The sequence below is a fragment of the Arvicola amphibius genome, chromosome 14 (assembly GCF_903992535.2).
Source record: "Arvicola amphibius chromosome 14, mArvAmp1.2, whole genome shotgun sequence".
In the NCBI taxonomy this organism is placed as follows: Eukaryota; Metazoa; Chordata; class Mammalia; order Rodentia; family Cricetidae; genus Arvicola; species Arvicola amphibius.
The window spans coordinates 40,971,911-41,116,089 of NC_052060.1; the positions used below are offsets into that span (position 1 = coordinate 40,971,911).

The 144,179-nt window shown below is 40.3% G+C and overlaps 1 long non-coding RNA gene across 1 annotated transcript; it reads right to left on the bottom strand.

The window, feature by feature from the left end:
- Positions 1–56,162: 56,162 nt before the first annotated feature.
- Positions 56,163–116,474, bottom strand: LOC119801105. The gene is made up of 3 exons (XR_005283140.1): positions 116,420–116,474; positions 58,238–58,384; positions 56,163–57,127 (listed from the first exon to the last, which is right to left on the bottom strand). It is a non-coding gene; the product is annotated as an uncharacterized LOC119801105 (long non-coding RNA).
- Between the last annotated feature and the right edge of the window lie 27,705 nt (positions 116,475–144,179).

A 144,179-nucleotide genomic window follows, 5' to 3' on the forward strand; every position in this document is an offset into this window, starting at 1 on the left:
AGCCTTCAAATTAGTCACCTCAAAGGCTTCCCTATCTCCAGCTAGTTTGGATGACTTCCTCTTCAGTAAATTTAGAGAAGTCTCAGCTGCTTTCAGGATGTAGCTTTACTTACTTACTTGTTTGTTTATCTCACTGTTCCCTTTCATAAAAGGAGACCAGGTTGAACTTGAGTTTTACACTTAGGGACTGAATGTGCGTGAGGGTTGGGGATACCTACAGCCTGGAAACAGAAGGAAAAAGTGATTAAAATCAACACAAAGCTTGCTTACGCACTTGCAGGAAACTTCTAGGGACACATTAAAATGGAAACAAAGAGATCGCGTTTAAGAATGGGCTAACAGTCCTGATTTCTCTTAATCTGCAAAGGCCAATTTTTCTTTACAGTAAAAAGCCATAGAGAAGAAAATGAGCCAAGTGCACCGGGGTTTTTGCTGGCTGCCAGCTTCCAAGCATCCAGACACACTGCCGCACTGATCTTCTTTAATATAGGCAGGCAGGAGCCTGCAGTGCCCTGCTGAAGCAGAAAGGATCTGGGCAGATGCATATCAGAGGCAATTGCTGTGTGACTCATGGCTGAAGCTGGGAATCTTGGGAGTTGAAGTGAGGACAAGGTAGGAGGGGTTTCCCTGCTCAAGGCTGGTGTTGGGAGGTGTTCTAAAGCGAACTTCACACACCCTGATTTTAATGAAAGTTTCTTAGTACTTAGCTACTCTCGCGTTCTTGAGAGGTCTGTGCTTGTAGCTCCCTGCTTCTCATCACCTTGTTGTGCTTTTCTGGGCCATTTTTTTTTTTTAATTTTTCTGAAGCTTCCCAAGCCTCACATTTTAGCTTGTGAAAAATATTTAGAGCCCATCTCATCACTCGTAAAACTATCTTTATTGAGGTGTTTTAGCAACTTTGTGGATTTAACTCTTAGATCACTGCTTACAACACTGGAGTAATTAGGATTTCTGCTGGTACTCCACTGCAGACTAGACTGGGCATGTTCAGGGTGGTATGGTCTTAGACCTGGTACCCCATTGCAGGTGCCCCAAGACAATATTACTTCTCTTTCCTTTCTTCCTTCCCTCTTTTCTTTCTTTTTCATCCTTTCTTTTCATTTGTGTGTGTGTGTGTGTGTGTGTGTGTGTGTTTCAAGACAGGATTTCTCTGTGTATGTATCCCTGAGTGCCCTGGAACTCCCTCTGAAGACCAGGCTAGTTTTAAACATAGAGATCCACCTGCCTCTGTCTTCCAAGTGCTGTGATTAAAGGTGTGCACCACTACCTGACTCTCTTCCTTCTTAAAGTTATGATTTCTGTTCTGCTTGTTTGCTTTTCTCACAGGGCTATTGTAAGATTTAATAACACACAAGGAAGTATTTTCATTTCATACAGTCCTATGGTATTGTTTTGTGATTATAACAGTAAACTCTGTGATAATTTTAAATGAGGATCAAGAATGATATCATTGTAGGAAATCTAGCAATGACTTGCACGTTTCTTTGCATCTCCTCTGTACAGGAATCAGTAGAAACAGTGAATCTGTGCAGTTTGGTTTGACTGTAAGCAGTAGCTCTGATTTCATATTATTTCCACCAGTGTCAAGGCTTCTGAGTATGTACACAGCTTTGTGGAAATAGCATATACTTTGGGGATTATTAGTCATAAATTTTATTGGGTCCTTCAAACTCTGCTTTTTTTTCTTCTTTTTTTACATCTGATTTGAAATGCAGGTGTAGCTCTTCTTGGTCTCTTTAGTTTCCCTGACAATCTTCAGCATCCATTTTTTTTTCACAGTGGTTGGATCTGTTTTCTGAAGTCAAGGGCAGTCTGAAACTTCTAGAGCTACGAAGACCATAGTAGCTCAAGACTGTAGGGACAGGTGTACAGCTTTTCATGTTACTGAGCATTTCATTCGTGATTTTCCCTATGATGTTTTTAATGTGTCTGTGCATATTCATGTGTGTGCACATGTACACATATGTGTGCCTTTTGTGTGTATCTGTGTGGAGGGAACAGAACAACCTCAGCTGTCATTCCTTGGGCACCATCTGTCTTTTTGTTTGTTTGTTTTGAGATGATATCTTTCAAGCCTGGAACTTGATAAGTTGGCTAGGCCAGCTAAACCAGTGAGTCCCACAGATCCCCATATCTCTGGTTTCCCAGTATTGGGGTTACAGGTGCACAGCACCACTCCTGGCTTTTTTAAACATGTGGTTTCTGAGGTCCAAATGGAGATTCCCCATGACTACACAGTAAGTACTTTATTCCCCAACCTTTCCCATGTTCTGCACCATTCTGCACTGAGCATTAGTTAACCGTGTTTGCTGTAATACAGATCCAAAGCCAATCTAGCTCACACCCAATTAGATGCATGTCGGGATTCCAAGACTGGACATTTGAGGGTTATGTTTGCACCTCAGGATGACATAGAAGGTTGACACATGCTTTCCAGGTATCTTAATTTGGGTTACTATTGCTATGATGGAACACCACCATCCAAAGCATGTTGGGGAGGAATGATTTATTTGGCTTATACTTCCACTTGTAGTCCATCACTGAAGGAAGTCAGGACAGGAACTCAAACAGAGCAGGAACCTGGAGGCAGGAGCTGATATAGAGGCCATGGAGGTGTGCTGCTTACTTGCTTGCTCCCCATGGCTTGCTCAGTTTGCTTTCTTATTGAACCCACAACCATCAGCCCAGGGATGATCTGACCTACAATGAGATGGGCCCTCCCCATTAGTCCCTAAATATGTCCTGCAAGCTTGCTTATAGTACAGTCTTATGGAGACATTTTCTCAGTTGGGGTTTTTTTTCTTTCATATGACTCTAGCTTGTATCAACTTGATGCAAAATTAGCCAGTACAGTAGGTGAACACTGTTGGCCCCAATGCTCTTAACACGAAATCTATTCAGAACTGATGCCTGTTTCTTGCTGCAGGGTCATTGTCTTTACTTGGGTACTAATAGGATTTGAATTAGTTATATTAAAAAACAAAATGAAGTAGACTTTTCTCTCCTGAGCTCATAAGTTTGACAGAATAGGCCATTTTTCCCCTCACATTCCTTTCTTTCCATCGTATCCTGTCTTGCATAACACACTACAAGTATCACATCCCATGTGTTCTTCCTTCCCTGGGATCAATAGGATGCATAATAGGACCCATGACCAGCATTGGCTCCCACCCAGTGGGAACAACTGAAACCGTGAAGAAGATCTATGCCATGTGTGGGAAATGCTGCAGATTTGTGACGAGCAAGATTGCCAGCCTCCTCCACAATTATCCTTTCTTCCCACAGTCAGCTGTCCCTGCACAGGTTAGTAACATGGTTTCATGGTAGAGCACTGCTGTGCCACCATAGACTTAGAATTGAAACATCTCCTCCTGCGGGGAGGAGGTACACTCAGGACACTCCGGGAAACATACGTCACAAGTCTGGGAAAGCTGAAGCTGACAAGGTGCACAAGCCCCCTCTTCCCAAAGTTATAAAAGCAGGGAAAAAATGCTGGGGAGGGTTGGGGAAAAATGGAGGGTGCAGATTCCCTACCTAGATGAGCTGCCAGGAAGAGACATTCTGAACCTGTGGAGCTGCCTATACATCCTTCAGGGAGCTGAAGGGATATGGCATTTCAGAGTCATCACCTGTGCTGGGGTGAGATTTCCAGTTATGAATTTGAGTCATCCCTACTCCTGTACTTAATCCCAAGAAAATCATTCATTCATCAAGTCAGACTTTGAAGAGATAGTTTCTTTGATCTGTTATTGGTTCCCTAGCTGGGGTAAAATAGATGCTTGCTTATGTCTGCCAGGAATATTCTCATCCAAGATGTATTTGCTTGAGGCCCTGAGTTCAATCCCTGGTAACACAAAAAGAACATAAGACAAAAGCCAATTATTTTCACCATTACTGCACTGTGCATGCTTCTGACTCCAGGATCATAACTGTCTACTGCCTTTTCTTTGTGGATGTTAGAGTGTCCTTGAGAAGAACTACTTTTGGCTCTAAAGCAAAGATGCGAAGAGACGATCCTGTCCCTCTCCTTCTCCAACTAGGACAGGACCACCATACTTCCCAAGGGACACTCTTAACCAGCATCAACTACAGATTAGCACAGCATTTTGCTGTTTAATCACTTCACGCTCAATATTGTACTAATAGCACAGTGGGGAACAAAGCATCCAAAGGCATTGAACATCACAAAAGCCAGACAATTTCACTAAACTGGAACCTAGGCATGTTTCTCTTGATTATGAAGCAAGATATTGTGCAAGGGGTTTTAGTTTCATTGCTGAAGTGATGTTGCAAGATCATCAACCTTTAAATAACACTCCAATCACCATTTCAACCTAGTTCGGGACCAGTGGATGCTCAAAATGAAGCACAAAGTGCAAGTGTGTTTCTGCAGAGTGACTGCAGATGCTAATTTAGATTTATGGAGAGAGACAATGGGCCATGGCAATTTAGGGAAGTGCAGTAGAGCAGCTGGGAGGCCACTGGGCTCTGAGAGGACACTTGCTAAGGAAGTTGCACACCTCCTTCTTCTTTGCCCTGGACCCGGCTGCTGTTACTCATAGCAGAGAACTCATGATTTCTTATTCTTTCCATTTTGCTCTTTTATGTTTTTGATGTTTGTTCCAGGCAAGACTTGAAAATGATTGAATTCAAAGGGCCGTACTATCTCCAATCAGAGCGAACACCTAAATTAAGAACTCACCCTCTGCTCTGGAGAAGCAGATGTTGAGAAGGTTTCTTCTCTAGAACTATGACAGAAACAGCGTGTAGTTTTCCTTGCATGCGTTGGTTGAGTCTATTTTCACATTGAGTCCCCACTGACAATTGTGGATGCGAGGAGAGGCAGATGCAGTGTGCTTGGTTTCAAAATATCAAGTGAATCTTGGTCATGGTGTAAAGTTAACTTTTTCATAACTCCCCATGCCTGGTGTCATTCTTACCTTCTTTTGTTTGTCTCTGTTTCCCAATCTTCCTCCCATTTCTTCTCTTTCATTGGCACTAGAGTATTTCTTTGAAATCACTCAAAGTTATATTTTCTAGCTCTTTGGGTTTAAGATATGCCAACTCATTGATGGCAAAGACTACTAACCAAATAAAACCCATCAATGATCTGCAGGAAACTGAAGCAATTGATTATCTATAAGCCTGGTTTTTATGAAGGATTTTGAGCTGTGCTTTAAGTTTTGGGTCACTTCAAAATGCATTGAAGCTTGTTATTGTAACACTGTGAAGCAAACTTTTAAGTAGTGATTAGTGCATGAGAACTCCCCCTCATGAATAGATTAATGCCATTATTGCATTAATTGAAGAGTTGACTTCTGTACAAAAGGGAACTAGACTCTCTCTCTCTCTCTCTCTCTCTCTCTCTCTCTTTCTCTCTCTCTCTCTCTCTCTCCCTCCTCTCATTGGGTTTTCTACCTTCTACCATGTCAATGCAGTCTCCTCAATCTTAAACTTCCCAGGTTATAGATCTGTGAGCCAATGAGTTCTGTTTGTTATAAATCACCTAGTCTTAGGTATTCTTTTAGAGAAGTCAAAAATGAACCATAACAGTCAATGCCATAGAGATAGAATGGCAAGAAAAGGGATATGCTGCCGGCTTTTCAGAAATCCCAGAGAAGAAGAAAGCATGCTAGGCTAGTCTACATTGTCTATTATCAGGAGCTAATTGCAGCCCAGTCGGATCTCTCTTTACAACAAAATTCTTTATTTTATTTTTAATTGTTTTTATTACATTGCATTTATTTTAGTATGTGTGCATGTGTGTGAGAGAGAGAACGAGAGTGTGTGTGTTTGTGTGTGTGTATGTGTGTGTATGTGTGTGTGTGTGTGTGTGTGTGTGTGTGTGAGAGAGAGAGAGAGAGAGAGAGAGAGAGAGAGAGAGAGAGAGATGCTCATGACACAGCAGCATATGAGCGGACAATTTGAGGAAGTTGTTTCTTGCTCTTCACCATTTAGGCCTTGCAGATGAACTCAGGTCATCAGGTTTGGTGGTAAGTGCCTTTACTTCCTGAGCTATCATGCCCTGCCTCCCTTAAGAAAAAAACTGTTTTGGTCCCTTACATTTTGTAACAGTGTGTTTTATGCTTTTCTCTGTCCTCTGCTTAAGCACAGCTTTCTTGTTGATCAAGCTACACAGAATAACCTACTACAGGACCAACAGTGTGTGACCTGGCTTCTAGATGTCTGACTGAAGGACTCGTGAGGCTCCAGGGCTTATCAGCTGATTCTCTGCACAAGTTGTCCTGACTCAGGGGATTTGTTGATTTCCATGCAAATGCCTCCACCGTGGGTGATTCAGGCTTAGTAAACTGGGGCTTGTTGGGTTGTGATGTTAGGAGGGGATGCATACAGGATGAGTCTGTGTTTACACTCCACTCAGTGTTCACTATGTAATTCAAGCCCAGCCCGGGCCATGTGCAGCAGAGAAACCTCTGTCTCGTGTCACTACTGCTGTGATCATTATTGTGTCTTCTGCTCTTTTTCTCCTCTGTGTGTTTGCATGTGCACGTGTGCATCCAGTTATCCACTGAAAACTCTGAAGAGCCCAGCAGTTGCCAATTCCATGAAAATATGTGTCTGTTGCATGGTTGCAAGTCAACGGCTTTACATTTGGTTTAAATGGTTCCTGAGTCTGAACAATATGCTTCCTTAAGATGCCAGAAGTTTCTTTAGCATTGTTTCTCTGCAAGACCTAAGAACTGGTTTCCAGAACGCTGGAATTTCCTATTGTATTTTTTTTACAAACATTGAAAGGACAGAGTGTGACTTTAGAGTCTGTAAGTGGACCTTTTTCTCTTCCGAGTAATAATCTATGAATGTTTCTTCTACCTTTCTCTCAACTCTTCCACTTTATCCTTTTTGAGTAACTTAATCTTTCAGTTTACAAAAGTGCCTTTTAAATAACAATCTTACAAATAATGCTGCTATAAACATAGTTGAACAAATGCTTTTGTAATATGATTGGGCATCTCTTGGGTAAATTCCCAACAGTGGGATTGCTGGGTCCTGGGGTAGGTTGATCCCAAATTTCCTGAGAAACCTCCACACTGCTTTCCAAAGCGGTTGCACAAGCCCCACATAGGAGCACCGGACTGAGCTCCCAAGGTCCTGATGAGGAGCAAAAGGAGGGAGATCATGAGCAAGGAAGTCAGGACCGTGAGGGGTGCGTTTACCCATTGAGACGGTGGGACAGATCTAATGGGAGACCACCAAGTCCAGTTGGAATGGGACTGATGGAACAGGGAACCAAACCGGACTCTCTGAATGTGGCTGACGGTGGAGGAGGACTGAGAAACCAAGGACAATGGCGATGAGCTTGAACTCTACAGCATGGACGGGCTCACTGTGAGCCTTGTCAGTTTGGTTGCTCACCTTCCTGGACTTAGGGGGAGTTGGGAGGACCTTGGACTTAACATAGTGTACAGAACCCTGATGGCTCTTTGGCTTGGAGAGGGAGGGAGTGGGGGTATGGGTGGAAGGGAGGGGAGGGAAGGGAGAGAAGGAGGGGAGGAGATGGAAATTTTTAATAAAAAAATGAGAAAAAAAATAACAATCTTACTATACTCACTTTTAGTTCTTTAGAAAGTTTTGCAATAGTGTTTTGTCTTTAGAATTTTTATGTTTAGAATTGGATTGTTCTTCTGGCTTGTTGCTGGGAGGCTGCTTGTTCGTCCCTGGATGCTTAACCCTGAAATAATCACACAGAAACTGTATTAATTAAAGCCCTGCTTGACCCATTACCTCTAGCTTCTTATTGGCTAACTCTTACATACTAATTTAACTCATTTCTATTAATCTGTGTATCGCCACATGGCTGTGGCTTACCGGCTAATGTTTAGCCTGGCTCTGGTGGAGCTACATGGCTTCTCTCTGACTTCGCCCTTCTTTCTCCTAGCATTCAATTTAGTTTTCCCTGCCTAGCTCTGTTCCCCTATAGCTCTGCTATAGATCTAAAGCAGTTCCTTTATTAACCAATGATATTCACAGCATGCAGAGGGGAATCCCATATCAATTCTGTCTAGTTTGGGGAGTTGCTCAGAATTGGACCCAGGGTTTTGGGGCAAACTATTTAAGTAATGTTTCATGAACCATAATTTTAAGCCTGTTATTCTGACTCTTAATAATTACTCTAATTAGTAACTATGTATGAATTTCAAATCAAGGCTAATAAACACGTCTGAGGATAACTTTGAGATGTTAAAACATGCTACAAACTGCACAAGCAGTAAGCATGTCCATGAAACTGGAAGAAGAAAGAGACAGACTGAGTACTATATTTAAAGAGGTCAGTGCTCTGCTCTTAAATAATTTGCACTCTGGATTGAACTTGACCTAAACCCGATTATAGAGTAGGTAAGCAAGTTGGAGCTTGCAGGAAGTCTGTCATGTCCCGCAGGTACCATGGAGTTAGAAACAGAATGGTAAAAGCAGACTGTAGGAAGTTTCAGCTCACTGTTGCTAAATAGATGGGTTTGGTGGTGGAATGGCATTGTTACACATCATCATGGCAGACAGGCAGCTAGGAATAAAGGTCAGAAGGAGCAAGACAAGCTCTACCTTGCTGATATCTCTGTCCCTCCTAGTCCTTCCTTGCCTTAGCAGCTATGATCTTCTGAGCACATGGGCTACAAATTTGTCTCCTGTCTAAGTGCTTCTACAGACTTCTCTTGAGGCCAGCATTACCCAAGACAAGGCAAAGAGGGGATTCTGGGAAATGTAGTTCCAGCTTGGCTAAGTAGATAAGGTTGACAGCCCTCAATGAGAAGAAGACTGACAACCCCCTTATGTTGCATCTTTCTACCAAGAAGAATCTTCAGGTCAGTGACTCTTCACAAGTGGTCACCAGTGGCCTTGTCGTTTTACAACGCTGTTTTCTGTAAGTGTGATAGCTTATGCATGGATAGCATGTACTGTTAAAAGTATATTCATTTTCCTGAGATTTTCTTTCCAAATCAAAAATGTATAATAGTTCTGTAGTCATAATTGCTACAAGATCTTAAGAATCTTATATTTAAAAATGTTTGGTTTCTGTGACAATAAGAAGCTGTGGGATTTTGGAACAAAAATGATAACGGACACTGGCCATTGACTGCTGAATTCATGTGAGGCCACATAAACGTATGAGCTGCTGGGACAGAAACAAGTCCCTTGTCAAGTTAGCATGACTGCCCTATTCCATGGGTAAAGGTCACTGAAGCCATGCAAGGTCTCTGAAGTTTATCTTCTATCAGCCTACCTTTGGCTTGGGCTATATGTCTCCTTCTTCTTCTCTAGACTGGAAGGGGGACATAGGTGACACAGGACCACCTGCTGCTTGTTAGCACTTCTGGGCAACACAAACCATTTTCTTTTCTTTTTAAACTTTTATTTATTCTTTCACAATGACACACACACACACACACACACACACACACACATACACACACATACAATCATATTGACCCCAATGTTACTGTCTCTTACCATTTTTCCCACTATACCTCTTCTTCCTAAGTTAAAAAGTTCCTCCTTACTTTCAGTGTATGTGTGGATGTGTGTTTGTGTGTGTGTGTGTGCGTGTGTGTGTGTTCCACTGCATTTAATCAGAGTTGCTTCCACGAGGAATATTAAGAGCTTCTTTAGTAGAGTAAGGGCAATATACCAGTTGCTATACCCTTGAGGAATGGGACCCTCCATCCCTCAGCAACCACTAGCTAACTACAGCTCCTCAGGAAGGCAAGAGGTCCCATGCACCTCTTCCCTACCTATAATTGAATGCTGATGAGCCTAGCTGTGTGTAGCTTTTGTAGGTAGCTATTGCTGCTAAGAGTTCTTCAGCCATGCCATGTGCGGAAGGCAGTGTTTCATGGTACTCCTTTCCCTTTCCTTGTTCTTTTTTTTTTTTTGTAGATCAGGCTGGCCTCGAACTCAGAGATCCGCCTGCCTCTGCCTCCCGAGTGCTGGGATTAAAGGCATGTGCCACCACTGCCTGGCTCCCTTTCCTTGTTCTTACACCCTTTTCATACCTTCTGTGATACCCCTGAACTTTCGATGGGTTAAATTGATGTCCCATTTATGGCCAAGAGCTCAAAGGTCACTTATTCTTGATACTTTGACCAATTGTGAGTTTTTTCATTAGCCAGTACCCACACCAGAAAGAAGCTTCTCTGTCCAGGGTTGAACATGGGCATTAAACATAAATATCTGTGAGGTAGTTTGACAAACATCCATTTAGCAAAGACGTCATAGCAGTTCCTCCCACAGGGCCCTGTTTTAGATTTGTGTGTATGTTCATGCATATGTGTAGATGTGTGCAGGCTACCCTGTTCCACCCTGTGTGGTATGCTGGTCAGGAAACAACATTCAGTCAGTTGTTTTCTTCTACCATGTGGGTCATGGGGATTTAACTCAGGTGTTGGTAGCAGGTGCCTTTGATCACTGAGTCATATTAGTGACCCAAATTTATTATTCATATTCTTTGTATGTTTTGATATTAATTCGCTATAGATGTGTAGCTGGTAAAGATATATTCCAGTTTCTGTGGCTGTATAGAACCTTTTATTTGAGCTATATTCTTTTTCTTTGTAGTCTATTCAAGGCTTTTGTGTGTGTGTGTGTTTTTTAAAAATCATGAAAAAAATCACTGGATTTTTGTCAAAAGCTTTTTCTGCATCTATTAAAATTATCGTGTGATTTCTCTCTGTGATATAGTACATTTGTTGATTTGTGTAGATTGGCCTATCACTGAAACGAAGTCAACTTGATCATGGTGAAGTGGATGATCTTTTACAAAGATGTGTGTGTGTGTGTGTGTGTGTGTGTGTGTGTGTATGTGTGTGTGGGAGGGGCACTTGCACTTGGGCATGAGTGTACCATGGCAGTATGTGGAGGCTGGACTCCAACTTCTAAGAGTCGGCTCTCTTATTCCACTATTTGGGTTCTAGGGTTTCAGCCTAGGTTGTCAGGGTTGGTGGCAAGAACCCTTAATTGTTGAGCCATCTCACCAGCCATGTATAATTTCATTTCTTTACATTTCTTTCTTTCATTTTTTATAGTTGGTTGTATGTGTATGAGTGTTTTGACTGCATGTGCATCTGTGAACCATATGTATGTAGCATTTGAGAAGATCAGAAAAGGGGATTGGGTTCCATGGGACTGGAGCTACAAACAACTGTGAGCCACTGTGGGTGCTGGGCAGCAAAGGAGCCCTCTAGAAGAATAGCTGGTGTTCTGGTCTGAGTCCATTTCTCAAGCACCCATGGGTGATTTTCTCCATGTGTTCTTTAGTTTAGCTTGCAATCATTTTATTAAGAACTTTTGTGTCTATGTTCAAGGAGATTGGTCTTCAGTTTTCTGTTTTTGTTGCGTCTTCACCTGCTTTTGCCATCAGAGTAACAGCGGCTTCCCACTATAAGTTGGGATGTTGGCCTCCCTTTCTGTTTTGTGGGATAACTGGGAAGGATTGGTGCTGGTTCTTTTTGAAGGCCTGGTAGAACCTAGCAGCGAAGAATCACTATTTTCAGCAACACTAAGAGTACACATATATAATACTATAATGTTTATAGACTGTAGTTTCTGTCACTCTTGTTTCTCCCCCACTCCTTTTCCCCTTTCTTTCATTCCTATTTTTGTTTTTTGAAACAGGTTTCTATGTAGCCCAGGATGTAGTAAAATTTGCTATGTACCAGAGGTTAGCCTTGAACCCTTGATCCTCTGCCCCCTCTCAAGTACTGGGTTACAAATACGTGTGCGATTCCTGGATGTTTTATCTTTCTTTCTGGTGGGTTTTAAATGATATTTACTGTTTCAAAGCACTTCACAAACACTTACCATTTCTTGCCCATTATAACTCAGGAGGGATTTTTTGAAAAATTGTTTCTTGCACAGGAGTTGAATAATCTGCCTGTACTCTTCACACTAACATCAGAGCTGGGCTCAATTCAGGCTGCTGTTTCCATAGCTATATCTATCAATTTCTCTCTATATAAATATATGAAAACATTTTATTCCCATGTCTGATGTATTCTTATTTATACAGTATAAACTTTTTTTGCAGAAGGAATTATGGGAAAAAGTCACCAACTTGCTCAATGTCACCTCTTTAAATAGCAAGCATGTGACTTTTGTTTTTTTTTTAATTTTATGAATTTGTACTTTTATTTCCATGCCCCCTTCAAGGTGATGTCTCAGGATTACTCTTCAACATAAGTTGTACTTCCTCACAACTGGTGAAATGGGACCACTCTGGCGTCTCTGGACTGTGGCATGGAGATGGGCGCACAGACCTCCTTTGCCTAAACAGAATGAAAATAAAAGATTCGTCATGCACTGATAATTGCAGCACAAAAGAAATGTGACTGTATTTAAAGCTCCATTTTTTTCTCTTTAAGATCTGAAGCTCCCTAACCTCTTATAAAAGTCTATTCACCTGGTATTAAAAGCTTCGTCCCCTGCACCAAACCCCACTCTCTGACCTGAAGCATATAATAGCAAGTTCTAAGAAAATGATGCAGCCGCCGCCACCGCGGAAGCCTTTGTTGTTCTCACTTATCCTTGCACGCAGACATCTCTGAAAAGAGAGGCAGGTGCTATTTGACAAAAAGAAAAGAAAATCTGGCCCCCACAGTAAATGTGGATAGCAGTCTGAACATATTTAACCCCCCTCACGTTTTTAGCAAAGGTGATGTTAGATAAGTTTGGACTCTTGGAATATCCTACTACAATTCAGCATCCTTCTTCCTTAAGGACTGGCCGATTCTGATATTCTAAAGCTGTGTTCAGTTATTAATTCACATACGTTGTTAAGATGCAGACATCCCAGAACATGACCAGACAATGGTTTTAGGGAGGACTCTGGAGTTGGAATGGAGGCTGTGCTCGAATCTTCCCATTTCTTATTATCTAGAGAGATTCTCTGGAGTCCCTTCTTTGCAGACACAGCAAATTCATTGGCAGGATTAAACAGTTTGGGACCGGATTGCAGATGAAAGCGTTGCTGCCTGAATATCAATGCCAGCCACAAATCAGCAGCAGCAATTGTTCCGTCATTAGTGAAGCCTGGGAACGGGAGCAGTCCTAATAGTAAGCCTGCTGGCACTCTCCTTGGATTTGTTTGCCTAGATTGCATCCCGTTACATTTGCAATCTGCTCTGTGTTATCGGCACACAGACTGACAGACTTTTAAATTCACATTTACAAAATCTAAAAGCAGTTTGGAAAAAAAAAAAACCCAACCCGTCCCCACTACTAGAAAGAGTAATGTATCAGCAACATCAATTTACACTACCAATAAACAATATTTAGCCACTGGGAGCAAATAATATGATCCATTTAATTTTAGGCGTCTAGAAAAATGAAACCTGTATTCTGTTTGGTTTATACATGTGGAGTTGGCTCTTTCTGTCATGTTTCTTTTAAATAGCTAGGCTATTATATGAGCGCCCACCTATACCCAGAGGAATAGAAAGGGGTTAATATTCCCCAGAGCTTTGGTCCTCTGAGAGGAAAGGTACTGTGGGATTCAAAGGCCATTAAAATTATATGCATGGCAAATGCTGTTATCATTCAGTTCAGACGCATGAAGCAGCTAGCTGCGTGCACAGTAAAAATAATAATGAGAACGAATTCCTGTTTAGTGACTATTTATCATGTGCTGGCCATGTGTGAGCTACTTTACATTGGCTTTTGCTTTTAATCCCTGTAATGTTGTGATTATCTCTGTTTTACATGCACGGAAGTACTTGGAGAGGTAGGTGACTTGTGTAAGACCACACAGCTCGGGGTCACAGATCTAAACTAATGCCCACTCGTCTCCAAAGCCTGTGCTCTTCACTGTAGTGCGATTTGAAGGCTACTGTCAGGGTCACATTTTTCTGAAGCCTCCTCGAATAATCTGTGTTTCGAATCACATGCACTTGCTTCTGGTTGGTCATTTCTTGCCTAGCAAGACTCTAGGTATGGACTCTTTGTTGGTCTCTGTAACTGAGTCTGTGCCTTGTTATAAAGCCAAGCAAAACAAAGCCAAATGTACCTTAACATTTTGGGGTTCTCATTAAACAGACATTCTTTCGTATTGTCTTTTCGTTTTTAAGATGGGATCTCACTTCATAATCCTTATTGTCCTGGAACTCACTCTGTATCTCAGGCTGGGTTTGAGCGTCTGGCAATCTTCTCGAGTCTCACAGTTTGCCACCCTGCTCAGATTTTAAAAAGAGAGAGCGAGCGAGAGTTTTAAGGATTTCGAAAGACCTTACCGCTGTGATCTAAGTCCTGTGGACTGCAGAAAGAAATGTAAAATTAACATTCTGCTTTCTTCCTTCATAGCAAACTGGAGGGTCAGCAAAAGATTAATTGAGTTATTGTTTTCATTTGGCTCAACATCTATCAGTACAAAAAAACATCCAGGCCTTTTTCTTGTTGATTAGGGATGAGGTGAGTTTGACATAGTAGTTACCATCAGAAATTTCACAATGAAGAGGAAAACATCTACTATCGCTCTTCAAACCAAGCTGGCCTTAAATACTAGGGACAAAATTCATCGTATTTTAAAATTGGCATCTCAGGAAACACTTTAATGTTGGAAATAAAATAATTTGACTCAAAAAATTCCTGCATTCTTGAGTTAAAGTCCACTTTGCAGATGAAGTTCTTAAAAATTTAATACATAGGTTTCCGTGCCAGCAATGGATTCTTCCTGATAATGAGTGGTGTGAGCATGAACAAGTTATTTAACCCCTATGGGCCTCCACTTCCTCATAAGGATGGCTTGACAGTAATTCCTGTTCCAAAGAGCTGGAAGGAAGAAGAAAGGCAAGCTTAATGCCATGCTTGCAGATGTTCCTGGCATAGAGCTGCAGGTGTTGGCTTCATCCTACCTCTTTTTACAAACCCTGTTTTTCTTCTTTCTAAAGAAAGGAGAGATATATCTCAGTAATCATCATTATGAGACAGAACACATTTTGAGGCTATCTCTATAGGATATAATTATACCTTATTTTCTGTGCTATTTAGGATAAGTAGTGCTTAGCCCTAATTTCAATTTCAATGAGAAACAGGGGTTGTTGCGAGGCAAAGGGTTTTACCTTCCATGTCTGCCCATCTTCATGGGCAGTGTGGTACACTCAGGGGCTCTGCTTATTATTTTTTTTATTTTTTGCATTGAACATAGAACTTAACAGTTGCTAGGGACCCATTTTGCATTGAACTTCAAGTAGGCCTTTTTTGTACATCAACTTGCAATTCCTCTAACAGTCTGTGAGTGAAAATTGAAGAAATTTAGGGTGTCAAGTAGGAGCCAGCATTTGCTCTTTTCACAGGTCTTGGCTTCTCATCGTGTTGATAAGGACCCCTTTACCCATGTTCCCTTCATCTTTCCCAGAGTTTTACCAATAATGTTTTAAATGCCTATTGCCTTTGTGGGACCTGTTCCTCAGCTGACCAGAATTAATACAATTGATACCAAGTGTGTTTTGCTGGGTCAGATACTGAGCTGGGGCTTGAAGCCTGGCTTATTCATACCCAACAAGGTACAGGTAATCCCTGACTCAAGACCTTGGTCTGGTTGCTGTTTACCCTTCCAGAGGGGACATGTAGAAACACTGGTGGGAAATACACTTGCAGGTGGATGTGCAGAACCAGATATTTTAATGTTATTAGATGGGGAACAGAAACCCTGCTGAGCTGGCTGATGATAATGGGAAACCGAGTGCAGGTCATTAACAAATAAATGTCAAGCTTGAGAGGCAGAGTACTTGTTTGGTAGCTGTTTATAAAGAGGCTCTTATCTCTTGTGGTGGAATAGACTATCCAACCTGATAAACAGAGTTCCAAACACCATTGTCAGGAAACTGAGACCTTGAAACACAAGATGCAGATGTTTGACTACTTTCTCTTGAATCTTTCGTTCTAAAATCAGCATGATTTTAAAGTTTAAAATCAGCATGATATTAAAGGTTTGCAGATGTGGTCCAGTCCTCCACTGTAAGAGTTGCCAGTCTGTAAGTACGGGATATCATCTTTACAAGTTTCAGTAACCTGGCACTTTTGTGAAGGTTTTATATAGTCACACAGTATCTAATGTGAATAGGGACACAGTAGAGTACATCGCATAGTGTAACGGTCAAAATGTGCTTTGCATCCCTGCCAAAGGACAGCAAGTGTGGCCACTGTTGGCCTGTTTTTTTTTTTGTTGTTTGTTTGTTTGTTTTGTTGCTATTGTTTGTTTCTCTCTCTCTCTCTCTCTCTCTCTCTCTCTCTCTCTCTCTCTCTCTTCCTTTCTTCCTTCTTCCTTTCTTTTTTGAGACAGGGTTTTGTGTATCCCTGGCTGTCCTAGAACTCACTCTATATACCAGGCTAGCCTTGAACTCAGAGATCCTTCTGCTTCTGCCTCTTGAGGGCTGGGATTAAAAGCATGCACTACCACTGTCTGGCTCTCTCCTTGGGTTTTACAGGCAATGTCCTCTGCATCTTAGACTTCAGCTTCAGTACACTGTAGCACAATGAATAAAAACCCAGAGACAGAAATTGGAGTTCAACCTGAGGGTCAGAAAAGCAAAACAGCAAGCCACTGGCTCTTACCTGTACATCAGTCTGAAATGGAGATCCTCCCTCCAGGAATCTCAGAATGACATTGTGACTGAGAACTGTCTCCTCCCGTTTTATAATCCTCTCTAGTGCTGAGATTAAAGGCATACACCATCTCCCAGTTTCTAAAATAAACTAGTGGCTACTGGAATTAAAGGTGTGTGTCACCACTGCCTGGTCTGTAAGGCTGATCGGTGCAGCTGTTTTACTCTCTGAACTTCAGGCAAGCTTTATTTATTAAAGTACAAATGAAATATCCCTACAGTACACTGACCTTGTCCCACGTAAACGTGGAACATTTGCAGCCTAGAAAAAACTCTGAAACACTATGCGACACTGTGTGGCTAAAGTTCTTGTGTTACTGATCCAGGGGTGTTGGTGATGTTCCTGCAGCTTGTAGTTTAAGGAAACTTCCAGTAGGTAACACTCAAGGAAGACCTTTGGGATTTTGGAGCAAGATCATGCCATGGAGAGTTAACTTCTTCTCTGCCAAGCAGATCCTGAAGCAGGGATGAATCCTATTAGAGATAGAACTCTTGGCTGTGAAGTATCAACCGAGGCATCATTATGAGTTAATTTCTGCTTTACTGGTCAAGTGAAATTACCCTTAAACATAGATAGGACTAGTTGCAATCTATCATTAAATAGAAATGAAACCCAGATATGACAACAGCAGAGTACACCTGAAAGTTGGACAATCTGCTGTCCCAGATCCCATATTCAGTCCCATTTATCCCAATTACCAGTTGCACTAGTGATGTTCCCAAAGTTTTCACTGGCATTTGCCTGAGGGTGTCCTGTTCAATCACAGAAAGAGAAAGAAACCTAAGTGTTGGAGAAAATTATTTTAAGGTGTGTTCCTTTTATTTTTGTTGCATTTGTTTAACTCTGTGAATCTGTGTTACTGTGCCTGTCTAAAACATCTGGTGGTCTAATAAAGAGCTGAATGGCCAGTAGCGAGGTAGAAGAGAGGAATGGGGTGGGGTCTGATATACAGGGAGGACACATATGAGGAGAAATCTGAAGAACTGGGGAACGAGAAAGGAAGAAAGCACTTCAGGGACCAGCCAACCGGTCACCCAGCCACACAGCAAGACACCGAGTAAGAAGGAAACAACAGGTATATAGGAACAGAGAAAGATAAAAACCCTTAGGCCAAAGGTAGATGGGATAATTTAAGTTAAGAAAAACTGGCAAGAAAAAAAGCCAACCTATGGCTAAACACTCATAACTAAGAATAAACCTCCATGTGTAATTTATATATGTATTTTGAAGCTGGGAGGTGACATCCACCCTCAAAAGTACAAAAAAAAAAAAAAACCCAAAGAGTAAAAGAGCAAAAAAATATCACATAATACCTATGCATGGCTGATGGATGAGTTGCCTCTGTGTGCTAAATCGAAAGTCATAGTAAGACTATTCATGTCAGTTACAGCTCATTGATAATATTTTGACTGTAAAACTCAACCTTTTAAAAAATTAAATGTTTTTTTTCTCAAAGATTTTTAGTAATGAAAAAAATTAAAAATTTAGTAAACTTAGAAATTATGTAGGTTATAGTTATACTCGCATGCTTTCCCTCTCTGACCACTTAATTTAGTATAATAAAGTTCTTAGAGCTTTATTTAAACATTTCCATCTGCCCGGCAACTGGAGTCCATCTGGAATAATGTATTTTTATCAAGTTGTATGCGTAACTCAGACCAGGTTCCTTCTTCTAAAGGGAAAATTATTGTATTTCGTAGGCTTCGCACATGAGCAAACTGATCCATAGCTGTGCAGTGAACAATAGTTCACTCTTAAGTGAAAGTTTTGGAAATTATATAGATGAATTTTTTGCATGATTATTGCTGGTTTTTTTTGCATTTCTGTTTAGGAAGGCCTTCTTTCTTTACTTTTTACCTATCCTAAACAGTAAAAAGACAGTTGTGTTGGACAGGGTGGGTGAACAGCTCTCTAATGGCCCATGGGTATGCTGTCAAGAACACCTCCCAGGGTAGATTCATAAGCTGAAATCATCACAGCCTCCTTCAAAGGACCGTGTCTCTGGCTAGAGAGGAGCATCTCACACCAGGGGGTCCAGAATGACTGGGTTGTGCTGAATGCAGTTTCACCAATTTCTGTCCAGATTAACATGTGTGTCTAAACCAGGAATCTCAGTGGCTGTGCTGTGTTTGGCTACTTCCTCCTGTCTGAACGCTGAGGCCTTTGGAAGGCATGTAACTGGCTTGTGTCTTAGTTTCTCTATTGAGAATCCAAGCAGATTCAGTAGGTTATGTGTATTTTCTCCTAATTCTGATTTTATTTCTAGAGAGTTTTTTTTTAAAACTCAGTTAAGGCTCACTAAAATGAGTATCAGTGGGCCAAAAGGACCTCCTTTCAAGCATTTTCTTAATTACATGTAGCAATATATACATTGTGAGTCGTCTCTTAGTTACGTTTTTATTTCTCATTTGTTATTCTCCCTCCAACAAAGTGACCCTAAAATGTCCCATTGTAAAGTATAAGTTTTTTTTTTCTGGCAGGTGTTGAGAGATAGTGATCAAGTGATAGTCAATTATCTAGATAGAGGACCTGTGCCATCATGTATGTGGCATATCATGTGGAAACTCTTGAGATAGGATTGAATAGGATACCGATATGTGGCACTGTCTGTTTTCTATACTCCGCCCAGCTTCTGATAACTGTTGTCTTGTCCAAAATTTTCCCCGAGTGTTTCTTCAACCCATTTACATCTCCAAACGTCTTCAGGTAAAAAAAAAAAAATCATTAATTCATCATATGTTTATGAGGTACTATTTCCTGGTATTAGCCTAAAACCTGTGTCTTACTCGGGGTTTCTGTTGCTGAGAACCCAGGAACATCATCCCAGAAATGGCACCACCCACAGTGGGCTGTGATTTTCTTAACTGCTAGTTAAAATGCTTATAGACTTGCCCACAGTCTGATCTTATGGAGGTAATTTCTCAGGTAAGGTTTCTTCCCCTCAGATGACTCTTGCTTGTGTCAAGCTGACATAAAGCGAGGCAGTACAACCTGCCTATTCAATCCATCTTCATATTTTTCTGTCTTCAGAATAGCCACTGATTTGAGGGTATTTTAAAAATTCTCCCCCATTGCTGGTAAATCAACTTCTTTTGAAAATATACCATGGAAGAAATAAAAACCCTTCTGAGGACTGATGCTCAGAAGTCTTGAGAAACCAGAGCAGCGCTGGTCCGACCCTCAGAGGCACACGAATGAGAAGGAATACTGTGGTTCGTATGCCTTTAAGAGTGCCTTTCCTGGATGAAGCTCTTAGTAGATGCTTGCTGAATACACAAAGAGACTAACTTAGACCAGAACATTTATTTTTAAAGCCCATTGCTGATGGTGATCATCAAACAACTGTATTATTGCCAACATTTTCCAACTAACGCATACAAACATGACTCTCACTTCATTTGGAAGATTGTATCATGCCTAGCATCAGTACTGTGGGTTAATATCCGAAACCACTTCATTGGTTACAAGGCACAGAAAATAATATAGTTAGCACAGTCTGAATGCTCGTTTTCGAGAGAGACAGACAGACAGACTTTTTCATTCCATTTGTTTTGTTTTTGTTTCTCAGAACAGTGTTCCTGTCTTGGCTCCTAAGCAGAAACTTCACTTGTTAGGCTTATTTCACAGTTGATTCCATCCTCTGACTTCCCGTTTTCACACTTTTTATTCCAGCCAATCAACTGTATCTGTGGTTTTAAAGCACGTGCCAATGGAGCAGATATCAGGCAGAAAATGCATATATACATTCCAAAGACCTGTGTTACAATCAGTAAGATTGTGCAAGGCAGGAACCCCAGAAAGCATTCAAACAGAAGCAAATCGTCAGAAATGAGTTCATTCAGTGCAGCATCAGAGCCTCCGTAAGCCACTCCTTATCTCTTTCGGCCAGTGGGCAGCTTTTAATTGGTCAGGGCCCAAGGAAAGGGAAACAAATGCAAGGAAACCTCGCCGCCTGGCTTTAGACATCAGCAAGATAGCCATATCGTACATCAACGGACAGCCTTCAAGTTGACAGCAGGAAAAGCGTGACTCAGCTCATACAAAGGGGAAGTCCTGTGCTGGCGCAGACAGTGGCTTTGTCCTTTTATTGCTTTGCTCGGACATCTTATGTGAAGATATGCAGGGCTGAGGACTCAGCGTTCTCCACTGGGACAGTGCACTTAGCATCTAAGGTAGGAGCAGAGCAGAGGAAGCAGCAGGAGTACTTCATCTGGCAATGGGAATAGGAAAGGCACAGCAGTAAGAAAAAAGCAATAATAACAATAGGAAAAAAAACACCCTCCTTTGAATGACAGAGTCTGGAGAACAAATAAAAAAATAACTAGTTTGTGAAAGAGTCATTTTTTTCCTCCTATATTTATGCATTTACAATTCCCTCTATAGAAGAGAAAGTGGTATCAACCTGCTTATTGATGCGGGCCATTCCATGGTATGTCACTAAACACCGTCTACATGTGATTCACACATCATTGTCATCAGAGTTTTGGAAGGATTTTTATTTGAGACTTACAAAGCTGAAGATAATGTTTTTCTCTCTGGGACCCAAGTACTTCCATCTTACATAAAATAGCACCACCGCCAAGTAGGCAAACCTCCACTGTGGAGTTCACAGCAGAAACACAGGATGTGTCGTGTGTGTGTGTGTGTGTGTGTGTGTGTGTGTGTATGTGTGTGTGTGTGCGCGCGTGTGTGTGTCCTGTGTGTGCGTGCAACTGCCTGATGCCACATTCCTCTGCGTGATGGCCCGAGGCATCTTGTCACATCACCTCTTCCAGTTTCTCATACGTGAGTCTGCATTCTCTTCTATGTCCATGGATAATGAGACCATGGTGAAGGTGCTGATTAGGCCCCCAGTTAGACACTGAGTTATTAACAGTAACCAGGAGATTTCTAAAATTCTTCAGATTGGAATTTTATAGAAAAGACATTTTCAACAATGGGATAGTCATGCATGAAAGTATCTGTCTTTTGAAAACAATGCTAATTTTTGACTAAATTATCTAGACTCTAGAATGTGACAAACCTATTTTACTCTTATTATCTTGTAACTCATGGTTATTCTGTTATGGCCTGTGATCTAACAATGTCTCAGGAGTTTATTAAGGATAGCGCCCTGCCCCCCCTGTTTTTTTTTTTTTTTACTATCTTCACCATTGTATCCTTGATACACAGTGCCTGAAATGTGTCAATCATTCAACTGGCATTTTTGTTTCTATCAGGTTTATATCATTGGAATTTACTACAGAGAAGAACATTTAGAAAATAGGATGAACCAGGTGTTTGTTTTTTGTTGTTGTTGTTGTTGTTGTTGCCCTGGAATTCGCTACAGGGCTCGCTTCCAACTCATAAAGATCTGCCTGCCTCTGCCGCTGCCTCTTTCTCTCCAGTGTTAGCATTAAAGGAATGATCCATCATGTCTCACAATGATTGATTTTTGACTTAATTCTACCCACAGGATTTCTGGAGTCTTCCTTAATCTCAGATTCGAGGGAAGTTCCCTATCTCTCACCTGCTCCCCACTCTTCAGGGTGGCAGAGCTTCTCCTTTCTCTGTTCCTGTTCCCGCTCTCTCACATCAAAGAACAGTACCAAAATGACCACAGCCTTACTCATTGTAAATGAGTCAAATGTAAATACTCCTGCACACTGGCAAATTTACTGTATCTTCTGAGCCTCAAGGTAGCAAGAGCTGTAGGCCTTCCATGGAGCTGGAAGGAGAAAGTGATACATGCCCTTCTCAGACATCCATTTGGCTGGCCTCTTTGCTTCCTGCAAGTGTGGTCAGACCTCACCTTGTGAGCAGTACCTTTAACCATTCTCCTTGGTCTGTGAACTGCCCACACCACATACAGGAACTTCTGACTTCATTATATCTTTCCCCCTTTCCTATGGTACATATCTTCTAATCAACTAGCCTATCTTCTTGCATTGATTTTCTGTTCATTCTTCTTACTTGGGTACACACAAACCTAAATGCAATCTCATAGGACCCAATAGAGAATTATTACCAAAATATAACCCATTTTCATACTCATTTAGCATGACTGGTAACAAATGACATACCAAGACCCAGTTCAGTTAGATTCAAATCATTAAGATTTTTTAAATGCCTACTTGGACACAGGACTCTGATGGGTGAGGAGAGGCATGGATGGGCAAGCTGTAACCTCTGTCAAGAGTTTCATCTACTGGGAGACAGATGTAGAAAAAGTGTCCTATAGCATAGTTTTATGGATACTAAGCTAGTAATATAAGCTCAGAACGGGCAATGGGAAACTCCATCACACAGAATGGTTCTCTGTTCTACGAATCACGAGGAAAGTGGACTGTAGGAGTGTGCTGATGATGGCAGAATCACTTAGACACCTCAGTTACATGACCTCTCCTACCAGAATATTTTTCTCCTTAGGAGTATCTCTTGCCTCCAGTGTTCCAAGCTGAGCCATCATACAGGGTATAAATTGGTAACCTGGAGCTCGCCTGTTGAGTCTCTTGAATTTTGTTTTTCCTTCCCTTTTCCCTACCAGTTGCTGCAGGCTTGGGTTTCATGAGCCTGTGTCTGCTCGGTGATTTCAGAATCAGTCTGGTTTCCTTTTAATAGCTTCTCACAGATCTCATTTTTCTTCAAGCCTTTTCTAGCTGTCCGTTGTGTACTTTCCTGGTATTGCCTCACTCCCAACTTCCTGTACCTTGACTTATCTTTTTTGGACAAAAAGAAGTAGGCAGATGAGTCACCGGTACAATCATTATGACTTTCTTTGGTGCTCATAATAATTGCAGATTCCTGGCCTCAACTTCTACTTCGGATGACTCATATATTTTTAGGTAGTGGATCAGAGGCTCTTTTTTCTCTGTTCTGGCTGGCTCTGAATGTTCTCCAAGGTCTGATGAGTGTTTAGAAGTTATACTGCTAAGAGAAATGATGGGCAGGATGTAGCCAGGCAAAATAGGAAGAGAGCACAAAGACAAAGAAGTTATGCTAGTGACTAATTCCTTCCTAGGGGGAAGTTGTTTGATGGCATCCTATTTTTACTGCTTGGCAAAAGACTGTTGACTGGATCATTACTTTAAACCTTTAAAAGCCTCCAAAGGCTCCAGTGGGTGAAGGTTTTAATCATGACTCAAGCATCCATCCAATTGTATTCTCTGTGGTTTGAGAAAGTCAGAAACAAATTAGTTATATCTCCCATGAAGCCTCTAAGGATTTTTAAGATAGAGGCAGGGGGGCACAAAAGGAGATTATTTAACTTTCCAACTACAATAAATTAGTAGGACCCTTACATCACATTTGTCCTTTCTATGTCTTTGGACATGGGGCTTCATGTACAGTCTTAGATGAAATCAGTAAGCTGTGCACTAGAGAAAGAACGCAAGGGTTGACTGGTTTCATGAAGGTACAGAATGAAGACTGACTCTCCTGTTTGCTTTCCACTGCTGTGATAAACACCATGATCAATAGCAACTTGGTGGGGAAGGGTTTATTTCGCTTTAAAGTTTACCGTCCATTATGAAGAGAAGTCAGGTCAGGAATACAAGGCAGGAACCTGCAGAAACGGAGACTATGTTTAATGTTTACTCTTCAGACTCCATAAATATATCTTGAAGACCATCTACTTATGGGCGATACCTCCCACAGTGGGCTGGGCCCTCCCATGTCAGTCATTAACCAAGAACGGAGACATTGTCTTGATTGGGGTTCCCTCTTCTCAGATGTCTCCAGCTTGCCTCCAGTTGACAAAAATTAACCAGCACACTAGCCATCCAGTTTTTATATTTGTGGGGGAAAATGTTAAGACCATCAATGTCTGCTAAGGAGAAACACTGAAGGGCAAATTAAGCACTTAGCATTTTAAGAATTGCTTCTGGTCAGAAAATAATTACAGATAAGCAATAAAGACAAATCCAGATAAAAAAGACCTACAAATGGGTCACAGTGTTGGATAAATATACATAAGATTGGGAGAGAAAAATCAAAAGAGATATAAAGTGAGGTAAATAATTTGTTTTCTAAAAAAGTCTTTAAAGAGACAGAGTACAGACAGTCATAGATTAAAAGAAGTTTAAAAAGTAAGCCACATAAAGGTGGAGTATATGCAGAGAGTCTGGATTATGTATATTATTGTGTGTTCTTTGAATTTTTGACTGTGAATGAGCTAAGTACAAAGAGAAATTTTATTGTATGGACTGCTAAGCTAAACCAACATATATATCTTAAAGGTATCTTGATTTCAAAATATGGATATAAGGATATGTTGTTTTGGAAAAAAAGTTGTTCTTTTGTTTCCACATAGGATGAGAACCTGTGGAATCACTCCAGGCTAATGTGGTTTAATAGACCAAGACCCCGTGAAAGGTTGCCTTAAACATCACTCAAAAAATTACTTTGCCCAACTGCTGACTTGGATGAACCTAGCGAACAGGATACACCATGAAAGACCTTATTAACAGCACCCTCAACCAGCAAGAAGTAGTCTAGAGAACTATGCCCAAATCCCCAAATATTGTTTATAAATGTTTCCTTACATTTAAAGGGGGGTAAGCTATAGAGATTTGCATTAGTATGGATCTTGCTTTACTGATACAAATTTAAGGTCAATTATTTTAATATATATATATATTGATTATAATACCTTGATTAAGGTATTCTGTTTGTGTAGCTCATTTAAAATGTAATGTATAAAATTAAGAAATATAGGCTATTAGTCATTTATAATAGTCAAGCTTGTAGTCATGTTACAGAGATGTATTTCAGTTAGATAGGAGTTCTTCAAAAATTTCAATGACCTTCAAAACAGAAGTAAGTGGAGAAAAATAAACTGAATGCTTGGAGGAAGAAGTCAGAGTCAGAAAGAAGCCATGTAGCCCCTCTGGAGGTGGATGGAACTTTACCCGGTAAGCCACAGCCTCGTAGCAATTCACAGATTAGCTGAAATGGGTTTAATTAAGATGTAATCATTAGCCAATAAGAAGCTAGAGCTAATGGGCCAAGCAGTGAGTTAAATAATATGGTTTCTGTGATTATTTTGGGTCTGAGCTGCTGGGAAGTTGGGAAACAAACTAATGGCCTCCTTGTAACATTCTCTTCTATCAGATTCAGTGTATCTGTTTTTATGTTGAGATCTTTGATTTACTTGGACTTTTTGTGCAGGGTGACAGATTTGGATTTATTTCCATTCTTCTACAAAACATCTAGTTAGACCAGCACCATTTTTTTCAAGATGTTTTCCTTTTTATTGTATAATTTTAGCTGCTGTGTCAAAAATCAAGGGTCCCAAGGTGTGTGGATTTACTTCTGTGTTTTAGATTAAATTCTATTAATCAGTCCATAGATTTTTATGCCAATATCATGCAGCTTTTTTATTTCTATTGCTCTGTAGTACAGATTGAAATTGGGAATAGTGATACTTGCAGTTCTTTTATTATGCAAGATTGTTTTAGTAATCCTGGATTTTTGTCTTTCCATATGATGTTGAGTATTGTTCTTTCAAGGTCTGTAAAGAACTGTGATGGAATTTTGATGGGGATTGCATTGAATCTGTATATTTCTTTTGGTAAGATGGCCATTTTTATTATGCTAACTTTGTCGATTCATGAGATGATCTTTCCGTCTTCTGGGTATCTTCTCCAATTTCTTTCTTCAAAGACTTGAAGTTTTTGTTATACAGGTCTTTCACTTGCTTGGTTAGAGTTACACTGAGATACTTTATATTATTTGTGACTATTGTTCACACTTGTTCTTAAGCATTAAGTGGGATAAGGAGAATTTGATGAACATTTTCCCAAATTTCTCCCTTTTAAAGTTACCCTTTTCCTGCTTTGAGAACTTCATACATGCATACAATGTATTTGAATACAATCCACTCTCATTCTCTTCTCTCTAATCTCCCATATTCCCACCCTGCATTTTTCTTCTAACTTAATGTGTACTTTCAAAAACTAGTTTTTAATTTTAAAGACTGTCATATATTAATACTGTGTTGACATCATTTTTTCCCCTTCTTTCTTCTCCTCAGACTTTTCCTGTGTGCCTTCCATGCCTTCTCAAGTTTATGGTCTCTCATATTTTAATTATTATTGTTTCATATATATTATAAAGACAATCTGATGAGTCTATTTAGTGTTGCTCATATGAGTATGTGTTTAGGGATGAGCACTTGGGACTGGATAAACTATCAGGTCTTATCCCTAGGAAAAAAATACATCTTCTCCCAGCTGCCATTAGTTGTCAATATTTTTTCATTTAGCAGAGGGGTCTTGTGAGATGTTCCCTATCAACCGTTGCAGCCAGCTACAACTGGTCAAAATGCAGAGAACTACTGAACATGGCATGCCCACCATGATTGATATATTTACAACATAAATCCCACACCTAAGACTTCATGAATATTGAGGATGAGGGAGCAGGAAGATATTGAGAACAGATGACCAGGACATCTGCCGAAAGATAGTGTCTTCTGCCTATGACAATGGAAGCACACCTGTGACATCTCAGCATGAGCTCTTTCATTGCAAACCTAATACTACTTGGGGCTACCTTTGTGAGTGGGTGGACGTTGTCACCTTGGATAACATGCAAGTGACTTTCCCAAGTATAATCTGTGGATTCTGATCCTACCTTCTCTCCAAACCTCAGGTGCCATTATTTATATCAATATTCAGCTTACTTTCTCTTAATGATGTTTATGAGTGGATGAAATCATATTCTATTTTAGTCAGAAGTTCCTGTATGTGTTCATGGCTCTTAGAGTTCATGGTTTTCTCAGAAACCCAGAAAATAGCACTTGGCTTATACTAGGTGCTCCATAAATACCTCAATAAATGAGAAGATTTCATGATGTGAAAAAACCTCACTGGACAAATTAATTTGGAGAATATTGAATTAATCAACCATTAACAGTTTTATCTGCTGCAGGGCTTAAGGAACATTTTAATGTTCAATATATTATGAGTGTCTAGATGGAGAGAAAATATTTTGTGTTCTACCAACTTCTTGATCTTTTAACTGTCTTCTCTGGCAGTATTTACACATTCCAATAGAGAATCAAAGTAGAGGAAGCAGAACAAGACACGGTTCATCATCAGCAAGACACACTGGCCTGCTCTAGGAGGTTCCTTGGTGGATTCCCTAGAAGACCAGTTCAGGAAGAACTTTGGGCTGAGAAGATAGGGGGAGAGGGGAGGCTGGGGGTGTGAGAAGAATGCTGAGAATGAAGGTCTTAGAAAGTTGGCTTTGCCTTTCCTTCTCTTGAGAGAGCTAGAAAAAATGCCAGAGTGGGACAAATAACAACTTAGAATAAAGAACTTTAGGTCATGTACCAAAAACATGTATTTTCCCCCCAAAGTAAATGCATGTATACTGGAAGGTGTGAAGCCACATGGCGGGGGGGGGCATAGGAACAGGATGTCTTCGTACAAACTAAGGACACTCGCATACCTAGCAATCAGAGCAAAAGAAAACAACAGTCCACAGCATTACTGCAAACCCACAAACTGACTTTTAGCTTCATCCATAGAATTGCTATTTTCTTTGTATTTCATACTTCTTACTTAAAAAAAACTATGTGTTTTTAAAATTAGTTCCCTTTGTACTTAATTCATTAATTTAATATTACTGTGTATTTTGGGGATTAAAAATGAGCACTGATTTTTTGTTTTACTTTTGTAACACTCACTCAAAACTAAACATTTGTTAGTTTCACGTTCCATTTTTTCGAGGCAGGGTTTTGCTATGTGGCTTTAGGCTGAGCTCATCCTCTTGCTTCAACTTCCCAAGTCCTGGGATTGTCAGCACATGAAACCGAGCACAGCTTCATTTTTAGGTAATAAACCACATGGTTTATTTATTTAGATAGGTTCTTACAGAGCAGCCCAGGCAGACCTCAGGCTTGTGCTCTTCTCCCTCAGCCTTCTAAATACTACGATTACAGGTGAACACTATCACAATTAGGTTGGCTTTATGTATTTTAATGTTATTAGAGTTGTAAAAATTCAAAGCATGACTAATAAAAACTCAGAGAGAGACGAATTGGGCTTCAACCTGAAGGTCTGAAAAGAAAAGCAGCCAGCCACCGACTCTTACCTCTACCTCAGTCTGAAATGGTAATCCTGCCTCCAGGAAATCTCAGAATGAAGAATGTGTCTGAGAGCTGTCTCCTCCCGTCTTATAATCTTCTCTAGTTCTGAGATTAAAGAACTGCACCACTATTGCCTGGTTTCAGTGTCAAACTAGTGTAGTACTGGAATTAAAGGTGTACATTATTGTGGCCTGGTTTATAAGGCTGGCCAGTGTGGTTGTTTTACTTTTCTGATCCTCAGGCAAGTTTTATTTATTAAAATACAAGTGAAATACCACTACACAAATTTAGATTCCTTCCTCCTAGTACTATGATGCTGGGAATCAGACCAAGGGTCTTATACATTTTAGGCAAGTGCTCTACCACTGAGTCACACCCCTAATGCCCACATTTAGAATTTTTATTTGCTTTATCTAACACACCATTTAAAAAAGTCCTTTCAAATAACTAGCAACATTGCTTTTATTTTTGCTATGTTACCCATGCAGCCGTGTCTATTTTCTCTTGTTGATGTTAGCATGATCTACATTAAACTTCCACATCCTTATAGTCAAAATGTTCCTGTCCTAAGAACTTAACTGGCTGTGATTTTCCTCAGCTGTTTTAAATTGGAATTAACTGGTTTCTTGCCTCTTTATCTAATCTCATGCTTGCTTAGCACCTGGTGTCTTCTGTTTCTTTTCTCCATTCACGTTTATATTTTTCCTCCATTCTTCATGACTGCCCTGCTATACTTTTATTTGTTCTATTTCTGAGTCAGTCTCACTATGTAGTCCTGGTTAGCATCAAATTTGTTATGTTAAATCAGGCTGGCCTTGAGTTCTCGGACCTCTACTACCTACCTCTGCTTTCTGAGTGCTGGGATTAAATGTGTGCCCTGCCACTCTGACCACCCGCTGCCCTTTTGATTGTTAGAACTGTTACATATTATGCATATGTTACGTAAGATTTTTTTCTCAATTTTTTATTAAAAATTTCCATCTCCTCCCCTCCTCCCGCTTTCCTTCCCTCCCCTCCACCCATACCCCCACTCCCTCCCTCTCCGGGCCAAAGAGCCATCAGGGTTCTGTACACTATGTTAAGTCCAAGGTCCTCCCAACTCCCCTCAGATCCAGGAAGGCGAGCAACCAATCTGACAAGGCTCACACAGAGCCCGTCCATGCCGTAGAATCCAAGCCCATCGCCATTGTCCTTGGCTTCTCAGTCAGCCTCCACCGTCAGCCACATTCAGAGAGTCCGGCTTGATCGCATGTTCCATCAGTCCCATTCCAACTGGTCTTGGTGATCTCCTATTAGTTATGTCCCACCGTCTCAGTGGGTGAACCCACCCCTCACGGTCCTGACTTTCTTTCTCATGTTCTCCCTCCTTCTGCTCCCCATCAGGACCCTGGGAGCTCAGCCTGGTGCTCCAACGTGGGTCTCTGTCTTTATCTCCATCCATTGCCAGGTGAAGGCTCTATGGTGATATGCAAGACATTCATCAGTATGGCCATAGGATCTGGCCTTTTCCGGTTCCCTCTCTTCAGCTGCCCAAGGAAGTAGCTGGGGGCGATATGGGAGCAGGGAAGCATATATCTTAATTAAGGGAGCCATTTTAGGGTTGTCAAGAGACTTGACTCTAGAGGGGTTCCCAGGTGTCCAGGGAGATGCCCCCAGCTATGTAAGATTCTTATGGAATAGGAAGTTGATTTTCTATATCATTTAGCCATAGATATTGTATAATATGTATAAATAGAAATTTTGCTGCTTTCTAACAATGTTAAGACAATTAAAGACTCTAATTATGTTTATCCTTCATCTGTCTTTCATCTAAATATTCATAACTCATTTTAATTTTTCATACATTAAAGACTGCACAAGGTATTAGCGGCATTTTATGCCAATATTAACTGACACCTTCATTTCCATCTCCAATCTTCCTTACATTTCCGTTTTCATTAAGATTATTATTTCTGCCTGAGAACTCCATTTTCTTCCTATGGTATAGATATGTTAGGAACATATTTTCTGTTTTACTTTTTCTCAAACTACAGTGTATTTATTTTATAACTTCATAGTGTATTTTCACTGTGCATATAATTTTAGTTTGGCAGCTACTCCCTTCCAATGCTTCGAAGACATCATGGCATTGTTTCCTGGCTCCACTGCTCCTGTTGAGAATGTAAGCTATCCTGCTTATTACTTCTTTAAAGAAAACCTGTCAGCTCTCCTCTCTGTTTCAGTTTCTAGCACATGCTTGTTTCTTTTCCTCCTATTTTGAAGTTTGGGGTATTAAGTCTGGAACCTTGTGCACACTAGGCAAGAGCTTTACTCCCAAGTTGGATTCCTATACTCAGCACTAAAAAAAAAAGACGAAACAAAACTAAAATGCCGATAATTCTGCTGTGTAACGTAACTGCCTCTCTTAGACAGGACCGCATACACAAGACCCGAGCAATGACAATATCAATAGACAGCTTAGCTCAGAAGGGAGAAAGCCTCATAGGGTCCTGCCCCTTACACAATGTATTACCAGGCACCTAATGACTCTGAAGTTGTATGCACCCAAACAACAAAAATGGACTCGGCAGGTGTACTGATGCATTGGGTCATATGTGTGCATGTAACAATAGGAATAAAAGAAAAAGAGGCTATCTATTTGAGGGGGTGTGTACAGGAAGGACTAGGAGGGAAAGTAGGAAGGAAGTGATGTAATTATCTTTTTACTAAACATGAAAAAATGAAATGCTCAGGGGTGATTTTATTATCACTGTTGATCCAGGAAATTTTCTGAATCTGTAGACTGATGCTTTTCATTAATTTTGGAAAATTCTTTAAAATTAAAACTGTGGTTTTTAAAAATATATTTACTGTATTTCCTCTATGCTTGTAAGATTCTTTGACACATTATTTGGAAACTTTCCATGTATTTTATGTTGCTATCTCTTTTTGGTTAAAGAAATTTTTTCTCCATTTTGCATATGTATTTCCTTTCTCTTGATGTTTTTCAGTTTCTTTGTTTCTGATTGAATATAGCTTTCTGCTGTCTTTACTTTTATCTTTTGAATATTTTGGTTAAAGTATTTCAGTTGATTCTTATTCTGGATTCAGTATCTCTGGTTAATTTTTTTTCATGTCATCTAGTTTTGTAGATTAATCTCATTATTTTAAGTGCAATACTTCATAATTTCTTTCTCTGTGGTTTCATTCTGTTAACTTGTTATTATTATTACTGCAATTCATGGAAAGTGCCAAACTAAATAATGGGCACTGTATATGAGCAAATGTAAGTGCCTAGAACCTATCTTCATAGAAAGCATCATTGTTATCTGTAAACATTTTTACATGTAAAAATCTATCACCTAATTAAAACAGGATTTAAGGAGGCTGGAGCTCTAGGCGAATAGTTGAGAGTACTTATTAGTCCTGCAAAGGAGCTGGGTGTGATTCCCAGTATTCATGGGGTGGTTCACAACCATCCATTCCAGGGGAACAGAACTTCTGGCTTTCATGGGCACCAAGCATCACGTGGTGCACAAATGGACATGCAGGCAAAATACTCATAACCATCAAATAAAAAATATGTACAAAAAAGAGTATGTAGGGCTGGAAATTGGCTTAGCAGGTAAAGGCACTTCTTGCTGTTAAGTCTGGTGACCTGAATTTGACCCTGGGATCTGCACAATGGAAGGACAGGAAGGATGGGATGGACTCCTATGGGCTGTCCTCTAACTCCCACACATACATTGTGACACTTGAGCATCACATGTATACACATGTGCATGCATGCACACATGCACACACACACACACTAAAATAAAAAAATTAATGAATGTAAATAAAATAGGATGGACAATGTTTTGAAGCTGGATAGTGGTAAGATTTTGTTTGCCTCTGGTTTGCTCCCACGGTTGTGTGTGCTATGTTTACTGCCTGCTTGCACAAAGCCTTCCTGCTCAGTTAGACCTGAGCCTCAGTGCTTGTTCTCCCCACCTCACAAACTGCTCCAGCATCTGTGCTCCCACCCAGTGGCTTCCTCATGGGCGCCTCAGGGAATCCACTGATTGCTGGAGTCACATCTTTGAGTTGCTCATGTCATTGAGGTTTTGATTTCTCAGACTCTACTTTCCACATCTTACACTTTAGGTTTTGCTCACTTGATTTGTAAAAGAAATCATGCTAAGTTCTTTGAACAGAGGTGTTTTGCTCTTTGGTTCCAATTTTCCACACTGGTCCAAGCTCTGATGGGATACAAGAACATGCAGAACAAAAGATTGTGTCTCTGTATCTCTTTTTGTGTAGTACCTGCTCCTTCATATCCTGGTTGCTTTTTTTTTTTTTTTTGGTTTTTTTCGAGACAGGGTTTCCCTGTAGTTTTTAGAGCCTGTCCTGGAACTAGCTCTTGTAGACCAGGCTGGCCTCGAACTCAGAGATCCGCCTGCCTCTGCCTCCCGAGTGCTGGGATTAAAGGTGTGTGCCACCACCGCCCGGCTAGTCCTGGTTGTTTTTGCAACACTTTTATGTTGTCATTTTCTTAAAACCAAAGGGTAAATCTAATGTAGCTTCTTCATTACACCTGTATTTTTTAATTTTCAGTATTATTTTATTGAATATTATGCATGTGAATGTGTAAAGTGCACTTTTTTATTAAGTAAAATGTGTTAATTTATTAAGAAAATGTTTGTTAATCAACTACTATTAGGTACTTTTTAAGCATAGAAATTAATCCATAAACAACACTCATATCTGTTCCCATATATCTGAAGAGGTGTAAGGGAGGAGGAGGGACAAGAGGAAGGGGGGAAGGAGAACATGAGGGAACGGTATGGTCCAGATGAGGGAAGAACAGAGAGGGAGAGCAAGAAAGGAGATATATTGATTGAGGGAGCCATTGTAGGGCTAGCAGGAAACCTGTCACTAGGAAAATTCCCAGGAATCCAGAAGGATGACCCTAGCTAAGGCCCTAAGCAATAGTGGACAAGATGCCTGAACTGGCCTTCTCCTGTAATCAGACTGATGACTACCTTAATTGTCATCATAGAATCTTCATCCAGCAACTGATTGAAGCAGATGCAGAGATTCAGAGCTAAGCACTGGGCTGAGCTTCTGGAGACTAGTTGAAGAGAGAGAGGAGCAATAATATGAGCAAAGGGGTCAAGACCATGACGGGAATACCCACAGAAACAGCTGACCTGAGCTAATGGGAGCTCACTGATTCTAGATTGACAGTGGGGGAACCAGGATAGGACCAAACTGGGCCCTCTGAATGTAGGTGATAGTTGTTTGACTGGGGCCGTCTCTGGGGCCACTGGCAGAGGGACCATGATTTATCCCTGGTGCTTGAACTGGCTTTTGAAACCCATTTCTTATGGAGGGACACCTTGCTCAGCCTAGATATAGTGGGAAGGACCTTGGTCCTGCCTCAAAGTGATGTGCTAGACTTTGTTGACTCCCCATGGGAAGCTTTACCCTTTCTGAGGAGTGAATGGAGGGGTTGGGGAGGGAGGTAGAGGAAGAAATAGGAAGGGAGTGGGAACTGAACTGAGATTGGTATGTAAAATGAGAAAAGATTGTTTTTTAAAAAATAAATTAATTAATTGAAAAAACTCATTTCACTATGGCAAAAAAAAAAAAAAAAACCCAAGAGATTAAAAACAAATAGTGGAGGTGGGCATGGAGACACATAATTACAACCCTAGATCTCTGGACCTGGAGGAATTGGGTAAGATGTTCCGCCATTGCTTATACTGGTTAGTTCTATTGTTCACATGACATATCTGGAAGAAGGAACCTTGACTGAAAAACTGCTTCCATTGGAAAGGCCCGTGGGCTTGTGCATCTTCTTGGCCATTAATGGATGCAGAAAGGCCCAACCCATTGTTGGCAGAGCCATCCTTGGGCAGGTAGGCCTGGCCTTTGTAAGAAAGGAATCTGAACGAGAGCTTTTGAGGGAGGCAGAGAACAGTATTCTTCCACAGTCTCCAGTCTCTGTTTCTGTTTTTTGTTTGTTTGTTTGTTTTATTTTGTGTTTCAAGACAGGGTTTCTTTGTGTAACAGTTCTAGCTGTCCTGGAACCAGCTCTTATAGACAAGGTTGGCCTTGAACGCACAGGGATTCACCTGCCTCTGTCTCCCAAGTGCTGGGATTAAAGGCATGCACCACAACTGCCTGGCCTTCTGTTCTTGCCTCCAGGCTCCTGCATTGGCTTCTTTGGGTGGCGGGCTGTCACTTGGAAGGGTAACATGAAATAAGCCCTTTCTTCCTCACGTTGTTGTTGGTCAGTGTTTTATCATAGCGATAGAATAGCAGACTAAAACATTGGCTACACAAGTTTGAGAGAGAGCCGAGGCTTCAGCACTGCCAAAGCAATAACATTTTATTAGTCTATATTTAAAGATGAAGGAACTGAATACACCAAGATTTCTTAGCCTCTTTAGGGTCACAGATTTCTCAGGTTGCCTAGGTTCCAACAAGTGGTTAGCAATCTTGGAAGAGCTTGCACCCCCTTCTGCAGCCTGCAGAATGTTGCGTGAAGAGTAGTAGGTGGTTGTTTGAACTCTCCCCAAACTGAGAACTTGGCTATTTACACATCTTGAAAATTTTGGGAGAACTGCCTACATAAACTCTGGGTGCTATTTAAAAATGGGAACTCTCTTTTGTAAATAATTTCATAGACAAATGTCTGGCCCATGCTTGGACGTTCAAATGGATCTACATTGTTTTCAGAACCCAAAAGGGGAGGGGAGGGAAAGTGTCCCTAAGGAACATCATCAGTTTCGGCCTTGGAGGATGTTCATCACTTTGTAGGTGCCTGAGCCTCCTCATTGTTCCTGGATCCAATCTCTTGACGTCCGGACTCTGCCATGGCTTCCAGTAATTACTGATGAAAGTCGTGGATGACTTGACGCTTAGTGTATCCTTCAGGACACGGTTTCAGCCTTTGCCTTTTTGCTCTGCACACAGAAGCACAGGCAAGCAGCTGGATTCTATGCAGCCTTCCACGACTATGACTACATCGCACCAGCATTTCGGCAGCTCACTTAGTCCATAAGTCACATTCTTTGCTGTTGAGTTCTCCTTGGCTCTCTAGACACACACAGTAAATTGTTTTTTAATCTGGCATTTATTCTCACTTGACTCATTTTTAAAGTCTTCTTCATCTTTTTTTCTTCTGTTCATTTATAACTCTATTAGCTTGGAGACACCATTAATTTTGTTAGCAGGCTTTAAACACATTTCATCTATCAGGATTAATTTTACTGTGTGCACCACCAAATAAATACATTAAAAACAATTGTAACACTTCATTAATCAAAATGTCAACTTCCAAAGGAGTGAAACGTTCCCTACCTTAAAAATCCACTTTCTGTGCTGGTGAGTGCTTGTCTATTTAGCTAAAATATAGAATGTGATGTAAAATTCTGTCATTCTATTAGAATCTGTGTGCAAGATTTGAAGAAGTAATCCATTATAATTAAGGCTAATTGATTATTATATGGTCAAATGAGCAACAAATGCACATGCAAAATCTAAAATGTTAATTATTTGAAAATTGGTTAATCAATTGTGCATTCAAATGCGCATTTATTTTAGCATGCAACACTTTTGCAAGGGATTAGTCTAAAAAAGAAACATTAAAGTCAAACATTTTCAAGCTATCTCTGCTCTCGGAGGAAAAAAAATATTAAGACCAAATGAATCTGAGTTTTAAGAACCAAAGCAGTTTTTGTAATGAATAATCTTCAAAAGAAAAAAATTAATGTGTATACTTACTTAACATAATAAAACAACGAAATCAGTCTTGATCACTTACTTTATGGGAGGTATTTGGCCTGAGTATAATTAAAAAGAAATCTCTCCATATTTAATGGTTTGCCACCTGCATAAAACTCCCATAGGCCAATATTCAGATGAAATTACTATTTTCTTAGAAATAAAATTAGAATCATATAAAGATGAGCTAATTCCCAGCCAGTGATGTGGTTTCTAGAAAATTTTTCATCCTCTAATTTTTACAAATAACCTATGAGAGAGAGAGAGAGAGAGAGAGAGAGAGAGAGAGAGAGAGAGAGAGAGAGAGAGAGAGAGAGAGAGAGAGAAAGGCTCACTCAGAGATAGTCAGCATCAGCGGCAATGAAAACCCTAAAGAAGGTAGAAAGAATTCATCAAAAGAGGCAGAAAAAAAATGGCTGGGAGTATAAAACAAACCCTAGAGATCTGCAGAGTGCTTAAGCCAGGGGGGTGGTCACCTGTAGCAGGTCAGCATGGGAGCAAGGGGTGAAGTGGAGGGGGTTTTTTTTTTTTTTTTTTTTTTTTTTTTTTTTTTTAATTTGTTTGGTTTTTTTTCAAGACAGGGTTTCTCTATGTAACAATCCTAGCCATCCTGGAAATACCTCTTGTAGACCAGGGTGGTCTTGAATTCACAGAGATCCCCCTGCCTCTGCCTTCTGAGTGCTGGGATTAAAGGCATGTGCCACCACCCTCACTGGGCCCAAGAGTAGCACTTTTATGTAATTGTTGTTAGCAGAATCGAAAAACAGGAGATGAGAATCCGGGGGGGGGGGGGCAGGCAAAAGGACACAAGTTGTGAAAAAGATATGGAGCTTTTTGTTTTTTTCAATTTTGAAGACTCTATCATAGTTTTTTTCTTTTTCATTTTTTTTTATCTGTGGTGGTTAAGTTCATAAAAAATGTAATTGGTAAAAACAAAATATAAACCCCTAAGTAAAGAAAGTCTCATGGTTCCAGAAAAGCCAATCTAACACTACAGAACTACAGCTATGTATAGAGTTTAGGACAGGGTAGGTGTTTGAGTGGCTTCCGTAATCTCTCAGTGTGATGTTTTATTTGTGAGTTCCTTACAGTAAACTTACATTAAGGCTGGAGGGACGGCTGAGCAGATAAAAGCGATGTGTTCTCTTGCAGAAGACCTGAGTTTGGGTTCCTAGCATTCATGTGCCAGCTCACAACTGTGTGATTTCAGTTCCAGGGGATTTGAAATTCTGTTCTGACCTCTCCAGCACACATGTGGTGCACATACATACATGAATGTGTACTCTAGTACAAAACCCTAGTACACATGAAACAACCTTATTTAATTTTATTTACTTCTATATAAAAAGGAGTGAAATTGTTTGACTCAGCCTTTGTCCCCTGGTTTGTCCCCTTTGGTTTTTGGTCGTGAATTTTTCAGATTCCTCAGGAACAGGTGTTAACTTGTAATCATTTTGCCAAGTGAGAGTAAGCTCCTACATTCTTTGAGCAGATTAGGGGGCTGAGCCTGGGTCCTCGTTATTCTCTAGAGCAGCTTTGCTGACCTAGGTTGTGTAATTCCACATCTTATTTTGTGAGAAAAATGTAATTATCTGTAGCAAACATTTTATCATTGTTGCTGTTATCTTTTACAGTTGAATAGTTCCCAAGCGACTTCTGAGCCATGATCTTACGGGACCCAAACAAGTTGAACAGAAGAAGCTTCCTAGAGAAAGGGATGACTAGACGCCTAGGACAATGGCCTCCTCTGAGACTGGAAACACTCTTCAATTGCATTCATGGTTTGATAAGAAGTGATGACGATGGAGGTCAAAGTCTGTGGCACATAGGTTCCCTTAGACGTTAGAAGAGAACACTTAAAACATGGATTTTTCCTCAAGCTCGTTAAGCGCATAATGGGTGTCTTAATTAGGCTTTTTATTGCTGTGGAGAGACACCAGGGCATGATAGCTCTTATATAAGAAAACATTTAATTGGGGCTGATTTACAGTTCAGAAGTTAGTCCATTATCATCAGGATGGGAGGCATGGTGGGTCCTGTCCTGGAATGCAGTTGTTATACCCAGAATCACTTCATTGGAGTGACTACTTTTCCCTTTCCAGTGGCATCAATTGCAAATAGCTTCTTGGTTAGGAATGTAGTGTTCCCTCCCCCTTGTCCCATGCTGAGATTTTGTCTGGTGTGAACTCATGCAAGCTTGGGCATGCTGTCCCAATTTCTGTGAGTTCCCATGTGTGATACCATTTCTTGAGACACGAACCAGCCCGTGGTGGCTTGAAGGGGTGATGTATATATCTAGAAGCATTTTACGTCAAGTGTAGGCCTTCTCCCTGCACGGCTGTGTTGGTTTTCAGTGGCAAATGTGTTGAGTTCGGCTTTCTGTTTCGCTCCTACCCAGAGAGTGCACCTTTTGAGCCTCTTTATCTTCCACGGGCCACGGGTGAAGGTGGAAGGCCTGTGGGAAGAGGAATTGACTTTCTGGCCCCCAAAGGGCTATATTTTCCCATATTGCTCAACCTGACAGTTTTAAAGCAGGACCACTTAGTAGAAACTAAAGGTAGAAGACTTCACCACACCATTAATGGTTGATGATGTTTGGGTTACTGGGGTTCCTTAAGTAAAGTTCTCCCAAGTACTCCAAAAGCTTATCTGTTATTGTTATGGTTAAAAAGGAAAAAACACAAAAGGAAAAGGGATGCTAAGAGTGTTGCAGGAACAGGAAGCTCAGTAGACTCTATATGTAAACTTAACAGGCATTTGATTCATACACAGGTACAATAAAATCAAATCAGGGATTAGTGAAGCTCATAGAGATCATCAGAGAAGTTTCTCTGCAGTGGATGGTGAATCATGTACAAGAACTGGTACAAGTGTAGAGAGTCAGCATCAGTGGAGTGCTCAGCCACCAATGGGACCTCTATATCAGACCCAGAGCTCATGGCTCAGGACTATCACAGATGAAGGGATGGAAAGACTGTAAGAGCCACAGGTCAGGAAGGACAAGAACAAAGTAGTATCTTCTGGATATAATAGGACTGCTGTACTCGTGAGCTCACAAGAGCCGTGGTTGCCTGTAGAAGACCTGAACAAGATATAGCCAGTCAACATGCTAGCTCAGAAGGAGGTGCTCATGCGCCTGACCCAGAACTGGGGAGTTACTGACAGTTGGTTGCTTCTGGGAGAGAGTCCGTTTTCTTTAAGAGTGCGGGCCCTAATATGTCAACCATGCTCCAGTGGCTGTCCCAATACCCATGAGTATATGGGAGCACAAATTGGACTTGGTAGTTGAAAGAGAGAGAGAGAGAGAGAGAGAGAGAGAGAGAGAGAGAGAGAGAGAGAGAGAGATGCTGGAGGGGGTGGAGAGGTGAGGTAGGGTTAAGTGGAGGACTGAGGGCTCAATAGAATTAAAATACATTGTATAAATTTTTTTGAAGAATTAATAAAACATTGAAAAAAATATCTGACAACTGTGGATAGGCTAAGGGTTTAAACAGTTAAAATGTTTTAACTAGAAGAGAGAAATAAATTCTATAAATCATTTTTCTTTAGGAAAATGACACAATAAGTCTAGTCCAAGAAAAGCAACAATTGGATATTGTAAAGTGTTGATTACAATGGGGACAGTAATATTATTTAATATTTTTGTATAGTACTAGTGGTCTGATCTAAGGTGCAATACATTTTTAGTGGTTTAATGGTTGGTTTTATAATGTTTTTTCTTGAGTATAGGTCACACTTCTGCTTTGCTCAAATGTCTCAGAACATTCTAGGTATACCAGACATCTTGAATAAAATATTAGAGCACATTAATTTGGCAATGTCTATCTTTGGGGAGGATAGGGTCATAATTTTTGTAGACACTAAGAGTGTGTAATCTCTCTGATCTAATCAGTATTTGAATTGTGCTAATAGTCCTTATCTATTATATTAAGCTTATGTATGATTTCTTACTAGTTCAGAAAGTTTTTGATAGCAAAGATTATTTGAAAACTGCTTAAATAGGGTTGGAGAGATGGCTCAGTGGTTAAGAGTGTGTACTGCACCCAGATTTGATTCCTAGCATGCACAGGGTGTCTCACGACCATCCAATTCTAAGGGATCTCGTATTGCTCTTCTTTCCTTCAAAGGTGCCTGGCACAAATGTGGTGCACAGACATACATGCATGCACAGTGCCAACGTGTACAAACATTTAAAAATAAATATGGCTATAGCAAAAGAAAACTGGGTAAATAAATGTGTTTAATGGCATTTCATTTTTATTTTACATATCTGTAACGGGCAAAGAAAACTTAGCTTAGTATCCTTAAAACTATACTTAAACTTATTAAGTATGTCATTGTCTTAGGGTTTTTATTGTTGTGACTGAAACACCAAAAAGCAACTTAGGGAGGAAAGGGTTTATTTGGCTTACAATTCCACATTGCTGTTCATCACTGAAGGAAGTCAGAACAGGAACTCCAACAGAAGGATCCTGAAGGCCGGAGCTCATGCAGAAAGTATGGAGGCTTATGATGCTGCTTACTGGCTTGCTCCCCATGTTTGCTCAGCATGCTTCCTTATAGACCAGGCCCACCAGCCAGCCCAGGGATGGCAACACCCACCTTGGATTGGACCCTTCCCCATTGATCACTAATCGAGAAAAAGCCTTACAGCTGGATCTCATGGAGACATTTCCTCAATGGAGGCTCCTTCCTCTCTGATGACTCTAGCTTATGTCAAGTGGACACACAAAACCAGCCAGTATAGCTGTCATGCAGTTTATTATCATAATTTATGGTGACAGTGTGATTCTATTTTGGTAAACCTCATTGGAAATTTTATTTCTTCTTTCTGTTTGAATCATCTTCTGTTGCCATTATCTGAAATTAAGAGTCTAGATTCATAAGCTAAGTTCAGCAACCTGGATGTTCTTCTATCCAGAACTGTTAACACTGAGGTAGTGAAGTAAAGAACCAAAGAATCGAGGTTGGAGAGATGGTTCAGTGGTGAAGAGCACTTGCGGCTCGTTAGGAGTTAGAACTTGAGTTTGGTTCCCAGCTTTCAGGTCAGGTGTTCACATTCGCCTGTAACTCTAGTTTCAGGATATCTGATACCTCTGACCTTTGAGAATAGCTGCACTCATATGTACATAGTCACACACATAGACATAATTAAAAATAATAAACATAAATCTTTTTTTTTAAAAAAAGAACTAAAAGAAAAGAACGACCCAGCGTGGTGGTGATAGCAAGACTACAGGGAGAGAAGCACAAGGAGCCTAGACTGTCGTGGGGCATGGCTTCCAGTGGATTTTAATTACCCCCAGCCCTGTATCTTCTGCCAATATGACGCACCTTCTTTCAGTTATCTTCTCAGAAATCTAGTTTTGTATGTGTAACTAGAAAGAATAGAAAATAACATGTCTAGGGGTGGATTTGTTTTTAAAAACTCACAGTTCGCTTTCCAGCTGGGGTTAGGGTTTATTCTTTGTGTGGTTTGAAGCAAGCAGGGCTGCATGTCTTAAAAATACAAGTCATCTTTCCTGATTTTCTTCATGGAATAATAATCATAAAGCAAAAGATTGTGTGTTTTAAAGTAGATACTAATCTTTTTAAATAATAGCTAAACATATTGTCATTGAATATGAACTGAAGGAGCAAGCTTTGGTTCTTTTAAATCTACAATGAAGACCCAGACTCCTTCCTTCCTTCTTATTTATGTGCACTGGTGTTTTGCATGTATTTGTGAAGGTATTGGAATTTAGTTGTAGACAGTGGAGTTAAATGGAGCTGGAGTTACACAGTTGTAAGCTGCCATATGGGTGTTGGGAATTGAACCTGGGTCCACTGGAAGAGCCAGTGCTCTTCTCCAGCTGGAAACCCATATTTTCTGGATAGTCTGCATGGGTGTACTTGTGTACAAGGCTATATGTTCTCATATCAAGGCTTTGTGTACTTATATCAAGGGTATGTGTACTTATATCAAGGCTTTGATCTTTCTTTTTCTACATTTATTTATTTATTTATTTATTTTTTATTTATTTATTTATTATTTATTTATTTTAGAGATAGGGTCCCACTATGTAGGTTTGGATGGGCGGGAACTCACTATGTAGACCAGGCTTACCTCAAAATCACAGGGATTTTCTTGCCTCTGTCTCCTGAACAATGGGATTAAAGGTGTGAGCTAGATCACACTTGACTCAATGTGATTTTCTTACATGGAAAAATAGCTAATTAAGTTACTATTATCCCTCAGTCATCAACAGAGAATAACCAATAATTGATTTGGGAAGGGAGGGAGACCTTTCATAAGCTGGAGCTTTTTTTTTTTTAATTTTTAAATTGGATCTGTCTCCTGATGATTAACGCAGAAATTCCTCTAGCAATTACAAACTCTCTTATAAATGGCTCTCATAATTTACAGCTTGCCAGGAGCAGCTTCAAAGTCAAACATGTGTGTAATTCACTGTCTTGGCTCATTTCCATCACATTTTCACCCCCCCCCACCATATATGCAAAGTTCCTCACTGTGAGAGTGTGTTCCTCTGAGCCATGCAAACTCATGACAGAGGGTGCACCATGGCTGGCTTCCATGGATCCATTTGGATGCAAAATGGGGATATTTCCAGAGAAAGTGATTCCATCGATCAGTTTCACCCTTCATACGTAATCAGTGATTCCAGTCTTATCCCCCTTACACCCGTTTTTTTTTTTTTTTCTTCTCCGCCTTTTATTTTAACGCTCCCTGAGCTAAAAGGAAACAATTTAGGTAATGAATCTGAACTTCTCAGGATGATTAAAAAGAGGCACTGGATATTCATCTCTGCCTTTATAATGATGAACCGGGTGTACGGCGGCATCTGGCAATGAGTGGTTGTGGCAAACACTGAAACGACAGCCCAGAGATTGGAGCCTGGCACAACCTAGGAGTACAGGACAATAGGAGACTTAGTAAGACAAATGAACTATCATCATCCTCTCTCCGAGACACTCTGGGGGAGGGACTCTAGCTTTTGTAGGAGGAAAGATGAGAGTTCTTACAAACTTTATCAGCAAGGATTTAGGCAATCCTAACTTCTGCAAAGTATCAGCTTTCGCAGACAGGGTGGCAGCCCTCTTACATGAGTACCCTGGTGTCTGTTTGGTGGCCTGCCTATGGAAAAGGAACTCCTGTTACTTTTCAGACATGAGCTCCTTCCTATCTAACTTTGGGCTATCCCATGTGTCAGAAACCCACACAGACTCTACAGACAGTCCGATGAACTGGATCAGCCTGAAGACACCTTGGCTCAGATGAGTGACTCTGGCGGAAACCTGCTGAGTGTCCTGCACTACAGGGCAGCAATATGGTGGCAAGGGAGAGAGCAGAGGACATCACACGTCCAGGAAAATGATCAGCCACCTGTGGGTTTCCTCTCAGTGCCGGAACTAAATGGAGATACCCACAAGGCTTCTACTTTTCCTTCCTTTTCTCATGCCCAGGCACTTGTTGCTGAGGCCAGGAGGGGGTGCTGAGGTTCTGCTCTTGTGATGGATGAGTGGTCAGTTGAGGGGACCTCGAAAAATGTTGGGGCTCTGGATATCCCCTAACCCAGGGTGCTCACAGCCAAAACAAACCCCCACAGGAAATGATCCAGCACTAGCCATATTCTGCTCCTGTGCAAAGACTAGATAAATGGTCTGGATCTGCACAGTGACACAGCACTGGAAGGCCTCACATTCAGGCAGAGAGGGACACCACAGTACTGACACCCAGTCTGTGTGGTTCTTGTTGCTGGCCACCCCGTCTCGTCTAATTCTCTGACCATGCAAGCACACAGAGTGGCTACTATGCTTCTTGCAACCTGTTTGCTATACTGATTCTGGGTCTGTACCACCACCTGACTGGGAAACAAGAATTTTAGCCATTTCATCATTGCTGGTGCTAGTGGTGCCAGAGGCATTTGATTTTACACAACTAAGAAACCTAGCCAGAGGAAACCTGAGCCCAAGGACCCACTATTAGCCAACAAGAGCGCCATTTTGATTGTATGAATAGCCACACAGAGAGAGAATCCCATGTTCACTGCTGTCTACATCACACCTTCCTGCATGCCTGGAGCCTCCCCAAGATCCTCTAGGTGGTTGGGGATAGATAGAAAGACATTCAAAAAGAAAAAGCCGTACTGCTTGCTTATCCACCTTCACTTCTTGCTGGTGAGTGTAGCTAGCCTGTTGCTACTGGTGCTATTATTCTTCACTGACACCAAACCCCAACTTGTTTGGTCTTACAGTGTGGGCTGAAGAATGGCATCTCTCTGAACATTCTGTAAACTTTCAGCATGAGTTTGGGACTGTTGGGGGATCCAACACCATTGGCTGAAGAGCTACGGGGTCATCCTCCTCTCCAACATGCATATGGTTATTGCTAGACTATTCATGCTTTATCCTGTAATCCAGCTGTTCTAGCCTGTGGGTCTCTAGGGTCATATATCAGGTATCCTACTTACCAGATATTTTCATTATGATTCATAGCAGTGACAAAATTATAGTCATGAAGTAGCCACAAAATAATTTTATGGATGGGGGTTACTACAGCATGAGGAACTGTATTAAAGGGTCACATGAAGCATGACTAATAAAAACTCAGAGACAAATATTGGGGTTCAACCTGAAGAGCAGAAAACTAAAACAGCCGGCCATGGGCTCTTACCTCAACCTCAGTCTGAAAATGGTGATCCTGCCTCCAGGAATCTCAGAATAAGACTGTTAACTATCTTCTCCCATTTTATAATCCTTTATAGGGTTGGGATTAAAGGTGTGTATCACTGGCAATAAAGGCATGCACTGCCTGGTTTCTATGGCAACTAGGGTGGCTACTGGAATGAAAGGTGTGTGCTACCTCTGCCTGGTCGATAATGCTGATCAATGGGACTGTTTTACTCTCTGATCTTCAGGCAAACTTTACTTACTAAAATACAAATGAAACGCCACTACAGTTGCAACTTTAGGAAGTTGAGAATTACTGCTTGAAGGTGATATCTCCTAAATATGCTTTCATAAAAATACTCATCCTACTAATTCTGTTTCTTTAGAGAAGCCTGCCTAATAAAGACACCAATTAAAATCATAATAGATATGGGAAATTTTAGTAATAGTGAATATTGTGGCAAACAAGCTCCAGGGACCTGCCTGTCTCTGCCTCCACAGTGCTAGTATACAGGGCACGCAGCACAATGCCTAGTTTTTTATATGGGCACTGGGGATGGAAACCCAGGTCCTTCTGCTTGGATGACAGGCATTTTCCTGACTGAGCAAACTCCCCAGCCTTTCTGAGCTTGCCATTTTTCTTTGACACAGAGTGTCCCTGTACACCACTGGCTGACCTGCAACTCACTATGAAGACCCAACTGTCCTGGAATGTCCTGCGGTTGCCTCTTTCTGTGTTCTAAGTGCTTGGATTGCAGATGTGGAAACTGTGTCTGGCTAAGCTTGGTGACTTGTTTGTGGCACATAGGACTCAGTGGGTAGTTGTACTCATGGCCCTGCAGAAAGATAGAAAACACAGCAGTCAAGGCAAAAGGCTCCCAGGGTCTTTGGAAAATCAGGTAAAGACTCCAAATGCTCTTTCCTGGAGGCATTGCCCACAACAGGCTTAAGTCCATTAGCAATGAGTCAGTCAGTTCTTGCTAGCAGTAGTCAGCCAGGGCAGTACATTAGAGAGACAGTGCCCAGGACTTTGGTTTTAATCTAGTGTTGGATTATGCAATTCCTCTCTACCTAGCTTCTGAATTCCAGACTCCCAGGAGGAAAGCAGATGTGGAGGATGAAACCACACTGTCTGTACAGCTGACGCACAGAGAAACACTTACTGGTTCTAGGGATGGTGGGAGTGCTCTTCAGACACAAGTTCCTAGACATCCAGGGGCAGCCTTGTGAGCAGGGCTTTAAAAGGGCAGGCATTGGACTTGCTGTCTCAATGCTTCTCTCTGCGGGCATTTTTATAACACATCACACAGATACAGAACACAGTCCCTCTTTTAAAAATTCCCAAGGCCCCACTTTTCATATTAAAAAATGTCTCAGTCTAGCTTCATACAGCTTCACATAGCCCCACCCCCTTTACAATGAAACAACACAGGGACAATTGCCTGTTCATGCGAGAGGATGCCAAGGCCTCCCAGACTGCCATCTCCACTCTCAAGAACACAAGCCAGTCTCCACGTGATTGATGGCAGAATACAAGTGGGCCTTCTATTTATGTACCCTTCAAGATTGTATACATCTGCTTCAACATGAGAACAAAATTTAAAAAAAATATAAACTCAGCATGGCGAGAACTCATTTTTCAAAATTGAGTTCATGGTGCCTTTAACATTAACACTGGTTTCTTGCCTACTGTCCAGTAATTTAAAACACTATTTCCAGAAGGGAATAATTTATGATCCTCTTAGCTAGGAAGAGTTTAATACTAATGATTCCTTCGTACAGGCCGTTCCAGAGACTAGAAAGCTGCAGGACTGAGAAGTTCTGAGATGCCGTGCGACTTCCCTCTTTGTGCCATTTAAATTTCCTATTGAAACCTGGATATTGTTTAAGGAGTCAAAATGCATACTTTCTAACATTTTGAGGATTTGTCCAGGTTTTCATAAAGTGATCACTTAATATCAAATTCATTAAGAGTAGGAAACCAAATAGACAAATTACCAGAAACCTTCCTGGGAAAAGGAGCAGATTTACCAAAGTGTATCTCCTCATCTGTCAAGGATAGGAACAGCACAGTGTTCACTCTCAGAGGGGTAAGAGATGATACATTAATCACATAGTTTGCATTCCTGCACTGGTTCATAATATAATCTCAAAAATTTTCAGCTCTTACTTTACAATGCACTACTTTGGTTGTTATTGTAACCATCCATGCATTTCGTCAGGAAACTGGTATTTTCTGAGTGGTGGTGCATTCCTACAATTCTAGCACTTCAGTGGCTGTGGCAAGGGGAGCATCCATGAGTTCAAGGCCAGGCTGGCCTGTGCAGTGAGACCCTGTAGAAAGGAAAGAAGGGAGGGAGGGAGGGAGGGAGGGAGGGAGGGAGAAAAGGAGGGAAGGAAGGAAGGAAGGAAGGAAGGAGGAGAAAGAAAGCATATTTCTTGTATTTGACATTGAATCTTGCTTTAGATAGAATGCTACTGTTGATTGGACAGCCAGAGTCTGCCCTATCAACATTAAGAATCTCACTTACAGGCAACAAAATATGTGCGATAAGTAATAACCGATAGCTACCACAGGAGCAGAAGTAACAAGGCAATTAAAGCATAACTCTTAAGTTAATGACTGTATCACTAGGTTAGACATTAGCTTCAGTGTCTAACCAATTTAATCTTTTATTAAAATAAATTTTTGCTAATCCTTTGGGAATTTCATACATATATACCATGATCATATTCACTCTCAATCCTCAACCTAACTCTTCCCAGATCCACCTCTCATTGCTCCATTCTTTTCCAATTTTGTGTCCTTTGGGGGAAAATAGGGTTTATTCATTTATTTATTTATTTATTGTAATACACTGTGTCCAATTCATATTACCCACATACTTCCAGATGTACAGCTATCCACTGGAGTAAGTCAACCTACTGGGGTCCACACCCTTTAATGAAAACTGATTCTCACCCCCACCTCCAGAACCTACCAACTATCAATAGATCCTCAGCTAGGGATTCATGAGCCCCTCATCCCCCCAGATTGGAATGCTGGCTGTCCTGATTATGTGCAGACTTTGTGCAGGCAACCACAGCTGCTGAGTTTATAACGCAAGTCCTGTCATGTGCAGAAGACACTGCTTTACATTGGTTCTCCCTGACGTCTGGCTCTTACAATCTTTTCTGCCCCTCTTCTTCTTCCACTTTAGTCCCTGAGCCCTAAAGTATGGGGCAAGACACACATATTTAATTTCTGTACTTCAGCCAGTTCTGAGTGTCTGCAACTTTCGGCATCTTTAAACTAGTATGAAGGAGATATGGGCCTTTTTTGTTGTGTAAGAAGAGTCACCAATAAAAATAATCCTATAAATGACTAGCTATATATATAACCACACCAAAGATATGAAGGAAAAATTCGGTTTTTTTATGTTTTGGTATAATGAAAAATTACTTTTATTCATTCGTTTTCCCTAAGATCTATAAAATGGGACTAACACAATTAATAAATTTAAGACTTTTTTTTGAGTCAGAGTTCTCTCTATGTAGCTCAGACAATCCTGGAATTCACTATTTAGATATCACTCCATGGCCTCAAACTCAGAGATCCTCCTGCCTCTGCCTCCTGAGTGTTGAGATTAAAGTTGTGCACCACACCTCTTTCTTTTAAAACGTTTGAAAAGATAATTCAAAAAAACTTTAAGAAAACTACAATTTTGATATGAGGAAGTGATTTCAGAGCCAACTATGGCTATCCTAGTAAGAAATTATACATCTCTGCACCATAAAGAAAGCAGGATCCTGTAATGACAGCATGTGTAGAGACTGGTGTTCGCGCCTGGATTCCTGGCCGAGATAACTGAATGCACCTATCTAGCCAGAGACCCTAAAAGAGCAAGGAAGTGCTCATAGCCAAGCAGTTGTAGTTTGACTTTTGAGCATGACGGGCTTAGGCATCTGGAGTACATGGGAGGAGACAGCCATTTGACAGAAGGGTCAGGAAGACTGTGTTGACTTGGAAGCCAGGTTATCATTCATTTGCCCAGCATCTACTCTATGGAAGGTACTTGTTAAAAGCTGTCAACACAGGCGGAATCACTTTGACTGCTCCGTGTCTTACTGTCTGTGGGTCTAGCCTCTAGTCACTGTTCCACAGAAACGGACTCCTTTGTTCTTACCTCCTTACATTTCCGATATCTTCAAGAAAGTCCAGTCATCTCACTTTGAGCTCTTCACTCTCTGCCCACAGCCTCTGATATCCTGCTCTCCTCCTTCTCCTCGCCTCACCTCAAACAACTCTTTGCTTCCTGCAACCGGTAGTCCACGCCCATGTTTCTGTCTCTAGTGCCCTCGTGCCCCCAATTCTAGCTCAGATTCCAACCCTATTTCCCATAGAGACCACACGGCAGCCTTGCCTCTTCAGTCAATTCTCTTGAAATTCGGGGGTTTCCTATGATTCATTTCACCATGGTAAATCATCACAAATGTCAGGTGGGTTTTGAGTATAGGGTATTTTTAAGAATTATGTCTTGCTTTGAATTGGGCTGGGATAATGTGAGCTCTGGCATCCACCAGGAATGAAAAGTTGTGAATATCACCAAGATGTTGACTTTCTCCATGCTATTAAAAGTCACTGGGCCAGAGGCAACCTTGGCGTTTTACAAAAGTAAAAGCTAAAGGCAGAAACAAACACACAAAAACAGAATGAACAAGACATGTTCATGACTTGAGACAGAAAACACTGTTAAGTAACATATCATCCAAAGTGAATGATTTACAGAATTTGTGTGATAACAAAACAAAACAAAAACTCCCCAAACATCCTGAGGTAGGCATTTGGGAAAGTTGGTGATCTTTAAAGAAAGAAAACATCAGACCTGAATTTTCTAAGAGCCTTCTGCTGATGGGAGGGCTATAGACAAACATTTCCTCCTTTGGGTGACTGTTTAAAACTCAGTCCACATGGCTCTGGTAGGAATGTCCCCTGGTCTTATGTCCTAGATACTAACCCCCAAATTCAATGCACACCAAAAATAAGGCTATTTTGAATCCATTTTTGAAATATTCTAGTCAGAGCTAGAAGAGAAAACTGAGTCCTGATTCAGGAATCAAGATCTGGGGTACTGTGAAGTCCCAGTCGCTCATGTCTTATATCAACTATTTCATTTGAGGGTTTCTGGAGGTCCATACTTTGATAGAATTTGGGGTACAGATGTTTATTGGGATCGACCTCCATGTATGATGAGGCAGAGGGAGAAGTTGAATTGTGACGTGGGTCTGACTAGGCTCAGCCAATCTGGGAGTTAGTGGGACTCATGATAGTCCAGGATGGTCCCAAGTTCAATGGTGTGTCTCACTTGGTCACCTCACGTATAGCATCCTGGTAATGTATGGCCTCCAGGGATGAAGGGTTATTTTCAACTGAGGCATAGTCTAAAAGAACTCACAGATAGTGGCTGTTGACTGAGTTAACACACATGGGCAGATTGCACTTTCTGGAGGCACGGTGTGGCTAATGCACCCCCCCCCCCATATCTACCACACAAACCATGGAGAAATGTTTGCAACAAGCAAGAAAGAGACCTATACACTGAAATAATCAGAGCCTGGGAACAGAAGAGGAAAGCCAATAGCAGGCTTGAGGCTCATATCCAGTTATACCCGAGGCCAGAGCTGTTCTCACTGTCCTTAGTTACTTGAACCAGTAACCTCTCTTAGATTAGCTGTTTTAGCTATCATAGCTACATTGGAATCATGCATTCAAGGCAATGGTTATTTTGAGTGAGTGACACCTTTGTCGAAGCTGAGGAAACTGAAGGAGAGATGGCGACGGACACAATGGTGATTGAAATATTATATGAAGGAATCAGTAGGCTCTAAAGATGGGTTTAAAGAGGGAGCAAAGAAAGCAAGAAATTCTAGACAGCTTTCTAGCTTTGGGGTTAGGCAACGTGGAAGGACAGTGGGGCTGAGCAATCTGTAAAGAACTGAGATGTATTTGGCTCATGGCTCTGGGGCTTCGGAAGTCCAAACACAGGATGCAGGCATCTGGGGAGAGCTTCTTGCTGGTGGAGTCTGAAGAGTTGCAAGATGGCACAGAACATTGTGTGGTGTCTGTGAGAAATGCCCAAACTGGTTTTTGTGATTTTGATAATTAGCCAATCTCTTAATAATGGATCCAGGACTGGTTTAATCTATCCATTAAACCAAACCTCTACCTAGGACCTGATGACTTCTCAAAGACCCCCATAGCATAAGATTTTGGAGATGATATTAATACCACACGAATCCCGAGCAAGGACCTAAATCATAGTAAGGGTACTATTTATGGAGGTAAATTTAAATCAGAAATCAGCTTGCATCAGGATAAAATGAGTTCAATGGTACTGTTTGTTGTGTGATTGTTAATGCTCAGTGTTGCCTACAAGAATACACTTGCCAAGAAGACTGGGATATTTTTCAGTTGGCATGGTACCTATTGCCTAGGATGACAGTAGCAAAATCTTCATAACTGTGTGTGATCATGTACAAATAAATACAAGGGAAAATATGCAGGGAAAATATGCAGTATATATTAATGATACTTAAAAAAAAGAAAAGAACACTGTCTTATCCTGCACCATTCTTTCTTTCATTTTCGGCTGAGTACAAACTCACTGAAAGGATAGATTTACAAGACACCCGTTCAGAACAGATGATGCAAACATTGGGTGTAAGCAAACATTTGATCAAGTCTCATGAATTTCCCTGCACAGGGGTTGCTACTCATATGGAGCAAGTATCAGAGCTGACCTTTTCTGCCTTCAGGCCTGAAATCACAAAGTTGGGGCTCTTTCCCCACAGAACCACAGGGCAGCCTCAGAGTGCTTTCGTATGCTCATCCAGCTAGTGAAACTGTTTCCATGAGAGCATTCTCATAGCTACAGTTCATTCACTGGAGTTTCCATGAAAGCTGAAAATAATATGCTGTCCTTGACTTTGTTCATTCGACAGGATTTTGTTCTTAAGCAAACATGATGGGCTTTAACCCAAGGCATGAAATGATTCACACATCTATGGAAGCATAGTATTAAAACAACAAGCAGTCATGCTAGAGAACACAGGTTTCAGCACCCTTTTTACTTACTGGATGTGTGACCTTGACAAGCTGACTAGCTTCCTCGGGGCTTACGTTCTCATCTCAGCAGCTAAGTAATAACACATACGCTGCAGGGTCACTATAAAAACTTAAAACATAGGACATGTCAAACATCTGCCCCAGACTTTGGTACAGACTAAGTATCCAAATGAGGTCAATATCATCTTCGGGTAATTATCTTGCATTATTACCTTAATTCTTGTGTTTCTATTCTTCGGCTTCCCAACTGCCTGATTTATTTTTTCCTCATTTTTGAAGTAGAGTCTGGCAATGCTGCCCAGGTGTACCTCGACTTCCTATGATCAAGGGATCCTCCTATCTCAGAAACTAGAGTAACAGACCTCAAATGTACCACTACAGCTAGAATGACGTAACTTTTTGGAAGGGAAGCTCATTTCATGCCATTTTAAAAAATGTTTCCTTAAGGTTTATATTTATTTAAAAATTGCATGCATGTGTATAATGTATTTTGATCATTGCCACTCCATTCTCCGATTTGACCCCTTTCCACTCCCACAGTAAACTTCTTTCCCATGGGCCCTCTTCCCCTCCTACTTTCACATCTTTAAGAAAATAACCCACTCAGTTTAATTAGTGTTGCTTTCCTGTGGTGGGTGTGGGATATTTACTAGATCACGGGCACCTTATCAGTACCATTTTTTAAAAATCCTTTCAAATGCTAGTTAAGTTCTACAAAAGATTGACCCCTAGTAATTGCTACATGAATGGTTGAGTCAATGCACTTGTCAATGTATAAATGCTTCCATATTTGAAAGATGCTTTTGCGTTGGTTAAAATAGCCTTCATCCGCAGGCTGAGGACATTTCCATTTCCATGAAGACACATTTTAAAGATCTATAAGGTTGTACCAATCAAATTTCTGAGATCTATGCCTGTGTATCTTTGAGCTCACTCACCCGGTTTACTGTTGTCCGGATTGCAGCTTTAGTCAGAGAGAGAAGACAGCATCATGATAGGCCTTGGCGAACAGACAGTTTCACAGAGAGATGGTAATAAAGAGGAAGGACCTACTATCAGAGAAACCTGGAAGTTGTTAAAGCAGAATTGTTTTGGAATTGTCAGCAGAAATAAGAAATGCATGTATGTCTTATTAGGAAAGCATAGTAGGGCATGGTTGGGGAAGAAACACAACTCAAGCAGTCTGAACAGGCTATCAATTACTTTCAAGTATATTTGACACCATATTTTATGGGTTAACTCTATTCATTTATTTAAATCAATCTGTCTATCTATCTCTCTATCTATCTTTTTAATCATCTATCTATTCATCTATCATCTCTCTATCTATCTATCTATCTATCTATCTATCTATCTATCTATCTATCTATCTATCTATCTATCTATCTATCATCTGTCTTTTCTTCTCTCATATGTTACAACCTGGCCACAATTTCCCCTCCTTCCATTCCCCCCAGTCCCCAAACCCCCCTTCTTTCTTCCCCTGATCCATCTCTCCTCCATTTCACTTCAGAAAAGAGCGGATCTCCCAGGGATATCAACTGAACACTACATAAAAAGTTACAATAAAACTATGTGCATACCACCATATCAAGGCTGGATGAAGCAAACCTTGGGAAAGGGGTCCCAAGAGCAGGTAAAAGAGTCAAAGACAGGGGCTGGAAGAGATGACTCAGAGGTTAAGAGCATTGCCTGTTCTTCCAAACGTCCTGAGTTCAATTCCCAGCAACCACATGGTGGCTCACAACCATCTGTAATGGGGTCTGGTGCCCTTTTCTGGCCTGCAGGCATACATGCAGAGAGAATATTGTATACATAATAAGTAAATAAATGTTTTTTTGAAAAAAGAGTCAAAGACAGCCCCTACTCCCACTATTAGAAGTTCAAATTTCCTACCATGACGTATCGGGCATATAGTTTCTATTCAATACTCGGCCCCCATTAGTTTTTTCACATACTATTGTCTATGACCCAGCCACCCTGACTCTCCTGCTGTCCCCATGACTGAACAGCTGCTGAACTTGCTCTAACTTCCGGCTTTCTCAAGCTTGTTTCTTTCCCAGAGTATTTCACTCATTAGTTTTGGTGCTAGAACACAACATTTTTAAAGCATTTTTTATATCTTGCTCGCTGGTATGTCTTGTGGGAAACTCAAGCCTGCTGTGTTTGGTGTAACTATTCTTTTATTTCTTTGCATATGTTTCTACCTCCTGCATCTCAGGCTGCCTCTTAGCTCCTACTCCCATGTTACTTCCCTCAGGAGAGGGACCCCATACATCCTCTTTGCTGTACTCTACAGGACCCAATGAATACAAAGTATGCAGTAGATACTTAAGTAAACAAATGTCTGCTGGTGTCTTGGTTATGAAGAACAAAGCTGGCTTCCAGTACTAGGCAATGGCACCAGAGGTCACACAGCCAAGTCTGGGACAGGGATGACAGGGAATCCCTTTGGTTATATTGAGAAGTTGGGGATAGGAGAATTAAAGACCCAGTTTTGATGGATAAAGAGCTATAAAAAAACTGAGAAGATTTATGTAAGCATTTTATTTGATCTACTGCCATTTGACTAGAACCAGATAGTTGCTCATCCATAATTTGTCTTATTCCAAGTTACTGACAAATGACTAATAATTATTAATAATGTCTGTAGTGAATTTTCTCTGATGATTTTTCTCTAATGTAGAATAGTTTATGAAACAAAATGTATAAATGTTTTAGTGATGGACTGACATTGAATTGGTGTGCTGTGAATACCACCCCAGTGCTGCCTTTTCCTGGCTAGAACTATCCACAGCAGTTGTTCATATTGTTTCCTCTCTACCAAATTCTATGTTTGGATGTAAATATTAAGAAATACACTTATAGGACTTAAATATTATGTAATTAGATAAAATTTAAATATATACTAGATTTAAATATATGTACAAAGACATTTTTTAGTTGTGCGGATGACCCATGGAGTGAAGATGAAGCATTTGTCCTATTGCATGCTTCTTGTCATTGTATTATTGCAGTTTAGAGGCATTAAAGATACTTAGTCATACTTCCAGTGATTCTGCCAAATTTCTCTTGAGTTGTAATGTAGTATTGAATTCCTCTTGAATTTCTTTCTTGTACGAGTAGATGGTGATAGTGAGAATGTACCTATTCCAACTTTTATTTTACCCCATCTGAAAAGAAGTCCTGTTACATCTCAAGACAGAGTATATATTTGCCCCATTATATTCTATCATGTGTTCCTCACTGAGATTATGAGCAAGCACCAGGAAGACAGCTGTTTCCTGGCTTGCCACTGAATTTTCTCATATGTAGCACAGGGCCTAGCAAACAGCAAACTAGAATGTTTGTTTAAGTCCCTGGACAAATGCATCGACTGAAAAATTTCATCGTGGTGTGTTCAGGTTTGGTCTAGAGCCAAAAACAAACAAACAAACAAACAATCAAAAACCAAAACAATAACAACAAAAAAACAAAACAAAAAAACCCAACAACTCCAGTATTCTAGATAGGAAGATATCAGCCCGTTGCCATGGGAGAGCCGTGGGCAAGGACTGGAGGCTTTATTTTAAGCAGATCTGAAAAGGTAGGACTACAAGGCAGCCAGCCACTGCTTGAGAACCTAGTTGCAGGCTCACTGCAGACAGTTGTTTGCAAGTGGATGACTGTGGCCAGTGGGAACTTTTGCTGATGATCTCAGAGGCCACTTATAGCAGGTGATTCCTGGGAGACACATCGGCAGCCAGGCAGTGCTGCCAACAATGATCTCACCCGCCTGCCAACAGCTGCTATGAGAAAAGCGACTTCTCTTCCAAACATTATGAATGCCTCATTGGCGCAATCTCTCCTCAGATGATACTGAGATGGGATTCTGGGAAATGGAGTTCTTCAGTGTAGATAAATATGAGGGTAATGACAATTGATAAGCTGCAGTTCAGCACCTAAGACCAATAGTTGGGAATTTTTAAAAGATATTCTTTTATTTATTTATTTTGTACAGAGTCTTACTACGTAGCCTTGGCTGGGCTGGAACTTCTTATGTGTAGACTGGGCTGGACTTGAACTCACAGAAATCCACCTATCTCTGGCTCCTGAATGCTGGGATTAAAGGCATGTACTAACACACCAGATTAGGAGGGAGCTTTATTTGGAGTAATAATCAATTAATCTGCATCTTCCATAAAGAGAGAAAAGTGCCAATCTATTTTTCCTTCCTACTTCCCTCCCTCCTTCCCTGCCACTTTTCCTCCTTCTATACCTTCTCTCCCTCTCTCCCTTCCTCCATCCTCTCTTTTGATTGTTTCCTTCTTTGTCATCATTATCATGATTATGATTTTAACTTAGAAAATATTAAGCTGTAGTTACAGACTTAGTGAGCTGTCATATGGTTCAGGGAACTGAACCTAAAATACAGCAAGTGCCCTTTACTGCTGAACCATTTCTCCAGCCTTCATGATTTAAAAAATTTCCAAGCCAGGTAGCTATAGCTTACAAGGAAACCCCAATACTCCTAACACCACTTACAATGTGCTGGAACTATAGGCACACATTACTACACCTGACTCAAAGGAGTTATTTTTACTTAAAGAAAAACTATCTCTAGTGACTGGTGCTTATGAAGGAGATGGCTAGCTGAACGAGACTGTTCCAGTTCCCTTCCATAGCACAGCACTGTTTCTAAGGTGCAGTTATGTGGTTATTCTCACAGCTTCCCCTACATCTAGGTTGACCGTATGACTAGTTCTTGCCAATGCACTGTGCGGGGAGTGACACATCATCATTCTGAGAAGGGGTGGTACAGTGTCAGGTGATCAGTTTTCCAAGATTCTCTTCTGGCCTGTTGGGAGGTTGAGTGTAGGACATCCAGTAGCGGACGCTGAAGGGATCCTCAGACGTCACAGAGGCAGTCACAGAAGCATCTGGATTAGCAAAAGGTGCTTATCAAGGGATTCTGAATGGAAAATAAATCTTCAAATATACAAGCAACAAACCATGGGGATTGCTTGTTAAAGTAGCTGGCCAAATCTAAGTTTGTACAAGCTATTTGATAGTAAACGCATAAAATCAGGTGACTTCCATGATGCCATCACAATAACTAAATTATGGAACCAGCTGAGGTGTCTGTCAACAGATGGTGGATAAAGAGAACATAGTGCATATTTACAATGGGATTTTTTTTTCAGTTATAAATAATGATTATGTACTCTGTAGGAAAGTGGTTGAAACTGGAGACTGCCATTTTAAGTGAATCAAGTCAGATTCAGAAACACAAATATCATCTGCTTTCTGGTTTGTGAATCCTAGACTTTATATAGATACATAAAATCAGATATGGGTATATAGTATGAAATCGAAGAAAATGTTTAGGAGTGGACAGGGCTACCGGGAAGGAAGGTGAGAGAGAAAGAGGAGTAGAGGGATGTGGAGGAGGGTGCTTAGAGTACATGCTCTACCTGCATGAATGTGACTTTATGGGATGTGTACAAGAAATGTACACATGTGAAAACATTAAGAGAAAGGCTTGCAGTGTCCCTGCTTAGGGGTGAGTGCCCTTGGGGGAAAGACTCCATTCTTACAGGCTGTAGGTACAGTCTTTTTAAAAAATCCTTCTCTCATATATTACATCCCAACCTCAGTTTTCCCTCCCCCAGTCTCTCCCCTCTTCTTCTCTTCTCCCCCAGATCTATCCTACTCCGCCTCTTCTCAGAAAACAGTATCCCTCCCAGGCACATAAAACAAACATGACTTAACAAGCTACAAAAGATTAGGCGCATATCATTCTATCAAGCCTAGATGAGGAAACTCAGTTGGAGGAAAAGGGTCCTACAAGCAGGCAAAATAAACCCTGCCCCCACTTCCACTGTTAGGAATCCCACAAGAATACAAAGCTATAACATACATGCGGAAGACCTAGGTCAGACTCCTATAAGTTCTCTCATCTCTGCGAGTCCCCATGGATCCCAGTCAATTCATTCTGTGGGTTGTGTTCTCCTGGTGTGCCTGACCCCTCTGGTTCAGCTGATCCTTACCCTTCTCCTCAGGACTCCCTGAGCTTCCCCTAATGTGTGGCTGTGGGACTCTGCATCTGCTCACATCAGTTTCTGAATGAAGTCCTTGGTCTTTCCGATGATGAGTATGCTAGGTTCTTGTCCCCAAGTTTTCCGCAGACAGGGCATCTGTAGGTCAAAGGTTTTGTGGCTGGGTTAGTGTCCCAGCCCCAGGCCTTGTGTGGTTACAGAAGTTGGCTGGCTTTGTCTTTATGTCCTCCATTACTAGGAGCCTTTGCGAGGGTTACTCGCGTGGATTCCACAGAGTTTCCATTGCACCAGGTTTCTCCCTCATCCCTGGAAGACCACCAGTTCCAGTTGCCTTTCTCTTCTTCCATCCTCCCCCTACCTGATCACACCTGCTCCCATCCTCATCCACCCCCAGTCTACCCTCGATGTCTATTCTATTTCCCCTTCCCAGAGAGATCTATCCATTCCCTGTTGTGTCCTCCTTGTTACGTGGCCTCTCTGGGTCTATGGATTGTGGCATGATTATCCTTTACAATTAACACGCACTTATAAGTGAGTGAATACCATGTTTGTCTTTCTGGGTCTGGGTTACCTTACTCAGGATAACTTTTAGAAGCTGCATCCATTTGTCTGCAGATTTCATGATGTCATTGTTTTTAACAGCGGACTAATTCTCCATTGTGTAAATGTGCCACGTTTTCTTTATGCATTCTTCAGTTGAGGGATTTTAGGTTGTTTCCAGTTTCTGGTTATTACGAATAAAGCTGCTATGAACATAGTTGAGCAAGTGTCTTTGTGGTAGGGTGGAGTGTCTTTTGGGTGTATGCCCAAAGTAGTTTTGATTTGCATTTCCCTGATGGCTAAGAATGTTAAATATTTTTTTGGGTACGTCCTTAAGAACTGCTTGCACGGCCGTAAAATGTTGCTCAAAATCTTATCAGGCAACCATGACAGTACTGTCAAAAAATCAAAAACTGTAGCACAACTTTCTGATGAAAACCTGTAGAATAATCATTAAAAAAGTTCATAGGAGCATATTCATCTAGCATGTAGTCTGATGAAAACATTTAAGAGCTCTGGGTACTATGGCTCTTTGGAAATTTGTAGTTACAGTTTGACAAGCTGAATAAAATAGACAAGAGTCCCTGGAGTCTGCATTACACTTAGAACCTCATTGTAATCTTGTGGCAAGATCAGCAACAGGAAATCAGCCAACTGTGTTCTAATATGCTTTACGTTCTTCTAGCAAAGTCTCTTTAGTCCTAGCAACATAGACAAAGCTGACAGCTAGCAGCAAAGCAGCAGGCACTATGCTAAATGCTTTGTAAGTCCCACCTGACCATTTCCTTTACAAGCGACAGGACTGTCGCCAGCCCAGCCTCGCCAGGAAGACGTAGTTGCTCAAGAAATAGTCTTGATGTCACACAGATATTTATTATTTTGATCTTTATAGGTTATTTGTAGACATAAAGAATCAACGGATTTGCTGGTAATTAGAAAATCAATAAAAAAGTCTTTATATATGTTTTTGCCAGATCCCACTAGGTACGATGAGAAGAGAGTGAGTCATTTCTCCACATACTCCATCACGAGTGAATCTGATTTCAAATTCATTCATTTAACATTTATCTGTCTAGTATTATATGCTACGTAGCAATCACTTCCTCTCTCTCTCTTTCCACTACTTTTAAAACCAAAGGCCATTTAATTAGGTATGATTTCAGGAGATAACAGTGGTTTCTCAGGCCTTCTCAGTACTTAGTACAACAAAAGGATTTTCTCAAAGGAATTTCGCTTGCAATGACGGCAAGCTTCAGTTGAATGCTTCTCAGGGTAAGCCTCCAAAAACATTAATATGAAGTCAGCTTGGAGAATTGACAAAGTATTTCTTTTTTTCTTTCTGATTTTTTAAATTTTTTTTTATTTATTTATGTTTTGGATTTTTGAGACAAGGTTTCTCTGTAGCTTTTGGTGCTTGTCCTGGAACTAGCTCTTATATACTAGGTTGGCCTCAAACTCACAGAGATCTGCCTGCCTCTGCCTTCTTTCTGATTTTTTTTTTTTTCTTTTTTCTTTTTTTGGTTTTTCGAGACAGGGTTTCTCTGCAGCTTTTTTAGAGCCTGTCCTGGAACTAGCTCTTCTGTATGGGTATTTTGTCTGCATGTCTGTCCATGCACCGTGTGTGTGCCTAGTGCTGGGGGAGGCCAGAAGAGAGTGTCAGATCCCTGGACCTGGAGTCTCTGGTACTTGTTCGTCAATGTGGGTTCTGGGAATTGAACTTTGGTCCTCTGAAAGAGAAGCCAGTGCTCTTAACCACCAAGTCTTTTCTACAGCTCAGTGAGATACTTCTTTATTCTCTTTGGAACTTGCTTACTTGCTTTGTAGACCAAGATGGCCTCAAACTCACGGAGATCCATCTGCCTTTGCCTCCCAGGTACTGGAATTAAAGGCATGTGCCAACTCTGTCCAACTTCTGCGTTTGCTTAAACAACTGTTCTTACGGATGTGGAAGCAGTTTCTGTCATAACTTGTGTGTCATAATTATTTATTGTCTGTTATTTCTATATGCCACCAGAAACTAATACTTTAAATATATTTTTATTATTTGAGAATTTCAAACATGCCTATAATGTATTTTGACCATAACCAATCTCACTTCGCCCCTAATGCCTCTGAGATTATACCCTGTATTTGGTTGTTTATTTTACTCTTTGGGCTCTTGGGAGGCCCATCATCCTGCTGCCAAATAAATCACACGTGGAGGCTTATTCTTTCTTATGAATGCCTGGCCCTAGTTTGGCTTATTTGTAACCAGCTTTTCTTAACTTAAACTATCCCAGCTACCTTTTGCCTCTGGACTTTTTCCCTTTCTTACATCTATATATCTTACTTTCCCTCTTACTCTGTGGCTAACTGGGTGGCTTGGTAGCGGGGTGGCTGGGCCCTAGCATCTTCCTCCTTCTCTTGCTCCTAGATCTCCTTTCTTCCGCGATTTCTCCTTCTTTTTATTCTCCCTGCCTGCCAGCCTGACTATCCTTTCTCCTGCCTTGCTATTTGTTGTTCAGTTCTTTACTGATGTCAGCCATTTTGTGCTGACTCATAGCTCCCTGAATGCAGGTCATGTTTTATTTAGTTGACTTGTATCAGATAACATATCAGTGCATGGTGTCTAAACATAAGCTGGCCCTTACTTCCCTTGTTCCTAATACCAAGCAACCCTAGTTAAATGTGGTGATGCCACAAAACCTCAAAATAGATATGAAAATAAATAGGAGAGGACGTGTGAGGAAGAAGAAGGGGCTTAAAGAGAGGTAGATGAGAAGAGGATGACCGGTGGAACACGGGCAAAGTACATTGCATGTATCCATGAAATTCTGAAAGAATAAGTAAGTACAAAAGAGTTAAGCTAATCTGTAACAACCGTGAGAGTCAGGTATCATCATTTTTATTCTCTAGGTGAAGGAGGCATGATTTGGGATGTCCTTCTGTATATGTGTTGCTTTTATTGGTTATCTAATAAAGAAACTGCTTTGGCCTGTGATAGGGCAGAGTAGAGCTAGGCGGGAAAGCTAAACTGAATGCTGGGAGAAAGAAGGCAGAGTCAGTGAGAAGTCATGTCACCCCACTGGAGTGAGACGCTGGATGGAATCTTGCCAGTAAGCCATAGCCATGTGGCGATAGACAGATTAATAGAAATGAATTAACCAAAGATAGGAGAGCTAACTAGCAATATGCTAAAGTGGTTGGCCAAGCAGTGATTTAAATAATATAGTGTCTGTGTGATTATTTCAGGTCTAGGCAGCTGGGAACAGAAGAACGGCCTCCCCCAACAGATGTGAGGCTATAAACTTTGTTCATGGACACAAATCCAGTTATTGTCAGAATTGATTGGAATCTGAACTAAGGTCCTGCTGTCACTATGCCATGCTGCCTCTCCCAACTCAGAAAGTGAAATATTGACCTGAACTATGGTCTGGTTTATGGCAGTGAGATCAAAGAAAAGTGCTCAGCCATGTAACAAAAGGGCTCCCCTGTAGTTCTGTGGACTGTCAACTGCTCAGTGGTTCCCTGCCTCTGTTCCCTCCTCTGTGAACCATCCTGTTTCTGTCTTCCAGGTCTCTCCTCAGTGGCAACAATCAAGTTATACTTTCTTGTGTGTTGGCAATACAAAGTGCTAAGTAGAACCATGCTGTCTTACTGAGAGTTCCAAGGTTCCTCTCAAGAACGTGACTTCCTTAGCTTGAGCCTTGACTGAAGGAAGTCCTCATCTGGATGATCAGAGGGGAAGAACCAATAGACACTGTAGCCAGTTAGCAGATACGTGGTAGAAGGGAGCATAGCTTATTTCTGCTCTTGGGAGTCTACTGACAACTGCTAAGAAAAGATATGGCATCCAGCTCTAATTACTAATAGTACTGATCCTATTAGGATAACTGTTTTGTCTTTAAATTTCTATAGCACACAAAAGAGAACAAAGAGGCTGAAGAGGATATGCTTTTATTTCCTATCTGGTGGCTGCTTTAACTCTACATTGATGTCAAAGAACATCCCTGAGAAAGCTGCTTTGTCCAGCCAGTGCACCTGAGCACTGATGAACTAGCATCAGTTTTGTTAGGGATTCGGCATATTTAAACCACGTGGGAAGCTTTAAAAATCCCACCGCCATTTGGATTCCTCTGTTGAGAATTTTCTGTTTTTAAAAAAATCACATTTTAAAAATTGAATTATTTGATGTAGTTTCATGAGTTCTTTATATATTTGGAAATCAGCCCTCTGTCAGATGTGGGGATGGTGAAAGTCTTTTCCCATTCTGTGGGCTGTCATTTTGTCCTATTAATGGTGTCCTTCGCCTTACGGAATCTTCTCAGTTTCAGGAGGTCCCATTTAGGGATGGTTGATCTCAGTATCTGTGCTACTGGTGTTCTGTACAGGAAGTCATCTCCTGTGCCAATGCATTCTAGTCTGCTTTTCACTTTCTCTTCTACCCATGGTCAGACGTTATGCAGAGAGAGACTCTAAATTGGAGTTTTCCACTGGGTTCCTTCTCTTAGAGCTTGGGGAGCCCCATGGAAAAGGAGGAGAAAAGATTGTGGGAATCAGAGGACATGGAGGACACCAGGAGCACACGGCCCACTGAATCAGCTAAACAGGGGTCATATGGGCCCACAGACTGAAGCAGCAAGCACGGACCTGTATGGGTCTGAACCAGGTCCACTGTGTATATGATATGACCGTTAGCTTAGTGGCGTTTTTGCAGGCTGGCTCCTGACAGTGTAAGTAGGTGTGTTTCTGGCTCTTTTGCCTGCTCTTGAGATTATGTTCCTCTTATTGGGTTGCCTTATCCAGCCTCAATATGAGGGCTTTTGCCTTCATCTTCTTGTACCTTATTTTGTTTGGAAAAAAAGGCAGACTATCCATCAGTTTAATGAGGACTCAAAGGCTTTACAAGTTCATTAGGCTCTGATAGTCCATGTTGTGGTGGGCTCAGGAGGGGACAGTATTTGTACTTGGTGTGTAGAGTTGGCGATTGACAAGAGTTGACTACTGTAACATATAGGAACTGTGTAGAAGGGTGGGGAGGGTCATGAAATCTACACAATCTTAAAAAATACCCACAGCAGATACAAGCTTACTTAATGTGGAGGTAGCGGGGATAAGGTATTCCAACAGGTATACGCTTATACTTTAAGAGCCCATTAAGGTGTTCTAATGTGATTTCAGATGAGAGCATGGGTCCAGGTAAGAAACACCAGTTATGGAAAGATAGCATATAGAATAGAAATGGAAAGTTCTCCTCTGTGTGGTTGACACAAAATAGGTAGCCCAAGGACAAGTGCAGATGGTCACCTGTGTGGACAGTACAGCTAGAGGCATTGGCATGCCTGGCTGGGGTGGCAGTTAAGCCAGTGTCCTGTGATGGAACACTAAGTAATGCCAGCTTCCCCTTCAGACTTCTCATCTCTAGTTTAGAAGATTCCCCTGAGTTCCATCTAGTACTCTTAATGCTTCAATCCATCTCACTTGAGCCTTTAATGTGCCTTGTAAAGCCACCGTCTATGTGGCTGTCAATGACCTGTTGGAATGATGCTCTCAGTCCTTTTCAGTTACACCTAATGGTGCCTTAACCATCTCTGCAGCTAGGGTTCCGTTTGTAGCTTCACCATTCAGAAGTACGCCCATGAGATCTGAAAGAAATATGAGGCCCAGCCAGGCTCCTAGCTCTGCTGGCAAACCTCATACTGATTATCTAGTTTTGTGGTGGCTTTCTATATGTGATGTTAGCCACCAGGTTTTTTTTGTTGTTGTTGTTGTTGTTGTTATTTTGTTTTAAAAGAAGATTCCTGGTATTAGATCTATGGTTTCATTCACAGCTCATAGTGGATCACCCTCATTCTGAAAACTTCACCTGCAGTTGGGTTATCTGGTTTTCTAATGGCTCTAATAACCATCTAGTCACGTAAAAAAATTCCCGCCTTACCAGAATTAGGTTTATTATCCATTGCACTTTGACTTGGGTGAATGCTAATGTAGAAGTCTGGCTTTCTTAGGTATGATGTAATTTTGAAAGTCTGTTCCCATCCTGCCATATTTTTTTGAAATCTGTTTATGCTGTATTTTTAGTAATAAAATTTCAGATACTTGCAGTCAGTGCTTTCTTGTTTCCTCTCATTGCTGTCTCTAGGAGTTTGCTTAGGAAATGAGATGGCAGATAGCCTGACGTCTCTTGTATCCCTTATCAACTTCCGAGCTGTGCTGCTGGTGCGCATCCCAGTCATTTATTATGGAGCAGACAATAGCTTCTCAGAACCTCCTCCATTAGTATCGCCTTTGAATGAAGATTTAATTGTACATTCCTTTGGCGTTCTTGCTGTTATGCGTGAGTCATTTTTCCTTCTCTCAGCTTTGTTTTGGAAGATATTCATCTTACTGCCGTTCATCACTCTGCCCTCACAGGGCTCAGAGGGATACTGAAGTAAACAGGCTGATAAGCAGACACACTGTTTCTGGATTTCCTGTGTTCAAATCCATGGGGTCTACCAGGGGCTGTGGAGAGGATGGGAAGTTCCACTTATGGCAAAGCTTTGTTTTGAGAGCAGGAAAGAAAGCCAGGAGGCAACTGTACTTTTACAAATACAGTGGCCATTCACATCCAGGAATTTGGACTTTATGTAGCTGATGAAAGCCGTGGAAGGAATGTTTTCCAGGGAATGAGAGACTCAGGTTTGTGGATAAGATGTTCTCATTTTAGAGTTGCATGGAACAATTGCACTTCAGTCACATAAACACAGGAAGTGCTTAGCATTTGTTAATGTGCATCTCCATTCTCCTAATGTAGAGAACGAGGGAACTTACAATTAAAGGTAACTGTAAACAACTTAACAAAATATAAAAAGCAAGTCAGGAACAATGGGAAAAAAATCTGTAAAAATGGGTGTTATTGTTTCTTTGATGCTCTGTAAATTTATCTCAGGTGTGCTGTGGGAGCCCTCAGAACACAGTGATGCTGGCAGTGGACTTCAAACTGATGTCTTTGTGTATTCTAAATACTAACCCTCTGTCAGATGTCGAGCGGTAAAGATTTTTCCCCTATTCTGTAGGCTGCCTCTTCGTTCAAATGAAGGTATCCTTTGTCGTTCAGAAGTCTTTTATATCCATATGGTCCCAAGAGAAGCCTTATGCAGTAAATGGAAGTTAGTACAGAGACTCACAACTGGTCAATGTGCAAAGAATAAGAGACTTCAATTGCAAAGCCATACATGGCAGGGCTATATCCCGACTGTCTCCATCAAGGCTAAGGATCTCTGAGAAAGTGAAGATGGAAAGACTGCAAATATCGGAGGTGGTAAATACCTTCAAGGGCACAGTGTTTTTCAGACATAACAGGGAAGATACACATACAAACCCATAGTGATTTTGATAGCATGCCCAAGACTCATGTAAGCTCAAGTCAGACAAAATCTCAGCTTGGAGGAAGGGTGGGCATGAAGTCCTACCCTCTTTTTGAGGAGCTATTGGCATTTGATAGATACTGGGATAAAGAGGATCAATTTTCTTTAATGGTGTGACTCCTGGCATATCAACCATACTCCAGGAAAGTCCCTACACTCAGGAGTAGTTGGACAACACAAACCAGACTAGATAATTTTAAAGAGAGGGTGAGAGAGATCGTGACATTGGAAGGTATGGAGGTAGGGTTGGGTCTGGAAAGAGTTGGAAGAATATGATCAAAATACATAGCATGAAATTCTCAAAGAATTAATAAAATATTTTTTAAAACAACAACAGAAATCCCAAACATTTTCTTATAAATGCTTTCGAGAAGTTGAGGATCGAGTAGTGAAAATCAAAGTTTAAAGTTAGGAACTCTAGGGGCTGAGTATGTTGTTTCCCAGAGAGAAGGACACATAGGCACGAGCTAGATTCAGCAGGAATGATGAGTACAGTGTCAGCTGCTATTTCTGATAATGTGTATGTGTGTGTGCATGTGGTGGGGGAGGTGAATAAGAACACACACAAGTCTGCATGACTGCTGTGGTGTGCATGTAGAGGTCAAAGAACAGCTTGTGAGAGTGGGTTCTCTTTTTCTATGAGGTAGGTACTTGAACTCAGGCTGTCAGGCTTGGTGACAAGCCCCTTTACCTGCTTGAGCCATATTACCAGCCCTTTCTGACATGTGGTGAGTGCCTCATAGAAGGGATTCAGATATTGTTTTGGTCTGGGAGAATCTTAAAGTCATTAGCTTTATTTATTTTCTGTACAGCAATGGTAAAAATCTGATTTTAAGTATCATGGGGTCTAGATAGTCTTAATTATAGTAAAGAATTTTTATACAACTTATTGTGTGATGTGGTTTTGTTATAACCAGCTTAATCTTTTAAAATTGTGCTCTGGGAGTGGCTTAAGGTATAGTAACTCCTTTTCTGTAGGAGATCAAGACATTTTGGTCATCCTTGACTTGTAAGGTTATTTGGTAAGGTATGATTCCTCACAAAGGATGGAACAAAACAGCCATGTTTCTTTGTGAATTAATTAAGGCCTATAGAAGTATCTATATAAGTCATACATAATAAAAACCTTAATTTTAACCTCTTTATTTCTCTAAGAGTTGTTATTGTCTTAATTAGGCTTAATGTTACTGAGTTAGGATTACTAATGCTATGATGAAACACCACATCCAAAAGCAAGTTGGAAAGAAAAAGGGTTATTTGGCTTGTGCCTCCATATCACAGTTCATCATTAAACAAAGTCAGGGTAGGAACTCAAATAGGGCAGGAACGTGGAGTCAGAAAATGATACAGACACCATAGAGGGGTGTTGCTTATCGACTTGCTTCTCATGGCTTGCTCAGCCAGAATAACCAGTTCAGGGATGTCCCCACCCACAGCAGAATGGGCCCTCCCTGGACAATCATGAAGTAAGAAAATGTCCTGCAGGCTTGCGTGCCTACAGTCCAACCTTATGGAGATATTTTTTTGATTGAGGTTCTTTCTTTTCAGCTGACTCTAGCTTGTGTCAAGTTGACATTAAGCCAGCAGGACAATTATTGAGCTTCATTTTTAATTATTTTATTTTATTCATGTGTGAGCAGGCCTGGATATAAGAAAGCCCACCACTTTTGTGTAGGAGCCCTTGGAAGTCAGAATAAATTACCTAGAATTGCAGTTACAGATGGCTGTAAGCTGCCATGTAGGAACTGGAACCAGATCTTGGTCTTCTGCAAGAATGACCAGTGCTCTTAACTGCCCAGCCATCTACCCAGTGTTACTTGTGTATAGGTGGTGGGAGCTGGGAGAACGGAGCTGATAAAGGAGGCGACTAAAGTCTAATGCAATAGCCATCTTTGCTCAGAGCCTCAGACAATCTATACTCTGAAGGTAAGAAAGGCCACCTGAGTAAAGTGCTCATGAATTCAAGCTGTGTACCATCACAAAGACAAGCCACACATGGCAAACACATGTTTTTCTATTGAGACAAAGAACTGAATAACATCAACCAGCCATCACAAGTAAACGGAAGTAAACTTACTCTGATTTGCTACACCTGGGAGGTGCAGGAAATGTTCCAAGAACAATTCCATGTTTTAAGGAAACTGAGGACACAAGACTGTTGTCTTGTTTTTATTGGAGTGTTCCCACAAGTGCTCAGCATCATCCTTACATGACTCCATTCCTGGACCATGTTGCAACACCCCAGCACTTTAGACAATATGATTACTTTTGTGGATGTGTGCATGTCTGGGTGTTAGTATGTGCGTGTGCGTGCAGGTGCCTCTTGAGAATAGGAACATAAGATCATCCTGAAGCTGAATTTGTAGACTATTGTGAATCACCAGATGTTGGGTCAGGGAGCCAAACTTAAGTCCTCTGCAATAGAAGTATGTGGTCTTAATGCCAAGTCTTCTCTCTCCGTGTTTTTACCTCTTAACAAGAGAGGTGAAAAGCAAAAAACAAGAGTTACCATACATGGGTAAGGTTGTAATACTAATGTTATGTGTAAATACTGGAAGGATAAAAACCAAGGAAGACATCTACGCATCTGGCAAACCTTTCCCCTACATCCTGTTCTCACTGGTTTTTGTGTTTGTGATTCAACTAATATCACAAAAGAGAAAAAGACCTTTGAAAAGTCCTCGTGAATGATGGGATACTTGAAGGATAGTTAGGCCTGTAGAAGGAATACTTGGCTCAAGTAGAGAACACTGAGAAAAACCCAGAGAAGTGTCACAGGAAGGTTCTTGTGAGTTAAGAGGGAGTTCATCCTTGGTTGGTTAAAAAAATACCCTCAACTGAACTAAATTAGTCAGAACTGCTATTTCTGTAAGAGCCATTGTGGACACATGAGCTTTAAATATATGTAGTTCAAGTGAAGGAGGCCAGCTTAGTTTGAATGGTGGCAAGCTGGGAATCATTCAGTATTACCTATTTCACATTTATATAGCAAATGTAATTTTGACTATTTTTATATTCCAATTATATACTAGGTCTTTTTTTTAGCTGATCCACAATGTTAAAATATATTTATTTCTAACTTTTTAGTTAGTGTTGAATATCAATTCTTCAGATCTAAACAGTGAAAGTTCAATATCATTAGAGATCAGGAAACTGAAAATCAAAACCACTTAGGGATTTCATTTTACCCCCATCAAAATGGCTAAGATCAATAAAACAAATGACAGCTCATGTTGGTGAGGCTGTGCAATAAGGGGAATACTGATCCATTGCTGCTGGGACTGTGAACTTGTACAGTCACTATGGAAATTAGTGTGGTGGTTCCTCAAGAATGTGGTAATCAATTTACTTCAAGACCCAGCTATATCACTCTTTGGAATATACCAAAGAATGCTTCATCCTACCACAAAGACATTTGCTCAGTCATGTACATTGCTACTCTATTCATAATAGTCAGAAACTGGAAACAACTTAGACAGCCCTCAACAGATGAACAGAAGAAACTGTGGTACCACATATGCCCAGGATGTAGGCTACCGCCTGTGGCCATTTTGATGTCCAAGGGCTGTGCCACCACTAGGTCTATGTTGATTTGAGTGGACTATGGATATAGGATTCCCCTCTTTATTATCATTGATTAATAAAGAATCTGCTTTGGCCTATAGTAGCAGGGCAGAATATAGACAGGCTGGAAGATATCTATCTATCTATCTATCTATCTATCATCTATATCTATATCTATCTATCTATCTATCTATCTATCTATATATATATATATATATATATATAGAGAGAGAGAGAGAGAGAGAGAGAGTAGGTGGAATCAAAGAGACACCACATATCTGCCTAAGGAGAAAGACACTGGAATGCCAGATCCTTACCTGGTAGGCCACAGCCTCATGGAGATACACAGATTAATAGAAATGGGTTATTTTAAGATGTAAGAGTTATCTAGAAATATGCCTAATCTATTGGCCAAACAATGTTGTAATTAATATTGTTTCTGTGTAACTTTTCGGGTCTCAGCAGCAGGGAAACAAATGAGCAGTCTCTGTTTACAAATGGTGCACCAACATGAGACAGCTATAGCCACATAAAAACTGAGAGAGCTTGGGAAAGAACTCTAGACATAAAAAAGAGAGTTAAACACAGCTTCTTGTTAGCCCCAATTTTTTTTTCAGATAGATTCTGTTTGCTACCAGCAAGCAGAGGCACAGCTCCTTTAAGAGAAGTCTTCCTGACTCAGTGTTACCTGCAAAAAATTGCAAAGCTTCTTTAACATCCAGTTTCCTGGTTTGTGCTAGCAGAACAAACCCTGGTTCTTTCAGGAGGTCCTGCACTTAAATCCAGTCTGTGAGCAGTGTTTCACGAATTGCTTAGCAGCAACATAGATTTGCTGCATCCCTAGAGTTGGGATCCTAAGTATGGCTCACAGAGGTTGCAAACATACCTCTGCCATGTTGGACTGGGAGGAGCAAGCATGCAGGGTCACAGAGTTACTCCTAGCCATGCCCACTTAGCATTGTTTTCAAAAAAGGCACTCCATGTCAGAAAATTATTATAGATATGCAATGAAGACAAATTCATATGGAAAGGACCCGTGAATGGGTCACAGTGTTAGATAAATGTATATAGGCTTGGGAGAGTGAAGAAAAACTACAGATGGCTATAAAAAGAAACGGCTATAAAAATAAAACAGAATATTTAAAGAGACAGTAAAAGTAATATAAGAGAGCAGAAACAGTCATAGATTAAAGGAATAAAGAAAAACAATATATGTAAAGATGGAATATAACACAGCGAGTCTAGATTATGTATATTATTGTGTTTTATTTTAATTTTTTGACTGCGGAGAGATATTTGATTCCGGGGGTGGCTAAGCTAAACCACCATAAATGTATTCTGACTTCAAAATTTAAGTCTAAGGATATGTTACTTTGGAAAAGAGGTTCTGCTTTTGTTTTCACAGAGGATGAGAACCTGTGGATTCCCTCCAGGATAATGTAGTTTGATGGAACAAGATCCCCCAAAAGTTCTCTGTGAACCCTAAAGATATTTCATCTAACTAACAGCAATAAGCAGTTGGGAGAAAACTGTGCCCAAATTCCCAAACTTCTAAAAAAAATGTGTGTGGGTGGGGAGATATGAAATAGAGAAGAACACCTGGCATTGGTATGGATCTTGGTCTATTGATACAAATTTAATATTAATTTTGTACACTGTGTACATGTATTTCTACTCTTATTTAATGCATTATGTTTGTACATCTCATTTAAAAATTTATAGTTAAGAAATACAGATTGATAGATAGTCTTCTATAATAATCAACTTTCATTCATGTTTGTTAGGATTTCTAGATATATAGAGATATATTTCAGTTAGATAAATAATCTTCAGCACTACAAAGATCTACAAAACATTTAAAATGTTTTAAGAACTTAGACTTTTCATGACAGTGAAACCCGTTTGCTTCTGGCAGCACCAATCTATTTCAAGGGATTTATGGACATTAAAAAAAAAAAACATTATGGAAGTTGCCTTCAATGTGACAACTGCTGTGCCTCTGCTTGCTGGTAGCAAACAGAATCTATCTGAAAAAAAAATTGGGGCTAACAAGAAGCTGTGCTTAACTCTAACTCTCCTTTTTTATGTCTAGTTTCATTTGGGCAAGAAACTGCTATTTCCTGAACTGCTTTATGGTATGCTGTATGAACTGAACATGTAGGACCCATAGAAAAATGACTACTGAACTTGCCTAAAGGAGGTGAGATAGTTCTTCGGGGTTCCTGCTTCCAGAAAGAGTCTGCCAGACATTCTGCAGGATACAGAAGAAATGCCAATATAGGCAAATTAGTCTTTTAAATTTCCTGCTTCATGGAAAAGTCTGCCAGGTACTATGGCCTGCAGGCTGAAAATAAATGCTCCAATGTTACAGAAGAACTTTGAGTGACTGTCCGGGCAGCAAGATGTCTCCTTCAATTCTAAAGTTTTGGAAGTTGCTTACAAATGCATTTCTGCTTTACTTAGGTAATATTATATCCTTCTGGAGTTTTTGAAGAGTTGAAGAGTTATAGTCAAAGTTATAGTTTTCTTTAGTAATGATAAAAGATAAATTAGATATAAAACTTTAGACTCACAAATACAGGATATATTTACCCTTAATTTGCCAAATGTAAATTCACTAAATATTGTAACTGTAATTCTTGCTTGATAAATATTTTGTTTTATGTAATTTTACTATGTTAAAGTTAAAACCTTCCTTTTTATTTAGACAGAAAGGGGGAGATGATGTAGGATTCTTCTCTGTATGCTTTGAATATGTGATTAACTCTGGTTAGCAAAGAAGCTGCTTCAGCTTACAGCTATAGCCAGGCTGGAAGAGATATATAGAGAGAGTAGGTAGAGTCAAAGAGATGCAATGTAGCTACTGAAGGAGAAGGATGTCTGAACATCAGAACCTTACCCGGTAGGCCACAGCCTTGTGGCAATACACAGATGAATAGGAATGGGTTAGTTTAAGATGTCGAGTGAGCTAGAAATATTCCTACGCTATTGGCCAAACAGCGTTGTAATTGATATAGTTTCTGTGTGATTTTTCGAGTCTGGGTAGCCGGGAAATGAGTGACCAGTCTCTGTTTATAGCTTGTGCTGCCACTGGGGGACATGATGCTGATTGGGGCTGAACTCCTGCCTAGGGGTATGGTGCATGTCTCAGTCCATTGCCCTGTAGCAGCATCCAGGGTCTGTGTTGATTTCCAGGCTTCAGTAACCTCTGAAGGCCAGGTGGATGACCAGGATCTAGTCAAACAACTGAGGTCATATCTGGATTCTACCATAGTTAGGGTATGAGTTGGTGTCCATGACTCCTGATACCATCAAAGGACATGTTGATGCTGGGAATCTGGGCCACCACCAGGGAATATGTTGGAGTCCATGGTGATTATGTTGCAAGGGTTCTGCTTATCTGGATGGCTTGCACTGCCACCTGAGGTCACAGTGATATCTGAGCCTGGGCTAATGCCTAAGACCATGTCTTGGTCTATGGCCCTACCACAGTCGGGGTTGCTGATATCTGTGGCCCATGGTGCCACTAAGGCCACATGGATGCCTGGGGTCTAGACCATTTCCTATGACCCTGTTGGTGTCTGAAAGCCATGCTGCCACTGTGCACTGCTAGTGTGGGCCATGTCTGGCTCTGTGGCCTAATAGCAGCCATGGTCTGGGCTGATGTTCATGGCTTGTGTGACTAAATGAGGTCATAGGAATCATGTGTCTTAAAATCAGAAGGCTGTGCTGAGCCAGCCCTGTTCCTCACTGGCTGTGCTCCCCAGTGGTCGTGCTCCTCTGGACACTGCAGCAGGAGAGCTAGGGTACTTGGAAGAGACTTGCCCACTCCTCGCTATGGGAGAGTTGGCTCTTATGGTATGGACCTAGGAGAACCTGAAACTCACAGTGGCTTCCCAAGGTTATATGAATAACAAATAATTACTGCAGAAAGGGGGACTCTTCAGGAGGGGTGCCTACGAATTGGGCAAGGAATAACCCCTTGGGATGCTGTGAGTAATGCCAATAAAATCACTGGTTCACCGAAAAGAAAAATAAAATTTTCTTTTTGTGAGAATGTTTCACAAGTGTAAAAAAAATTAAAAATTTGATAGAAGAAAAGGAACGGGTTGCTTTTGGTCCTTTTGAGATATTACAGAAACAATGTTATCTGTGTCTGAGAACTACAAATGGAAAAGCTGTTTTATAAATCTAAATGGTTTTTAAAAATGCTTCATATGAATTCTAGATAATGAGATATGATAGCAAGAGTATAATTTTCCTGGAAAAATTATGTTTTTCATGGGAAAATTTGCCTAAAAATCATCTTATTTTTCTCTGAATGCTATGCTTTCCCCAGAAACCAATAATTCCCCTTCAGTGTTTGAAATCAATATCCTTTCCTTTCCATCAGCTGCTGGTGGCAGGATGCTTGAACCTGGAACTCTGCTTCACCCTCTAGGTGGTGAGGTGACTACATGCTTCACACTGAGGACATCCTTTGAACTGGGAATCGAAGTGTTGGTTTAGTATCAAAACATGGACGCAGCCCTTTTGACGACGAAATGACAAAGAATTCATAGTGGAAATGGCAAGGGAGGTGCAAAGCAAGAGAAGACACAAGGACGCCCGTGCCTTCCAGAGATGCTCAATAAAACTAGAGATGACTTCCCGCGAGGCTGGTGCAAACCTCTTTAACGCTCTAAGTCTTTATCAAAGAACAGGGCGTTGCTGTTTCTTTTTAAATTTCACTGACAATGTTACAAGAAACAGCTATTACAGAAACAATACAGAAAAATGTAAGCCATTTTAAAGTTCTCTAGAGGAGTCTACTGCCTTGCCAATGTTGAGATATTCTATTTTCTTCTAATAGCTGGGCACCTCCTTGGGTTATTTAGTCTCAATTTCTAAAAGTGACATTTTTGTTTTGTTTTTCAAACATTTTAACGTTTATATATATATTTTTATATTTGGCTCACACACAGAAACATAAAATTGGGAAACATGTTTCAATATATGCATACATTATAGAATATTTAAATTGGGTTAAATACACCTATTTCTTCATTTATTATATTTTATGGGGAGACTTTTGAATTCCTCTTAGCTTTTTGCAAGGCATGATAGGAACATTTCCGTACATTAGGGACATTTCAAGAGATACAATCTGGCTACCTCGCTGTACACCGGAAGTTCTTCTATCCAATGTAAAACACACCTTAATTTCAGTTTTAGAACATTGAAATAGAAAAATACCTATGCATTAAATAAATTCTCCCAAGCCAAGAAACAGGTGTTCTTAGCTTCTCTTCGTTTTGCTCAAGCAGTTTTCTGAGATTTTTTTCTCTACCCTTTTTATAAGCCTCGTTCAAGTTTTTCAGCTGCCAATCACCTCTTTCTTTCTCCTCCCTTTCCTTCCCTCCCTCTCGCTCCCACCAGGGTTTCCCTGGATAGCCCAGGTGGGCCTTGATTACCTCAGTCCCCCTGCCTCAGCCTCCTGAATGATGAGTTATAGTAACAGCCCAGGCATATACCTTGATTCCAGCTCTCTCTCTCTCTCCCTAATGCTCTTGACTCTGGAACTCCTAACATTTTGACAACTACTCGCGACTTTCGAATTGCTACTTTCTCATTTTCTTACTGTATCTTTACTCTTGGCTTCTGCCTCGGGTTGGATCATCTTCATTCACTCGGTTAAGCAACCCCGCTCCCTCTCTGTTTCACAGCCTGGGTCTGCCCACTCCTTCACAGCGGGAGCTGCTGTTTGAGGTCTTGAAGGCTTGGCTCTTGCTTGGAGAGACTTCCATTCTTCCAGTCGTCCTGCCAAATCCCTGTCTGCATGTAAGATGCAGTGTGAATTTTGCCTCCCGATGAAATGTGGAAATGGCTCTGAAGGACCTTGAAATCTTGGCACGATGAAAACACCAGTTACGCTTCCCCAAACCAAACGAGAACCAGCCTTTAGAATTAAAGGACGTATTTCTGGAGAATATGGCTTTGCTTTGCAAATTTGGCAAGCCTGCCCTGCAATGACTTTTAAATTCTCTGTGAAGACAAAGGAATCATTTTGAAAAAAAAAATGCCTTTGATGTCTGAAGTTCTTGAAAGCATAGTATGAAAACTAAAGCCTCATGTTATAATTTCTTTGTATGCATTAATTATACACAATATTACGTTTCATTATGACATTTCCATATACATCTATCTATCTACTATCTATATTTATATATGTATGTATAATGTATTTTGACTAACTGTTTTATTTTATTCAGTGAATTTCATGCAGAGTTTGGTCCCAGGTTAGCTGGGATTGTCTCTTCCATTTAATTTACAATTTAGTATGCTGACCTGCTAATTATTTTAAAGCATTATCTATAACTATACCTCACTTAATTCTTTCTGGCCCCAGTTCCCATTGTCTTCCCACATAGTATGTCCTATAATACAACACCTTATTATCATGTTCTCCAGCATAAGCAAACTGTTACCTTCTTACATAGTCTGTTGAAGAGGATGTTTTTAACTGTTCAGGGAAGGTTATTCTTGTGAATATCTGAGTTATTTTCTAATATCCTTGTGTATACATGTGTAATAGTTTTAATGATTACCTCATGCATCTAGCTTTCCATCTGAGAGCTTATTTCAGGTGCCTCTACTCAAGGCTCCCGGAGAAGTGGAAGCAGTGATTCCCATGAGTGGAAAAGTTGACTAGCTACTCTTGCATGTGTTTTTAATCTTTTATTTTAGTTTTGTGTGTATATGTAGGTACTTATTTATGCATGTGTGTCTACACATGTATGCATGTGCATGTATGTTTGTGTTCATGTGTTGGCCAGAGGTTGATGTTAGGGGTCTTCCTCAGTTGCTTAGTATCTTATTATTATTTTTCATTTTGATTTATTCATGTGTGATTTTAATTTCTTAATGTGTGTAAGTATGTCTGCATATCTGGTGTGTGTGTATCTGGTGTGTGTTTGTGTAGATGTGCATGGTGTGTGTGTGTAAATACACATGCTAAAGCATATATGTGGAGGTCAGAGAAAACCTTTGTGAAGTTGGTTTTCTCCATTCATCTTTATGTGGAATATAGGAACTGAACTTACATTGTGGAGCTTTCCCATCAGTTCCTTTGCCCACCAAGGCATTTGTATGATCCCACTACCTTATTTCTGGGAATAAGGTCTTTTGCTTAGCCTGGAGCTTGCTGATTCAGCCATTCTTAACAGTCGGCTCTCTCCAAAGACCCTTCTGTCTTTCTGTCTCCCCAGCATGAAGGATTACAAGTGCACACTGCAGCTCCTGGATTCCACAGGTGTACTAGGGTCCAACTGCAGGTCCTTGTGCTTGCACGGCAAGTGTTTTCCTGACTGAGCCTTCTCTCTAGCTCTTATATATGAGTTTTAAATCTCCATAAATTTTATTGTTTTTGAAGTTTAAAATAAAGCACCAGACAACACCCTGATAGATATAAAGAACATTTTACACACAAAGACACACACACATTTATTTTATCTTTTTGATATTTAATTTTATGTACATGAGTTTGTGCACCACCTGTGTGCCTCGTGTCTGTGGAGGCCGGAAGAAGGCTTCAGATCTCCTGAAACTGGAGTTGACAAACAGTTGGGAGTTGTCTTAAAGGTGATGGGAACTGAACCCCACTCTTCTGCAAGAGCAACAAGAGCCCTTAACCACTGAACCATCCATTCAGCCTTGAGTTTTCAAAACCTTAATCTGGTAATATCAGTTTCATGATTCCCGAAAGCTCTGTTTAACTGATCTGGTCATTGCTGTCCTTCCAGTCTTTCCCCAGTGCTGAAGACTCTGCTTGGAGTGGATTTAAAGCCTGTTAAATATCCCTTCCCAGAGTGTTTGCATTCCTCGATAGCAGCTGCTTGTTCTCACTTTTCTTCCTGGGGTGTGAATCCAGTCCATACATTTATCTGTTAAATCTGGTTCCAAATCAATGTAGTGAGTTATGTCCAATCAAGGAAGCTACTGAACCCTATATCTTACTGCTTACTGCCCTTTCCTTCAAGTCTCCAGTATCTGACCTTGGCAGTCACGGCCCTAAAAACTCATAATCATCTTTGATGAACTCTCAGCTTCCTCATCCTCTGCACTTCTCACTTATCTTTTCTACCTGGACAGAACCCTTACCGTCACCTGATTTTTAATCTATCAGTTTAGTTCAGGCTCTCATTGTCTGGCATGGCTGCCATGTGACTAGATATGGCCTCCTTGGTGCTAGACCTTCAGTATCTTCTGCAACTTTTTTGTGCCTAGCAGAATGCTTTCTCCTGTACAATGCTTTAATTTGCCTTCATTTTATTGCTTCATACATAAAGTTTACCTAGAATTAACATGCCAAGCCTTTCACTTAACATTTAATATGATTTTATTTTCCTGACAAGCCTGCTATTCTTGTTCTGTGTCATGTTTTAATTTGATTATTTCAGTCTCTCCTGAAGTTGATATTTCTACCCATGACACTTGAGATGTTCCTTTGGTAGCATATGAACAAACTTTAAAAAGATGAGAGAGAGCTAATTTTTGGCTGCAGTCAATAGAGAGATGCATAACTTGTCCAAGCACTGAGATTAAGAGACTGAATGCCTAGCCATGAGAGGGGCACCCCCTCCTACAAGCTCAGGGATGTCATGGAAGAGGAAGAGAAAAGAACATAAGACCTCAGAATTGGGGGAGTGTTGTGAGATGCTGTCTTCTGGACAGGGCATTACTTTGGTACATATGAACTCATAGGAGCTGAGCTTACCTGCTCAAGACCTATACAATCTCAAGCCAACCAAAATCCCAACAGAGATCAGGTGATCTCCAGACTTCCCTGAAGTGCTATTGGCAGTGAATATTTATGGATGTGACCACTGAGCAGGTTTTTTCTCAAACTACAGTGGCTTTGTACCCATGTACATATGAACAGCACTAACTGGATTTAGTGGGTTACCAAATAAGAAAGACATGAAGTTGGAAGGCAGCAAATTGGGGAGTATTGTGCATTTATAGGAAGGAAGAAATAGTTGGATATGATCATGTTTCATGTATATTTGTATGAGATTTCCCCAAGTAAAATAAATTGAAAATAAATTAATATATAAGATAAAGTAAAAAATGCACATGTACTCAAATTTAATATTGCTCTTATTTTTTTGTTGCTGTTATTGCTAGATTAAATTTAAGTATTGAAAGTTTTTGTTTTGCTTTTGACATGATCAGCCTAATATTGCCCAGACTGACTTCGGTCTTGTTATGCTCCTTCCTTAGCCTTTGAGTTTGAGGTTTACAGACATTCATCCACATTCCTAGCCTTTAATGTTTTCTATCAGAAGGGTTAGTTTAAATAAAGCAATACACACATCAGATAGAGATATTGTCCCAATGATGTCACCCCCAAAACGTTTTCTGAAACATTCTAGAAAAGACTCTAGAACTCCTTTTAGGTCTAATTTAATTTCACAATTCTTCGTGAAGACTCCAGTCTGCTGGAAGCAAAGGTCATAAACATTGGTGACGCATGAGCATAAAGTTCTGATGGTGGACACAGTGTGTCAGTTCCCACTATGTGGGCTTCTGTTTCCAGTGGTGAAGGGAAAACAAAGGCCTTAATCAGTCTGAAGGGAACCACCTGGGAGAGCTCTCAGCTTGTGTGCAGCTGAAATCTTCCTAGAAGCTAAAGGACTGAAATAGGACACTGTTGTGTCTGAGGAACACCACAGCAGGGTCCCTACCACGCTTCTCTCCTCTTTTGCTATCACCACTTCGTCTCTATCTGTTCTTCTGTGTCTCCCAATGGAGCCTAGAAACCAGGAGCCAGTTTGAAGTGAGCAGGGAGTGAGACACCAGAGGCAAGAATTAACATGCCAAGTGCCAGAGGCAGGCGTGACTTGTCTGAAGCTGTGTTTACACTCGGGAAACCAGTTCTAGAGCACCTTTGAGGAGAAAGCCCAAAGGGGCAATTAGTGTTTTTCATCTACTTCCCACAGCAGAAGCATGGGCTGTACCCATAGCCAAACAGACACACGCACACACACACACACACACACACACACACACACACACACACACACACACACACACACCGTTTATTCCATTTTTCTCCCTCTGGATCTTAACTTTGGAGTTTCCCATGAATGCATTGTGGCGTGTCCCTCCACTTCTCAAGGTGTCACTTTCAAGGAACTTTTCTCTCCTCTTCGAATTAGATCATAACGGTCAGACCAATTTTCACAAAGGTCTCACAAAATCACTCCACTAGCGGTTTGTAGTCTTTCTCAAACATGAGGCAATCCAAATGAGATCAAGGTGTATGTACTGGTGAAAATGGAGCTGGGTTGGGTGTCAGTTAAGCCCTGGGCAAGTTGGGTGTGTGTAACCTGATGCCTTCACGTGTAATGTGAAGGACTGGAATGTCCCTCCTGCTCCTTAAGCAAATGAATGGGAAGGACGCCTTCATCATCCCTTTCACTGACGCTCTCCCTGTTTGAACCCCTGGGACCTGCTGCTGGATGGCCCGACTGCAAGCGCTTCCAGGGGCATGAAAGTCCTGTTTAATAAAGGGGTGGCTAGGTTTAATCTAACTGTGCACAATACTCTTGGTGCTCACAAATAAAGTAATCATTTTCTTAGCTCCTGGTTTGGGTAAGAAGTAGTCATTGGTTTGATGAGCTGGGGCAAGAGAGAGATGATGAATGATGGGGCTGCTTTTTGCCCAAGTAGGGATATTAGATTTCAGTTCCTGAATGACAGTGCTCCACTGATTGTCTTTGTGAAAAATCTAAACACAACATTTGGGCATTTAAGCTGAGGTCTGAAGGGAGCTAGCAGGTTATTCTTCTCCCCAGGAGGGTTTTATATAAAATCTCATGCCAACTACCTCTGGCATTGCTGGTACCTTACAGCACCAGTCCTACTGCTCTGGCTCTTGACAGTTGCTGACATGGTTTACAAGTGTATGGTGTTTCCTCCGGAGAAGTAAACGGAACTCTATTACATATTGCTAATTGTGGAGCAGGGCAAGTTTGCAGCTTATGTTTTCATAGAGGAAGCTTAGCTTTAACTTAAGGATGCTTTGGGTGTTCATTCTCTGTGAGCACGTGACAAGTTCCACTATACTATGGAATTAATGTGCCCCTTAATTGTTTCCTGTGTTTTCATGTAGATAGGAGACACTTGGAAAGAATCTCTTTCCAGAAACACGGAATTAACAAAAAATCCAAAAGCGATCTCTCATAAAGCACTTTACTAAGGTGTTTCTATGATGCCCAGGTCACAGAAGAGGTTCACACCAATAATACAGAAGGCACAAAAGGAAACTCTTTTCCTGTTTTTTTTTAAAAAAAAAAGTCCTCAATTTTCTAAAATAAGTTTTAAGGAAAAACATATTGAGAGCAAGAAGAATGAATATGGGAACCTTACACTTCCTTGCTTCCAAATATGCCCTAAACATATAGTGATCAAAACAGCATGGCAATGGCTTAAAACCACATATGTGGATAAGTAGTATAGAAAAGAGAGTTCAGAAATAAAACCATGCATTTATAGTTAATATTATTAATGAGGATGTCAAGAATACTTATGGTGGTTTGATGTGGGATGCCCTTCTGTATGCTGTGAATATGTTTTATTACCATTAGTGAATAAAGCAGTTGATTTGGCCAAAACCCAGGCAGAAAATAGCTAGGTGAGAAATCCAAGCAGAGAGATTGGGGGTGGGGAGGAAGAAGATGGAGTCAGGAAGATGCCAGCAGATGCAGGAGACGCAAGATGTGAGGTAACAAGCCACGAGCCTTGTGGTAAAGTATAGAATGATGGAGATGGGTTAATTAAATCGTAAGAGCTAGTTAATAATAAGCCTGAGATAATAGGCCAAACAGCTTATAATTAATATTAAGCCTCAGAGTGGTTATTTTAAAGTGATTGCAGTACCAGGTGGGATGAGAAACCTCCAGCTACAGTGATCTGAAAGAAAAGGGCCCTCAAAGAGAGTCACATTATTAGGAGATATGGCCTTTGTTGGAGGATGTGTGTCACTGTGGGGTGGGTTTTGAGGTCTCTTTTGCTCAAGATTCCCTCAGTGTGATTGTCAGTTGACATCCTGTTGCCTACAAGACATAGGACTCTCAGCTCCAGCACCATGTCTGCCATGCTTCCTACCATGACTCTGAAATTATAAGCAAGCCACCCTCAATTAAATGTTTTCTTTATAAGAAAGCATTTGCCATGGTCATGGTGTCTCTTCACAACAATAAAAACCCTAACTAAAACAATATACAAGGAATTGTATTGAGAAAACTGGATGCTCATATGAAGAAAAAAGAAATTAAGCTCCAATCTCACACCATATATAAAAATGAAGCCAAAACAGATCAAAGACTTAAATTGATGCTAGAAATATGTATGACCATAAAAGCAGAGGAACAAAACCAAAATAGACCAGTGGGTTTTATTAGACTACAAAGCTTCTGTACACAATGAAACAGTCTACAGAGTAAAGACATGTTATGGAATATTTGTACACGATATGAAGATGTATTGCTATGGTTGGTGTATTGAAGAGCTGAATGGCCAATGGCTAGGCAGGAGATGATAGGCAGGGTTTTCAGAGAGAGAGAGGAGGAGGATTCCTGGTGCTTGGATTACACCAGTGAGATGCTGGAGAGGTTGAATATATGGTACAGAAGAGAGGTAATCAAGACATGTGGCAGAATGTAGATTAATAAGGACAGGCTAACTTAAGTTATAAGAGGTAGTTGAGACAAGCTTAAGCTAAAGGCCAAGCTTTCGTCATTAATAAGTATCCGTGTCATTATTTGGAGCTGCCAGCAGAAAAGAAAGTCTGACTACAAAGATACAGCAACCAGGACAGAAAAATATTTTTCAAATATTCAAGCTTTGTTTAAAATACACAAACCTTCAACCCAGTGTTAGCCCTGACCTACATAATGAGAGGAGAGAACTCACTGCTACAGTTGTCCTCTGACCTCTGTACATATTCACACTCGTGCAACACATAGAAATAAATAAGTAAATGCAATAAAATATTTCGTCAGCTTCTTTCTCTTGAATTTATTTATTCTTAGTAATTTTAAATGTCTCTTTTTCTTTATTTCAAAGGATAACCAAATTGAACAATTGGAGTATAAGTGCCAAGGGATGGTCTTTCCGGCTCCATTTTTCTGTATAAATGCATGCGCATTCATAGTTACTATTGCATAATGGAAGTTGAATTGCATTTATAGTATCACATATTATATGTATCTGTAATGTATAAAGACATGTATTTTGTAATCTAATTTTATTGCTTGGAAATAGATCAACATCTTTTATGATAAAAAGTTCATTATAGAGCATTATTTATGATGGTTGCATTTGTTATTTTGAAAAAAAAATACTATTCATTAAGAAAAATCTTCAAATCAACAACCTGAGAATGAGGACTTCAGAAATGTGCAAAGAACCTGAGTAGATCTCAAAAGAAGCCATCCATATGATCAATATACATATGAAGAAATGTTCAATATAACTAGCCATGGGGAAGTCAAAATTAAAATGATGTTTTGCTCAGTCTGGTAGAATGACTACCATAAAAGAATGAGTTAGAAAAGTGCTAATGAAGATAAAGAGAAAAGAATTTTCAAATAATGTCCCGTTGAAAAGTAAGGTCATTATGAAAAACTTAATGTTTCCTCAAACAACAACAACAGGAGCAACAATAAAAAATAGAGCCACCATGTAATTCAGCAATCCCACCACCATTCCCGTTTAAAGGACTGGAATCAATGTGTTAGAGATGCCTACAACTCTGTGTTTATTACAATATTCACAATAAGATGAGGAATCTACTGAGTTGTCAGTAACATATGACTACATAATGACAGCTTAGTCTATACAGAATTAAATGCCACTTAGTTTTAAGAAAAAAAAAAGAGGAAAGTTGTACTACTTGTAACAATCAGAATAAACAAGAGGGTAGCATGTTAAGGAAAACAAGCCAGGCACAGAATGACAGACATGGAATACTGACATTGATAAGTGGAACTTAAATATGTTGATTCCTAGCTCAGCAGTGGTGGCGCACGCCTTTAATCCCAGCACCTGAGAGGCAGAGGCAGGTGGATCTATGAGTTCAAGGCCAGCCTGGTCTATAGAGTAAGTTCCAGGACAGTCAGAGTTATTACACAGAGAAGCCATGTCTTCAAAAACAAAAACAAATGAACCAATAAACAAACAAGTTGATCTGTCAAAGTAGTGAATAAAACAGTATCTGCCGATTTGAAGACTGTGTTGAGGATATGTATGCTTGTCAAAGGGCCTAAAATTCCAGTTAGAAATTAATTTATAAGATCCACCATACAGCCAGGTGACTATAGTCAATGCTGGCATGTTTTATTAGTGAAATTTGGGACAAGAGTTTAAATGTTCTATCATAAAAGATGTTCTATCATAAAAGACTGTGAGTCAATGCATTTGTTAACTGTTTCATTGTGGCCATTTCACAATATGTTCATATTTCAAAACATCACGATGGGTATGTATGGGAGATACATACAACTGCCTACCAATTAAAATATATTAGAAAAATATTGGAAGAAGAAATCTTAACACTTGTTCAGCTTCATCATTTTCCTCTTTCCAAAGTGCTCAGTGCAAGAAGAGCCTTATTTGTTCCTCATAGAGCAGCAATGACGCTCAATGGATGAGCCTTGTAGGGCAGCCACTGAGACCGAGAGTCTGACCTGTTAGCTCATACAGTCCTCTCAACCCATCCACAGGAGATAGATTTTTATTTTACAGACAAGGAACCTGGAACTTGGAGTTTGAGTGTTCAGCCCAAAGTCATACACAAAGTAAGCACCAATGCCCTTCCTCCACAGTGAATATAACATTTCCTCTACTGTGCAGGAGCCAGGATATTGATCACATATTGGAGATTGTGCTACCTTCCGTTAAACTGTTTAGGTTAACAAATTGTGTTTACATTTAACAAAAAGGAGTCTTTACTTTTATCCACTCCTTTTATGAGATCAAATCTTTGCTGATGAAGTTTTGTGCACACCCAGTTCCCTGTATCAACCTCCCCCACACAAATACACACCTATACACACTCCCCTGTGCACACACACACACACCTATACACACTCCCCTACACACACACACACACACACACACACACACACACACACACACACACAGAAACAGTGCTGTGAAATAGCAGAAGAATTTCCGGATGACAGCAATAGCTTCATCTCTTTGTAGCATGTATATCTGTGAGTTGAAGTTACAAAGCAAATCGTTGGGAGATAAGAATGTTGCTTTGGTTTAGAAACTAGGATTTTGACTTTTGATTTACTTGTTAATGCCAATATGGATGAAATACTAAGGTTTTTTTTTTATAATGCATATCCTTAAGTGTGTTTTTTGTACCCTTTAAAAATGCATCCTGTGGAGAGCCAGGATGGCAGATTAGAAACAAGTAGTCTTTATCAGCTTCTCAGTGGCTTAGAACTGAAATAACCAGAAAACAGCTTCTCACTGTGTGACTAAGGGAATGCACTTAGAGAGACTCTTTATAGTGAAATAAAGGGCAAGAGAAAAAAAAAATCACCTCAGCCCAGAGCCCTTACCAGTTCTTGCTGTGCAAAGAGGAGAAAAAATGGAAAAGCAAAGGGGAGACAGAGAGGAAATAGGCAGAGTCAGGGAAGAGCAGAGAGGCAAGCTGGACTCAGCTGATCTGGATGCTAACCACTCCGCTGCCGCTTAAGAAGTGATTTGCAATTCACAGTGTAAAGGGGAGCCATGTGGAGATGCTGCCCCATGCTTGTTGCTGTGAGATTCTAAGTTCCTGTAGCATCTTCTTACCGCTCACAAGTATTTTTCTCTACTCCTACTAGCATCAGTTTAGTGACCTAATGTGGCCTAATGACACTGAGGAAAACTTGAAAAATAAGTAGGAATGATTTGGGTCGGGAGTATTGAACATGGTAGACACTTTTTGTTCAAGACTGTTAGGTGGCAGTCTGCTGACAATGTCAGACAAAGCATGACCTGATTCAATGCAGAGATTAAGCCCAAGAAAACCATTGTCAAGAGCAGTGAAAAGGAAGGAACCTGCTGTGCTCCTTCACCAGGACAGTTTGTCAGCCTGCACTCTGTGTGGCCTTCACAGCATGCATGGAACCCACATGCGCAGTAGAACTTGATGTTAGCTAGGCCCTTCAATGTTAGTCAAACTAATCTATAGTAAACCTTAGCTCAGGGAACTTTGGTTTCAAGCTGCCAGTACTAGATAGCAGGACAGTTGACAGTCATTCCAAACACCTCTAGATCCCATCATTTGTGACCAGTGGACAACACACAAAGAAAGGGGTGATTGTACCTAGTGTCTGTTCCTTAATGGTCTACAGCTCAAGAAGACACAGGCAAAATACAGGGTGACTGTGGCTGTCAACATCTATCCTTCCCAGCACAACTGCCTCAGCTGAAATAATTAGTTTCGTACCGTTTAGAAATCAAGATTCACATCTCAAATTTCTAACTAGGTTTTTCGGGTGTGTCTTAGGGTTTCTATTGTTATGATAACACACCAGGGTTAAAGGCAACTTGGGAGGAAAGCATTTATTTAGCTCACACATTATAGCCTATTATTGAAGGAAGTCAGGGAAGGAACTCAAGGCAGGAACCTAGGGGCAGAACTAAAGCAGAAGGCTTGGAGGGATGCTGCTTATTGGCTTGTTCCCTATGGCTTGCTAAGCCTGCTTTCCAATACAATCATGGAACGCCAGGGATGGCACTGCCCAAAGTGGATGAATTCTCATGTTTTAATTGGGTACAGGTCCAATTCCCCAGGATTGGAATCTATGAGGCAGGGCTTTGTGTTCCTAGTTTATAACATCTATAGCTTTCCAATCAAGTTCAGGCCCTCAGAATTGTTGTCTGATTTTACATTCTGGTTTGTGGGTAACTATATTCCTTGTGTGGAATTAAAGAAATCATCATTGGTAATTTCTCTTGATACTTTACTTTGTCAAAGACTAGATACTGTGATGGGACTTTATGCACGTGTGACATTGTCACATGTACTCACGTCCAGCTGATCTTAAGTGAACTTAAGAAATAAAGGTCACTGGGAAGAAAATAATATGCTTACTTAAGTACTAGCTTGTTAGAAAACTGGGGGTTCTGTTGTCTCACAGCCCCACCTGATGGCACACAGGTAGGTGAAAAGGGTATTGCATGCAGGTGCAGGAGATGCAGGAGATGGTAGAAAAGAAGGCTGTGTGCTGTGCAAGTTCTTATGCATCCACACTTGTGCCTCTTTCTTGGAACATTGCATTGGTCTTTAACCTCCCTGAGCTGATTTATGGGATTATTTTTGCAAACATAGTACTTTTCAGAAACTTAAGCATCACAAGAAAAGAATTACATGTTTTACGTTAGTTGATGTTCAGTATCAAAGATCAAGAAGAGAATGTTGAGCCTGGCGGTGGTGGCGCACGCCTTTAATCCCAGCACTCGGGAGGCAGAGGCAGGCAGATCTCTGTGAGTTCGAGAACAGCCTGGTCTACAAGAGCTAGTTCCAGGACAGGCTCCAAAGCCACAGAGAAACCCTGTCTCGAAAAAACCAAAAAAAAAAAAGAGAATGTTATCCTGTCTGATGTTGCATGAAAGTCACTACATATTCACTACATAATTCAGTTTTTAAGTCTAAAGAAATACTTTAGGCTTTTCAGTTAACATCTTAGTGAATTGGGCTCCTCTTAATGACAATTGAAAGGAGAAGAAGAAACTCTAGAAATGGCAGCTTTGAAAGCATCAGCACTGTCATAATATTAACAGATAGTGTGTCTGATTTCTGGCGTAAATGCTTCTAAAATTCTTAATTCCACATGATAGGGGCTAGGGTTCCCTCCTTTGTTGTTTATAGAATGCCCTTCGGCTCTTTCTGAGCCAACTAGACTGAGTGATGTTTGGAGAACCATTTCACAGCATCAACATGGCTATTGGTTTCTAAAGCACCCAATAATGGTATCTTTCCACCACAGTAACAAAATACCTGAAGTCGCTCTAAGTGAAAAAAATGTTTACTTTGGATGATGGTTTCTGAGATTTCACTCCAAGTGTGGATGCCTCGATTGCCTTTGTTTTGTGACACTATTCTGGGATAGATATGAACTACTCATATCAGACAAGGAACTAACAAAGAGTAAAGTTAGGCTATCAAAAAATCCAACTTGGTAAACCAATGAGTTTTATTTAGATTTATTTACAGAAATATGGGTGAAAATTACTTACATGAACAGAAATAATTCAAAGACAGCCTCATCACCAAAATCCTACCCCAGCATAAGTGACAGGTCACAAAGTCTGGAAACCTGGAGCTCACGGCACAACTTGCAAGGAGGTCAATAGATTGGAGTGTGTCTCTTCCAGGTATCTCAGCTGGCCTGAGTCTTTTCTAGCTATCTTCTTTTAAGCACCCCTCAGTAGTCCTTACTACTTATATAAGCCTAGAGATGGAAGGGCCTAGTCAATCTGATAAGTTTCATGGAGCTCCTGAATCTATTGAGTTGTCAACTTCCTTAATTTTGAGGAACCTTCCTGACAGATGGAATATTTCACCTCTCTTTGGAATAACATGTGTCTTGATGAGCATCCTTCCAAGGGGATGTTTGCTTTTCTAGGCAATTGCTACACAACGGGGCCAAAGATGAGGTAGAACATCATAGTGGGTAGCACATGGTAGGAGAAATGTGCTTACTTTGTGGTAGCCAGGAAGAAGAAAGAGGAGGACGAGGAAGAAGAGGAGGATTAGAAAGAGACAGGGAGGAGTGGTGAAGGGAAGTAGGGAGGGGGAGGTTAGAAGAAGGAAGAGAGAGGAAAGGTGTAGGCATAAGACACAAACTTGATGATATGTCCCAATGACTACTACCACTACCTAGGCTTTAATCCTAATAGCTTTTTCAGCTAGGACCTCAGTAGTGGATGGATCCATTGATGAACATAATGCCTTCATAATCCAATTATTGATCACTTATTTTAATCATAGCATTTGGATAAGCAGTATCATCCAGTTTTTATAACTGAAAGGGCAGAGGTTAAGTAGCCTTCTCTTTCATCAGTAAGTGGCAGTGCTACTCTCACGTGCCTCATAGTAAATAAGAAGTAGAGAAGAAGAGGATGGCATTGTGGGAACACGTCCCCTAAAATTCCCACATTCAAGCACAGATCCATGCAGCACTGTCATGGATGGGATGGGCACTTATAGAACAGGCATGGAGAGCTGCCTAGTGCTCTCTGTACTCTCTGACATGGGAAGAGACGACAAAGTGCCCATCACACACACCCACACACCGAGTGCCAGTACTTGAATCTTTGACTTCCCACTTTCCAAAAAAGTGAAACAAAGCAAAATACCTTCTGTTTTTTTTTTTTTTTATTAACTACCTAGACTTGAGTATGTGGTTATAGGAGTGAAATGCTCAAGACAGTAGATAATAAGACATGAACATGAGGGTAGTAGGAAGAGATGACCATATTCAGTTTGAGCGTCTTGCAGTTCTGATCATCTCATTTAGATTGATGGATTATAGAGGCTTATAATCCTTGTATGTGGTGAGAAAGGGCAAATTGTAGAGTATGGTTTTACTCAAATATAATATACAGAAAATAGGCTGGTAAGAAACGTCTTTCACCTCTGTCCCCACTGCACACCATAGGATGCCACACGCGAGTTTTCTGAAGAAAGATCTGCCAATTAGGATTGTCCCAACATGGATGAACTTTGCATCTCAGTTGTCAATCACATCATCGAAAAGACTAAAATCAGAATGCTGGAGGAAGAGGCCTTAGAACCTAGAAGGCAAGATGTGGATTTCCTTTCAGAAGAATCATTTTTTACATTTATATGTATATTTTGCATTTAAGATCCACCAAACCACACTGTGCTACACTTTGCAAATATATACATTTTCTCCAATGTGCACTTAATCTCTATGGATGGGAAGGACCTGGAGCTACCTAGCAACCATTTATTTGTGCACTATTCATGAAACTGTACCAATGCAGACTACTTTTAGTAAGACTTTTGAAACAAAACATAGACGTTACTTTATTCCGTTATGTGTTTTTGGTGCACATTCATCACTCCATAATATGAGACTTGAAGTTCTTTCAAATGTTTCAATGTCCCAAGGGTTTTTATGAGAATGAGCTTTTTTTTGTGGTCCTTTCTTAAAATCAGAAAAAGCCAGTGATGGAGTGCAAACAGGATGTTATTTGTATTCTTTCTGTAAGCGCCTGGGCCTTTATTTCACTGATACCTATCGAACGGCACCGTCCTCTTAGCACATTTGAGAGTGATTAGGGAACAAGACTAATGATAGCAAAGACGCTTTGGTGTGGCTGATGCTTGACAGCTGCACATAGCAGCATGATGGATAGCAAGAGCAAATTACATAAGAAAATCCCTGCCCAAACTGCATCTCTTTAGAGTAAGTGCTAAGCATGCATTTCCTTTGAATTCTTAAGTACTTCCTTAGTTCAATTCTTACACATCCAATTTCTGATTAACTGCAGAAGTCTATATGTTGAGAAGGCTCAATTTTTTTTTTCCTTTTTGTTTTGTTTTTGCTACGTAGTCCAGACTGGCCCAGAACTTGCAGCGATCGTCTGGCTTCTGTCTCCCAGTGTCGGAATTAACAGATGTACACCATCATGATCAGCTTGAGAAAGGAAATTCCAAACACAAGTAGAAGCTATCTTGAGGCTATTTGATGAAAAAGATCTTAACAAAATTTAACTTAAAATTGGAACACAAGTATTAAATTGTTCCTCAAAGTACAGTCGAGGACAGAATGCACAGAGAGATGCTGGATGAAAAATAGAGAAGACAAGCAGACTGGATGGCCACAGCCTTGATGTTCTATCCTGAATGACAAGCCCAGGTTGACTGGCTGAGAGAGAGAGATGGAGAGACACAGATGAGCACAGAAAGGAGCATTAGCTTTGCTATGGGTGGCTGTACTGGTTAGCTTTTGTTTGTTTGTTTGTTTGTGCTGACACAAACTAGAGACACCTGGGAAAAGGAAGTATCAGCCAAGGAATTGCCTCCATCAGACTGATCTGTTGGTATATCTGTAGGAGCATTTTCTTTCTTTAAAAATTACTTTATGTGAATCCCAGCACTCGGGAGGCAGAGGCAGGCGGATCTCTGTGAGTTCGAGACCAGCCTGGTCTACAAGAGTTAGCTCCAGGACAGGCTCTAAAGCTGCAGAGAAACCCTGTCTCGAAAAACCAAAAAAAATTACTTTATGTGTATGGAAGTTCTGTCTGCATATATATCTGTGTACCATTTGCATATAGTCCCTGCACAGGCCAGAAGAGGGCATTGGATCCTCTGTAACTTCAGTGACAGATGACTGTGAGCTGCCATGTGGTTTCTTGGAATCAAACAATTTATTTTAAAAATTATACCATGACACTATTTTCTTTTTTTCACATTTAAGTTTTAACAAATGACAATTTTTTATTTATAACTAAAAACATCTGAAAGTTTCATTACACATAGGTGCCAAGATATTTCTGTTAAATACTCTTATAAGACTATATAATCTGTAGTTCTGAAAAGTACTAATCCTTCTGCAAATCAAGTCCTATGTGGAAACAAGACTACTGGCTATTGATCTCAACAGTTCTAGCTACATGAATTGTCATGGAGAATGCTTTTTTAACAGTATAATAAAAATCAATTCAGTCAGTTCCACAAACCTTAGGTGTTGATGTTTATCTCCAGGATTTATATCAACAGGATTAATATGCATTCTTATTGTATTTACATTTTGTTGCAAATACAGGGAGACCCTGTGGAGACTATACATTTTTTTTTTTTAATATTAGTTATTTGAGAGAAGCTTTCGGCATCTTGGTCATATTCACTGACCTTCCCCAACTCTTTGCACATTCATTTACTTTCCCTACCAATCTCTTTTAAAATTAAACCCCCAAAGACCAAAACAAGTGCCAAAATATTCTTGAATGTTCTTCCACTTGAGTATGATTGAGTTACCAGGGCCTATTCTTAGAGCAAACAGTCTCTCCCCTCTCTTAACAGCTAGCAATTACCAGCATTGTCACAGCTAGGGTTGGGTGTGTGTGCCAAACTCTCCTCTTTTTATTGGGATTTGGTCTGTATTGGGCTTGTGTGTTATGGATGCTTTCATAATTGCTGGGAGTTCATATGTGCAGCTGCCCTGCTAGGTCCAGATGACAATGTTTCTTTATTGTCATCCACCATCTTTGGCTCTTATACTCTTTCTACTCATTTTCTGCAATAATGTCCAAACCTTGGGAGTGTGTGTGTGTGTGTCTGTGTGTGTGTGTGTGTATGATATGTTCCCTTTGGGACTGAGAATTCTGAAGTCCTCTTATTCTTTGTACTTTACTTAGTTGTAGGACTTTCTGTTAATTGCCATCTGCTGCAAAAGAAAAGTCTCTGGTGAGGGTTGAGAGACATTATCTATGTGTACAAATATAAGTGAGCAGGAATCCCTTTAATTTTATGTCTACTCAGCAGAGCAATGATAGTAGTTTCTCCCTTAGGGCCTCTGTCTTTTCTAGTCATAGGGTGTTGGCTCAATAATAGTGCCAAGTATGGATCTCCTCTTGAAGAGTAGGACTTAAATCTAATCAGATAGTTGTTGGTTACTTCCATGATGTTTGTGTCACCATTGCACCAGCCACCATGTCTTGCCAGGCCAGTCATTATTGTAGTTCAAAGAGAACACAGCTGTAGTTCAAAGGGTAATTGATGATTTTTTTTTCTCTACTAGAATGCATAGCACCTTCCAGTACTATGAAAGCTAGCCAGTAGGGATGACTCCTCTGGGTCAGTACCATGTTTACTACTCAAGTATGCAATGGCTACAGCAATAGGGTCTTAGAGAGAAACTAAGAGAATTGACTATAGGCTGTAATGCTTAGGGGCCTATAGGATCTCACTATTTTACAGTAGAGTCCATCAACTGTTACTGTATTCCATTCATGTATGCATCTTCAAAAGACAGTGCTTAGCTGAAATGTGTTCCCATTATTTTGGATCCATTTAGTAGTGTAAGGCATTGAGGTAATTTGATTTCATTTTGGGTAATAGGGTTTATTTACATATTCTAGGTTGCCCTTGAATTCATTCAGTAGCCCAGAGTAGCTTTGAATGTATACTCTTGTCTCAGTTGTCCTTGTTCTGGGATTACAGATGTGCCCTCTCAAGGCCTACCATTGTGTTTTTCTGAGAAGATTTATCCCTCCCCAAACCATAGGACTTTTCTCTGTTTGAGTCATGAAGGGATTGATATCCTTTATTGTTTCTCCTGTTCTTAAGATGCAGTTTTGGATGACTGGCTAACATACTAATGATATTTGGATGCTGTCCAGATGAAAAATATCTTATACTGCAGCTTTGATAGAGGACTTCTGATGCAACATTCATCCATAATTACTGTCTTCAGAATACATATTTCCGTGGATTTTTTTGCTGTTTTATGATTGAATTGCTTAAACACATCCAATATGTACAAAAAGCGTGAATAAAATACTTTTTATCAACATTAATAAGAAAACTAAATTCAGGATTTCTTTTATCAATGAATAGGTTTTTAAGCAAAATAGACAAATCACCTTCCCGTGTTTTAGACAGCAGAATAGTAACAATGGACTTCATTATGACATTTTCAAGCATGAACATTGTGTTCTCTGAGCACATTAATTGACCCATTTCCTTCTCATTCCACTGATTATTCCTTCCAACTAATCCCCTTCTTCTTGGTAAGCCACTGTTTTTAAATTAATATATGGACAGTTTTGTATATGCTTATATATATTAAGGGAATTGATTAACCTTATTTTATTTAATGAAGGAAATTTTTTTTTTTTGAGACAAGGTTTCTCTATGTAACCTTGGCTCTCCTAAAACTCACTGTTTAGGCTAGGCTGGTCTCAAATTCACAAGATATGTGTGCCTCTGCCACCCAAGTGGTAGGATGAAAGGTGTTTGCTGCCATGCCTGTTAAAGAAGAAAATTTTACAGAAATTACCTATTTTTCTTTAAAAAATAAAAACTTCATACCCGGCAACAAGTAAATGATGTTGATGTGTTAACTCATTTTATCATCAGAACTTTGAGAAAATAATGGTACTGTTTTCTTGTAAATATTACAGATGATAAGACTGATATTTTAGAAGAGCATGATGTAGGTTAGATCAGAGAAGAAATCCTGTATTTAGCTTTCTTCTTAATGTTGCTGTAAATATTTTCTCTGTGCTTTTTGTATATATTGGATGTGTTTGAGTAGTTCAGCCACAAAACTTAACAAAAATCCACAGAACTATGTACTCTGAAGATAATTTTTATAGATGAATGTCATGTGGCAGAGGGCACAGAGTCGTGGACTTGGAGGGTTAGGCGTTGTTCTACTGAGCACCTCACAGAAACTAATGTTGACTCTGTTGTAAACAGACAAGGTGGTCAGTGAGAAAGGATGGACTTGACGTGGGGATCAGCAAGGGTAGACTTGATGTCCTGAGAACATAGTAGAGACCAAAAGGACGGTTCATAGGTATGTATGTCTTCCTCCAACTCAAGCGATTAGGAGGAGTGAGCTTTGCTGTGGGAAAGCATATCACTTCCACTGCAGAGGATCATTGGTGGCTCACTTATATTTGAGGTGTTGAGGGAGAGCTTGATAACTTGGAGACCTGAATGCTGCTATGCACCAAAATATGAGCCAGTGAGTTGGGAATGTACATGAGTGGTAGAAATACGTGCCCCTCCCATGTCCAGACCAAGAAACTGACTATGACTGAGGTTCTTCCTTGCAAGGCTTTTTCTCATTGTCAAAGCAAGTTCGATTTGGGAGAATTCATGGAAGCTTGTTTCTAACTTAGCTACACTGGAATGCTGCAATTTAACCTCACAAAGGTTAAGCAATTGCTAGGGTCATACATTTAATAAGTGATGGGGCCAGGAGTTATACTAAGCTCTACCTAATACCAGACCTGAGTTATAATTAACCATGGTCCAAAGGGCTTTATTGCCTTTTTAATTCCTAGGTCAAGAGAGGGCATACAATAAGTAATTCATTCAGCAACAATTTGAGAATATTATTATTGTTGCATAATATATAAGAAAGAACATATCCCCCCCCCTTACATTTCATTGTGAGAGCAAATTTTTGAAAAGGGAGAAAAGGAGAAACTCAGTAGGGAAGATTCTTAGAGAAGGAAAAGGGGATGAGGAAGGACAGGGAGTGATGAGGAGCCAGCTTTGTGCACACCATGGTGTGAAGTGGTGAACAACATGCCAGCCTTGCTTCCTCCTGCACCTGCTTGGATGGGAGCTCATTTAAGAAGTCCCAAGTATTTGTGCTGGGCTCCATCTGGGACTCATCCTTGGGTATTGACCTATGTTCTTCTGCAGTGGCTCACTGAATATTAAGAATTCATTTATTTGTTCATTCTAAAGCTGGAAGTTATTATACTCCTCTTGGGATGCTACAGAAAAATAATACAGACCGTAGATTCTAGACAATAGAAATTTATATCCTACTGTTCTTAAAGCTGCTAAGCAGCGTGTTAGTAGCTTTAGTAATTGGTGAAAGTCCATATCTTGGTTCACACTTGTTTGGTGGAAGGACTAGGTATCTCTTGGAGATTTCCACTTAGATATTTATTTTCTGCTGTTTAAGATTGAAACTAGGGCCTTGTACATGTAAGGCAAGTTACAAGTCCCAGCCTTATGGTTCCTATAACGAGGGTACTACAGTTATGAACTATTGGCTGCATGACCTAATTATCTTTCAAAGACCTTTCGTAATACCATCATTGCCTAGTTTTAGCATTTCAACATGTGAGCTTTGTGAATAGAAACAACCAGCTTATACTGGAACTTTTACTATTCCTCAAGCTTGGGATGTACACATTGTGGCCATTCTTAGGGAGGTCAGCTCTTCATTCACGCCAGTATTTTCTGTGAAAATAGTAAGCCACGGTTTTTGAAGTGAATTCTCCCTGAAGCTTTACAGCTCTGTGGGAGCCTCTGCATCCACATTATTATTCAGCAGAGTCATCAGATGAATGCATAAGAAATGGTCACTTACTCGCTCCACTTACTTGCATTAGAAGTGAGACTATTTAAAAAATTATGACCATTATACGGTGAACTCCTTTATCCTTTAAACACTCTCTTTTAACTTACACACCAACAAATAAACAGTTTTGAATTTTAGTTCTCAATTCTCTGAGATATGAGAGGAATGTCCCATGCAGCAAAGCAGCAGATTCTTTCTTTTATTGATGTTATTTATTGTTGCAACATGCTTCATTAAATAACCTCATATCTCTGTAGGGGAGGATCTGGAGGAAAGAGGAGGTGGAAGGGAGAGGATTGGAGGGAGGATAAACTACAGTTGGAATGTAATGTTTGAGGGAATGATGATGATGATGATGATAATGATGATGATGTTGATGATGATGATGACCATGACCCTGTTTTTTTACTAACACAACTTAATATGATTTTGTCTGGTAAAAGTTTTTAGCAGCATTTGCCACTTGTTTAGTTTATTGTGATCATGGTGGGAAGCAAGGCAACATGCAGGCAGACATGCAGGTAGGAGAAGTAGTTGACAGTTCTACATATTGATCCAGGTAGGGAGGACCACTGGGCCTGGCTTGGGCTTCAAATCCTCAAAGCCTACCCTCAATGACCTACTTCTTCCAACAAGGCTACATCTATCCCAATAAGACCACACCTTCTAATCCTTTCAAATAATGCCACCCACTAAGCACTTAACTATATGAGCCTATAGGGGTCATTCTTATTTAAACCACCATTTTGGACAAAGTATCTGCAATAAAAGAACAAATGATTTTTAAAAAATATTTTTGGCAGTGCTCTATTACAACTTAGCTTGTCTATTTGAATAGATATAACACTAATTAAAACATAGTGACCTTTTCATGATTTAAAAAACACACCAAATTTCTTACAGTTCTTTTCAACATATTTATTTATTTATTTATTTATTTATTTATTTATTCACATTAAATAAAATGTGAGTGAATGTTTGCCTGCATTATGTATATAAACCACATACATGCCTGCAGTACACAGAGGCCTGAAGAGGGCATTGGCTTTCCTGGAACTGGAGTTCCTGATAGTTATGTGGGTTCTGAGGACCAAATCCAGGTTTCTGCAAGATCAGCAAGCTCACTTAATTACTGAGGCATCCCTCTAGCTCTTCCTGTATTTCTTAATTAGCAATAAATTTCATTGTTAAATTGGAAATTGAAGAGCAAGAAATAAAATGAAACTTATTAAGAAGAATACTTTGATTACTATCAGCAAAATAAGTAGCAAACAAGTTTGTTTACTGTGCACTTATATAAGTATCTGAAGACATTTATCTGTTGGTAGGAATTTTTTTTTTTGAGAAAATGCACTCAAAGCAATTAATCAAGCGGAGTATATGAAGCTCAAAATATTACTTTACCTTTACTGTTTGCAAGGTCATAGGTCATATTGGGATGTTATAAGTAGTCTAAGGTTGCGAAATCTTAAGTAGTTTGGAAACAATAAGTCATAAGGAAAATGAAATTCAGTACAGCGAAGGGCTAAAAAGAAAACAAACATTTAGTACCTGCAGAGAACACTAAAGACATTCCTTTGATTCATTCTCAGTAACTCTTGTAGTGGCAGATAGATTTGAATGTTTCTATGTGCCACGGAAGTTGTGCTATGATGCCTGGCAATTAGCATAAGCTTGAAACCAAAGAGCTGGAAAAACATGTTCCAGGACATTGCAGATCAAATCATATTTTATAAAAGGAGTCTGCTGGGTGTTCCACGGATGGAACATCAAACATAAAAAGATAGTTTAATGGATTTCAATCATTATCTAAGCACAGACTCCTTCAGTCAAGTTTATGTGCGTTGTTAATCCTGTGCTGCAAACCCAGAAGGAGGAAGTCGGGCAGAAGCATCACATGAGGTGTTTCAAATGGCAATATTTGATTTTTGAAAATCAATAAAAAAAGAGGTGGCTGCTTCGAGCAGCTCTTCTAGGGGAACTGTGTGCTCTTACGGGAGGTAGGCAGCAGTAGAAGCACTCGGAAGGCAGTGAGTGCTTTGGGAATCTACTGAACTCCTTGTTTTGACGGCCACTTAAAGGCAGCAGGAGAGCCAAAGTAATGACCGGGTGGTGGCTAAGAAGAGTCCCTGTTCTTCTCTCTGAGCTCCTTGGTTTGGTTCCCAGAACCTACATGGTGATTCAACCACTCATAACTCCAGTCCAAGGAATTCCAGATTCCTTTTGACTTTTGAGGGTACCAGGCATGCATATGGTGTACATACATACATACAGGCCAAAAAAACATAAGATAAAATAAAAATAATAAAAGCCATTTGAATCCATGGGATTCTTATATGTACATGTACACACACACACACACACACACATACACTCATACACACACATATACATATATTTGTGCTAAAGTATGTTTTTGCGTGTATTTTAAGTCAGCCATCATATCTTAATTTTTAAATTATGCTGATGGACCAGCTGTTTCCTAATGTATTTAAAGCAAATAAATCTTGGAAAATATTGAAGAAATGATACACAGACTTTTAAAGAATATTCATTAAAATAGATGATTACAAAGATTAAGTAAGGGGTCTATGTTATAATCAGTAGCATTATGATACACAATACTATCAATCACACAGAATAGCTAGAAGGAAATTATTTCTTTATATCACTAGCAGAATCTAAACTTAGAAGTAGCCTTTGGGGATAGTGGGAAACTTGATAAAGGATATTATAAAACTCGTCATGACAGTATCATAGAAAGACTCGAGGAAACAGACCGATGTACCTTGAAAAATAAAACCGATGTTTTAAAAGAAGTCAGTTCTGTTTAGGTGTGTTCTATCTACATTATGCCATCAATGATGAAGAAAAAACCCCTCAATTTCTTGTGAATGTTGTGAAGAACCTGGCAAAACATTTTAAATTTCACTTCGACGAATTTATGTTGTACAAGAGCAGCAGAAAGAAAACTAAAAAATAAAAAAAAAACACCAATATACTAAGAAGTAGCATTGCCTTAGCTGGTGTGAAGAAGTGCTATAAAATGGGTTCAATGGAAACCACATGATGCTGAGGCGCAGTATCTGGCCTCAGGCTCACCTGTGTTTAGGGATTTAAATCCAGGAAAGCATTGGCTTTTAGATCATTTTTTTTTTTTTGAAAATAGCATGTTTAACACATGCATAAAACAATATCCAGTGTGCAACCCCACCTTGCTGTCTCACAAATTTGTGGTGTCTAGTCCTTCATTGTCCTGCGTATTTATAAATTCACAAATACAACTTGCTCAACCCTTATAATGTTACTGGTATGTTTATAATTTTAGGAGGACTGATCTCTTAGTACTGGATATCCAGTTGGGGATGCTGTTCCCTGGCAAAGACTATTTCTTCTGCTCTCAGCATTTCTTAATTGCCTGTAGTTCTTTATCAAGGGCTGAGGCTTCATAAGAATTCTCCCTTCTATGACTTGGGTACAAAGTGGCTCCTACACTTAAGAAAGAAGGAGTATGGGATTAGTTTGAATGGGGGAAAGAGTACAACAGTATGCTCCGATTCTGCTATACCATGTTCCTTTCCTATGGGAACAACAAAGATGTGTTAAGTAGAAGGTAGGGTCCTCATAGCTCTTCCCCATGTACAAGAAAAACCTGTATAATTGCTGAGACAGAGTTAAAGCAATAGGAACCAGGACTTGAAGAACAGACACAAAGAGGTATGTGGATAGGTGATGCTGTAATTAGAAACATCTGGGGATGGTTAACTACCTTTAATGACTGTCTAGATGTATTTCCCTCTAAGGTTCCTATAGGGGTTGTTTTTCCTCCAGTCCACTAAAATTTGTGTTTTCATAGTTGGAAGTTATCCACGGCAGCATACATACAGAATATATATACAATCCATTAACATTCTGGGTCAGATGACTTGGCTCTTGAAGGTACTTCAGAATCTCTACTAACCCAAGATTCATGTTTAGCACTTACGTTCCTTCACTGGGATACTCTATTATCACTGACTCTTATTCACTTTTGTGTGTTTTAATTCTGTGTATGTGCATGTTTAATGGTTCACGTATGAAGGACAACCTGCAGGAGTCACTTTTCTCTTTCAACCATGTGGGTTATGTGGGTCAGGCTCAGGTCTTCAGGCTTGGTGCACACACCCTTACCCAGTGAACCACCTCACCAGCTTGTGAAACTGTACTTCTCCAATTTTCTGTGGGCTGCCAACCTTTTGAACACATTACTTTTGTTCCCGCTGATGGGGGAAATGCTCTTAGAGAACCTCAGAGATGATGGCATCACAGGTATGTCACCAATCAGTTGGCTGAGTGATCTTTTGCTCTACCTGGATAGACATAATGGATGGTTTAGAAACACTGCAAATACTGGTTTCCAGTCTTTCATTTTCCCTATTGTTTGGCAGCAGTGAGAGGTGGCATTCATTAGGCAGGAAGAAATCACAGCAAGCTGCACCCTCTAATACTACAGTCCCTGTTCAAGTCTTAGGTATCTAGATCAGTACTGGATCTGTAGTCCCTGTGAGGGCCTAAGCTTCTCAGGATCTTTGCACCCATAGGAGCCACTCAATCTGGATCTCCAGATAGGCTAAGGGTCCTTGTCAAGGTACCTTGGTCCTTGTTGATGGCAGTTGTTACAGTTCTCATCCCTGGATCTGAAATTCTTGGGCCCAAACAATTGATTAGAAAAGCCTCTAGTAAGTGATGTTAGAAAGAAACTTTTCTCACTGGATTTTGAGTATGGTTTGCAGAGAAGAATAAAAGCTTTGCTAGGTGGTAAAGACTTGGATTGGGGTTGTACAGTATGCTAAAGAATGTTGATGAATACTTTACCTGGGCAAAAATACGCTATAGTTTGCTCAGTTGTTTTGACAGGACATGTTTCAACACAATTTAAGCTTATCGGCCTTCAAATATCTTTTAAATGGAAGAGCTATATATAAATGAGCCCGTTTATCTTGGATGACTGAGTAGGGAAGTATTGCATGCCATTTCTGTCACCATGTATATTTAATTCAGCTGGACTGACATGTGCATCTTTTCGTGATGGGATTAACATTTAGATCCTCTGTCAGTATTATATGTGATGGTCTTGGATCTCAGAGCCCTTAGACGTCTCCAATTTTGTGGGATAGGTAGACTTTATGCTGCATTTACCAGAAAATGAGTAGCAGATCTGGTTTTCTCTGGATTATCATCTACTAGTTAATGTAAAGTGCTGAAGAAAAGATAGAAGGTGTGCATGTGTGTCGTGTGTGTATGTTTGTATGTGTGTGTGTGTTGTCTCTCTGTGAGTTCCTGTGTGTAGGGATAATTTTGGCTGTTACGTGTGGCTGCTTGCTTTGTTGGGCTTCACACACTTTCTTATTTTTTTTATTAAGTTTTTAACTTTTTTCTCAGTTTTTCCTAATGCATTAGCTATATTTTCCTGTGTGTCCACATGCTTTCTCTCCTGAGCATGGTTGACAGGACAGTCTCTTTTCTAGTTCTCCCCAATGCCTGAAGAGAAAACATTTTGGTTATTATTTATGTGAAGAATTGCATGAATTATAATTATAATTTTATAATTTATAAAATTAAAGGAAGTTTAACATTTTATGCTTGTGGGTTTTGATCACACTAAAATGTTGACTAAGACCTGTGTTCTGCTTTGAAGTCTGTTTTGAGTATGTGGATTTAGCTTTACATTGAAGTTTATTGTTTTCACCAACCTAATGTGAGCCAATGATGGATGGAATGGTAGAATTTACAAATAAGGATCATTCTGGCAGTTTTGATTTTAATCCAGCTGGCGTGTATCATGAGGCTGCATGAGTGCATGAGTGTTACCTGCGTATAGGCACCCTCAGAGATTAGAGTGCATTGGGTTCTCTAGAATGGTAACTGTAACAGGAGTTACAGTCAGTCGTGAGCCTCTGAGGTGGGTGCTTGGAACTGAACCCTGGTCCTCTGCAAGAGCAATAAGCACTCTAAAACATCAAGCCATCTCTTAAGCCCCTGTTGTTATTTTAACCCTCTTCCTGTCCACAAGCGGGAGTTATTAACTCACAATTTGTCACAGGACAAAACTTATTCATTGCAAGAAGAACTGTGGATACAGCTCAGTGGTGAAGTACTTTTCTGCACAGGGGAGGCCTTGGGTTTGATGTTAACCAGTCCCTTAGAATTATTGTGAGAATAATGGTTAGAGTGTTTCTCCATATTTTCTCACAATGTGCCAATTTATAAACCAAAGATTTTTGACAGACCTTGTAGATGGAAGTTTCTGTCCTGCCCAAACCTGCAGCTGTTCAGTCCCAAAGGAACACACAGAGAAATATATTAATCATAAACTGTTTGGCCTGTTAACTCAGGATTCTTATTAACAAACTCTTACAACTTAAACTAAACCATAATTGTTGTTTCTATTTAGCCATGTGGCATGGTACCTTGTATCAGTGAGGTATTCTCATCTTGCTTCCTCTGTGTCTGGTGGGTGACTGCATCTCTCTGCCCTTTCCCTTCCCAGAATTCTCCTAGTCTGGTTGTGCTGCCTATACTTCCTGCCTGGCTACTGACCGATCCACGTTTTTTTAAACCATTATGAATGACAAATCTTTATAGTGTACAAAAGCATTATTCTACAAGACCCAATAAAAATATACTTAAAGAAGTAAGCAGTATATTTTAATTATATTTTACTTCAAAAATAAAATATAGCTCTTTGTAAAATAAAAGCTTACTGGCTAATATTCAATGTACAAACTGATGTGTTTTAGTAATACTTCATCATCCAAATGTCTATACTTTGACTATATTTATAACTCCTATTTCTCTCTCCATCTATACCCACTGTGTGGTTTTAATAAAAATAGCCTCCATAGGCTCATAGGGAGTGGCACAGTTAGGAGGTGTGACCTTGTTGAAGTAGATGTGTGTTTGTTAGATAAAGTGTTTCACTGGGAGAGGATTTGGAAGTTTCAGATGATCAAGCCAGGCCTGGTGTGGCCTAACTTTCCCAGTACTAACACAGCCACATCTTGGTTTTGTTGTTGTCGGCTGGTTTTTCTGGTTCCATTTCTTTGGAGTGCTCTTTTCCATCCTTTCAATCCAAGATCATTTTTGTCCTTATTTTTCTTTGTTTCATGTGTGTAGCAAATCCATGAGTCCCATTTCTTAGCCCAACCTGCCAGTCTGTGCCATTTGATTGGGGTATTGAAGCCATTTTAACATTTGGATTTGTATTTATAGTTAGATATTAATTCCCAACATTTTGCTGTTTTGTAATGTTTGGTATTTTTCTAATCCTAGTTTGTAGATAGGGTATTACAGTACAGTTTATAGCTTTTCATAGCCTCATGGGTGTATTATTTCCCTCTTTATTATGTAGGATTTTTTATGTATTTCTGAGTACTCACATAATGGTTCCTTTAGTTTTTTTTTTAACTTTTATTATCTCAAGACTTTTTTTCTCCTTCAATTATGACAGGTAGTTTGGTTTATACAGTAAACGGGTTTGTCAGTTACTGTCTCAAAGCCCGAAATGCACCACTCCACGCTCTTCTTTCAGAGTTTCCACTGAGAAACCTGCTATTATTCTAATGGGTTCGCTTTTGTGTGACTTGATAATATTTTCTTCTGACTTCCAAAGTACTTTCTTTGTTCTGTGTACTTTTCCCCTTGGCCTTATCTGTTTGGCATTCTAAATGTTTCTAGTATCTGCATAGCCATCTCCTTCTCTAGATTTTGATTTTTTTTTTTTGCTTTTGTTTTATTGAATTACTTTTTTTCTTTTTCTTTTTTTTGTTTTTTGTTTTTTCGAGACAGGGTTTCTCTGCAGCTTTTTTAGAGCCTGTCCTGGAACTAGCTCTTGTAGACCAGGCTGGCCTCGAACTCACAGAGATCCGCCTGCCTCTGCCTCACGAGTGCTGGGATTAAAGGCGTGCGCCACCACCGCCCGGCTTGAATTACTTTTTATCTTGTACTTTTTCTCTCTTTCTGTGCCCATGATTCATATACTTGGTTTATAATGGTGTCGTGTATATCTTGTATGTTCTGTTCACACTTTATCATTATTGTATCTCCGTTGTGTGAACATTTTAACTCCCGTATACTTGTCTTCTGGCTCTGATATTCCACCTTCCTGCAGAACCACACTATTTTCACTGAGAATTTTACTTGAGGTTTTCATTTTAAATTTGTTATTTTTTTACTATTTCCTCATGTTGACTATCTTCCTTTTCATATATTGCATTGATATCTTTATTTCATTTAGCTGCTTATTTGTTTTGTCTATGACTTTATTCATGAGGTTAGTTGCTGTTTTTTTAATTTGCTGAAATGTCTTATAATAATTCTTTATCTGTCATTTCATCCAGTTCACGCCCATTGGAGTACCAAGTACTATGGAATTGATCATTTTCCCAGGAGCTGTGCTGCCTTGACTTTTTATGTTTCTTGCATTGGGGTTTTCATATCTGGGATTAGGTTATAGGGTGGGTTTTATTTTTAAATGCCTTCCCTTTACCAGTTGAAGTTTTTCAGTGTTCTACTGGGACTAGATAGAAGTAAGGTTGAGGTCTTGTTGCCCTCTGGCCTTAGAGTGTGTGGAGGCCAGCGTCTGTGCTTTCAGATGCTGTGCTCAGGCTCTGCTCATGATTCAGCACCATTCTGGAAGAGAATATGAGCTGGAGAAGCAACCCCAACTTAAGACAGTTCCATCTCACATCTTGTGGAAGATGCCCATTTTTTGGATGATAATAGAACTTTATTTTCCTTCTGATTAATTCATACATTTTGTTGTCATTCACACATTTTGCTATTCTGCATAAAAGAGGTTAGTATAAAAATCAATTAGCATAACATTGTCTGTGCTATTTAAAGCAGAGTCCATGTACAGACTCAGCACATCTATATATTTGTGCTAGTATTTCCCATGTAAGGCTAAACACTTGGGTTCTAATGGACTGAAATACAGCTTCTGGTAAACAAAGGGTACAAGAGGTCGCTGAAGAGCAAAGCAGGGCTGGTCCAGGTTCAGGCCGTCTGTCTTTCTGGGAAGGTCAGTAAATACCCAGTGCTGTAACAAAGTCCTGCAGATGAATTGTTGTTAGCTCATTTATTTCAAATTGTAAAGCAATTTCATATTCTAATCTTATTCTTCTGCAGCCATTTATGGCTGTGCCCTATGTTAGACCTGGTCAGGGTCACAAATGAGCGCCAAGAGAGTGGGGTTGCTATGGCGTGGTGTGCAGTGTGCCTGCACTACAGGCGAAAAGGAAACTTTATTTTCTATTTTGGGTCTCATGGCTGGGGACTTATAGCAAGAAAAAGGTCAATATAAGAAGTCAAACAAATTTACCTATGGGAGTTTCATGTGATACAGGTTACTTCAGAAATAAAGATCCAAAGGGGGGAAAATATACAGACATATCCACTCCCCTCCCCGCTACACACACATAGTATATGATAATTTTTAGCTTGAAAATAATAGTATATTTAAACCAGGAGTTTGTGACTAAATCACTTCATGGATAAGCTTATATTATTCTAACAAATATAAAATTTAGTTTAAAAATAGTAATACATACCCATTAAAGATAACTTTAAAATGCAGAAAGGCATAAGGAAAGAGTGGCAGTAAATAGCTTCGTGCCACTTATTTCTTCAAATTAAATTAAAAATAATGAATCATGTGAGTAATGAGAATACTAGGGAAAATAATTTAAAAAGTATATGTGGAGACTTAGAGTTGTCCATATGTTGTCTAGTGTCGGGGTCTTCCTCTCCCGGGAGCCCGTTAGACATCCCGACTTCAGTGGGAAGAGTTTGGGTATCAAATAAATACATCCATGGTTGCTATTCTGTTCTTACTTTCTTCCATACCACTGCTTTGCATTGCTGCCCTCTTTCCTGCCATAAGCCCATGAGGAACTGGATCATCACCTCAATGCAGTTTGCCACTCCTAGAAATTCAAAGAACAGCTCATCATTAAACCCTTCATTTATCCTCATGCATATATCTCTTTGATGCTGGGCAAAAGGAGAGAAATTCAAAAACTTAAATAGCATTTACTTGGACTTTGGTGTAAATAATTTAGAAAAGCTGATGAGAAAAATATTGAGGACATTTGATTTAATACTTAGAAAAATCTTTGTTGAGTTGAATTTCTAATTTTGACTCAAGGAAAGAGGAGAAAGGTAACGGTTATTGTTAGTGTTGATGTTTTGGGAATAAGTCTTTAGAAATACTTCAAATAGGAATAGTCATTTAATGCATAGGAAGACATTTCATGCGGAGTTCAGTCTTATTTGTAGCAGATGAGGCCGTGTCAACACGCTGGGCTGGTGGCTCCTCAGAGGCATTCGTTTTGAGTATTTCTATTTCTCCTTTGGTGCATGCAGTTATAATTTCTCATTTCTTCAACTATACTGAGATGGGCTTGGGGTGACGTAAACTAAGTTAGTTAACAAAATACAAGCTCGTGTGTGATGAAGAATATATCACTATCCGTCAAAGTGAAAAGCTGGCTGGTGGGTAGGTCAGTGCATCAAGGGAAAGTTGATTTTGTTCTACAAGGAGCCTTACTCAGAACCTTCTGCTCTGTACCATTATGGTAAGTAGTTCAATAATTAAAGTGGTGGTTTGCATGAATCCAAAAAATACTACTTAGAGACTGCCATGTGGGGGAGGCTTTGAGGAGGTGCCTCCCAGCCACATCAGGTGGGGACATCAGGTGGGGACATCAGGTGGGGACATCAGGTCTCCACACTCATCACCTCACAGCAACACAGAGGCTCTGCAAGACGCCGAGTGAGAACAGTTGCTATGGTTACACACAGCTTATAAGGGAACATCCAGTTTCGAGTCTATTAGCAAGATAAAACCGACTTTTACTGATCAGAACGAATCATGTGAATAATTCGAATACTAGGGTAAAGAACTTAAAAGGTATATTTGGAAACCTAGAGTTGTCCTTTGAAATTTTCTGCATGGTGACAGCGTGTCACAAGCTATGTTATTTACATAATCATAACTATTGACAATGCATAAAACTTTATATTGGGATTGTTTTCTCAAACTGTTAAAGCTTTTACTCAGAATTACAACTTTGAATAACTTCAGAAGACAGCATTATATATAGGGAGATATACGTCCTAAGTTGCTCTAAAGGTAAATGTGGTGGTTTGAATAAGAATGGCTTTAATAGGATCATATATTTGAATGTTTAGTCACCAGGGAGTGGAAATGTTTGAAAAGATTAGACAGATTAGGAGGTGTGGCTTTGTTGTATCAGGTGTGGCCTTGTTGGAGCAGAGGTGTACCATTGTGAGTGGACTTTGAGGTTTCAAAAGCTCACAACAGGGCAGGGCAAGGCTCTCTCTCTCCCCCCCCCCTCTCCTGATTAAGATTAGGATGTAAACTTCCCAGCTATTTAAATACTTTCCTTTATCAGAATTGCCTTGGTCAGGGTGACTCTTTACAACAATAGAAACATGACTGATACAGCAACACATGAGAAAATACAAATGGATTCCATCATAGACTCTAGTCCCCGAAGCACTACTTCAATGTACATATTGAACAGATAGATAAGACCAGGAGTCAGAGTGAAATAGTTAAATTCTGATTTTTCTATGTGATTTTGTTCAAATTATTTAAACTTATTGTGTCCAACTTGCCTTATCTCTTAAGGTGACAATCATATCTGTTTGCAAGATATCTGTGAGGATTAAATATGGTAATGGATATCAAAGGATCGATGTGAGGTAGATAGTATAATGTCTTCTGTACTGGCAAATTAATTTTTGAAGGTCTAATTTCAGCTGATTTAAAGCCACACTATTAATATAGTAATGTGCTAAGGTATAGGTTTTTTTATGAGTTTGAAAGGTCCTTCTTATTGTAAAAAATGCCTGCAGGAAAAAGAATTCAAAGCAACCTTGTCCTGTGGTGCTTTCTTTCTCAAGTACAATGGCACAATTGTTGGTTGACTGTGTTGCATTTGGCTTTTAAAGAAAGCACTAAAAATGCAACATGTCAGAACAAACATTCTTAGCAAACAAATTGCATTTATAGTTTTCAGAATCCCATGTGTGTTGGGAACATCACAATGAAAGTATTTATAGAACAAATATTTATCTCAATCTTGTTTTTTTTAAAATTTAAATTCATACACATATATTCTTTGACAGCTAGGTCTCCAGATTTAACCTAGGAAAGATAGGTAAAATAACTATCAGAAAACAAACTTCTACTCATGGTTTGGAGGACAGAGGTGGTCATTGATTTGGCATCTATTAGGAAATTCATATTATGAAAAATGTTTGATTTTTATGTAGAGTTTTTGGTTGGTTGAAAGGATAGTTTAGCATTAAAATACTGAATAGTATGTTTTCTTTGCTTTTTTCCCTCAAGACAGTTTCTCTGTTTAGCTCTTGCTGTCCTAGAACTTGCTCTGTAAACCAGGCTGGCATTGAACTCTGAGATCTGCCTGTCTCTGTTTCCTGAGAGTTGGGATTAAAGGTGTATGCACCATACCTGGCTGAATAGTATGTTTTCAATGGAGATTTAGTACTGTGTATTTCAGTACTTCAGTTAATACATGTATTTATAAATATTATAAGAAAAAGTAAGCCGGGCGGTGGTGGCGCACGCCTTTAATCCCAGCACTCGGGAGGCAGAGGCAGGCGGATCTCTGTGAGTTCAAGACCAGCCTGGTCTACAAGAGCTAGCTCCAGGACAGGCTCTAAAGCTGCAGAGAAACCCTGTCTCGAAAAACCAAAAAAAAAAAAAAAAAAAAAAGAAAGAAAGAAAGAAAAAGAAAAAGTAATCTATATTCTTTCTAGACAATATAAAACCCTTATAATAAAAATTTTAAAAAGTTTTGCACAGTCTCTTTAGCAGTAAGTATTCTGCCTTTTGGAAAATGCATTGGAATATACATATATTCATATATTTACAGTGTAATTTCAGTCATATATAGGTGATTTACATCTTTGATTTATTTTAAATGTTTGCCCATGTTACACATTTTACCTTACTTTTAATGTCCATATATATATATAAATGTCCATAATACGAATCACAATTATTCTAACCCTGTACTATCACTACCCATTTAAAAAGTATTTCCACAATATCTTTTGTGACTCACACCTCACCACCTGTTTTTGTGTCTGATTCAATTATGTGTTGACTGTAAAATGTAAAAATAATCATACAGAAACTATATTAATTACAGCACTGCTTGGCCAATAGCTTAGGCATATTCCTACATATAACAAAAAGATACCAAGCAAGAATTACAGTTATAATATTTCTTTGTCGGTTTAAAGTTTCATATCTAACTTATTTTTTATCATAACTAAGGAAAACTGTAACTCTTACTATATGTCTTCAACTCTGTCAAGTACCCCATAAGGATATAATATTATCTAAATAAATAAGAAGTGCCTTGTAAGCAATTTCCAAAGTTCTAGAAATGACAGAAACATCTCAATGCCTGGACAGTCCCCCAAAGTTCTTTTGTAATGTTGGGGCATCAATCTTCAGCCTATAGACTGATAATATCGGACAGACTTTTCAGTGAAGCACAAAATTTGAAGATCTGTTTTGCCTTGTACTGGCAAAGTTGATAAGTTGCTTTTTTTTTCTGTGTCCTGCAGAATGTCTGGCAGTTTTTTCTGTGAATCAGGAACACTGAAGGACCATCTCACCTTTTGAAAAGTTCAGCAGCCACTTTTCTGTGGGTCTTGCATGTCCAGTTCATACTTGCATGTCATCAAGTAATCCAGGCAAGAGCAGTTTCTTTCCCAGATGGCTAGCCTTGTCATATTTAAGGCAAATTCCATAATGGGTTTCTTCAATGCCCATCAACCTCTCTGAAGTAATTGGTGCTGCCAGAAACAGCTATGTCTCACTGTTGAAAAAGTCTAAGTTCTTAAAACATTTTAAATGCCATATTCTATAGGTCTTTGACGTGTTGAAGATTATTGATCTAACTGAAATATATCTCTGTATACCTAGAAAACCTAACTAACATAATTAAAAGTTTGATTATTATAGATGATATATTTCAGTTAGATCAAATTTTGAAGTTGAGATACCTTTAAAATATATATGTTGGTATAGATCAGTAGGCCCCAGAATCAAATATCTCTCTGCAGTCAAAGAATTCAAGGAAAACACAATAATATACTCTGTGTATTTTCCATCTTTATGTGACTTTTTTACTTTATTACTTTTTAGTATGTATCCTATTATCTTTACTCCTTTTATCTATGACTGTATGTACTCTTTCTTCTTTTTCTCTTAAGCCTACATATATTTATCCAAAACTGTGACCCATTCAGATGTCTTTTTCATTTGAGTCTGTCTTATTGTGTATCTATAATCATTTTCTGACCAAGGGAAGCTCTTTTTTTTTAAATGGTATGCAGACATGAATAGGATTAATGCTGCAGCCTTGACTGTTACCTCTGCCCCATCCAACATGGCAGAGTTATGTTTACTGCCTCTGTAAACCATGTTCACTGCCCCAGCTCCAGGGGTGCAGCAGATCTATGTTGCCATTAAGCAACTTGTAGCATTGTATCCACAAACCCTAAGTGCTCCATAGCTGGGTGCTCCATAGCTGGATCTCCAGAAAGAGCCAGAGCCATTTGTGTTGCCAGTCCAAACCAGGAAGCTATCTGTTAAAGAAGCTGTGTCTCTGCTTGCAGCCAGCAAACAGAAGTTATCTGGGAAAAAAAAGTGGCTACCAAGAAGCTGCACTTGGCTCCCATTTTTGTGGGTCTAGAAGCCCTCTTTTTTTCTTAAGATTTTTTTTAGGACTTATATGGATCCATTCCCCAGACAGTGGGCACCATTTGTAAATGGAGACTGTACTTTGGTTTTCCTAGTGTTTAGACCAAATAATCACACAGAAACTATATTAATTGCAAAACTGTTTGGCCAGTGGCTTAGGTGTATTCCTATCTAGTTATTATATCTTAAATTAACCCACTTCTATTAATCTGTGTATTGCCATGAGGCTGTGGTTTACTGGTAAGGTTCTGGACATCCTCTTCTTTGACAGCTACTTGGCTGCCTGATTCCACCTTCTTTCTCCCTGCATTCAGTTTAGTTTTCCCGCTTAGCTATAGTCTGCTCCGGCATAGGTCAAAGCAGCTTCTTTATTAGCCAATGGTAATAAAACAGCTTACAGAGGGGAATCCCACATCAGTGACTCATGTTCTTCCACTTCTTCAAATTGAATATGAAAACTTGGCTTAACTGAGATACTAACTTAGGTGTACTATTGTCTACAGTCTTGATAAAACGCGAAAACACAAAGCTTGGGACTGGGGAGATGACTCGTGGTTAAAGTGCTGGTGATGTAACCCCAAGGATCTGAGCCTGGATCCTGAACACTCTGTAGCTCTGGGCGGCAGACTTGGTAGATCCTAGGAGCTTGTTGATCAGTTACTCTGGTGGAAGCAGTGGGTCCCATAGGGGAAGGGGAAACAGCTTGATGTTAACCTCTGGTCTCTACCATACACCAGTGGGTGAACATATCTGCACACATACACATGCATTGCAGGCTCACACCTCAACACTACACACACACACACACACATACACACACACACACACGGCTTGTATAGAAATGATACAACATATTCTATAAATTCTCTTTCTTCAGCACCCTACCTACTTTCAAGCCCCTCTTTTTTTCTTTCTGTGTTAGCTAGCCTTCTGTTACTATGCCATATTGAAGGTTTCAGATGATGGCTCACTAACCACATGACTTTTGGGCCACAGCAAGGCAGTAGAATGAGGTAAAAGGATATACTAGGCTGGAACTGGTCAAAAACAGGAAAGCAGAGAAGAAAGAGAGCCGCAGTCTCCTTCCAGGACATGCACTCATGCTTAGAAGACCTACTGTTCACTTCCCCAAGTTGTGGAGTTCTAAAGATTCTGTTTCCTCCCTACACTGCCAACCTGAACTAAACATTAACAGATAAGCCCTGGAGGGACAGTTAAGGCCCAACTACAGGATCATTCCTCCACAGTCATTTTTTCAGTTCATTGTTTTGATAATATTGTCAACCAGGAGGGAAGCTTTGTAACATCAATGGGCATTTCAGAGTTATGTATCTTAAAACAAGGTTCTCCTATTTTCAGAACTACAGGTAGTATTAATCTTTGAAAATAGTGTCTCCCTAAAACTATAATCTTTCAGTTGACTGATGGATCTTTTTCTGTCTTATAAAACATAATTAGCAAGATCAAACGCAACAAGAGTTTAATAGTCACCTTCACATTTACCAGATGCCTTGTTAGCAATGCAAGATTCTAGGTTTAATGCCAAGCAAGCCAAAGCGGAGCCAAATGCTTTCAAGAGACTCATCCTATGACTCCTTTCTAATAAACATAGATGTCTGCATCACCTAAATGCTGTCAGAGAGCAGTATTTCAGAATAAGCTCGTTGGCAAAGTAAATGAAAGGCATGTAGGAGCCTGAAGAAGCATTCGCTCTTGTGAATCAATCAAAGCGCCTGTGTAGGAAATTTCATGTAGGAAATTCAGCTGGCTTTCATTTTATGCAGTGGAATTTTTTAAATGAAGAAAAGTAATTGGCAGTATTTAAACCCATTGTTCATTAATGTTTCTGCTTTTGTATAAAGCAATGTTCTTCGAATCTCTTGACTTTCTAACCTAGGGCTCCTGCCCCGGCATTTTCATTTATGCATTATTTTTAGCATTAAAGGACACCCTTATTAGGGACATAATTTTAGAGGACACAGAGTAAAAAAAAAATACACAGAGTCTACATTATTAAACAAAGGCTTTAGTATCATCCTACTTCAGTTTTGATAGCATAATTCAATGTTTATCCCTTTGCATTGCTATAGCAACAGTTCTGTTGAAGTTATACATTGGCAGAAATTCCTTAGTAGAACCTAAAAGAATTTCTTTTGTGATTTTTGTTTGATGCCTGTGCCACAGTGATGAGTTGAGAAATGACTTTTATGCAAAATAATTTCTAATTTTTTTCTTTTTATGAGACAGGGTCTCATGCAGCCTATGTTTGCCTCATGTTTACTAAGTAGCCAAGGATGGTCTTCAACTCCTGATCCTCCTGTTTCTGCCTCCTGAATGCTGAGATTACATATATGTGCCACCACTCCCAGCATGTAAAACAACTTTTGAAAATCTTTCTACCTGGACTGGAAATACAGCTTGGTTCTTAAGAGCATGGGCTGTCCTTCCAGAGGACCCAGGTTCAATTCCCAGCACCTGCGAGGTGATTCTTTAAATTTATCTGTAACTCTAGTTACAGGAGATTTGACATTTTTTTTTCCTGATCTCCATGTACCAGGCATGCACATGGTGTCCAGACATGTGTGAAAAACACCTATAACAATAAAATAATAATAATAATTAAGAAGTTAAAATTCTTCTACCTTGAATGACTATATATATATAATGTATGTCTGTATATCTATATATACATACACACGTGTATGCCCAATTTTGTAAACATTAAAAGCCATATGATTACTTAAATTACATTAAAATCGGAGACCAATTTATAATCTCCTTTTCAAATTGAGAGAAAGCAAGTAGTCAGAAACATTTGGAGTCAACCTGAAACACCTGTGCTATTTTTATGTTGCCTTTATGGAGTTTCACATAAAATAAGCAGAAAAATCTTAGCTGTTATTCACCAATTACTTCTAACAAGATATGGGATGACAGAATATGGCTTGCATTTTTACAAGATCTTAGCTAGAGCCTGACATGGTTAGAGTGCATTCCTGCAATTCCAGCACTCAGGAGGGAAGGGCAGGAGGATTGAGAGTTCAAAAATCAGCCTTGACTACATAGTAAGTTCAAGGCCAGCCTGTGTTACTTAAGACACTTCCTTGAAAAAGAAAAAAAGAAAAAAAGAAAAACAAAAGACAAAAACAACATACACACACACACAGAGAGAGAGAGACAGAGAGAGAGAGAAAGAGAGAGAGAAAGAGAGAGAGAGAGAGAGAGAGAGAGAGAGAGAGAGAAGCCCAAATCTCAAACAGATACTAGTCAGTAATATTCAGTTACTCAGTGCTACCTAGGAAATCTAAGTAAAACAATCACAGTTCATAAAAGTCAAAACTAGGCTGATTCTCGTCTCCAACGCAAGGTTAGTTCTTAGCAATATTCAGATTTTTTTCCATTGTTCTCTTGAACACTTTCATTTATCTTATTCTATTTTGTTGTTGCTATGGTCCTAGAGACTTCACCCAGTGCCTCACATATTTTAGATAAATGCTCTACCATCGAGCTACGTCCCCACCCCTTAAACTTAGCCTATTCTATTGCCATTTTCTGGACTTCTACATGCATGTGTGATGTGGTAGGTCCTTCTGTCTGTGTGCTGCTTTTATTGGTTAATGAATAAAGAAACTGCATTGGTCTGTAGACAGGGCCAAACTTAGGTAGGCCAGGAAGATGGAACTGAATGCTGGGAGAAAGAAGGGCAGAGTTAGGGAGAGGCCATGAAGCCACCGCCACCGGAGACAGACGCTGGGAACGTTACCTGGTAAAGCCACAGCCACAAGGCAATACACAGATTATTAGAAATGCGTTAAATTAATATAAGAATTAGACAATAAGAAATTAGAGCTAACGGGTCAAGCAGTGATTTAATTAATACAGTTTCTGTGTGATTATTTTGGGGTTAAGCGGCCAGAACAAACAGGTGGTCTTCCCCAACACCGTCTTCATACACAGACAGCCATACACATACGTCTAAATAAAAATAAATAAAAACAATCAGCTAAACCTAAAAATCCTCATTTATCTTTAATGACGATGAAAAATGAAGCTTGCACACTGAATTTATTTGTTTCTGAATTTTAAAAATTTAATTTTTAAGAAATTTTAGCAGTATGAATGTTTTGCCTACATATGTGTAAGTGCACCACATGCATACATTGTTTTAAACCATGAGCAGATTATTTTTTATATGTGGGGGAAATGATACCAAAACTAGTCTTTGAAATTAGAATAGTTGCCTCAAAGACAATACAACTAGTAATAGAAATATACACATGTCTACAGCCATACCACTCAGGCAGTGTCTTATGTAACCCAGGCTGGCCAATTCTGTCTGATCTTAGAAGCTAAGCAGGGTTGGGCTTGGTTTGTACTTGGATGGGAGAAATACACAAATGTGCACACATGTCTGTACATTGAATTTGGGAGACATTAAGTCTCATCTTATTACTTAAACTATATTAAAACAGATGGTAGACCTTCTTTCTGCTAAGTTAAACAAATGTTCTCTAATTTTACGATACCGAATGTGTCCATCCATTGAACAAGGATGAACTGATGACTTACTCTGACACAGGCTGACATGCAGAACATAAATACTCCAAGCTCTTAAGGCTTCAAGACTCATTCTTACAGTAGCTATCAAGACGACTTGGTGTACGTGTTAAGTAAAAGAAAAAAGAAAATATACAAATGAAGCAAAACTGAACACCAGTGAATTACAAAACTCTCTGGTTAACTGGGCTGGGGACAAAGGTTGCAGTTCCATTGGCCACAATTCTCTGAAAGGAATCCAAAAGGTCAAGCTGACTGGAACAGGGGGAGGAATGAAGCAAATCAGGGTCCCAGTGGCCATGGGGTGGCTACCAAGGTTCAGTGGTTTGTTCTTGATGTGCAGCCAAACTTTTGGACATTGGTCTGATATTTGTAGTTAGAGCTTCAGATTAATTTAGGGTATCATTAAAGGGGACATGCCATGCCATGGAATATTCCAGTTATATTTTATAATACTTCATAAGAGACAGCCATGTTTCAAAAGAATTCCTTAAAGTCAACACTGGGTTAAAATAGCATGACAATTTTTATCTGTGAATCATTGTGATGAATTCAGAACTGGAGAGACAGAAAGTAAATATGATCATTGCTTGCGATGAATTTTGGAAAAGAGAGGAAAAAAGGTGAGTCAGTGGGCACCATTTAGTCTGGAACGGGGAGGGGAGTGAAGCGAAGCAGGGTCTTTCTAAGGAGGTAAAACAGGAAGTGAGAAGTGAGCAAGAAATCACTGAAAGAACCACCTGCAAGAGCCAGGCGGTGGTGGCGCACGCCTTTAATCCCAGCACTCGGGAGGCAGAGGCAGGCGGATCTCTGTGAGTTCGAGACCAGCCTGGTCTACAAGAGTTAGTTCCAGGACAGGATCCAAAGCCACAGAGAAACCCTGTCTCGAAAAACAAAACAAAACAAAAAAAAAAAAAAAAAAAAAAAACAACAACAACAAAAAAAACACCTGCAAGCCTCCTACGTAAAGGGAACAGAAAGTGTAGAAGAATGAGATGAGAGGAAGGACGTAGCTACAGAAAGGGAACATCTCCGCTCTCGTGGGAAGTGCTTTTCTAAATTGGACTACACATACCTAGCTCTAACAGTGTCTTGCTATTGAGCAGGACAGCCAAAGGTATGTTGTAGTGACAGACCCTCCCCAGCTTAACCCCTCTAAACAGCAGGATTTCCTACTCACTGTTCATCTGTCCCAAGCTGGCTTGGTGCTCTATCCACAACACGCACGCCAGGACCCGTGCTGACAGAGCAGTTTTAGTGACGGAGTGAAACCAGAAAGCATGGCAAACTGCGTGCAGGCTCTTAAAGCCTCCACACATGGCACGTCACTTCAACTCACATTTCATTGGCCAAAGCAGTCACTTACCTTAAGTCATCACGGGAGCCTAGTTCTCCAGTGTGCCTGGTCAATAGGAGCAACTAGGAATTTGTTTGCAGCAGCGTGTGTGTGTGTGTGTGTGTGTGTGTGTGTGTATTTAAGTGCTTGTATCCAGAGAGAAAGTCCGTTATTATTTTAATCCAATTCTCAAGAGACTGTGATGACAATTAACGACTGCTGGACCAGTTGAAAATATAATTATTTTACAAGGCAATTTGCCATCTGAATAAGAAGCTAAAGTGATTCAAGAGTTCGGCCTTCCTTTGTGTTAGTGGTGGTAAGTCAAAAGTTGAGAAAAATGAGTTGACTATAAGATAGGGTCCCGAGTACAGAGAGTAGTGACTTAAAAATACCCAAGTCTGAGGGAAGAGACGAGTGTAAGGAGACCCCAGAAGACATCTGGGGGAGGGGGGGATGGTGGTGAATACTGTAAAGTTGTAACACTGGGCCCTGAAAGAGGTAACTCTTCCCTGCCTTAGGAGAAAGGAAGGAAGAACCAGGTATCCTCATGGGACAGTTCGCGGAGGGAGGGGAAGGGTAAGGCCTCCACGTTGTCTGTGATGGACGAGCAAGGTCCCAGTCTAGATTAAGGGGACTGTACTGCATTTCAACAGCATGGAGTAGCTACAAGTGAAATGTGAAATGGAGCTCGCTGAGAGAAAAAGATAATAGGGCTTTCCACCTCACAGGGGCTAAGCTGGTGTCAGAGAACACAGATGAGTCAGGATGTCAGTAAGTAGAATTCTCTGATTTCCCCCAATCCATGGAAACAGGAGCTAAGAAAGTGTTTGGATCGCTGAGGCCAGGGGATCAGGGCAGGTGAAACTACATGTTTACACATAATATGTAGTTCAGGAGTCTCTGAATAAACAATTTCCTTTTTAATGAAAGTGCAAAGTTGAGTGTATGGGTCTAGCTCAGTGGTCAAACCTTTGCTTTCACGTGGAGGTCCTAAAGTAGATCTCTGGCATTGTAAGAAAACCAAAAAACACGTGGGCAGAAAGTTCCCCAAGGATGGCACAAAGAAACTGCATCCAATTACAGCCAAGAGTTGTCTTTCATGAACTACAGGCTTTGTTCCTAGTAAACGTGCCTTAAGCAAATGATTGATATAGACAATATAACCAAGGACAAGGATGGGAGCTTTAACTTATTTCTTACTCCTTAAGTACAATTAATCATCCTTAAGCCACATGAGATTTTATATGCTATGAATACTCCCTTTTTCAAGAGTGAAAATCTGGCAGAAGAAAAGTAGGAGAGAGAGAGAGAAGGAGGGAGGGAGAGAGAGAGGGAGAGAGAGAGAGAGGGAGAGAGGGAGAGAGAGAGAGAGAGAGAGAGAGAGAGAGAGAGAGAACTCTAAAAATATAATTACATACGCAGACACAGAATTGCTTAGCTAGGCATCTTGCTATTAATTAGTATATTGTAAATCTTGCTGCAATGGCTGATACTAAGACACAGTATTTAGAGGAACCATTAATGAAGGAAGACAAGAGAAAATCTGGAGTGGCCCAGCTCCAGTACAGACGCCCGACTGAACTAATGTTATATTGCATTTCTCTCTCCCCATTTGCCTGCCAAATCCCTGACTTACCCAACTCCCCATTTCGGCAAGATTACATCACCGGCATTTGCCACAAGTGATATTGCTCTTTGCAAATGCTGCATATGCATGCTGAAGACTGCATGGCTCTGACAGCCATTCTGTTTTTATCAAACGATGCTTCTCAAGATCGTTCAATTCATTTTCTGTTTCTTCTGAATGGAGGTCTGACCTCTCCGGCATCTATTGCTGATGGACAAGTGAAGCGAGTAAGCCACATCTGATCATTTGGAATTGTATTTGAGGCCGAAGTTAAACGGAACTTTTTACATCCTTCCTTAACGGGAAGAACTGAGCAGGAGGCAAAGAAGTTCACGTTGTAAACCGAGACTGTTTCTGCGAATGGCTTTTCCCCAGAAGACCCTCTCTCTGAATCTCGGTTGTTGATAACTCACAGGTTTTATCTCCAGGAACTAAGATAGTTTTTTTCCTCGCTTCTGGCCTGCCAACTTATAAGACTTGTCTTCAGCTGAGGCAAGGCTGCCAGATTGAATACATGGAGAACCTACTCAACTCTATTTATTTTAGAGTATGATAATTTGAGGGAAAATTTAAATTGTCAGTTTTCCATTACACCCTGCAGCTCCCAGTGCTGGCTATCTAACCAGACCTAAAAACATACTTCTGTGGGAAATCGTGTAAACAGATGGAGAAGCCAAGAAGAGAAAGGGCCGATGTCTTGCCAGGGGCCAGACAATCTGCCCAGGGCAGAGCCAAACACCCCAGATCCTGACTGATCTGTCCCCAGGTCTTCCTTCTTTAGCTGCCTATAGTAAGTGGAAGGTAAGGCCCTCCAGCAAACACTGAGCAGAGGTTTGAGGACCATGATCTTAGCATGTCCACATCCTGATCTCTGGTGGGTAGGTCCAGAGCCCCAGGGACTCTGAATACTCTGAGGGCAAGGACTATGTTAAATTCGTCTTTGCAAGTCTGATGCTATGCCCAGTGTCTGGCATATACTCGGTAACTCAGATAACTGAGAAATGTTGATAGGGCATATCATTTCTCTGCTCAAAATGCCTCATCTACCCCCACTTGCCTGCCTCTTCCTCCTTTCTGGATGGTGGGTAGGGTTCCTTACACTGACTTCCGTTATGTGCCTGGACTCACACTCTACATACCTAAGGGACCACTCTCCTTCCTTGATACAAGACAATATTCAACTGTCACTTTCCGTGAAGTCAGAGTTCCCTTGTCCTTTTTAAAACTGAAATCTTTGTTCCACCCTCTGCCCACCCACACTTTTCATCTCTCCTAGCCTGCTCTGTTTCCGCCATGACACTCACCATCCACCAACTATTTAATAATTCACTACATTGTTTGGTTGTTGGTTTCTACGTTGCTAGCATGTCAGCCTGTAAGGAGAGGATTCTCGTGACTCTTGTTCAATGATTTTTTTGAGTATTTCATCACCCATCAGAAACTTACGAAACACGTGGTAAATGACTGTTGAATGAGTGACTGAATCAAGCTGAACGGATGAAGCAAACGAACAAAGGAAAGAGCAGGAGAGAGAAAGCTCTAAAGCCAGGCATGAAGATGGAGAGAGCCTCTGTTGTGACACATTCACAGGCAAACCTTCATTTCCACAAGAAGCCCTTTCAATTAATGAGTTTGGTTGATGTCTAGAGTCAAGTCTGTAGACTCCCAACCCATGACTGTCAAGCTGACTTGATAACTATGTGGTTCAGCCCCTGGTGAATTCGCACAAAGCACTCAGAAAGCACTCGGTGTGTGATTTGGTGTTTCCCCACGTGAACTGTGAGCCTCCTCCATTAGACGTGCTTGTTAAGTAATCTGGTTCCTGAGCCCTGTCTACCTCCCAATGGTTACTAAGGAGTAGATTGCCCAGTGGTTTGAATGCATGCCAAAGTTCCAGAATGAGCAGTGTATATGAACTCCCCCCCCCCCCCCCCGAAAAGATTGGGTGGAGGAGAACAGGACTTTCCCTACTCTGATGCCAAGGTTTCACCGGAAGTTTGTAAGAAAGTGCTGCATTAATTCATTAAAGTAACACTGAGTAAGATTGTTTTGGTAATAGTAATTTCCAGAACCTTTTTAAAGGCTGATGTCATTCTGAGTTTCCAGGAGTGGGGTGCTATAGGCAGCGACTCAAACATTCCACTGAAGGCGGCTCTTCAGAGTCCTCTTACTTTTGTTTGGCAAAGAAGTTCTTTGAAGAGAAAGCCTATAATAGCTAATCCTTATTTTAGCTCCCTATAATTCTGTTTTCTCTCTTATTAATTTCCTTTTAGCTAATAATATAACAAGGACCTCCACATTCCCTAGGGAAAAACATAACATAATATTTCTGTGTGTCATAATTCCTGGCATGCACCACTGTAAGTGAGAAAGATTCCTTGTGTGTGCTCCTGTGTGCACAACAAAGAAGCCTATATATAGTGCACCTGAACAAGGCTGCTTGCTAAAGCAAAATTTGGCGGGCTTGTGAGGATTCTGTCTTCTGTATGAAGCCTTATGAATTAGTGGGATGCACACACATAAATATCTCACTGGGTGCAAGCGCTCATGCCCCCTGATTCTCGCATATTGAGCACCACTAATCTATCCCGTATGTCGCTTTCCATTCCTGTGGAAATAAGATAGGTATGTGCCTGGAATAAATAGCCTTCTCCCCATTTGGAAACTATGCAGGGTCTAGGGCACATTACATCCTTCCGTATAATGGAAGTACCCACACGCTGGCAATTGCTGTCTACAGACGTAATGAACCAAGTGGGAGGTAATGAGAAGTGACTGTCACGCCATCTCTGGGGCCTGGTTCCTCCTGCTGCACAATTACACTGTGACCCCAGAGAAAGCGAGACGACTGAAACATTCTCTTCTTTTCTAATGATCTTAAAATTGGCCTTAGCTTATGGTGTGCATGTGCAGGGGTGCGAGCTGTGATGGCCGGGGAAATGTACGCTTGCAACGTAAGAGCCAGCTGTCCGCGCACGCCGGCGCCTCCCTCAGTGCTGTCTTGGCTTCTTGCTGGAAAGACGCCAGCCAACAGGGGCAATCCTTTCATGCTTTCCGTGGTGCGTCTTTGGGGTGAGAACAGTTACTTCTTCCGTAAGCCGAGAATGTGCCAGGGAAGGTGTCGTACAGAGCTACACTCATGCTGCAAAGATATGTGTTTCAGCTTTGAAAGAGAAAAATAAACGTTTAAAGAATCATGGTGATAAGTGCGGTGATAGCAGCTGCGGGGTACCATGTACCCCAATCCCATCTCCCCTGAGCTTCATTTCAGGAAGAACCTTGATTATAGCACCTTGGAGAGTGGGGTGGCAAGGCTAAGGAAAAAGGTAGAGGCGGGATGCCTGCTGAATCAGCTTCTCCAGAGCGAGTGTGCGAAGAAAGTGCAAAAAGGTAGAAGGCTTTTAAAATTCCTTTCATTGTCTTCATTCTGCTCGGGCCTGCCCACGCTCTCGGGGAAGCCTGCCAACTGCTCACTGAAGGCTGAATGGAGACAAGCTGGGCTGCTTGAGCTGCTCAGCAAGAGAAGAATAGTAGCACAGGCTGGCTGCTGGCGGGGCCACGCCGCTCTCCACTCTTCCTCTGTCTCTGCCAGCAGGAGGCCCCCAGGTGGCATTAAGGGAGAATTAGTGTGCAAATTACAGGGTCTGCTAATTTCTCACCACTTCATTAGCAGCTGGCTCAACAGAGCTCTGAAGCCATTCACCTCATGGCTGAGGTAAGAGGGCCCTTCTCTTCAGGGGAAGCAGAGTTCAGTCCTGTTGTGTTGACAGGCTTGTGACTTTTTGGTGTCCCCCACCCCTTCCAGTATGTACTAATGTATTCTCTGACCCTGTTGATAGCAATTACTTCCTTGGATATCCCTGTGGCATGGACCTCAAAATCGTTTTTCATGGCCATGCTTTGTTTGGAGTTAGCAGAAAAAGGTAGAAACGGATCCTTTTTATAGAGTAGATCCAAAGATAGGCCATAAAGAAGGAAAGAAAGATGAAAACAAAATATTTAAATAGTGTCTTCCTGCACTTTCCTCACAGATAGATGGCACTCTTTAAGGAGTCACTATGTGCCAAATAATGTTCTTGGCATATTTTATTATTGAGTCCCATTACTTCTGTTTTACGGAGAGAACTGGGCACAGGGCAGTTGGAAAAAGAAGTGGACCCTAAGTTCAGGCTCTGTGCCTAGGGCATTTTGCTTTAGGCAACTCCACAGTTATTATTGGATTCATGCAATAAACAGCGCCGACACACCATCACCTTAATGTCACTTACTTTGCCAGAGCTCCTTACCCTGTGACTTCCTGTCCATCTTGTATATGTGGTGCAAATGCAAGTCAGCGAGTCATCATCAGGAAATGAAAATACATGTAGCTCCAGAGCTGACAGAGCTCTCGCTATAAGGGGCCAGATAGTGACATATTTTGGGCTTTGCAGTTCCCATGGCCTTTGCCTGAGCAAGGCTGGAAGCATCCATAAACAGCATACAGATGAATCACCATGTCTGTGTTCCAACCCAATTGTAATGATAGGCAGGCTGTATTGAGGAAGATACACAGTTGTGTGTGGCACACAGGCTGCCTCTACAGGGGAAGAAAGAAGCGAGTACTGTGACTCTAAGCGGCCTGGGGGCTACTCCTTGTTCATGAAATAGAATCAGGGCGAATCAAGGTACAGAGCACACTGTGAGTGCTTAGGATCTGGGTGAAAGGTTTGCAGAGAAAGTGGAGTGTGAGCCTTCCCCACAGATGGGGAATGTTGGTTATTTTTGATCAGTGAAAAGAAGGATGTGCCCACTGAGTAGAGTAGGGAGGGTCACCCAGACCTCATGTTCTCGTATACTACAAATATGAAGAAGAGCCAACTTTTGGTAGAAGACCAAATCAACGTGCCATGACGGATTGAAAAAGGGAGGACATGGGGGTAAATGGTTGCTTGCCTCTGGCAATCATGTTAAAAGATTTAACTAGTGTTTGTACTCGTTAAGTAGCTGTAAGGTAAATAACAGAAAATCACAGTCAGAAATTATTTACTTCTATGTGTTTTCCTGTCTTCAGAAAATTGTGCCAAATCATGTGAAAATTATTTGTAACTAGTTTCTTTTTCTTAATGTTTTTTCTACATAATACACGAAAGAGAAGGAACAAAGCATTTGCAGATGGGTACTTGTCCAATTTATTAATATATTAGCACAAATATATTAAAGGGGACACAATAGGGGGCTGATAATGGTGTCAAACTATTTGATTCTTGCTCAAGGTAGAGTTCGGTGTGACGCTTCGGTTTTACTTCCCACACAACTCTTCTATGGAAAATTTAGGAAAACAATTGCAGAAAGGAATTAGGATGGCAATGATAAAGCCCACCCTGGTCTAATCTTCGATGTCGGTTTTCTAACGACTTACACTGTTTTCCTCTCCCTCTTTCCCTTTTGACTTTCTAGGATTGTTTCCTTGTAACATGGTTTCTAATGTCTTTGTTTCTGTTTAATTGTAAGCCCTGATTTTTTTCATCACGAATAATCTGGAGAATTATGCCATAGCATAAAGCATGTTCTAGAAGTGTGTTATGGCACTCACCAAACGCCCTGTTCATTCACTCATGTAGCTCCTGTGTTGGACTGGCCATGTGCGCCAGTGGATACTCTGTGCATTGTAGACTTAGAAGGAATGAAGATCTGGGATCTTTGGCGTATCTCTCATCCCCATTTTCTCTGGGATGCTACACTTCTAGGCGTTCTATGAAAACCCAATATAAATGCTATTTTCCCCTGCAAAATCTGAAGTTACACTCATAAAACTATTTCCACAGTCTTCTGCATTTCCATGGCTCTACTGCTTCGGCCTCTATTTGGTTATTTTTCCTAGTGATGGTGTATTATATGGTCTAGAATGTGGGTTTACCCAGGGGGGAAACTGTGTCATTTTAATCTCTCCCTGCTCTCAAGCTCCATGTTGCTCTGTTCAACGTGCTCCTGCCTGGCTACATTTTATCTGCGCTGTCGATCATTTGTCCCATACCCCTTGCCATATCTTATCCTGATATGCCCCATGTTTCATCTTTTCTACAACTTTATTACTTAGACCATGCTAGGAGGCTTAAATCCTGTAGAATGGCCCAGAGGATAACTATATTTTATACTTAGCAAGGCCTTAACTAATCTATTTAGCAAATAAGTGAAAACTTGGAGAAAATATGCTTAATACTTAATACTTCTATAGTAAGTTTGGATGAGAAAATAAATGCTGTTGGCCACTGGCATCAACTGCACTGTGAGGAAGGCACACAAACAGGCCTGGCAGCTCCACCACACACATGAGGTCATCCAAGCTTCCCCTGGTCACTCAGGCCTTCTGCTTCTGCACCCCTGTTAGTACAGCAGAACCACACCCCCCCACTTTTAGAAGGAAGGGGAGAATAGGAAAAACACAGCTCCAAACTCAAGTTAGATCAGGAAGTTGTGTGGCAATTTCTGGAATGTCAAGAATAAAAATAAGAAAGCAAGAATTAATCCTGCTAGCCCCAAATGAGAAGCTGTCACCACGAAAGCTGTAACTTTCTAAATGAATCTAACACCTCTGAAAACTCCCACAACCATGCCAAGTATTTACATGTTCTCTCTGAACGTGGCATCTACAGCAAGTGGTTTTGGTCGTGAAGTGCGCCATCTGTGTGATTACCCAGCCCTTGCTAGAGTACTCTGAACTCAGCAGTTGTACAACAGATGCATTTCAATATACAGTATTCCCACTCGCGTGGTTCAGAACGGGTGTTAGAAAACAACCAGCCTCCCTGAAAACTCAGACTGCATCTGACATTCTTCCAGACACCTTCCGTAGCCATCCTGCATGTGGTTCTGGAAGACGGAATTATCATAATAGATGTGCAGACCGCGGAACAGGTCAGCCTGACCCGGGCCATCAGCAGCTGCTGTAACCGTCATTAGGAAGTCAATCAATCTGAGAAGTGAAATCAGATCACTCTTTAGTACTAGTCTCATTCAAGTGGAAGTCTGTGGAGTTCCAGAAATAAACCAGCCTGCAGGAGTCAAGGGGTGACCATTCCAGAGAAGGGAACTAAAGTGGTTTCCCTGTAATTCGGCTCTACCACGTTCCTAGGGGCCTGTCTTTTGAAAAATAGCATTGGGCTGTAGTTTCTGGTAAAAATTGAAGAACTGAATTCTGTCTCTGTCCTTTATATTTTATTTAGTTAAATACTCTACATATATGCACTAAGGGATTTGGCTTAAGTTAGCTTTAGTTATGGGAATGATATGTAAAGTTCTGTCTTTCAGACTGTGCATCTTAGTGAAGGACGCTGGGCAATCCCTAGTCACAGCCCCTCTGACTGCCTGTTGCCTGGGGACTACATGTTTCTTCAGGGTAGCCATAAAGCCATGGTAAGAAGGGAGGGACATTCCTTATATGAACAAAACAGCCTTTCTCACTTTCCTTCTTTTCTTGTGTTCCCAACCATGGTGGTGTGTGGGGCACAGGGATGTCATTGACACTGAAAATGAGCAAACTCTAAAAGAGAACTGATGGGCATTGTAGCAAAAATAATAAAAAACCCAGAGACAGAAATTGGAGTTCAACCTGACAACCAGAAAAGCAAAGCAGCCAAGCCATTAGAAAAATCTTACCACAAACTAAGCAGACTAAGCCTCTCTCTCCTCTAGCGCTAGGATTATAGGCGTGTGACTCCCTAGGAGTGGGATTAAAAGGTGTAGGCCACCACCACCTGGATTTGTTTCTGCATTGATCTTGTGTAGCCCAGAGTGGCCTTGAAGTCACAGAGATTCATCTGTCTCTGTCTCCCAAATTCTGGGATTAAAAGTGTGTGTCACCATTATCTGACTTCTAGTGGTTTTAGCTTTACCTCTGGTCTTCAGGCAAGATTTATTTATCAAAATACAAATAATATAGCACACATGGAGTTTCAAGAATTTAGGAGGGAAAAGTAGAAAAAAAAGATGCAAAGATGTCCTGCATTTACAGGAAAATTCGGGGCAATGGAATGAAGATGGCAGGAGAGTTATCAGTGACATTGTGCTGTATATTTCAAGTGAGGTCTGCTTAGTGGTCTGCACCACGAAGTGTAGGACCAATCGTTGGGAATTATTGGGACCTGCAGCTCATGGGTGGCTCAGTGGTTGAGGAAACATCCCAGGTGATGTAAATCGATCATATGAATACTGTCGGGAAACTTCAGAGCCAGGAGCTCTAATGTATTGATACAGAGAGACTTCAAAGTGCCTGGGTGTTGTGACTCAGCAGCCTTCTCCTCCTCCTCCTCCCCCTTCTCCTCTTAGTGAGAAAAATAAGAAAAAAATCACAGTTTCTTTAACTCATACTAGGTCGGGAACTGGCAACAAGATTTGGAATGTGAAGAGTAAAAAGAAGAATTAGAGACATAAAGTCCAATGAGTACAAAACCAAAAGCAGTCCCCTGCACGTGTTAACAATATGTTTTGGATCTGAGCAGGGAGGGGTGGTTCTTCATCCTAGCAGACTCTGCCTGTTTCAAATGAGCAGGGAACAAATATGTTAGCCCCTCTTCTACACCCATTGTTTTCAGGATTCCTAAGTAAATCATGTAGGTCCATTATTGTTAATACATTTCTATTAAGTGGATATGACATGGACAGAATCTCTACATGAAAGATTCAGACAGGATTTCTACACACTATGGTGCCCTTGACTTGGAGAGCCAATATAAGGATTCTAAGCTGTTTGCTAGTCAGTAAATGAATGTTCAAAGAATACTTATTGTAATGTAGGTAATAACATTTTATTTCAGATCTGCACTATGCCAAAAGACATTACTGGCTGGAACTGGCTGGGAGGGCAATACAACTGGTCCTTCTGGGGCTGGCCCTCAGAACACACAGAGAAGCCGAGGGCTCACACTAGAGGGAGGGAGGTGAGAAGGCTCATGTCCACTAGAACTGGTAACATATGAGAAAGGAGAGAAAAGATGTTTGGGATTTTATGCTCAGAAATTTGGGCTACTGAGTTCTAGTTTGAAGTGAAATGGCACTAGGGGAATGTTTAACTGCATCCTGGTTGCACTGTAATCCAAAGGCTTTCTGGGTGTACTTTCTCAGAAAGGACAATCAAATCTTGGAATAATCTAAAAGTTTATTTAGGCATTCAGGGGAATTTCGTCAATGTTCAGCCTTTCCACATAAGTCAAATCAATTTCTCAAAACTAGCAGGAAAGTAAAGGTTTGGTTTTCCCTCTTTAGAGCCACCCCTGCCTTTGTGTGTATGCCTCTGCATGACTTAGAGATCTCCCAGACCAAAGCAGCAAAGGATCCCAGCAGTTTTGATATTTCTTCTCTGCCATTTAGATCTCACACTGGATCATGATCAATGCCCTCTCAATTAATGTCATGATTAAACACAGTCACAAACAATATTAAGAAGAGAGTAGATGAACATTGCAAAAAAAGCAGAAAGGTATCGGGGCACTGAGTGAATGTGTGTGTGTGTGTGTGTGTGTGTGTGTGTGTGTGTGTGTGTGCATAATGCTTCCAGCTTTTGTCAAATGGAAGATATTCACAATGGCAAAGGCAATTTCAAGTCTAGGGCATGGAAGATGCAAACTACCCATGCTTAGGAAAATTTGACTCATCATTATGGTATGGGAATCAAAGTTGTAGACAGCCTCGCTGACTAAGATTCTTAAAAGAACACTTCTTTTCTTACCGTGTTGTGGTTTCTGTTTATGATGAATGCTTTGACAGAATTTTGTCAAGTAGTGCATCTTAATTAACGTGGCTTAGAAGGGGGCAGCAAAATTATTCTACCAGCGATGAGAGAGTCACAACATGATGGGTATTTTGGGTATCATTTGGAAAACTTAATAGTGAGATGATTTGCAATGTATTAAAATTGAAATTTTTTTTGGAAAAATTCATAACAATAATGATGATAAATTACCAAACTTCTTAAAGCTTGTGAAACTTTTTTTGAAACCAGCACTTTCTTCCTGACAGAGTGAACGAGACTAAGGTTTTAAAAAGGGAGAAGTTGGGATATGGCGTGTAGGAAGTTTTTATAACATTATTTAAGTCAAAGTCAGAAATAATGAGACTATCTGGGCCCATTCTATAGATCACACTTTTTTCTTTATTCATTTTTAATCTCAAACTTTAAAACTATGTATGCAGAAGGTAATAAATACCAGACAAAAGCCAAACTCAATCAGATATAAATGCTAAGGCACTCTAAGCATCTCAGCATGCGAATTCTGCAGCCACTAAGAAGAAAGTCTTTGCTTGTGTTCATCCTCATTGCTCCTCTTCTGTGCAGGGGAGAGTATGCATTGAGTAGCTTCAGAACAACAAAAAGATAGTTTCCAATGTGTTTGTTACACTGATGATTAACTACCATGGTGTATAATGGGAAGACTTGTTACCCAGATTTCAGAGCTAATTCTAGATCAATTCTCCCGTTATTTAAGTCTTTTAGGTGCAACTGTTTCAGCAGCTATACTGTTTTCTTCTAGGGGCAGATGGCCGTGATAACCTGTAACACATTACTACCCTGTAGTATGACTGGGACAATTTCATGAGACACGTGAACAGCTTTAGCCCATTTCCTGTCTTGGTGAGCACTATCATTCATTTAAGTCCTGAGTGAAATCTTTGGAATCACCCTGGTTCTTCCTGCTTTCAAATCTAGACAACTACAAATTCCTCACAATGCACTTCTTCTTTACTCTATGTCCTTTGCCCCTGGACCTTCCTATCCAGGCAACTAGCTGCTAGCTAGTCACTCTGGCTAAATTGATGCTTTTGAGTTAAAAAGAAAATCATGCCACTGCCATGCTTAATGCTTACAATTTCTAGTCGCCTGCTATAGCACTCACAGCCTGTGAGCGTGCCTGGAAAATGCAAAGGTCTCTGGAGTATTTTACATGGCCACGAATTACTTGACACTTTTCCCATGGAAGAGAAGCATTGAATTTTCCTCCCCCTGAGCAAGTCTAGCCTCAGCGCTTAATTGGAATAACATAAGGCATCCAAAAGACTGAAAGAATAACTCCCAGACTAGATCTTGGGCCTGGTAGGGAGAAGGTAGTCTTCACAGACAGCTCCGTTGCCAACTCGTGAGAAGAAAAAGTCACATGGAGAGGTCCAAGGATGGCGAGCCAGGGACTGTGAGATTGGTTTGCAGAATATGGCACAGCTTCAGCGAATCAGATTTCCCAGGAGCTTTCCCATACACCTCTGCTCAAATTGTGAGCCACCTGCTTTCTATATTTAAGCTAAAGTAGTCAATATAGGTGGTGGTTGTAGCACATAAATAGCCCCAATATCCTCTCATGCCATGAAAGTATGGTTCTTGCCTCTGTTTTAGAGTGTATTCCTTTCTTTTCTGCTGATTGATTATTTCTCTCCAGACTTTCTCTGTTTCTCTGTTTAAAACATACTGAGAGTCCTTCTTATCCTGAAGCTCAAGTCGGCCTTTCAGGTCAGGCCTCACTCCGTTCACAACATTCCAGTTTATCATTTTATTTTTAAAAATTGATCATTGATGCAGGCATGCATATAATGTGTTTTGATCGAGCCTGCCACCCATTCTCTCTCCTTCAACTCCTCCCCAATTCCCACCACTATTATTTCTTTTAAATTTCATATTCCCCCCCCCTCTCTCCTATAGAGTTCACATAGTACTGCCAGAATGTGAATGGATATAGGAGCAGCCTTTCAGAAGCTGCATTCCCAAATAAACCTGATTCCCCCTCTCACCAATTGCCAATAGCTCCTCAACTAGAGGTGGGGCTTTAAAAACTCTTACTCCATCCATGCTGGGATTTTATTTGGCTTCATTTGCTACAGATCCGGTGCACGTTGTCACACTTACTATCAGTTTTTATGGGCAATTTTTCTGTTTTGCTCTGGCCATCTTCTCCCCTCTTCAGCAATGATTCCTGGGCCTTGGGGGGAAGTGGTGGGATTTCGATGTCCCAATGTAAGCTAAGAACTTAACTGTTGTCTCTTATTTTTCTCATGTTGACCAGTTGGGGGGTCTTTGTGTTAATCAGCATATATGGCAAAATGAGCTTTTCATATAAAGGTGAGAGATGCACTAACAGATGGGTGTAATGATAAGTTGGTTTAATGCTGTATCTACTTAGCAGTAGGTTATCCCATAGAGCCTATGGCCTACCTAGCCTTGGGTTTTGGGCCAGACAATGTTCTGTCTTGTCAAGCTAGTCTTAAATCCAATCAGAAATGTGCTGAGTACTCTCGTAACAGTCATGCCGCTCTTGCACCAATGGTTATATCTTGACAGACTGCTCATTATTGTAAATTGTAGGGTGTAAATTCCTACTGGATAGCTTTCCTATCTTTTAGGTTAGTACCAGCTTTATTTGTTCATGTCCAATGATCATCTTCAGCAAGAGGGTCTTACCATTAATTTACAGAGGGTAACCCAACCATCAGAAATGATTTCACCTAATTGTTCATTTCCCATCTATTCTTTTGGTAACAAGAGTAAACATTTTGAGACAAGGGTGTTGTTTTTCTTTTTCTTCTGTTGAGGATTGAATCCAGGATCTCATTCACACTAGTCAAATGACCTGCCATTGAAATGCATTCCCCAGAGAGATCAGAGTCTATTCATAAAATGTTCTTAAAATATAATGCATACCTTTTATGAATTACATACAAACACAGAGGACTTCATGATTATTGCAGCCATCCTTACAACCCCCTTCTCCATCATCATCACCACAAACTCATGGAAGAAACCATTGAATTCTGAAAGAAATCAGGCTACGATGTCCTGAGACATGTACCAATAAGATAGACCAGTAAGGTAAGAAGAGTTAGAAATGTCCAACAACACCAGTCTTTCAGGTCACTTGAGTCATCGATAGCTGTCCATTTCCATTTTAAGATCTCTGTTAGAAAACTGAAGGTTTAGTTGTACTATTTTTCTATTTTACCTTGGCTCATGTCTCAGCATTCAGCCTATCCTTTAGCCATAAAATAAAGTCATGGAACAGAGGCCTTGAGAATGTCAAGTGTGTTAATCATTTAATAAAGAGTCACTGGCCCATTTCAAAGATAAAAGAGTAAGTTCACAATCCAATTAATGTGAATTCTTGTTTATATTTTAATACCTAGCAATCACTTAGGAATATAATAGTATTTAGGATACTGAGGGGAAGAGCTGATGAACAAAACTTAGCTAATTTGTAGAAAGACTCTTGTCAATGGAAAATTTAAGAGATATTTAATTTGACTTAATTTCAGTAAATTTATTGTCATAATAAAACTATATAATTTTTTCATCGTTTGTTTTTTCGAGTCAGGGTTTCTCTGTAGCTTTGGAGCCTGTTCTGGAACTAGCTCTTGTAGACCAGGCTGGCCTGCCTCTGCCTACCGAGTGCTGGGATTAAAGGTGTGTGTCACCACTGCCCGGCTTGATAAACTATATACTTTTAACATGTACCATGAGAGCAAGCTTGAGGTGTGTGTGTGTGTGTGCGTGTGTGCGCGCGCGTGCATGTGTGTGTATATACTTCTGTGGTACACATTTTAATGTAGTTAGCCACAGAAACTGACTAGCAAGAAATTGAAACGTCAGAATGGAAATCCAGGTGTTGAGATCCCTAGGATCTCTGAAACTATCTTTCATCTCTTTCCCCATCTGCCTGTCAACATGACTTTCTGAAATAACTAATCTGGAAAAATACTTTAGGAGAAAAATGTATGGACTTGTTCTTTTCCCACCCTAATGAAGTGCCAGTCTTGGGCAGTGTTTTTGTTAAGCATCTCTGTTCCAGCTTTAAAAGCCAAAAGAAACACGGAAATAAATATACAAAAATGTCATTTAAAATGCAAATGTAGATTCTTTAGGAAAACAGTAAAGTCTGTTTATAGGGTTCCCCTCTTCTTCAGTGACTCAGTGGACTATATTATTGGAACCTTCCTCTTTCTGGGAAAGCCCAGCGTGTTCACAGCCACAATGCTCTTTGTGCCCTCTCTGATCAAATATGCTTTACCTTAGAAAACCCAGCCCCAGTCACAGAAATCAATGGGTATTTAACTTGCAGAGCAGTATTCTAGTATACCAGCACACAGAAAAGCCACCGCACACAACAGTGTGGTAGTTAATTCCTGGGAAATTCTCAGTATAGGAATAGTAGTTGCATATTTTTTTTAAAGAAGGGTAGTTAATCTATTTTCTCCAAGAGCAGGTAGTATAAGTTTCAAATAAAAGAATCAAGCCCCCAATAAGACACCATTTGTGTATTCTTTTATTGCCGTTCATGCACCAGGCTGCATGCATGCTTTATCATTGGATTTACTGGGGGTCAATTATAAATGGACAGCTATGGCATCTTTTAGCTTTGTTCCTGTTGTGTTGAGCTTCAGCACAATGTAAGCCTTGGAGTAGAGGCTGGCCACTCTAGCAAAATCTTAGACCTTGTTCATGAGAGACTACAAAGTCATTTTTGAATCTGACTTTTCACTCCGTCTCCTTTTTCTACAAGTGGATGTGTGTTATAAAAGTCAATATTTTGTTAGATGAAGTGAGCAGGTATGTGCACAGGAGTGTCTGCTCAAAGGTATTGCTGAATGCATGAGCAAAACAGAGTGGGTTTATTAAACAGCATACCTAATAGAGATTTGGAATATTTTTAAATGGCTTTATATCTTTTTTTTCTGGGGTGGGGGGTGTTTCAAGACAAGGTTTTTCTGTGTAACAGCCTTGGCTGTCCTGAAACTCTCTTTATAGACCAGGCTGACCTCAAACTCACTGAGTTCTGCCTGCTTCTGCCTCCCAAGAGCTGGGATTAAAGGCATGCACCACACTGCCTGGCCTATGGTTTTATATCTTGTGTAAATCTATTTACATTAAGTATGCTAATCACCACCACAGATCTTCCCATAGACAAAGGAAAGTTTCATAATTTTATGAACTCCATTAATCATGTTCTATCAATTCTTCATGCTGTTTGCTCCTCTCTTTTGGGAGTACCACTAGCTTACGATACGGTCAAATAGAAGCAAAGAGGGTTTGACAGCAAAAACTTGGATAAACTTAGGACATCATGTAGTTGAGGTATCTGCCCAGGTGCTTAGTTTTAGGGTCTGTGGTTCCTTCAGGATGGAGGGAACGAGCTATCTTTTGAAGTATGGGAGTTGGGGACTACCTGCGGTATTACATGGTGTTGTGACTGTGCCTCTTCCCCTGGGTGTTGTCTTTGCCGGGTGAATTTTCATGTACACATATACGTCAAGGTAAAGGACACAGTCTCTCACTGAACTCTGGGTTACCTCGCTCAAGGGCTCACATCTTCCTGTTTGCAAATCTGATGTGATATGTTGGAGGAGAGGAGATGACAAGCATATGAAGATGGAAGAAAGGGGAAATGAGTTTCCTTCTGGACAGGGTGGAAAGTACCCCCTGGGGACACAAGGAGAGCACAGTTTAGAGTTGTTAGCGGTTGTAATATTTTATCCAAAGAGTCGAACTGTTCAGGCTTCCTCATGTGGAACAGCCTTATTTTCTCCACAACTCTTTGCTGTCTGTTCCAATTCGTAATCTATTTTTTTTCTTTTGGAAAGAAAGAAATTGAACTTTGAGATCTCCTACCTAGAAATTGCATGCTCAAATTCATTTGTAGGAAATACCACCTTGATCATATCTCTCAATAAATTCTTTTTTCAGTAATTATTTTTGGTTGATTAATTTGTATTATTTTTAAAAATTCAGACTGGTATATTCATTTCTTGACATTCATGCAATGGAGGAGAATACATTTTAACTAATTAACTGATTGATTAACATGTCTTTTGATATAGTCTCGCAAGTGTAGCCCAATACAGCCCAGGCTTGCCTCAAACTAGGGGTCCTTCTTCACCACAAAGTTGTTTACTTTTTAATGAAATATTGCATACATAACATATAAAATATCAAATTGAGAAAAAATATTGGAGGGGGAAGAGGAGTCCTCTCAATCAGAAGTAAAGTTATCAAGAAAGGCCAAGCTCAGCTCATCTGTTTAACCTTGGCTTGCAGTATTCTGCATTAGCAGTTCTTACCTTTCTCAATGAACAAGTCTCCTAGTTGGCCCCATCCAAACCAAATCTTATTTCCTACTTCCCTGCAGTCAGCTGCTGTCATTTCTAATGTGTTTGACAGTCTCAGCAGAAAAGGAAAAAGAGATCAATCTTGTTCTTAGTGTTTATAGTGGTAAATACTAAATACATTTTTTTCTTTACTAAAGATAAAGACAACTCTCTATTCAAAGTAAGTAGCAGTCTTCACTTTGGCAGCAACACAGAGAAGACTAGATAGTCCTCATACAAGGATGGCATGCAGAGTCAGTAAATAGATTTGAGATCTTAGTTGATTATCTGCTCCTATTTGATTCTGCTCTTAATCTTTTTTTCTTTGCTTCCATGAATTCCCTTTCTTTTAGAAATCCTCATATTAAAATATTCTATTCATGGGTGTCCCCCCATGCTGCCTCTGCGGAATGACTCTCATAGTAATGTTTTTACTGCTGCCTCTGCTCTGGCTTATTGTAAGTGCTCTTCTATGACTGTATGTTGGAGATTGCTGCAAACTCCAGATGCCAACTCCTCTGTCCTTTGAGAGTCCCACAGTAGAGATACCATGTAGTTAGAGTTTACAGACAAGTAGACTGAAACACCGAATTGATCAAGTTAGTGAATGAGAAAAGATTGTATTAAAAATAATAAATAAAAAAATAAAAATAAAAAGCAAAAAAAAAAAAAGAAATTCAATTAGAAACTCCTATTGATGCTGAGTATCCAGAAGTTTTGCTGGAGTTTTAGGGAAGCAATTATCAACTCCAGTCACCATTTCAAATGTGAGACCACAGTCAAGCTAATTTGAAAGGTTTCATAACCTACATAAATGTACTGAGGCTTTTGTGTAAGATTGATGCTAGAGAATGCTTCTGTGGGAGCTTGGGAAAAGAGACTTGATTCTAAAGAGAAACAAAACGAAAGCTTGGATGGAAGTTGAAGGATACCAGAAAAGAGTCAACGAAGCCATGTCACCAGAGAAGCAAGCCAAACATAGCCTCAGGTGTTCAATGTCCCAATGATAGGAGGGGACACAATTATTAACCAAAGGTAAGCAGTCCTAATCTCACGACAAGCCTGTTTCTTGGTGAAGCTGTGATTCCTCCTACAGGGGGCTCATCAGTAGAGAGACATCCCTTTGGAGGCCAATGGTCTGGTGCCATATTGAGTGACAGTATATTGTTATGAACTGAACTACTCCAGGAGCATGAGATCAGGGAGTACCTACAGGTCAGGAAGCCTCAGTTTGACCTGTCACAAGAAAATCCCAGAGAGATAACTGTAGAGAGGCAGACAGTCTGGATCCTGATTGGCTGGAAGGTTATATATTGGAATATACATAGGGAAAGATAACTCTGCTCTCAGGTGGTAGCCAGGAACAGATGTCATCAACTGAGAGTTACTCTTATGACATAGTCAAGAAACCAATAATACAAACTAAATACACAACATAAAAAGCTATAATGGAAAAATAGCAACTCATTTATCAACACAGAAACATTGAAATAATATACAGTCCCTTATCAGCAACTTTCAAAGCCTAGAAGGCATAGGAAGTCAGTAAGTGCTGACCAAAAGTTCCATGGCCTGCAGTGGTGTCTTTTAAAATTGATGTAGTAGCAAAACCGTTTCAAGAGAAGCACAGACTAAGGCAGTTCATGACCACCAAGCTAGTGCTGCAGAGGGTGCTTCAAGGACTATTATACCGAGGAAGAAGAACATCTCAGTCTCCAAAGTCCAGGAAATGATTAACTTCAAGAATTTAATAAAGGACAACAAGGAAGGAATCCATCGTGTCTAACACAATTACCCAGAAAATCCCTAATACTGATAGCGGAGAAATTAGGAACAAACAAGCATCCAACCAATCATAAAAATGAACAAAATTACGAGGTATTGAAAATCTCAATAATAGTATTAATTGTAAATGGTTCCAACTCTCCAATAGAGAGATACAGACCAGTTGACTAGATTAAAATATAGATCCAAAACTATTTTTTTAAATATTTATTTATTATGTATACAATACATGTATGCCTGAAAGCCAGAAGAGGGCACCAGACCTCATTACAGATGGTTGTGGGCCACCATGTGGTTGCTGGGAATGGAACTCTGGACCTTGGGAAGAGCAGGCGATGCTCTTAACCTCCGAGCCATCTCTCCAGCCCCTCCAAAAATTATTTTATCATTAAAGGCACCTATAACCCGAGTGTCACATGATAGAAAATAATATCTCAAGGGAATGGAAACTGAAAACCATCGGCTGTTGGAGGTATTCTGAGAGATGACAAAGTTGATTTCAAACGAAACCTAGAAGAGCTAAGAACCATTGCATCTTAATAAAGGACGCTGTCCATGAAGACACCATATCAAGTACAAATGCTTGTCCACCAAACACTGGGACATTCAATTTCTTCAATCACACTGATTCACAATGAAGGTCAGATAGGTTCAGATACAATAATGGTGATTTCCTTATCGTTCTCCCATCTAAAATCCAACCAGGTTTTTAAATTTAAACTGTGACATGGATAGAATGGACTTAGCAAACATGTACAGAAGACTCTACTCAGTATAGACAGAATATACATTCTTTTCAGAAGACCGTGGGATCGTCTTTAAAATAGGGAATATTCTAGGCCCTGCCCCAACCAAATACAAACTATCCCTTTGTAACCTATTAGATCACAATGGAGTAAAGTCTGAAACAAATGACAAGGAAAATTATAGAAACTAAAGAATAAATGGAGCATGACCGATGTACTGTTGAGTGAGCAGAGGTTGTTGATGGAATCAGGAAGTTTAAAACGTTTTTAAAGTCAAATGAAAATGGAAGCTACCAGAGCCACTTGAATACAGCTAGAAGAGTTCTGAGAGAAGTTCATAGGTGTGCATGTCTAAGCCATCAGGGAGCTCTCAAAGATGCACCCAAGAGCCTTAACAACAAGGACAACCCAAACCCAAGGCAACAGATGCTAAGAAATAAGAGCGGTCAGAAAGAAAATTAATGGGATGGTGATTTTGGAAAGGCCGATTAAAGGGAACCAAATCCATAGAGAGGAATCCTCCATTCCTGGTGTTGTCTCTCTTGTCAACAATGTGGATGTGAGCACTGAAACCCCAGCATGACATCCTGGAGTGTCACATAACCTTGGAAGTGGGAGACTTGATGTTGGACATGGAGCAGAAATACAGGGGACTGAATTTTTAAATGACATCATGACTTCAGAGTCAACTGTGGGCAATTTTCTAGATTTCTTTTACAGTGAGAATATCAAGGGAATAAAAACCACCATCAATATGATCTGTGTTCTCAGATTAATCATAGCTAATGCAAAATAATAACCTTATTTCCAATTAACCCAGAAAAACATTTCATTAATTAATGATTGCCCTTATTTATACTTGCATATTAAGGTAGATAATTAGACTTTGACTCAATATAACTTTTGTATTTTATGAAATACTAAAACACTTTGGTGTTAATTCTGCCATATATTGTACACTTAACAGAAGTATTTTATTATATTACTGAGTTCAATGTAGGGAGCATGTAAACACTGAATCATTCCTGAGGTGTTATCATATGACACTTACAGTGTGAGTATTAGAAAATACCATAATTTGTTATATGAATTCTGTGTAATAAACTTGGTGAGTGGTCTCTCTCAATATCTATTTGACTACATGTTATACTTCCATATATCCTTTATTAATTCTATCTTTGTTTAAGCTAGATAGTTATATATGTAAGTAATTTAAAAATAAAGGTGCCATGATGATTTTGTTATTTAAGGGAGAGAATAAATGAATTAATTTAAAAATGATATATGTGGAGTTGGATGTATATGTCAGTGGCAAAATTCTTTCCCAATCTGCTTAAGGCTCTTGGCTTAATCTTTAGCACCACAAAAAGAATGAAGACAAACAACCCTGGGGAGGAACCAGAGCAATGTGGGAACTGAATGCGATCTTTGGGTGCTCTCTCCCTACAAGCACAAGTTAGGTGTCCATCCATGAGCCAAAGTACTTCCACAGCAACTAAAGGAACAGGGAAGACCACTGTGTATACTGTCAGTTTCATGGAATGGACAGTGGATGGGACAGGCAAAGTCACTTTGAAGTAGGCAGGATGGCAGAGTTGCCTGTCTCATCCACTGTCCATGCCAAGGAACGCAGTATTTAGAGATGCTTCCTGCTTGGGAACAAAGGGAGAATTAAGTCCAGGCTGTGGACTTACAATGTAGTTACATGAAGAATACTGCCAGTCAGAGCCTCATGATCCCTCCCACCAGGGCAAGGAACTGAGCAGGAAATCTGCAGAACCTGGAAGCTTCTACCACCCAACTTCCAAACTCATCAGACAGATCAGAAAACAGGACTCCACCTACTGGGGACATGAAAGTTAGCTCTTAGCGACAAGAGTCAAGGTTCCTGCATTTCAGCATCCAGTAGAAACCGAAGGCCAGGAAGAGAAGTCAGAACACACAGACCATCTCTGGCATCAAGCTGAGACTTGGAATCTAGTAGACAGACCCATGTATCTGCCCTATAAGTTCTGGCTATTAATGGTCCAAAGGCATGGCCACTATAATCTGGAGATAGTACAGCCCTGTGACCATAAGACTCGGATATAAGCCTGCTTAGCACCAGCCTTGACAGTCAAGGGACTGTTTCTATCTCCTGTCTCCCTACTTCAGGAACACAACAGATACTGCTATTCTAGTATTCACCTATACATGAGTTTCTAGAGCTGTCCAAAAGCCAAGAAAGGGGGCAGACATTGTTTCTAGACTGTATCATTTCCTGCTATAGTATGAGTTATACTGAATCCCTAAGACCATAGAGGATTTTGTGGCTGAGAGACTCAGCAATGGACCAGCTAGTATCAACCTAGGCGGCCCAAAATCTTCCTTCACCAACATTCCTTAGGCATAAGATTGGCATAAGATTCATTTGCTGAAGACAGGGCAGTAAGATAGACATCTCTTTAGATTTTAATGCTAGTGAAATTGAACTAGGTAGGTCCTTGAAACCACATCCCCAGGTGTACCTTTGGAGCCAGCCTCTAGAACTCAGGGAAAATATATAAATAACCCTCATCTATCAAGCTTCTATTCCTACTGGCATCACCTAGGAATGATTGCAATTACCTTGGTCAGTGAGTCCATCAATACAATAGGCAGCATGTGGAAATGTGGGCCTTCATCCAGCCCACATGCTGTGCCAGTCTTAGTAGGCTGTGAGCTCAGTGTGTAACCAGGCTTAGCACTGTTGGCAGAAAGCCTGTGGCTGGTCCTTACTGGGTTGTAGGCAGAGGCTGCTTGTTCGTTCCCAGCCCCCTAATATCAAAATAACCACACAGAAACTGTATTAATCAAAACACTACTTGGCCTATTAGCTATTTTGTATTGCATATTTTTAGCTAGCTCTTATATCTTAAATTAGCCCATTTATATTAATCTCTGTATTGCCACATGGTTGTGGTCTACCAGTAAGGTTCCAGCGTCCAGCGTCTGTCTCCTGCAGCAGCTACATGACTTCTCATTGACTCTGCCTACTTTTTCTATATATCTTTCCCAGCCTGGGTATATTCTATTAAGCCACTGGATGAAAACGGCTTCTTTATTAACCAATGGCAATAAAACATTCATAGCATACAGAGGGGAATCCCACATCACAGGGTGGCCCTCCAGAGCTGCACAGAATCCTTCAGGGTCTGACCTTAAGCCAATTAGTATGGCTGAGTCATCCAGGCATGCTCTGGCCTCAGAGAGAGGCCTGTGGGAGCAGACTGGATACTCTTTTATTTACTTTTTAACAACATATCAAGAATGTGTTTGGGATAATCCTTGGTTGGATTGCCCTCTATTGCTGATAAAGTAACATTCCACTAGCAGCAGACTCCTGGCAAGTTCAACCTCATTGCCATCTACTGCCAAACCAGTGAAAGTGACGACCATCTCTGAGAACACAGTGGTCCACTTAGGATTCCAGGAAAGAGGCGTAAAGCCAGATGAGGAAGACTTGAAAAACACCTACAGTGTTCAGATGATGTTACTACACGCTAACAATCACTGGACCTTCCTGTGAGCCATGCCCTCACCAATTTCTCAAAGTTCCAGAAACTGACCAGGCAATAATGGGTAAGGAACAACCTTCAGGTAGAGAATTGGAATTGTCGCTATAGGGGAGCAGGTTCATCTTGAAAGAAACACTTAGAAACATTTCAATACTCTAGCAGAGGTGCTTGAAGAAATGAGACGTACTTTTACAAACCAACCATAGTTGTTTAAAAACAATTTTCAACTATTATACAAAATGATGATTTTATACCTTTTCACACACATCATCATTATTATGTCTTGTTCATGTTTGCAATCTGCACACTTTTCTCCCATCCATCCTCTTGCTCTCTCATTGATCCCTTGGCTTCCTCCCATATCCCTTCTACCTTCATATTGAACGTGTGCATAAGTATATGTATACATACATACATACATATATACACACATATATATATTAAAGGGTAGTTTCTGCGTATAAGAGAACATGAGAGAGAGTTGACCCCCTCCAAGTTAACCTACTTCTGCACTCTGCCCATCCCATTAGACTCCCTTTTCCCTTTCAAAGTCCTATTTTAAAATTTTATGTGATTTAAATAGGCATATTAAAATTTAGGTTGTGCATAAGAAAGAAACCAAGTCATACTTGTCTGGAGTCTAGATTCCTTTATGTAACATAATAGTATACAGCTGCATCCATTTTCTTGCTAATGTCATGATTTCATCTTTCTTTACAGCTGACTTCAAACTCCACTGTGGAGATATATATGCACATATACAGCTATATATCACACTTTCTTTAGCCCTACAGCTATTCAGCTATTGGCGGATACCAAGGTTAGTTACATAATTTGGCTAGTATTGTAAATTTTAAATCACTTTCATAAACATTTACATAAAAAGAATTTCACAGGACAAAGAGCGATGCAATGTCTATCATTTCAATGTAGTCTCAAGTGGATGTAACCAGGGCAACTTAAGAAAATGTAACTTGTGTATAAAATTTTGGTTGGAGATGTTAAATTATTTGGGGAGGTTTTACATGTCCTTCCACTTTTGGCTGGGAAGAATTTTTCCACACGTATACTGTCACTATTGAAAAAGGAGCATTGGGAAACCAGAACCATTTGCTCAAATAGTACTGTATTCACGATGTTTCTAAAGGTATATCAGTTTCACCAAATCTCTCAACTGGTGCAATCCTAGGGAATTTGTCTCTTGTTGGCATCTTAGCCCTGGAAGAATATTTCTGCCTTGAAAACTCACAAGATTCTGGGAGCATCAGGTAGTTATGCATTCCGAACATCCTGAGGACCAGTCCCCCAAGGCGATGGTCTTTTAAGAATGCATTCTAGTATAGGTGCTGCATCCTTCCCATTTCCTGTGTATCAGGAAGCTATGGATAAACCATCTATTTGGTTAGACTGTTGCTCCTGGCAGGTCAGTTCTCAACCTGAAGCCAAGGACTCAGTCACAGTATCAGCCAGAGCTCTGCACTCCATGCCAGTACACTGAATTAATCACGGTATGACTGGCAGAATTCTGCGCTGGGTAAGTTGTCAGTCCAAACTCAATTACTATCAAGGTCGCAGGAACTGCCTCTTTTGTGTGGAGGCAATGCTCTACATGAATAGCACTAACTGGTGTGAACTGAGTTACACTTGGGCTAAGAAAACAGCTCCATTCACTGCAAAAATCTTGACCTATCTCTGTTATTTATCTAGTAGATGAGTTTTGCTTCTGGTCAGAAGCAAGAGCCAGAATGTGAGTCTGGGACCTTCGGCCTATCAGCTATGTTGGCCAGTCACAGGGCTCACAAAGTGGCTATTTGACAAGTAACCCCTCCCTTTTAATTGAAACCATTTGTACCTTTGATAGGTGTCAAAGCCTGCTTCAGCAGAATTTAGCTGGGGGTTCTCTGGGAGGAGGCGCTGCAGCTGAGGAAAAGTTAGATTAAGAGAAATAAAGACAGAAACAGGATAGACAGAGAGGATTGAAGGTCAATACCAAACAGCCCCAAGTTTATTTCTTAGCCAGCATATATACTAAACACAGTCAAAAGACAGAACAAAGAGCAGTACAGTCAGCTAACAACCTCCTGCACTGTCCTTGGGAGGAAGCTCAAACAGGTTCATTGTCTTATTCAGCTAATCTGCTTCTAATCTCTAATGAAGAGTGCCTCTGGTTGGCCTACACCAGCCCAAATCTTAATAGAAAAAAAAATGTGCTCTTTCAACTGGGCAAAATTGCTTTTTCTACGGGTTAGCGCAGACATTACTCAGAGCTCTCAAGGTTGCTGGAAGAAGCAGAGCAGGTAAGCTTGAACTCAATAGATTTCTTTAAATCAGAAATGACTCCAGATGGAAACTGAGTCACACCTGGGCCCCCACACTAGGGTAAATCAAAGAAATGGAAAAGAACTGGTCCTCCCTATATAAGAATATCAAAATGGCTAACATTACAGAAAGAGCTTAATTTATCAGAGGATATCTACAACTTACTCCAGGAAGAGAGTGGTGGGATAACTCTTCTGTACTCTCATTGGTTGATAATAAAAGCTGAATTGGCTAATAGCCCAGGAAAATACAGCTGGGAAAAAGTTAAAAGGCAATACAGAGAAGGACAGATTTGGGGAGATGTCATCCAGCCACCAGAGGAACCAGATGTATTAGAACACAGGTAAAGCCACAAGAAACATGAAAAAACATAGATCAATCGAATGGTTTAATTTATAAGTAAGATCCAGTTAGTAATAAGCCTGAACTGTCTGGCCAAGCATTTTATAATTAATATTAAGCTTTTGAATGATTATTAAACCCTGGGATGGGGTGGGACAAAGAAACCACTGTTTTCAGAAGAGTTCAAAGCTTTGCCACCATCACTATTATCATCAGTGTCATCCTAGAAAGTATAGGGAGAGAAATAAATAGTGACCTAACGGCATCTCCCCACCTGGAGATGTCTCCTGGAAGAGATCCAGCATGGCTTGAAACTGCCACCCTCAGAGGCTCTTGTGAATGAGCACACTTCCAAAGGAATGCATGTGAAGAGGAACACCAAGCAAGAAGGGAGTGGTTAGTTATCAGCGAATGTCTACCTAGACACAAGGAAGAAACACTTCATCTGCTCCATGACAGGACCACCCAGGCTTCATGACAATAAATCACTATTGGCTCAAGAAACATGGCTTTCATGAAGTCTGGTAAAAAGCTCTTTCTAATGTGTAAACACACTTTACCAGCTTACCTACTGGGAGAAGTACATTGCCAATTAAATCCCCAGGTTTTGACTCTCATCAGATGTTAGTTATTATGAAGAGCAGCTAATTGTTTGGCTGTTTTGTGTATGTATGTTCATATGAATGCATAGTTCAACCGAAAGTCCCTAAATTTTCAGATAAAATGAAGGAGAGGGGCTGTGTAGTATCTTCACATTGTCTCTAAGAAGAATTTTCTTTTCCCACTTTTCTTTACCTTAAAAAAAACAAAAACCCAAACCTCATATCTTTTCTTAAGTACTGGTAAAACTTCACATACATAAACAAATGATATGTTTACACACACACACACACACACACACACACACACACACATGAAATGATCCCTGTGACTAAGGTGATTAAAATATTAATCACACCCAAATGTTCTTACATTTCTTCAAAACCCATACTTCTTGTCCTGAAACATACTTCTCATCCTTCCTTTTCTGGGAAAATACTGGTTATTTAACATTATGTTTTCTAGAATTATACGAGATGGAATCATATAATATGTACTCTCTGATATGAGTTCTTTTGTTAATTATCCTTATTTTGGGATTTACCCATTTTTTC